The following is a 109534-nucleotide window of genomic DNA, read 5'->3' on the forward strand; positions in this document are numbered from 1 at the left end:
ATGTTGCTGCCTTCAGGAGAAGGAAGCTTTTCCAATTCCTCCTTCCAAAAGGGCACACAAACAGGAAGGCTGTGTTTCTCAGGACTGGTGTTATGCTGTGATCCTTTGGAAGCTGGACAGACTGCCTGTGTTGGAGCGGAGTGGGTATGTTTCTGATGCCTTTAGGTATGTCATTATGAGGAGACCTGCCAAAATCCAGAGTGCAGAGAATTAAAAACTTCAAGTAATGCTGGATTCCAGCTGCAAAGTGTTAGTAGGGCTCCTCAGAAAATCTGCATTTGATTCAGCTGTGGAGGCTACCAGCAACTGCAGAGTTAGTGATGAATGCATTTGCTAAGTGTGCCATTAAGAAATGAGCAATGGACAGATGGAGGAAGGAAGTGCAGAGCTGCTTTGTGCACATACCAGCCCTGTAGGCTCCATCTTGCATAGGCATAAACAAGAGCCAGAAGCTATAAGGTGATGTTGCTTAACCTTTGCCAATGAAGGCTCAGTCTAAGGAGTTGCACCACTCTCTTCTCAGCTTAGAAATCTTTGCATTCGACTTTTTGCTTCACGGGTACTATGCAGTTTCCATCCAGAGAGCCCTAGTAAAAGATTTGGTTGGGGTGTTTTGTTTGGTTGGTTTTTCCTGTGTGTTCTTTGAGACTATTACCATCCAATTAACATTCCTAAAGCCTCACTCATTATAAGCAGTTAAATTCGTGTTGCCTGCATCCTCCTCCCCTTCCAAGAGCATCAGAGATCCCTGTAGGTATTGAGATCAAGACGCTGACTGTTTCAGAGCATTTCTGAGTGGGAAGTGACAGCTAAACAGCATTTTGTTGAAGCACCTTCTGCAAGGACAGCACCAGTTCAGGCTGGAGAAGCCCCAGTGTTATTTTTCCTGAGGCACACCCGTGGGTGTTTCCACTCCTTTCCTTTGCTTAGATGGTTCTGTGCACTGAAGGATCCCTTCCCAGCAGCTCTGCCATGAGCAGTAACTGCTATGGGGCAGGCAGAGCTCTGCAAGAGCAACTCTTCAGTGCTACAATCTGAGGAGCTCACTTACTGGGCTGTTGAAACCAGGACTGGCTTTACAGACCTGCCAGGCCAGAAACCTGTTATTAGAGAGGCTGCTTTGTACACCAAATAGCTACACCCAGTAGCTATTTGGTGTGTAAAGCACTTGCACCAGCTGAAATTTTGCATGTCCCTGTCATTGATGCTCAGGTTGGACTAACAAAAGCTCAAAGACGGGCGAGTGGATGCTGTGCCATGGGGACCACACTAGGCTCTGGCTATGGAAAGCTTTGGAAGATTACTCAGACTGTACAAAGGTGAAACCTCCTCTGCAAAAGCCTTCAGCAACAGGGTGATGAGCATCAGCGCTGGTAGGGGCTGCTGCTCCCCTAGCACTGCCTGGCCAGCCTTGGCTCAATGTCACAAGGCTACCATGGTTCATCACCAACAGTTAGAGCCCCTGTGTTAATCAGGAATGTCAATCACAGTGCTCAGGACCGTGTCTGCTTCTCAGTCCATCTCTAAGTGTAAAGGAGCCAAAGACAAGGAAAATGCCACTCAGAATCTCCTCCCCAGATCTCCAGGAAAAACACAGTACAAGAACCAAAGCAAAATGGTAGAAAACAGCAGCAGGGTATTGTCCATGCTGCATTCTTCTTTCTGAGTCCATAAATGCAGCCATAGCAAACCAGCCATGCCTCATTTTGGGGTCATTCTGCGTGCTAGCAAACTGAGCCGTGGCTGGCAAAGGAATCATTTGGGCAAGTAGTGAAAACAGATTTGCAGCTATCTAGAACTGTTTCTGATGCTTAAAAGGAGACTTCAGCACATATTTAACTTTATTCCAGCAACCCTGTTGTCCTTGGGCAGCACCTCCTTCAAGAGAACTATCCAAAGTAGAAAATTAGCCCTTTGCCTCTGTATAATAGTAAAGGAAAACTTTATCCACAAAGACTGGGGGGAACGCAGTTGCTTAGAGCTTCTTGGCACGCACACAGGCATGTCTTATACCCACCTACATGAAAGGTGTAAGTGCTTCTGGCTTTTGTCACTGTTCCTCACCCTACCACTGACTGAATTATGTTGCTGCTCCATTTTCTGGTCCTTGTTTTTTTTTCTTCAGCTGCTCTGTCTCACCTTTGGTGCATAATCTCCCCGGCCCACGATCTCACTGAATTTAATAATGATTGCCCAAAATTTACTAGAGGTGTCAGAACAGTTCCTGCAGAGCCAGAAGGCATCTGCTGCAAAGCCAGAAGCTCCTCATTTTTATGTGGATATGCCTGGTCAAAACCTGCTGGCAGTGCACATTCTGCCAAACAAACCATTTATTGAGATCAGCAGTTGAATGTATTGATTTCAATGACATTTCTTCAGTGGTGGTGTGGGGAGGGGAGAGGAGAGGGAAGCCAGAGTTGTTTATTCTTGCTTTTGGCTAGTGTTTGAAATTGCCTTTTGGGGGTGGGGTGGGGAGAGAAATCAATTAAATACTATTGTATAATCTGCAAGTTTAAGTGAAATGAAAGGGAAAAGTTGAAAGGAAATCTGTTGAGGAGCTGCTAATTGAAGGAGTGTTGAGTTTGCCTTGTAAGAAACATCAACATTTTAGCTGTCTTTGTTGTGATTTGGAATGAGTCTCCTCTAACTGTTGGAATTTCCCACAGAACAGATGTTCAGCCTCTTAGTTTGTGCTTCATCAACAAATACATGAATTTCCAAGACTGGGTCCCTTCTCAGCTGGAGGGTGGCAGGAGCCAGAGGAGCCATCCTGATCCAGGGCCTGTCTCACCAGAGGTGTAGGTGTGCCCGTGCCAGCCTCCGGTAAGCGTGTGCTTGTTTGGTGTGAAGGCTGTGCTTCCCCAGGTAGCATCCTTGATTAAATAAGGCCCAAGCACACCAGCAGATGCTCCCATGCACAAAAAGAACCCGTGTGCTGATATTTGCAGGGATTTTAAGTGTCTGGTGAAGATCAAGGTAACACATCTGTGGTATGTCAGGCACTGCTAGGGCCCAATGGTTCTGTTGTTTGCGAGGGGGGGGGTGTCTGCCATTGGTGACTATCTTCCCAGAACAAAAGCTAAAGTGGGTGGATAAGGACTTGTAGCATCTGGTTCTCTACCTCCTGCCTGCTTGGCAGTTCATATCCTCCTAGAGCTGTACTGAGCTAAAAAGCAAGGATCGGGCACAGCACCCAGGAAAACTGTAGGACTGAATGGTTGTGGGACAACCAAGAATAGCTGAATGCAGAGTTGTGACGTATCACACGACCCAGACTGGCCTCCTGACCCTTCTCTTCCAGTTGTCTGTGGCAGGGGTAGGCAGATACATGTTGCTGTACATATATGAGGTACATGATCTCCAGGTACTTCCATGCCTCTCAGCTGAGCTCCCTGCTCTCTCTGCATGGGATTTCTGTTGGGGGTTCCTATCTCCCATCTCTGTGTGCAGAAGCCCTTTGGTGGCAGCTGCATAGCTCACCTGCCCCTTCCATGTAGTGGGGCTGAGAAATGCTGTTCAGGTGGTAGGATTTGGCTTTCAAACCAGCCTCTCCTTCAGTGCTGGAAGTTACTGCCTGAGGCTCTGCGGTGTTGCTGCCTATTGAGTGGCAAAATATGGGAGCCAAATTTGGCTGGCAACGACATCTTGCCCTACCTTCTGCTGGCTGGGCCGGGGTGGGTGGTGTTGTTCTGTGGCTTTGGAGTGCTCACACAGGCTGGCTGTGCCTAGTTGCTGTGGTGCTGAGCCTTTGCTGGGCTGAAATCCTGTGTGTGCCAGACGTGAGGTGTTGTGCTGGGGAAACGTCACGGCAAGCTGTATTTATACAGGCTGTTGCTCGGCAGTGCTGTTCCAAGGTGCATCAACATAATGAGATACATAAAAGGGGAAGGCAGTTAAATGTGTAATAACATCACAATAAAAGGGAAAGTGAGCATTAATGAAAAATCTGAGCACACTAAGTGCAGTACAGTTGAACACTCCCACTACCTTGGGCCTCAGTGCCCAAACTTAGTAATAATTTCTGGCAGCGTCATTACTAGAATTAAATGAGGACCTAACTGTCCAGAAAAAGTGGTTTGGGGAAAAAAAAAATGGGTCTTGGGACTTTGGAAGTGGTTCTGCTGTGTGGATGTCCCCAGGGCAGCACAGGTAGCAGTGGAGCTGGAAACATCTGCAAGGGGAGGGCAGTGACTGAGAGCACAGGTGTAGGGAGGAGGAAGCAAGAGGTGGAAGAACCATCAGTGTGGTCATTTTGGAAGTGGAGCTGTGCATCTGCTGCGAGTTGCTCAAGCAGCTGGGGAGCTGCAGGATGTGCTGTGAAGATGGGGTGAGAGTTTGTGTGTGGATATATGTGCTTGGCTCTGACTCCATGCTGTGACTTCCCCAGAGCCAGCAATGCTGCAGGCAACGCTGCTGCCTTTAGTCTCTAGGACTCCAAATACAGGAACCCAGAAATACTGACTGCTGGCTAACATTGATGAACTGCTGGGCTAAGATTTCCTTCTAGTAAATAAAATCTCTTTCCTCTTCTCTCCCTCTCCTTTGTGCCCCCACCCCAGCAGGTTTTGGAGGCTTGCTTGCCAGTCGCCGCGTGCTGACGCCATGGCGCTGAGGCTCCCAGGAACGAGGTCGCTCGCTCTCGTTAGCCTAGTCCTGGTTTTGGCTCTCCCTGCTGATGCTGGGTAAGGTGGTGAATGCTGAGGCTGTTGACCAAGGCTTCAGTCCTCTTGCTGTGCTTAAATATCCTGGGGTCAGCACCTGTGTGAAGTGATCCAGGGTAAAGCCCTCCAAAGCTCTGCTGCTTTTGACCCTCCCCTCATCCCCATTCCCATGCCTTTCACTCAGGGACTGTTCAGTCCCCCTTGGCTGAGCTGACTGATTGCATTAGCATTATTTGAGGTGCTCTCACTAAGGACAGTTGTCAGCATTTTCTGCAACAAAACCAATTTTCAGATTTGGCCTCTGCACAGTTCGCTCTGCACAAGGACTTGGCTTGGATGAATTTTAACCTAGAGGAGAGACTCCTCCCTGTTAATTTTTTAATACTCTCTGAAAGAAAAGAAAAGAAAATGGAGCTGCCTCAGTTGTTGGCTGTGTATAGTGTAGTGACCCATGAGCAGCACACCTGATCTGCTGCAGCACAGGGGGGAGCTCTGGGCATCCTTGGCTGGGCATGATGCTCATTCTCTCCCTTGGCGTGCAGACTCCAGTTGTCCCAGTACATAGTGCTGCCGCCAGCCTCATTCTCCCACCCCTTGGGAGCTGTTGGGAGAAGACAAAAGCCTCTTAGTCCATGACAGGATCTTCAGCCCTCCCTGCATGACACTGGAGCCTCAGCTAAGGCTGAGGTGATCTGGGAGAGCCCTTGAAGGAAGGGAGGCAGAGACACCCCCTCAAAACAGCCTGCCAACTGTGGGGAGGGAGGAGCTCTGCACAGAGGGAGAGAAATGCAAATAATACATGACTTGTATAAAAAATTGAGACAAGCCTTTGGAGTGCTAGGTACAGATGCTGAAATGCTGTCTGCTGACTTACAAGTCCAGCAGCAACCAAGGATTTTCATGCATGAAAAATGTCAGTACAGTTACTCCCCCTTCACCCACACACCCCTGTGGGTGCCACCATTTGCCCAGCTGCAGACTCCTACTCTGCCCTGCCCAGATCACCTCACCTGCTTGGATCTAACATGTGCAAGCCAATGCATCCCAAACACGCCTTGACATGTAGATGCCGACTCTCTATCGATGTAGGCATAGGCACAGGCAGCCCCAGGCACCAGCCTCTTGCCACTGGGGCTGGGTCCCCATCCCCATCCTAGCTGTGGAGGGCTGTCAGCAGCTCCTAAAGCCCTGCCTCTGCCTTCCCCACCGCTGCCCTTTTGCTGCCCAGCACGCACTTGCTGTCACTGCTGCTCCGTTGCTGCCTGCCATGCGGGTGTCACTCTGGCCTGTGGCAGGATGTATCCTAAATTGCATAGAGGGCACTCTAGTTTGAGGTTAGCCTGTCATGTGGCAGCCAGCCCTCCAGAGAGCATGTGCACAGGGACAAGTGACGAGGTAATGACTTTTCCTCAAGCCTATCCTAATTAAATTTGCTGCAAGTCTCTGTCTTCCCTGCCTAAAGGCTTTTAATTATTTTTAAACCATGATCCCTAAACCTCTTCACAGTTGCTTAAAGTTCTTCACTGGGACTTTAAGAGAGAGAAATGAGACCTGGTTTTGTACCACTCTAAAGGGCAGCTTTAGCTTTATGTTAAGGTTCAGTGAGCCAGCCTGGACATCAGCTGGACTGGGGAACTGGCCCAAATGGGGTGCCAGGCAGAGGTGCTACTGGCTTTCCTCTGCCTGTACCTTTCCCCCTCCCTGCCTGGACTGCTCTTTCCCAGGCACCTCCTGAGTGAATTCCACGCTGTTCACATTGAAGTCAAAGCCTCAAATGTCAGGCTAAGTAAAACATCTTTGAAATTTGTAAACTCATTCTTCCCACCACCGCTGAGCCTCCACCAGGAGCTCCTTCACACAAATCTGTCCTCTCGCTCTTTATATTAGGGGTAGTTTTTAAAGATAGCTTATGAAACATTCATGAATGGACTTTCATGAGCATGTCAGCTATTAATAAGTTATAGGTGGCTATACACCCATCAGCAGACACTGGTGGAGATTGCTTTTAACAATAACATCTGCTGAAAGCTGGGACAATTGAAACCTCAGTAATTACAGTAGGCATTTGTTCAGTTACTCAAAATTCTACTTATTGGCAGAGTGTTCAGCTGGTTCAAATATTCCAAGTCCAGATGAAAAGCACAACCCACTGTTTTGATTTGAATGGGAAGTCTCGAAGGCTGTGATGCAGTTCATAGCATCAGCATCCAGTTCTGGTGTCCCCAGCATAAGACAAACACAGAGCTGTTGGAGTGAGTCCAGAGGAGGGCCACAAAGATGATCAAAGGGATAGGATAGGCTGAGGGAACTGAGGTTGTTCAGTCTAGAGAAAGGAAGACTCCTTAGAGCTGCCTTCCAATACCTCAAAGAATCCTACAGGAAGGCTGAAGAGGGCCTTTTCATAAGGGTGTCTAGTAATGGAACAAGGGGGAATGGTTTGAAGCTGAGGGAGAGCAGATTTAGACTGGATCTTAAGGAGTTCTTCAGTAGGAGGGTGGTGAGTCTCTGGAACAGGCTGCCCAGAGAGGCTGTGGATGCCTCCTCCCTGGGGGTTTTCAAAGCCAGGTTGGATGAAGCCTTGAGCACTCAAGCCTAGTGGAGAGGTGTCCCTGCCTGTGGCTAGGAGGTTGGAGTAGATGATCTCTAAGGTCCCTTCCAGCCTGAGCCATTCTGTGCTTCTATGATTCTTGGTGTTTCAGATCTGACAGGTTGCATTAAGGTTGGGATGGGTGTTTTCCCAACCACACCTCACCCACACACCCCCCCCCCCCCCATGCCCTATGGGAGTTGCAGCTTAAGCACTTTTTGTTGGGCTCACACCTTTGTGGGGCTCTTGGAGGCTGAGCTCCCTGGCTCGAGCCCCCTTTGCAATGGTAGCAGCTATTGGTTTAGCTAAAAACCAGAGGCCAAAGTGGCCTCGTGAGAGGTGGGATCAGATCCCTGCAGAAGCAAACCTCAAGCATTTGAAATGTGTTTTGTTATTGATGCCAATGCAAATTAATGTCAAGATTGCCCCAAATGGAATATTTCAATTAGCTGCAGCACGCTGAATAGTATTGATTCAGCCTGACTCTAAAAAATACCCAGACTCTGCTCTCAGTGTTTCCTCTTGTGCTAGAAAACACATTTTGTCTCCTTTTATCTAACAGAAGCTGAGTCTTCTGTTCAGGGAACATTTTAATAGAAAATTCTAAGCCAGCTCTGCTGCTTGTCACCCTTCTGACCCTTCATATAGTTTTTACAAATGGACCAGTAGTGCCAAGGGTAACTACTCTAACCAGAGGAGATGCAGCAGGATTAAGCTTTGAAATCCTTAAATGATATTTTTCTTTCTGGTTGCTTGCTTGCTTGCTGTTGTTCTTTCCTCCCCCACCCCCCAGTTACTTCCTGATGCATGCTTCGACCAGTGGCTGCGCACATCAACCAGAGCAAGATAAAATGAGGCTCAGGAGGAGAAGGAAAGCGGCAGAAATGAAATAACTTTCAGTTGTTTGAGTTGCAGATAGCACAATTTGGGGGCTTCTCTTCACCCAGCTTTGGGGAGTGGGAGCATGCTTCAGGGGGTCATAGGTGCCGACAGGGCGGGGGGGTAATTGCACCACCAGCGTCTCTCTAGTGTGCTGTACTCATGGCCTTCATCTGGGCAGTCCTCCCCAGTCACTTGTCTCTCCAACTGATGGCACAGGGCAGATTTGCCAGTCAGGGCTGCCCCCTGAGGTGCTCCTGTGCCACAGCTGAGGATCCCTCTGCTCCAGCAGCCTTGTCTGCCCCTGTTCAGGAGGAGACTTGATAGGGTGCTTAGTGCCATGGTTTAGTTGATTAGGTGGGTTGGATTAGTTGATAGGTTGGGCACTATGATCTTGAAGGTCTGGTCTATCCTATCCTATCCTATCCTATCCTATCCTACCCTATCCTATCCTACCCTATCCTATCCTACCCTATCCTATCCCACCCTATCCTATCCTACCCTATCCTATCCCTGGCTGGATGTCCTCAGCCATCCTGCTGCCTGTCTGTGCCTCTTAATCTTTTTTTTTTGGCTTCCTTGGTGTCTCTTTTATTTCCTCTTCCATTTTCCTTGCAATCCCTGCATCTCTGTAGATTTTCTCTTTTGGTTTTCTATTACTTAATCTTCTGCCTTTCCATTTGTTTTGCTCCTAACAAGTATTTCTGCTGGGGAAAGCTGTGCTCGGAGCCACAGCATCAGTAGTCTGTGCTGTTTGAAATCTCTCCTACGGACAGCCACTTTGAGAAGGATTTGCAGGCTCCTTCTCTGTTGATGGAAAGGGAGATGCAAAATGCAAATGTTTTGTTTGAGTGCCTTGGGCTTGCACAACTGCATTGAAGGTTTTGTTTGGTTAAGATGAGCTTTGTTTGGGAAATTTACTATTTATTTTGTTCCACCTGGGGCAGAAAACACCCCGAGGAAATTGTCTGATTCGGGGGCTTGCAGGCCTCTTGTGTGGAGCAGAGATAGGAAAGTGAAAACTCATTTGATTTGATAAACAGGGAAAGTTCAACAAACCTCAGAGATGGTTCACAAAGAGTTATAATGATGGGCTCAGGCTTCAAGCCTGCTTTACTGAATTCCTACTTTTCTGCCTCTTCCCAGGAGCAGGGAACTTGGAAATGGCTTGATGTGGTAAATAACTGGCATCAGTTCTTCCCTGCTGCCTATAAGGAGAGGCTGGCACTTGAGTAACTGCTTACTGTTCATAAAAATGCCCTTTGCTAGGGGCAGATGAGAGATGCTGAGGCAGGGGAAGGCTCCCTGAAAAAACAGGGCTCCTAAGCTGCTACCCAAATAGCTGCTGACCATGAGCATGCAGAGGTGGGGAAGGGTCAGTAGGGATGCCTCAGCTTCCATGGTGAGGGCTGCAATGCCTACAAGCCAGAACACAGGAGGTTCCACCTCTCTTCTTTATGGTGAGGGTGGTGGGGCACTGGAGCAGCGGTTGTGGAGTCTCATTCTCTAGAGACTTTCAAAACCTGCCTGGATGTGTTCTTGTGTGGCCTGCCCTAGGTGATCCTGCATTGGCAGGGGGGTTGGACTGGATGATCTCTGGAGGTCCTTTCCAGCCCCTAAAATTCTGTGATTCTGCAGTGGCAGAGGCCAGAGGGGAGCTGACTCCCAATGCTCTGTAGGGAGACCTTGCAAGCCCATCATCACCTTACCAACAGGCATGCCCCATCCGGCAGTTCAGGTCCCGCTGCAGCAGAGCATGGAGGGTGAACCAGCATCCCTTCATTTCCAGTCACTCTTCAGAGCATGTGCAGAGCAGAATTCTGATAGATTTCTCTGATGATGATGTTCTTTCCTCTTTCTTCCCCTGGCATGGCAGGCTTTCTCAGAAGCATGTTTCAGACGTTGTTGATGACAGCAAAGACAACATCACCATTTTCACCCGCATCCTGGACAGGCTGCTGGATGGATATGACAACCGCCTGAGACCCGGGCTCGGAGGTCAGTTGGGTGGGCAGATGATGTTTGCCACAGCTGTGTAGCTTTAGACACGAGACAGACAACTTTGGAGTTAAGTCTGGCGCTGTCAAAAGGAGAGGCTGGTTGTGTGCCAGAGTCAGTCTGTTTCTGCTTTCCCCATTTTGAGGCTGTGCTGTCTTGGTGGTTGATGTTTGGTGAGATGAGAGGCAACGTGTTTCTGACTGCTGAGGCATTCTGTGACATTGCATTGGTGGGCCTGTAGATGGAGCAAATATGATCAAACCTCTGTGTGCTTCATTACCCTTTCAGAAATGGTGATGTTTGCAGGACCTTCCACTTGCTGCTTGTTGGTGTTGTTTTTCAGTCAGTGGGCTTTGCTACAGAGCCTCCATCTTGACATCTTCTCAGTTATTTCCTGTGTCGCTGTCAACTGGCAAGTTTTTCTCTGTGTGATGATCTGGGCACCAGGCAGTCAGCCAGGCTCTGCTGTCTTTTGAGCTGCTTTTAACACCACTGCCATTATAGCTTCTGCTGCTGAGTTTCTCTCCAAGCACCTACAGATGTTTAAAGTGCTTTAGCAAGCCAAGCTGTGGTAGTCACCTTGCCTGATAATGCTCATGGCATACATTTGGCATGATGTAAGGAGGCAGAAGCAATGAGGAAATGTGTGGGGAAGACAGAGGTGAGCTTTCTTGCTGAGATGAGGAAGACTTGGGCCTGTGTGGTTTCTTGGTGCATTGTTGCCAAGGGACATTGCCGTGGCAGGTATCCTCCCTCTCGGGTGCCAGCAGCTGTGTGCTGCATGGGCCACTGAGGTGGTGTCCTTGCACTGCTCTGAGCCACCCTGCTCGGCTGCAAAGAATTGCTGCTGAACCATGATTCCCACCCAGAAATTAAGTCCCCCATTCCCTGAAGGTCCTGCTGCCAAAGGAGGTTGGGAATGAGCTTTGCTGAGTTCTTGCATGCCAATGGGGCCTCTGGTGATACAGCACTAGCCTGGATTGCATCCTCCATTACTCAGAGCAGCCTCCTTGTCTTCCTTGTCTTCCCAGCCCCCTGTCTACAGAGACCATGGGGAAGAAGGGTTTGTGCTGTGAGCATCTCAGCTCTGATGGGCTGCCATGCTGCAGGACCCAGACAGAGAAGGAAGGGGTTGTCTACTTAAGCCATCCATCAGTTTTATTACTTTTGTTGCTTGTTTCTTTCCCCCAGGATTAACTGCGGTCCCACTAATAGCTTTGCTTCCTCAAATTGATTTAACTGAAACAAGTTCTGAAAGGGGACTGAGGGAGCATTGATGTTCACTGTATGCTTGGTTGCAGACAACCTTTTGCAAAGTATTAACAGGAGGACTCCCAGGAGCCCCTTGCTGGGGAAGTTAAAACCTTTCTTGGAACATCTCTGCTCTGTTGCTTTAGATCTTTTAATAATGTTCTTAACATAATGAATTGCCTTTACCCAAATCAGATGTTGCATGTTTAAAGACTGCTTTCACCTCCGATTTTTTTCTTTCATGGAGCGCTTCTGTGGACCTAGGTGGGAGATTTTGACATGGGCTACAGGTTTTGGGGTCTCTTGACTGGCAATGAGCTGTAATCAGTGCGTGTGTGTGCATGTATGGGGCAGCCTCATGAGCCAGGCTTTCCACACTCTTAGCTGGACCTGTTTTCCCTCAGTCTGAGCTTTTATTCCTTGGAGGTCTGTCAGAGCTGCTGTCAGTAAGAATAGTAGAGAAGACCTTTCCCAGTGCTGCCAGTGGCTAGTGAAGCAGAAATGGTCCTGCTGCAGGACTTAGGGGTTAATAATCAGCAAGGGATGGGCTCCTGCTCTCCAAGGATATGTGAGATCTGTGAGAGGAATCACTATGCTTCAGATCAGCAGCTGTATTGCAGGGTGGTTCAGTGGCTCACAAGGTACATTGGTTTTCCTGTGAGACAGCACTGGACAGTCCCTGTAGATGTAGTACTGGCTCTCCCCAGTTCCCTTGGGAATGTCTTCCACTTGTTTTTCTGAAGATGCCAGGCAAGAGCATCCATTAGCACCCTGCAAGCCTTGCTTTGGTCTCTGTGGCAAGGGCAGACAAGGCAGTATTGTGCCCATGCAGAGACTAATGGAAAGATGGACTGGTCTAAATCGTGGGTAACTGAGAAGCAGGACATGCAGGCTCCCTTCTTGGCCTTGCTTTCCATGCACTATGTAAGACAGATCCTCTTGAAAACACTGGGCAGGGATTCAGAGGGCTGAGCTGGGAGCAGGCCCACAGCACCTCCTGGGGCTGCAGGGTGCTGCCTGTCCCTGTGCCTGGTGTGCCGGGAAGTGAGCAATGTTTATTTAGGCTTCGGGAGAAGAGCTGTGTAAGCAACAGAGTGTTGATGTGGCGACTTCTCCCCTCAAGATAGCCTCTTTGTATTTATTTTCTTATCCCCTCTGTCTTTACCATCTGCTGCCACCCACTCTAATAGCTCCCATGCCAGAGCTCCTCTTCCTACCAGGATGCTGCAGACACAAGCTGAGGCAGAGCAGTGCTCAGGCTGTTGGGAGTGCAGTGGCACAGCCAGGCTCCAGGCAAGGGTGGTCCTGTGCTTTGCTGCTGCTCTTTCCCCGGGGGGTGGCTTAGGACATCATCTCCAGCATTCTTGAGGGCAAGTAGAGGTTTGTGAGCAGTCTCTATGCTACCTTAGAAAGGGAAAGGGACCCCTTTTTCTACAAGAATGCCTTGTAGCACTGGGGATATGACCACTGGTGTCACAAAGGAGTCTTCTGTGGCTGGAAGGAGGTTTCTCCCAGTCTCTGCTAGGTGGGCTGAATCTAGCTTGCTCTAATGGTTCTAGATAAGTCTTTTGTTTGGCCCCATGACCACTAAAATGCAATCTGGGCTTAGGGAAGGGGTAACTGCAGAAATAAATCATGTCATAGAATTCAGAATGGGGGAGGAGAGAAAGGCACTGTCAGCAGATAAAGTGTGTTTTCCCTGGGAAAACACAGGGCAGGTGGGTTATTAAGTCAGAAGAGGAACATAAATGGGCCCCAAGGGGATGGAGACATCTGTTGTCATGGCCAACCTTGTGGGATAAGAAAATCTCCCACTGAGAGAGCTTTTATGAACAATGTTTGGCCTCTACTACTGGTCTGGAGTTGTACAACCATGCAGATCCTCTGCACGGCCCCACAAGGGCTGCAGCGAGGACCATCTATTTATAGCTCTCAAATTCCCTTTGCTGGAGCTTGCTGCAGAGCTGGCATGTCTCAGTTTTGAACCTGGAGCTTGCCTTTCTTGCACAAGTGGGAGAGAGGAGAGGTGGCTAGGAGAAAGAGGTAGCACCGACTGAAAAAGGGAGAGAGACAGACACAAAAAGAAGAGATGCTCGAGGAGTGGGATGTGAGCAGTGAGACCATGAGTGATCCTCCAAGAATAACTGGTGCACCAAAATAGCCATATATCCTTGTGCTGCCTGCTGTGAAGAGTGATTGAAGTTCTGCAGTACTTACAAAGGTGGTGTGATGCACAGCACAGTTACCACGAGAGGGGTTGGGGTGGCTGGGTTGTTTGAAGTTCAGCCATGGTCCCTGTGCAGCTGTACCTTCTGCAGCCTCATTTCCTAACCAATAAAGTTTGGGTCTGCTTTGCTGCAACCAAAACACAACCTTCTCGTAAATGCCTGAGGAGAGGCAAGAGGGGAAGTTTCCAGACTTGCCTCAGCTCTTGGTCTTCTTTACAGCCCTGAGAATACTTTCAACATGCTTTGCTAGTGGCCAGGCAGAATGAGACCTGGGGGTACTGGTCGATTGTAAGCTGAACAGGAGCCAGCAGTGTGCCCACATGGCCAATAAGGTCAATGTCATCCTGGCCTGCATTAGGAACAGTGTGGCCAGCAGGAACAGGGAGGTCATTCTGCCCCTGTGCTCAGCACTGGTTAGGCCACACCTTGAGTCCTGTGTCCAGTTCTGGGCTCCTCAGTTTAGGAAAGATGTTGAGTTGCTGGAAGGTGTCCAGAGAAGGGCAGCAAAGCTGGGGAGAGGTTTGGAGCACAGCGCTGTGAGGAGAGGCTGAGGGAGCTGGGGTTGCTTAGCCTGGAGAAGAGGAGGCTCAGGGGAGACCTTCTTGCTCTCTACAACTACCTGAAGGTTGGTTGTAGCCAGGTGGGGATTGGTCTCTTCTCCCAGGGAACCAGCACCAGAACAAGAGGACACAGTCTCAAGCTGTGCCAGGGGAGGTTTGGGCTGGATGTTAGGAAGAAGTTCTTCACTGAGAGAGTTGTTAGCCATTGGAATGTGCTGCCCAGGTAGGTGGTGGAATCACCATCACTAGAAGTGTTTAGGAGAAGACTAGATGGGGTGCTTGGTGCCATGGTTTAGTTGGTGAGATGTTATTGGGTGACAGGTTGGACTTGATGATCTTTGAGGTCTTTTCCAACAGTGTCTGGTCGGGTCTGGTCTATTCTATTCTATTCTGCTATTGGAGAGCACCCTACTGCTCAGGGAAGAGGCACTGGAGGAGGGACTGCTTCACAGGGTCTGGAGTGTGTCTGAGGTGCTATTTGGTGTATGGAGGAGGGCATCTGGAGCAGTGGTGGGCAAAATCTCTGTATTGGCTGGTCAGGGGAAACCTTCACTCAAGAAAACTGTTGGCCTTTTCCAGGGGTTGCCAAGGAGGGAGAATAATTGCCTCAAGGAAGAGAAAGAGAGGGTAGGCTGTTCAGTTTTCTGGAAGATGTGCTGTAAAGTTTCTAGAGAAGTTAGTTTCACCAATTGCAATTAAAAAGTAATTTGCACCGTGCTAAGCAGCTAAGCTAGGATCGATTGCTGTTTTCCCTCCTGGACACTGCATCACTTACAAGGTATTGAAGCTTTCCCCACGTGTCTCCGGAGTCCCTAAATGGCTGGCTTGGCCCCACTGAGGGAGCAGTCAAGCTGGCAAGCATCCTGTCAGCCTGTGTCTGCACAATGTGCTTCTGGACAGGGGAGGGTTAGGAGGCTACCAAAGTTCTCAGATGGGGTTTACTGGGACCATCAAACACAGGCAACTGGATCAAAGTGAGGCAGTCCCCTAAGCAGAGCAAGCCACTTGGCCCTGTTGTTTTCTTCTTCCCTGGGGACATGGCATGATGCCCATTCCTTCTCATAGAAACATAGAATCATAGTTGTCCTTATGTTTGGCAGCAAGTGGATCCCATCCAGGCAGAAGGAAAGCTCCAGTTTGTACCTTTGCAACTTGGTATATCTGGAGAGTGAAAGAATAGAATAATAAACCAGCTTGGAAGAGACCTTCAAGATCATCGTGTCCAACCCATCAACCAATCCAACCCACCTAAACAACTAAACCATGGCACCAAGCACCCCATCAAGTCTCCTCCTGAGCACCTCCAACCCAGTCCCATGGCAGCCTCCCCTTCCTCCTCTCCACTGGACTGCTCTTTGTGGCCTGGTGTCAGCATCTCCCTGCCCATGCTGGGCTTGGCACAGACAGGCCCTCAGATTCAAACGGGTTTGGGTGTGCTCATGTTCTGCTGCTTGCAAAAGGATGCCTGAGATGGATACCTTTGATCTGGTCTTACTCTGCCCTGCTAATAGTTTCTGATGTGAAGCCACTGGAGGTGTTTAGGAAGAGACTGGATGGGGCACTTGGTGCCATGGTTTAGTTGATTAGATGGTGCTGGGTGATAGGTTGGACTTGATGATCTTAAAGGTCTTTTCCAACCTGGTTAATTCTCTTCTGTTCTACCCCATTCCATTCCATTCCATTCCATTCCATTCCATTCCATTCCATTCCATTCCATTCCATTCCATTCCCTTTGTTCTTTTGCACACCTGGGTGAGAGTTTTTCTTATCTCTTCTTTCTGCAGTGCACTGTTTTTTTCCCCTGCTTTTTAAATGGTGGTCTAGTTTGTCAGGATGGCTTCTGAGCAAGTGAGAAACATCTATATCCCTTTTGTGCCACCTGTATTGCACTGATTCAGGTGCTGATGGCCAAGATGTTTATGCCTTAGGTTCAGAGTGGCTCCCTTTACTTAAGTTGAGACCTTCTCATGAGTTGCTTGGTGTGTTACACCTCGGTGCATCTGTCATTTTGTCTTGACCTCCAGCAAGTCAGGGCTTGTCTGTTATTGCAAGAACATTAAGGCAGAGGGGCTGAAATAGTCAGAATAATTACATTATAGAACTTCCTCTCTTGAAAGTACAGTGTTCTTCAAGCTGAAACAGTGAGGGCTTATCTGCCTAGCAAGATCCAAGAAGAAAGCTGTTTGCTGTGAGAGGAATCTCTACAAGTAGTAGTGGAAATTGTTGCATTGCCCAGGTTGAAGTTAGAAGAGCTTTTGTTTCCTAAAATGTGGACAAAATGTTAAAAATGTCCTTTTCTTTTGTGGGTAGACTGCAAATCCCTGGGGAAGAGACCATCACAAGTTCTTTGGATGCATGTAAAGTCTTAGCATGCAGCAGCCCAGCTTTCAGGTGTTTGGTGGTGGACAGATGGGTGGCTTCTTGGTCCCTTGGCAAAAGACTCGAGGTGAGGAGAAAGTTCTTCCCAGAGAGAGTTGTTAGCCATTGAAATGTGCTGCCCAGGGAGGTGGTGGAGTCGCCATCCCTGGAGGTGTTCCAAGAGGGGATTGGATGTGGCACTTGGTGCCATGGTTTAGTAGTCATGAGGTCTTGGGTGACAGGTTGGACTTGATGATCTTTGAGGTCTTTTCCAACCTTATTGATTCTATGATTCTAAGAATCAGGTACTGCCTGTTGCTATGGGGACACCTGGGTGGTGTCAGCATAGTCCTGCTGCAGGGTGTCCTATTCTCCCTTGCAGAAGTGATCCCCAGGTGTCCAGGGAGGCCAGACCTTGAGCTCTTTGGCTGCTTTTTCACCTGTGTGTGATGAAATTGCCTGAAGCTTGTCATAAACATTATCTAGATCTACTGTTTGTGCAAGGGAAACACTGGATGATAAACCCAGTGGTCCTTTGTGGTTTGTTATGATTTCCAGGGTTTCAGAACTGTACTTAATCTGTTCTTCTGTCTTGATGTTCCACCTCCCCTCTCTTCTCTCTGATCTGACTTCATGCCTTGTATTGATTACTCTAGGGAGGAATTTGATCCTTTCTTAGGGGGAAAAAAGAAATAATCCATGTTTTATCTCAGATTTTTGTCTTTGTCTGAGATTCCTTGATGGGTTTTAACTTGAAGCTGAGACATTGCCTGGAACAGTGCTCTTTTTTGGGTTGTTTTTTTTCTATTTACCTTCCTGGGCAACGGGGACCCTGCTGTGTCTCATCCAACTTCTGAAGTTAAGACTTAGGAACACATTTTTAAAAGGTTGTCTTCCCCCTGGGTGCAGCTCTCCCAAGGCAGCTTTGCCATGGATTTGCACAGCCCTGATGCTCTCCTCTCTCATGCACAGCTCCCAGTTGTGCTGCTATTTAAGCCCACAGCGTACAGAGAGAGGGAGCTCTGTGTGAAAAGGCATGCACACATCAGAAGGCAAGTGAGGAATACAGGCTTGACAGCTATGCCTAAGGGTGAAAGTCTTCTCTTAAATAAGTTATGAACTTGCTTAGGGCAACAAGCCTGTATCAAAGCTTCAGGGATATCACAAACGCTCCGGAGGGGTCAGAAACGCATTGTGAAAAGAGATTCATAGCTTTCGGTGTGAAACGGCACCTGGGCTCTGCTCTGGGTCCTTTGGGGAAACCTTGTGAGCTCTCTGTGCCACGGGAGGGAGTGCACCACTACAGCAGCTACTGCTTCACGTTGTCCAACCCGCTGCACGGGGTAGCTGTGTGGCCAAAGGCACCAGTCACCGTCATTGAGGCTATCCTCATACTGCACACTGCAGGGCTTTCCACTGGGGCCACAAGCAAGCCCCAAGGCTGCCAGGGTTTTGAAAGGGAAAGTGTTACTCATGCTGCTTCAGATGCATTTTTAGATGGTGTCTTCATTTGCAGTGTGTGGTTCCAGTGTCGAGTCTGCCCCAAGCTTCTAACCCCTCCATATATCCACACTTGTAGGCAAGAAGCTCCTTGCCAAAGGCTGTGGAACGTTTTTAAGGAAGTGAATCCATTTGGAGGAGTTTTTTACCCCGGCAATTTGTACAGGAGCAACATCTCAGAGCTTCGGTGCTGGATCAGACACCTGCAGTGAACCAGTGCAAGTGTTAGGCGGCTGATCTCTGCCTGAGGGGAAGCTGCATGTCGGAGAAGGGATGGTGCTATTTGTTTATAATGACTTTGGAAAGGGGGAGCTGACGTTTAAGCATGTTGAACATGTGTTAGATGGTTTTAAGAACATTAGTGGATGATGTTAGAGATGGCTATAAACTGCTTGCAAGGATGTCTTTATTGATCTATAGGACGACAGCAGCTACTCCTTCATTAGAATTTACATTCATTTAGCCCTGTGTAAAGGATTTATAACTTCTCTTTGATATGGATTGTGACTTAAGTTGTTTGGGGTTTTTTTTTTTTAACTTTAATAGGTATTAGAGAGCTTAAAAACAACTTTAATTGGTGTGCTTTGGGAAGCTGATGGTGAAACAACTGGTCAAATGCGGAGGAAACAGCAGTTCTTTTATTCATTGAGCTGGAGGCTAGAATGTTTGCAGCAGTTTGTGTACCTAGACAGAGGCACTGATTATGTCTGATGAGGCAAAGCCATGGCTGGTGGTGGTGGTGAATTTCAGCCCAGTTCCACCTGGAAGAAGCAATCAAATCGCATCCATCCGTGGTGGGAGGATTAATGCTGCCGCTCAGACCTCTGAGGTTGTTAATGGGGGTTCATTTATTTCAAAGTTACTGTTTGATTAAGTAGGGATATTGGAACGTTCACGAGGCTCTGGAAGATGCATGGGGCTTTGGGGAGCGAGCTGCTGCAGAGACTGTGTGGTTAAACCTTGCAGGATCCCTTAACCAAACACTGTGAAAAGTCAGAGTGAAATTCTCAGCCTGCTGCAGTAAATGGCAGAACTCTCACTGAGTTTGGTGGGGCAGGAATTCTGTGTAAGGGCTGTTTGGGGTTTTTTTTTGGTCTGTATGTACTAACCTGGAGCTTACTTTAAGAACTCTGCCTCTGAAGGTCACACAGATAATGTTTATTTTAAAGGGGGGGGGGGAAGAGTCTGTGGAGTACTGGCAATTGTATGCAGAGAGTACAGCCCAGGGAGAGGTTTTAATCTGCAATTTGCATTGTGAGAAAAGGACACCCCATTCACTTCACCTTTTGGGAGAACAGAATTCAAATCAAAAGAAGGAGAACAAGAGGCAAGGGAAAAGCTTTATTTTTTTTCCTTATAAGTGTGGTTGCTCCCCCCAACCTCCCCAAACCTCCTGGAAAATCCTATTGATGACAAAGTTCAGACTGAATCAGTGGATGGAATGATTCATGACTGGAGCGAAATAAATTGCATCTGAAAAGCCAAGGCACAATTTCAACCTTGCAAAACTAATTTCAGATGCCTCTCCTTTTTTTTTTTTGGGGGGGGGGAAGTATCAGTTCTGATACAAGGAATCATAGAATCATAGAATCAACAAGGTTGGAAAAGGCCTCAAAGATCATCAAGTCCAACCTGTCAGCCAACACCTCATGACTACTAAACCATGGCACCAAGTGCCACGTCCAATCCCCTCTTGAACACCTCCAGGGATGGGGACTCCACCACCTCCCTGGGCAGCACATTCCAATGGCTAACAACTCTCTCAGTTAAGAACTTTCTCCTCACCTCCAGCCTAAACTTCCCCTGGTGCAGCTTGAGACTGTGTCCTCTTGTTCTGATGCTGGTTGCCTGAGAGAAGAGACCAACCCCCACCTGGCTACACCCTCCCTTCAGGTAGTTGTTGAGAGCAATAAGATCTCCCCTGAGCCTCCTCTTCTCCAGGCTAAACAATCCCAGCTCTTTCAGCCTCTCCTCACAGGGCTGTGCTCAAGACCTCTCCCCAGCTTTGTTGCCCTTCTCTGGACACATTCAAGAGTCTCAATGTCCTTCTTAAATTGAGGGGACTTTGTCAAGAAAAGTTGTGATGACCATAAAAAGATAAAAATCCCCAAAGAATCAAAACCTCAGCAATTTCACAGTATCACAGTACATTAGAGGTTGGGAGGGACCTCCAGAGATCGAGTCCAACCCCTTGCTAAAGCAGGATCAGTTAGGGTAGTCCACACAGGAATGCATCCAGATGGGGTTTGAGAGTCTCCAGAGAAGGAGACTCCACAACCTCTCTGGGCAAGAAGGTAGGTGCCAGAGATCCTGCCCAAGGCTGGTTCTGGTTGAGGCAGTTGTTTGTACACATAGAGGCCAGATCAGATCTTCGCAGTTCCACATTCCTACTTACTTGCCTGAAGACATTTCTGCTAGAGAGCTGTGAATGTCACTTCAGCCAGTTAAGGCCACTCTCCTGCAAAAAAAAAAAGAAGGTGCAAACTCTCCTTTCCACAAGTTACATCTTCTGTAAAGGGCCCCTCCAGACGTGGGAATTGAGTTACAAGCTTTTGTGCTGCAAAGATCAGAACCCTTCCCTCTGGAGAGGTACACCTGGTCTCAGCTGAGAATTTGAAAAAGCCTTTTCTTAGATAAGGGCTCTGTCTGCTTGCATGAGGAAGGGTTAAGGAACAAAAGCATGAAAGCTTTCTTATTTCCTGATCAATCTGGCCATCATTATGAGAGAAGCCTTCTCATTGCTTCTCTTTGTCATGTAATGTTAATACCATTAAGCCCACTTTGGCAAGGACAGCGACATAGAATTAATTTGCAAATCAGGGAAGTGGATGTGAGTTTTATACAAAACAGAAGGTCTTTAACTGCAGAAGGCACTCAGTGGGTATGGCCATACTGCAGATGGACCTCTCCTCCCTTGCCAGGCAGGAGTTTCTCCTCCAGCATCCCTCTCCCAGCAGTGATGTTGGGGCCCCAAGAATCATAGAATCCATAAGGTTGGAAAAGACCTTAAAGATCATCAAGTCCAACCTGTCATCCAACACTTCATGACTACTAAACCATGGCACCAAGTGCCACATCCAATCCCCTCTTGAACACCTCCAGGGATGGTGATCCCATGCTGGGCTGGTTCTCCTGCATGCTTTGCTCTGTGCACACACCTTCAGTGGGCTCCACTTGGTTGCCAGCCAGAAAAGAGGCTACATCTAACAAGAGAAGAGAAGAGGAGAGAGAAGAGAAGAGAAGAGAAGAGAAGAGAAGAGAAGAGAAGAAGAGAAGAGAAGAGAAGAGAAGAGAAGAGAAGAGAAGAGAAGAGAAGAGAAGAGAAGAGAAGAGAAAGAGAAGAGAAGAGAAGAGAAGAGAAGAGAAGAGAAGAGAAGAGAAGAGAAGAGAAGAGAAGAGAAGAGAAGAGAAGAGAAGAGAAGAGAAGAGAGAAGAGAAGAGAAGAGAAGAGAAGAGAAGAGAAGAGAAGAGAAGAGAAGAGAAGAGAAGAGAAGAGAAGAGAAGAGAAGAGAAGATGCCAGGTTGGAAGACACCTTTGAGATCATCAGGTCCAACCTATCATCCAGCCGTATCTAATCAACTAAACCATGGCACCAAGTGCCTCATCCAGTCTCTTTGTAAACACCTCCAGTGATGGTGACTCCACCACCTTCCTGGGCAGCACATTCCAATGGCAAATCACTCTCTCTATGAAGAATTTCTTCCTGACATCCAGTCTAAACCTCCCCTGGTGCAGCTTGAGACTGTCCTCTTGTTCTGGTGCTGGTTGCCTAGGAGAAGAGATGAACCCCCAGCTGGCTACAACCTCCCTTCAGGTAGTTGTAGAGAGCAATAAGAGAACAAATAAGAGGGAAACCAGGTGTGGTCAGGAGTGAGGGTAGGAGTCAGCAGGAACTTCTGAATACCTGCAGAGTAAATGGGTTGAACCAGGTGAAACTATCTTTAAGCCTCTACCTCCATCCAGTTCCTTTCTATAAACCCTTAGCACTATTATTATTATGCAGAATGCACCAAAAAGGGGAAAGGCAAATAAACAAACAAAAATAAACCACCAACAAAAAACACACACACAGAGAAATCACCAAAAAAAACCAAACCCAAACAAGCAAAACCAAACCCCAAAGAAATAACCAAACCCCAGACAACCAAACCTCAAACCCCAAACCAACTCAAACCCTATCCTGACTGATTTGTTCCCAGAAAGCTGTTTAATTTTATGTGTGTAATTGAAAGGGGCTAAATATAGCTGTATTAATATTTATGGGCCTTATGTTGGAGTCAGTACAAGAGTTGCTGTTCAGGGCAATTAAGTTTTACCTTTTCACATCTAGGATTTCAGCATTTGGAGATGTCATTAGTTGTGTGACCTGCATCCCAGAGAGGAAAAAAAGCCACCTAAAAGCATGCCATTATCTTGTCGAAAATGATAACCTCTATTTAATGCTGCTTGCTGACAGACAGTTTGTCACCAGCAAGGGTGATCTCTCAGAAACAGGACTGGTATCTTAATAGAGGGGAAACTGGAGGAATCAGTAGGCTCAGGGGCTTGCAGGAGAACTGTCCCCACTGCCAGTGCTGTGCTTTGCTTGAAGCTGAGTGACTAGACTAGCTCATGGCACCAGAATGTGGGCATTGCCACCTCTGTTGCATCAGTAGAATAGAAATAGACTAAACCAGGTTGGAAGAGACCCTCAAGATCACTGTGTCCAACCTATCATCCAACACCACCTAATTAATTAAACCATGCAACCAAGCATCCCATCAAGTCTCCTCCTGAACATCTCCAATGATGGTGACTCCACCACCTCCCCAGCCAGCCCATTCCAATGGGCAATCACTCTCTCTGTGTAGAACTTCTTCCTAACATCCAGCCTAAACCTCCCGTAGCACAGTTTTGAGACTGTGTCCTCTTGTTCTGGTGCTGGCTGCCTGGGAGAAGAGACTGACCTCCACCTGGCTACAACCTCCCTTAAGGTAGTTGTAGAGAGCAATTAGGTCACCCCTGAGCCTCCTCCTCTCCAGGCTGAGCAACCCCAGCTCCCTCAGCCTCTCCTCATAGGGCTTGTGTTCCAAACCCCTCACCAACTTTGTTGCCCTTCTCTGGACTTGTTCCAGCAAGTCAACATCTTTCCTAAAGTAGCTGCTGAGGATGAGGGGGAAATCATTTCACGGACTCCATTTGTCTTTGTACCACCTCCTCCCTCAAGCTGGGGCACAGGAGATGTGACCCTCAGCAGTAGTTTGAGTGTGGAAGTGCACGGGGCAGGGAGGGCTGCTTGCCCCCTAGTCCAGGGCTAGTGCTGTCCGTGCTTGTCTGCGGGGCTAGTCACAACCTTCATGTCATTAAAGCACAGGGAAAGCAAATCCTGTCCAGAGCCCTGAGCTGCTGTAGAGAGCCTGTGCAGGGAGAATTAGGTCGAGGCTTTAATGATGAAAACAAGTCAGTCTGCGTTAATAACAAAGGGAAAATGATGATGTGCTTGATTTCTAAAGTGCTTCCTTTCAAGGGAAGGGTATCACTAGGATAACATGACAAGGGTCCTGGCAGCGGTTGAATTGCCCTGCATCACCTCTTTTTTGCGAGCTGCGGCTCCTCACTGCTCCAGTTAACAAAGCAGCTGTTAGATGCCGTAAAATCTCTCACCGATAAGGACTGTCTGAATCCTGCCTTTCTACTAAATTTGATCAATGTGTCAGATTTTTTTCCTTTCTTCCTTTCTGGACTCTTAATAGATGCCTTTGAGGAGGGCTGCAGTGAGGAACCCTGGCCATGGCTGCTCTGCAGCCTCATCAGGGAGCGAGGAGTTAACCTGCTCTCCCCAAGGCAGATGCTTACAGGGCTGCGGATGGAGGCTGTCCCAGTGCAGGAGATTTTGGTGCTCAGGTGCTAGTCCCTTCTAGGACTCAAGCACCACACGTATTTGGAAGCTTTGTGTGGGTACATTTTGGTTCTTTCACTGATGCATTGTGTGTTTTAGTAGCTGGAAGCCTTTTAACCCTCTTCACTAAGCGTCAGGGGAATGCAGTTTCCTGATGGCTTTCATTAGCATTTGCTGTTGGAGCACAATAGCTGCTTAAACAGGGAGCGAAAAGTGGAAATCGAATGGCGCACCTGCGGGGGTAGAGACACGGTGGCCACGCTCCTAGCGGTTGGAAATTATTTCTCCACTCCAAATGGCCCTTCTGAATTCAGCCTTGGCTCAGGGGATACACACGAGGTGAGGCTGACCCCAGCAGGCCGGTATTTCCAATTGTGGACGACAACATCCTTGCCAGAAGGTGTTGGCTTGACAGCAAAGGTTTGTTCTTTGGTGTGCCCGAGGGCCAGCCAGCACATGGCTGAGTCCCCCCTCGTCTCTGTTCCTGAGCAAGGGCAAGCCAAGTTATATATTAAGGAACAAGGAAATTGCACCAGTTAAATTTAAAAAATTCATTTAGCTAAAGCAGCAGAAGGCCCCATGAATATTTATCTGATGTTATGGAAGCATGTGGACTCCCACCTACTTTATTAAATTGATTTTCAATAAAAACGCCAGTGGAAGACGTTTGATTAATGGCTGGTAGGACGGTTACAATTAATGTGAAGTTTGGAGTCAGCAAGAAATGTCCCCTGAGCCTGTGTGTCCCTGCTGGAGGCCTGCCTAAGAAAACGCTTCTAAACTTCTCTGAGGGACAATAACAATGTTTATCCATGTGGTTTCCACAGTGGCATGAGCAGAAGCTGCTCTTTCGCTGTGGCTTGCCTGGTGCATGGTTTTGCTGAGGGCTGATGTCCTGACCTTGAAGCCGGCATGCAGCTTTTGCTCGCGGTGCTCTGCCTTTTCCTCTGCTTTTCACACCCCTCCAAGCAGGCTGCACCTGAGAATTAAGCACAGCAGTAAGCTTCAGCGATCATGTCAGGTTTGAGTGAGGCTCCCTGGGCCTTTGCATTTAAACACGTCAGGGATTAGCTCCATCAACCTCTGGATCCGCTCAGTTCCTACCAATTTACCTGCTTGGACTTGTCTCCTGAAGGCAGGCAATTTGAAGCTGTAATGTTACATCTCTATTAGAGAGCTCTGGCATGGTTTCCCACTGGGACCCCCACCAGGGCTGGCACTGTCTCTTTCCGACGAACTGTCAGGATCTCGGATGGGAGATGCTGAGCGTGGAGTGAGTGGGGGTCAGGGGCGCTGCGGTACCTGGAGTCCCACTGAGCTGCCTGGAAATGCCTGCGGGGTGAGGCGGCCTGCCTGTGCCTGGAGGGCAGCAGGGCTAGGGGCTACCTGTGCAGCCTGAAATAGAAACTCTCCCTCGGGGGTCTTGCAAAAAATCTTTGGAAGCCGCTGTGGGCGGGATGTTGCATCTCACTTTCTCCGCAGGGAGTTCTGAAGCAGAGGCGTGGGCTTTTCAGGTGTGATGCTGAGGTGAGGACGGCCTGGGAGCGGAGGCGGCTGCGTGCCTCGCTGCGGCAGGGAAGGCAGCCAGGGAGGCGAGTCTGCCTCAGCATCCCTCAGCTCCATGGAGCCCAGAGAGCTGCCACAATGCGGGGAACCACCGCAGAGGGCTCGCCCAAGTGGCACCAAATAACAAGGACCTGGGGCATGAATCCTTCGCCCAGCCAGTGTGGGAGCCCCATGCACAGGCTCCTGCACTAGGGAGCGGCATCATTGCTCCAGTGTGCTCACCCCTTCCCAGAGGGCAAATGGAGCCCAGTGGGCTATGGCCAAGTGACACCGGGAGAGCAGCCGCGGGCAGAGATAGTGCAGATGCCCCGGGTGATGCTCATCAAGGCTCTTGTAGTGGTCTCTGTTTTGCAGTACTTTGGGGTTTTCACTGCATTTAAAGGTATAATGAGGCTGCGATGGCTCTCTGCCTGCAGGAGAAGAGAGGCTCCCAAGCAGTGTCTGTACCAGCAGGCAGTGAACTGGTGCAGATAGTATTAGCATGTGCTGAATCGGTTGGGCACTCTGCTACTATGCTTGCATTACCGGGGAGCTGGACCAAGATTAGGCATAGGGGAGAGTAATGGGAACAGAAAGGAATTAAAGGGGGGAAAAAAATGGTGCAAGTGGTGGCTAATATGTATGTGGCAGAAAAAAAAGGAGAGGAGAGTTTTGGCTGGGAACAGAAAAGCTGAGAAAAGGCAGATTGGCAGCCAGCATATTTCGGGAGACAGCTTTCCCCTCTATAGGCTGTGAGTCGCCTAAGAAGCCTATCAATAAAGCACACTCACAGGCACTGTCTCTAATAAATATATATATATAAGGGAAACATTTCTTCAAAACTTCTGCTGGGAGATGTCTGTTTGTGAAGGGATGGCATGGAAAATGACAGCTCCGGTGGAAGCAGGGGGTTGCCATGGGAACTCGAACGCTTTGAACGCACATCACTAAAACAAGAAAACACTCTCCAGAGCAGAGGAAATTAAAAATTACATCTGGAGGCATCTGCCCTCTGCTTGTTTCTGATGGGAGTAGCAGAGCATCTATCATGTAGTGGGCAGAACTGGAAATTCTCGGCGTGTTGCCTAATTTTTGTAAGTAATTGTGATGAAAAGCCTTCTTGCCAGCAGGACGGACAATGCTGGTGTCTGAACGGTGCTAGGGAGGTGCCATAGTGGGATTTCCTCCTTTTTCTGCCCTTTTTGCTCAAAACAACAGCCCAAGCATGCAAATGAGCCCACCTTGCCATGTGTGGATCACCCTGTAACTCCCTGGGTTTGCTGACCAGAAGCTTTCCTGGGAGGCCCAGGGAAGCCAAGCAAGAGGATCTGTGATGGACAGTGCCTGTCTGGGGAATTTATCTTGTGCTTCAGAGGCTCTGTTTATCCTTCCAAGCCTGGGACAGCAAACACAGGAAGAGTCAATTCCACGTGGCAAAGGTGGGCTTGTAGTCTATGCTGTGCAGTGCGTTTGTTGGTACCTTGGCAGCAGCACACCTGGAGGCAACCCAGGGAGGTAGGTGAGCCCAGACAGTGAGAAGATCTTGCTCTGCTGTCCATCAATGAAATGCTAAACTGACCAGAGCAAGGCAATGTGAATTAAGAAGTTTGTTTGTACAGTGTATTGGTGGTGTTGGGTGGAAGTTGAGGCACAGGAAGTTTCACACAAATATGAGGAAAAAATTTTTTCCCTGTGAGGGTGATGGAGCCCTGGAACAGGCTGCCCAGGGGGGCTGTGGAGTCTCCCTCTCTGGAGATATTCAACACTCCCCTGGATGCATTCCTGTGTGATCTGGTGTAGGTGATCCTGCTCTGGCAGGGGGATTGGACTGGATGATCTTTCAAGGTCCCTTCCCAACCCTGTGATTCTGTGAAACTAAATGGGTGGTGGCCACATAGCCTGGTGACATGTGTGACGGGGGAGAGGGCTCAGTGGAAACCCTGGCTCTGAGCAGAGCTGAGCAGTCAGAGAGGCAAAGCCCACGCTGGGGTGCATAAAGAAGGGAAAGCAATTTGTCTGCGGTGCCCTGGGTGCAGTGGGGAAGGCATGCCAGAAGCGTCACCGGAGGCACACTGTCACAGGAGCTGATTAAGTGCTGCCGCTGAAGGAAATGCCAGCTAGGAGCTAACGGATAAGAGAACCGGAGTGCAAATTACTGTGCTGCTCCCTGCTATGGTTTTCTTGTATCTTCATCTCAGTACCTGGCTCTGGTCTCGAGGGATAGGCTTGAGAACGAAATGGACTCTCCCTCTCAGCTGTACAGCAAGCCTGGGAGCTGCTTCCCTTCCTGTTTCTCTTTTTACACACCGTGGTCCCTCACGAGGTCTGGCAATCCTCAGCCTGCAGAGCAGCCTGGACCGAGATATAGCCAGAGGCATGGAAAGGCAAGGCTGAGACTAGAAGGCAGATGGGGAAACTTAGGCACAGCAGAATTGCATTGCATGCTCGGTGCCATAGCGCAGCTTAGCACCAGCGGTGGGGCTGGAGCTCAGAGCTCAGCCTGCAAACCTCGCACACTTGATTGAGACATCTTGTTTATTCTCTCTCCCTCTGCAATAACAGAAAATGAATGCACTCTCTCTCCTATGATTTTTCTTGGCTTTCCAATCTTTCCAGTTGTTTTCTCTGTAGCAATGATTATCAGGTTAGCAACAGCAGTTTTGTATTGCACCCTTGTGCTTATCGTTTTCCCGGGGATCTGCCTCGAGCTCTAATGAGTTACAGAGCTCAGTAATTGCTTTACAAATGCTAAGGATTTTACTGGCACTGATCTGAAGTTTCTGCAGTTCCTCTTCAAGCATGTGAGTGGCCTGTGGGGAGGTGATGATTTCTATTACAGAAAGCCTTGCTGAGAATGAGTTAACAAAAGGTTCAGTGCTTCTAGGAAGGGGAGTAAGCAATAATCTGCTGGAGCCAGCCTTCGGAGGTGCACTCTGTCTATGCAGGTTCTGGATAAGCCTGGTCTGTTGACTGGCTCTCCCAGCTGAGTTACACCCATGCAAAGGGATACAGTTGTCCTTTCTCTCCTGTGTCTCTGGCAGCTTCAGCCACTGGGGCACAGGACCTGCTTCAGTCTTTCCCCGAGGGTGCTGTTCACCGCGATGCCCTGATGCGGTCAACAAGAACTTTGCCAGCGACAGCCAAAGAGGGAAATTAGCTGAAGATGAGGTCAGGAAGGCAGGCTCCCAACAAAACACAGGTGTTTTGCAGATAGCATGGAGAAATTTGCCTAGTGCTGAAGTATCAATCTGGCCTTTTTTCACCTCCATCCCGTTACTCCCTCCAGCCTGCACAGCCACGCAGGACTGCGGTCAGCAGAATTCTCCTGGCACTGCTCTCACTAGGACCACAGCCACACGGACCAGCTGGCAACACGATGTTGTCTGAATGCTCTTTCCCAGTCCACTGGGACTGGCAGGGATTCCTCTCCCTGAGTGCCATCATATTGAGTATGTTAAATTATGCATGCTAATTTATATTCACACGTTTTCTCGTTGGGTTTATAACAAACATGTTTAGGTAGCATCTCTCTTCCATTACCACGGGGCCTCAATGCACTGTAGGGCCTCCAAAAGCCTGCTCATACATACATATTCCTCCTCTTGTCTTCATAGCATCTGAGGATGTCCTAAGTCCTTAAAATAGTAACTACAGTAGCTTTGTTCATTCTGCCTTTTCTGTCTGTAGCAAAAATAGCACAAGGAATCTGTAGTCTCTGTTTGTAGTCTGCATGTGTGAGAATGAGGGGTGTGTGTAAAGCCTTCATGACTGCACATCCTCTAGCAGTTGCTGCTTCTGACTCTTCTGTGTGACTCTCTCTTCCCTCCTGTTCTACATGGACTTTATCAATAACCTGCACCACATCCCAGTTCTGACCTCTGGATGGGTATTGTATGGCCTTTCATGCAGTGATAGAATGCACGTGTGTGCACAGGGCAATGGGGGAAAGCTAAATGAAGCCAAATGTGTAGTTCTGCTGAGCCTTGCAGCAGTTAGTTTTTTTGCCTGGGCTCCTAATTCACTGAATTATAGAATGCACTGGGTTGGAAGGGACCTCTAGAGGTCATCTAGTCCAACCTCTCTGCAGTGAGCAGGGACATCCCTGATTAGATCAGGTTGTTCAAAGCCCCGCCAAGCCTGACCTTGAATATGTCCAGGGTTGGGGCCACCACCTCCCTGAGCAGCCTGTTTCAGTGTTCCACCATCCTCATAGCAAAGAATTTCTTCCTAATGTCCAGTCTAAATCTACCCCTCTCTAGTTTAAAACCATTGCACCTTCTCCTAGTGCTACAAGCTCTTGGAAACAGCTCCTCCTCAGCTTTCTTGTACCCCCTTTTGGGACCGGAAGGCTGCTATTAGGTCTCCTTGAAGCCTTCTCTTCTCCAGAAGAACCCCAGCTCCCTCAGCCTGTTTTTGTAGGAGAGGTGTTTCACCCCTCTGATAATCTTTGTGGCCTGGCTCTCCATCAAGCCCATGTCATTCTTGTGTTGAGTGCCCCAGAGCTGGACACAGTACTCCAGGTGAGGTCTCTCCAGAGCAGAGTGGCAGAATCACCTCTCTTGATCTGCTGGCCATGCTTCTTTTGATGCAGCCCAGGATGCCATTGGCCATCTGGGCTGCAAGTGCACATTGCTGCTTCATGTCTGGCTTTTCATCTGCCAGGGCCCCCAGTTCCTTTCTGCAGGGCTGCTCTCTATCACATATTCCCCCAGCCCATACTTGTAATGGGGACTGAGTACAATAGAGTTGAATTGAATTAACCAGGTTGGAAAAGACCTTTGAGATCATCGAGACCAACTTATCACCCAACACCATCTGATCAACAAAACCATGGCACCAAGTGCTTCATCCAGTCTCTTTTTAAACACCTCCAGTGATGGTGACTCCACCACCTCCCTGGGCAGCACATTCCAATGGCAAATAACTCTTTCTATAAATAACTTCTTCCTAACATCCAGCCTAAACCTCCCCTGGCACAGCTTGAGACTGTGTCCTCTTGTTCTGATGCTGGTTGCCTGGGAGAAGAGACCAACCCCCACCTGGCTACAACCTCCCTTCAGGGAGTTGTAGACAGCAAGAAGGTCTTCCCTGAGCCTCCTTTGCTCCAGACCCCTCCCCAGCTTTGTTGCCCTTCTCTGGACACCTTCCAGCAAGTCAACATCTTTCCTCAGCTGAAGGGTCCAAAACTGGACACAGGACTCAAGGTGTGGCCTAACCAGTGCTGAGTACAGGGCAGAATGACTTCTCTGCTCCTGCTGGCCACGCTGTTCCTGATACAGGCCAGGATGCCATTGGCCTTCTTGGCCCCCTGGGCACACTGCTGGCTCCTGTTCAGCTGCTGTCCACCAGCACCCCCAGGTCCCTCTCCGCCTGGCTGCTCTCCAGCCACTCCGACCCCAGCCTGTAGCTCTGCCTGGGGTTGTTGTGGCCAGTGTGTAGAACCTGGCACTTGGATGTGTTCAATCTCCTGCCCTTGGACTCTGCCCATCTGCCCAGCCTGTCAGCAGACAGCCTTGTTTCCCATGTAAATGTGATGCTTTTCGGGTCCTAAGCCTGCAGAAGTCACCAGGAGTGTAACTGAGTGGGTCAGATCTCCTGCACAGACGGAGTTGTTTCAGCTTTACAAATGAGGAGGGTGACCAGTTCTGGAAGCAAGCAAATAGCCAAGCAAAACTGCATTAGACAAATAGTTCCTGACACCTAGGCAGAGCTAGATAGGGACATGATCCAAAGGTCTGGTTGGCAATCCCCTGCAGGGTTTTGCTCAGCCCTGCTTTTGCTGAGGCTTATCTCAGCAAGTAACAAATGTTACATGTGTTTCAGACATTTAGTCTGTTTCTTTCCTTACTGTGTGGTTTATTCTGCAGAGTAGGGATTTCCCAGGGCTCAGTCCTTGGCTGACCCCGTGTTGCAGTGGATGAGCATCCCCTCATCTTTAACCAAGCTGTCCCAGGAAGGCCAGACTTCATCCATGGGACCCTGGTTAACTTTTGCTCTGTGCTGAGGCAGATGCCACAAGGTGCAGTCACGCCTGGGTAGGCTGACCAACCCCTGGCATCACCCTCACCCCATAGACAAAATGGGACCAATGGGACCTCTGTTGTGTCTTGATGCTTGTGCCCAAGTGAATTTTCCTGGAGGCATGTTGGTGTTTTGGGTATTCCAGGGAATTAAACCTGACACCAATATTAGCTCTGTCTGGCCTGTAGGGGACTAGGCCAGCTGCCAGCCCTCCTGGTGATGTTCTTGGCCATGGCTGCTGCCTTTCAGCATCGACTTCTGCAGGCTGTGTGGTGTGCTACCAAAAGCCTTTGCTTCTTGCTGATTTCAGATGTTTCAATTCTCTGCATAATTCAATTCAGGGTATGGAGGCGGTTACAATTTATGCTTGGTAAGGAGGGCTGCTGGCAGGGCTGAGACACCCCAAGTATGTTCTGGTTTCTTCCTCTCCCAAGAAGAAGAGCATGTGCATACTGCCCTCCACCTTTGGGAATGATGCCCACGCTGAACTTGTCAAACCTGGGTGAATCTGTGCAATGTGAGACTTGCCTTTTGCTTCTGAACAAATCATTTTGTGTGCAAGGGTGCTGAGGCACTAAACCAGCCAAGCAGCATCTGAAAGAAAGTATCTTTACTTCAGGACTGAGAGATGAAGGGGTTGACTGTGACCTCTCTCTGTGTTGTCTAAGATTCTCAAGTCAAAACCAATAGAAGAGAGAGAAGGGTCAGCACTGAGACCTGCCTGGACCTCCACATTCCAGCTCTGCTCTCTCAAAGATGCTGGAAGAAATGCCAGTAACTCCTCAGCTTTTTGTTGTCTCTGTTCCCCAGCCTTCTGACCCATGCATAGCTCACAGGATACTTAGTGTGAATGCATTCCAGACTCAGGAGGGATGTTTGCAGTCCTGACATTAGCAATAGCTCATGCTGCTTCATGATCTTTGGGTGACAGAAGCTCAGTCAGTGTTTGTCCTTGGAGTCAGCTTTATCCCCTTGGCTGGGCTGGACAAGCCTAGGAGGCATTAATGGCACTGCAGTGATGTTCACTGAAATGTTTCCTTCTGTGCTGCTATTCCTGAACTCCCTAGCAAAAAAAAAGTCTCTCTAATGCATTTGGGAGAGTTTTGCTGACCCCACAGCAGGAGAGCAGCAGTGAAGGTGACATCAGAGGTTCCTTGTGTGTGGTTGGTGATGTAGAAGATAGGTCTCCATTCCTTGCAGCTCTTCCAAGGGAGGTTGCAGAGAGAGAGGCACCTACTCTTGGCTTGTGCCTCCCTGTCCTCTTCCAGTAGTGGCAGGACAGTCCCAAAGGCAAAGTCACAGAGAGTGTACCCTGAGCCACACCATCCAGAGATGTGCTCTTCCTTCTTCCATGCCTCTCTTCTTACTGAAAGGTGAACAATTCATCTGCTACTTTCCAAAGCAGAGCAGCACCACAAGTTAAAAGACCATCTGAAAACAAAAAGCCAAGATGGGAGCTGGTGAAGGCTCTGGTGCATTGGGATTGAAGCTGTCAGAATGAGAGGAGAGACTCAAGGGTGGAATTTCTGGTTGGGGGCTGCAGTGTGCTGCCTCTGAACGCAAGGGCTGCCCAGGTTGGTGGTGTGGCTCAGCTCTGGTGGGCACATGGGGCTTGCAGCAAAGGATGTGGAAGCCTTTTTTGTTCCAGAGGCTAAAACTGGAATGAAAATAAAATTCCCCAAGCCAGAGGCTGCTGAGAAAACAAAGATGAAACACCCAGAGAGCTTCTCTATGCAGCTGTGAAAAAACACCTTCTGCTGCATACAGCAATGCTTTGGGAGAAGACATGAGGTGGGAGTTGGCAGCACAAACCAGCTTCTTGTGTTTCCCTTCCTGGGAATGCTGGGTTAGCTGTAAATCACTGTCCTGCCCAGCATGCTCACTTTGGGCAGCATGATGTGGGACAAAAGCTACACACCATCCCTTCTCTCTTCATGGTGACACTGTCCTCGCCGCAGTCTTTCTCCAGGGGGTTTGTATAGTTGAGAGGACACTGGACAGGTCCTCGGAAAAGGATCACTGAGTAAGGGGACATCATCAAGCTGAGAAGCTCTTGAGCTGAGGCTAAATGCAGTTGCAGCCTGGGAGTGCATTAAGGGGCATTATCAGCTTGTTACTGCATTTTTTTAAGGTTATGACCACACTTGGAAATGAAATAATAGGCTGGCTGGAGTCCAGAGCAGTTCATAGGGAGACCAGGGCAAAATATCTCTCTCCAGGAGCTGTCCTGGAGCAGACTGAGGATCTGTACCCTGGGGTGCAGAAGAGCCTGAACAGCTCTGTACTTCTTGCTAGCTTCAGCCATGCCATCACACACAGAAACACCAGCGCAGACCAATTTGTCACTTCTGAGCTCCTTTAGGTCCCAGCACAGCCCGGGGGTAGAGCTGGAGCACTGCCACCCACAGCACAGCCTCAAGGAGGTCCCCATCCCCTCGCTCAGCCGGCTTATCTCCGAGATAAAGCTGCGCAGCTTCCCTGACGTCAGCGCAGCAGCCAGGAATCCCCTGCACGAAGCCGCAGTGGCTTCACCTCCGCTGGAATAGCGCAGGGCGCCCGGGAGCCTCCGGCGCTGCGCTGCAGGCTCAGCATTCCTGCTGCTGGCGGCACAGCCTCTGGGAAGCCCTTGCCTGGGAAGCTCTGCTCGGCACAGCCGCCAACCTCGAGAGCCGAAACGAGCCCGGCCAAGTCGATTATATTATGGCTGAGATTCTTAAATAAACAGCCCTTGATGAGTGCAGCGGGATGTTTAATAAGAGCCTTCTCGGCCCCCTGTGCCCCTCGCCTCCCATAATGGCTTGTGGAGGCAGCCCTACAGTCTCCAGCCAGCCAGGGGAGAGGCAGCGAGGCAGCGTCATTTGTATTCCAGCTCTGTTACTGCTCCTAGTGCTTCCAAGAGGCAAGTAAAAATAGCATTCCCTCGTTTCGTAAATAATAGCTATCTCCTCCCCGGCCCAGGTTGTCAGGAGCACTTCAAAGGGAGATTGCAGGGAAAGGGGAATGTCTGCTTTGAGTCAGGGCCAGGGAGATGGGACACGAGGACGTGGATGATGGGGACAGGGGAGGGTGAGTGAAATGGAAACCCTGAAGCACCTCATCATCGGCTGCTGCCGCTGCTTCTGCACACACCAGGGAAGCAGCCGATTGACCCTGCTGGCGTGGGGCTCGGGCTGGCTGGATCTGGCCCTCTGCCCAGAGCTAGTAGGGGTGTTTGTCACCTGCACAAGCAGCTAGATCTGGTGTAGCAAATTCGTGAAGGAGAGGGGTAGCTTTTCAAGAGCAGGCAGGTGTAGGGAGTGCCATGGTAACACTGCGGGAAGGGATGTTACCGCTTTTGTTTCACATTTGCATTGCAGATCTGCCCAGCTGTGGGGGATTTCTGCAGGCAGGAGCAAGGCAGCACTGCCTGGCAGGCAGGAGCAGGGTTTTGTACCGTGTGGGAGAATGGGCAGCTCTGGCTGACCTGCAGCACCTTGTTCCTGTTCATGCATTCGCTCCAGATGGTTTTAGAAGCAAAGCTATGCTGAAGCTTGGGAATAAGCTGAGCCTGTAAATGGGAAAAGCCCACAGACAAGGAAGAATCAACCTCAAACAAACGGCTGGGGAATGTGGCATGCCACTTAGGCCTCTAAATTCTGCTCATCTTCACATTTTGAACTGGAAAATCTCTTCCTTTTCTTGAGTCTTTTTTTTGCCTTCCTGGTCCCCAGGTAGCAGCATCTTGGGGCACAGTAAGGCTCAGTACTGCAGCTGGAGGGTGCTTGTGCAACCTGCCCAGAGCAGTACCAAGCCCTCCACTGGGCAGTGTTGCGCCACCCCGTGGCATTCCCTAGGGCAGCCAGAGCTGGGCACCTATCCTTGCTCTGCACTGGCTTCCTGCCTGAACCAAGTCTCTGCTTTGATGTTTCCCCAACTATAAAACTGGACTGGCAGTGTCTGCCTGCCACCCCAGCAGGCTTGAAGGCTAAACTCACTTGTGCATGTAAAAAAACCTTTGAGTCACAGAGAAGGGTGGTGGTAGGAAAAGAAAGATGTGATTAGATGTTCTGCAAGAGGTCTAGGGAAAGCACTTAACCCTCTACAGTCCTTAATTATTAAATTAATGGTGAGAACCAGGCAAGACAGCTAAGCTGCAGTGGGATCTTGTCTGTGGATGGAAAAAGAGATAAGGATTTCCCTGACATTTCTCTGATCAGAAGCAGGAGAGGCTCCGCTCTCAGCTTTCTCTCGATGCAAAAGCAGATGCAGTTTCTTCTTGATCAGGCTCAGGGTGGGTAGGTGTGAGGCTAGCTGATAGCTCCTGATTTCTCTGGAGGAGAGGTATCACCACCACAGGGCTGTAAGCAGTGTGGATGTTCTTGGGCTGTGGGATCACGGAGGAGGTGAATCTCTGAGGCTAGAGCTCCCTGTTCTGCTGGTGTTTTACTTATCTCTGGATTTCCCAGCTCTGCTGAAATCCCTGCTTGTGTAGCAACGATTTAATTTCAGAAATCCCTCCAGATCCCAGCCAAATCCTGCCCTTAGGAGCACATATTAGCAGGCAAAGTTCAGTCTGGCTTTCGCCATGGGAAGCGCAGGGAGCCCATTTTCCCAAGTCATGGGGGGTGTCAAGAAGCCAATGACTGAGCCAGCCCCCACCAGAGTGTCCCTGCACAGGGCACTGCCTTGCAGGCACAAAGGGGTCCCATGTCCCATTTAGTTCCGTGGGTTCCCATGGCCTGGCTGCAGGGGTACATCTGCAGCCTGGAATTGGGAGATCTTCTTCAGCACTGGGCTGTAATTAATTAGTAATATAAATAAGTTAGTAATAAATTAGTAATATCAATAACTTATTAATGTTAGTAAACAGATGACATTTATTAATGGCATTGGTTTGGGTTGGACTTGTCAGTAGAATGAAGGGATGGTAAGGGGCCTCTGGAGCTCTGTGACCACCAGGTTATAGCTTGATAAGGACATAAAGCCTCCTCTAAAGATAGCAGGATCACATCAATAGGTGTCCAAGACTAGTTCTGCCTTTTTACCTCCTTAACAATTCCTGAATCCCTTCCCTTGTGCTTGGACCCTGAGGATCACAGTGTAGAGCCCAGGTCCCTTTATGGGCCTCTGCCCTGTCGGGTGCAGGGGGCTATTCGTTCCGCACCTCACAAGGACTGGCATTGCTGGCCACGTGCAGCTGGGGATCCTGCTCTGATAACTGTGGCTGTAAGTTATTATCTTGGGCAAACTGCACACCAAAAAGAGATGAGAGGAAGGGAGAGAGAGTCTGTGTTTTCTCTAAAACATAATTAGCTTTCTCTCACTGCATGTGTTAGCAGAAAGAGCTCCGCTTCACTAAATGTTCTTCTCTGCTGTGTATCTCGTTTGGGGACTTGTTTGGAGGGAGACAAAGAGAATACCCTGAGTGTTTGAGCCTTTGAGAAGCAGCTCATTTCGTTCAGGACGGTGTCTTGTTGGCTTCTGGGTGTTTCAGAAAGTGTTCTGCATACATATTTCTCTTTAACCTTCTTTTTATCGTATCAAGACGAGATCAAGGGTTACTTATATAGCAAAATAATACCAGCCACAGGCTGCATCAGAAGCTTCCCAGCCATAATAGCTAAAGACATGTATACGTATATTTTAGCCATTAAGGAGGAAACCCTGCCAGAATGCATTATCTTATTTTTGGGTACAAAACTTTGAAGCACAGAACTAAGCTTCATAGCGCTGCAAAACAACTGTCAGGGGACAGAAGGATTTCCGTAACTGAAATGAGCAAAGGGCCCCAGCCAGGCTACTTTGCAAAGCTGGTAGAATGGCCAAAAGAGGGCTCTACCCATAAAACATGAACTCCTCTTTGGGGCCCTTAAGTGGTTATTTCATTGGGAAACCAGCCCTGAGCCGTGCGAGCAGAGCACAACGGCATCGTATCCCTAAAGCGATGAGGATTTATGGTAACATAGTGCCAAACCCAAGGCACCTCATCCAGCATTTTGTCAGTACTACCCAGTGGGCAGAGCACAGCACCACGAATATGCATGGATTTCCCAGCAAACTGGGACAGCAGCAGAGATTCCCATTAGGAAACACCCTGAAATGGTAATGGAGACGAGACCTGAGAGCTGTGGGTGCCGTTTGGCACATGTGCTGGTGGCCGCGGTCTGCAAAGCGCTTCACTTTCCCTTTACCTGAAGGCATGTGATTAAGGTTGCCTCTGGGTTTAAATGCTGGGGGCAGGAACTGGGGCTCTCTGGTTTTGCTGGGGCAGGGAGGCTGCTGTTCAGCATCCATGAAGGCAGCACAGCCTGGGGTGCAGGGGAGCGTGTGATGCAGATGAGCAGCAGCTTTGCAAGAGCAGCTGCTCACCGGGAGGAAGGCACTTAGGAGAACAGCAAACACGATGGCAGTAAAAGGCAATCAGAGTATTGATTCTTTTTACATACAGATAAGCCTGAAGCTGTAACAAACCCAGGGTTTCCTAAAACGGGTGGAACATTGCTAGGCTGTTTATCAGGCTGGGAGACACAAAGGGATTTCAGATGAAAAGGAGTTTCAAAGCATCAGGGCTTAGCTCTGTCTTGAAACCGTGTGGATCTGCAGCACATTGTGTATCCTATAGCCACACAGGTTGTGTAAGCACACATTGTCTGGCTGTGCAGTTCACACTCCCCCTCCTGTAAGTGTGGAAAGCAGCAGAGCTACGTCAGAGATGAATTTGCCCAATTAGGAGTGATAAAATCAGCCATTGTTCGGGGCACAGCAGAGAGCACAACGCCAGCTGGCTGAGGGCTTGCTAGGGAGATGCCTGGCAGGAAAAGCCACCATGTACCAAAACCCAGAGCCTTACATGTACAAGCAAATTCAGTTCTCTAATTGCCTTTTCCCTCTTTCTCTTTCTCTTTTTCTTGTTTTCCTTTTTGTTCATCCCAGACAGCGTAACTGAAGTCAAGACAGACATCTACGTGACGAGCTTCGGCCCGGTCTCGGACACAGATATGGTAGGTGCCACTGGCTGCTTGCCTTATGTGAAGGGATGGCTTCTCCTGCAGCTGCAGCAGTTGTGCCCCACCCTCATCGCTCGACAATTTGGGCAAAACTGGGACTTTCTTAAACAACAGGAACATGAGGAAGCATCCCACCTGCCTGCCTGGCCACAAACGTGCCTCATCATACAATCATAGACTTGTTAGGGTTGGAAGGGACCTCAAGGATCAGCCAGTTCCAACCCCCCCGCCATGGGCAGGGACACCTCACACTGGATCAGGTGGCTCAGAGCCACATCCAGCCTGGCTGCAAAAACCTCCAGGGATGAGGCTTCCAACAGTTCCCTGGGCAACCTGTTCCAGTGTCTCACCACCCTCATGGGGAAGAACTTCTTCCTAACATCCAATCTGAATCTACCCATTTCTATTTCTTTTCCATCCCCCCTAGTCCTATCACTACATCCTAAAAGTCTCTCAGCAGCTTTCTTGTAGCTCCCTTCAGATACTGGAAGGCCACAATTAGGTCTCCTTGAAGCCTTCTCTTCTCCATACTGAACAACCCCAGCCCCCTCAGCCTGTCCTCATAGGAGAGGTGCTCCAGCCCTCTGCTCATCCTCGTGGCCCTTCTCTGGACACATTCCAGCACCTCCAGATCCTTCCTGTATTAGGGGCTCCAGAACTGGACACTGTGCTCCAGGTGGGGTCTCACCAGAATGGAGTAGAGGGGGAGAATCACTTCCCTTGACCTGCTGGCTATGCTTCTCTTGATGCAGTGCATCATCATGCAGGCCATGGGGAGCTCAGTATGGATGGTGGCCACAGATTGTTTCTGAGGTGCATTTGGGCTTTTAGAAACCAGTGGATAATGCAGCCTTGAGGGCTGGTGCCTTTGCACTGCTCAAGCATGCTGCAGGCTTCAGAGCCTTTTTCTCTTCTGTAAGTGCAACTTAATGAAGTAGGGAGGTCTGCCTACAGGACCAAGACCTGTATGTAGCATGCTCCACCCATTTCATATCTGAACAAATGCCCTCACTGCCTTCCTTGACCTGATGGCACATGGAGGAAGAAGGGCACTCCCTGGGAAGAGAGGAGGATGCCAGAATCTGACTTTTTTTGGTAGATGTGCCAGAAGAGATGGTTCACTATCAAACTGACCTTAGTGCTTGAACCAGAAGGGAGGCAAAAGAGGAAGGGGGAAAAAAAGAGTGAACTGATTGCAATATTTTGACATGTTCAGGGAAAATGATTAATGAAAAGGCCTGAGGTCTGAATTTAGGCTTGTATTCCCACAACAGTTTGTCTTCTAATTAAAAGAGGACTGTGGAGCATAATTAATAGTGAGCTTTCTCAACAGCATTTCTTGCACTTCATATTCCACATGCACCCAGGCACACAGAGCAGAGTCGACTGTTGACGGTTGCTCAGCTTTTCAAGGTGCCACATGAGGACAGTCAGTCACTCAGCACTGAGATCCTCCTGCACATCCAGTCCCAGGGGTGACCTGCTGCTGGCATAGCCCGAGCCAGCAGTGGGCAGTCCTGACCTTGGAGGGAGCCCACTTCAGGAGAGGGAGCAGACATTGCTCTCACCATCTGTGTTAGGGAGAAGCAATGTCCTGCAACTCCTGGGGCCCCACCTCCAGAGCTGTTGGGTTTTCATTGGCCAATATGGCCATGAACATCTCTTCAGCTGTCCCACTGACAGTCCTGTGCTAGCAAATGGAGGAGTTAGGAGGAAATAAAATCCCTGCCTTTCTTTCGGGTACTAGCCCTATCACCCAACCCCACACTGCTTTGGAAAGGCCACTCCCTGCAGGGTCAGAAGTTAACTTGATGTCAGCACAGCCAAGAGTATTAATGTCATCTGAGTTCTCTCTCTATCTGGCTTGCTTTCCTGCCACAGCAGAGCCCCATAATACATTCAGCAATCTGAGCCCTTGGGGAGTATCTGATAATTACTTCCAAGGTGGAGCATATTTGATTAAGGGAGTGTGTATAATGAACTGTGAAGAAGAAATATGAGGTATTGAGGAGAGGAAGGTATTCTCTGCACTGTGATTTGACAAAATGAATTTAAAATTAGGCAGACAGTTAAGGAATAATAAATTATTTCCCCTTTGCATGCTTTAGTTCCATGCATTTTACAAATGCATAGCAAATGTGTTTCAGTGTGCTGAAACGTGAGAGAAAGAGAGAGAAATCCTTTCTCCTCAGGAAGCTTGAGGAGAGCCTGGCCTACTGCTGTGGTTCCTTTCCCCTCAGAAGTGGGGAAGTCCCTTCTTCTCCACTCACATCTTCCTGGTGATCTGGCTCCTATCCCTCCCACAGTCATTACTCATTGTGATGGAAAAGCCTCCCCTGTGCATCTTGATGCAGCAGAGACTGTAATTGTGGTGATGGAGGAGAGGCAGGTAAAGTTGATGTGGAGAGTGGAGAAGAGCAGATGGTTACAAAGCATTGAGGAGGACGTGGAGACCTTTATCATGAGATGCTTCAAGGGACTTCTAATCTTTCTTTTGGTTTGGTTTGGAAAGTAAAGCCTGATAGGACCTGACATATGCCTGAATCTTTGGCAGCAAACTCTTGCAGCTTTCCCTCAGTCCCCAGGACAAAAAAGAAAGTTCAAGGGATTTTCATGCTCTGATGGATGAACTCTGGAGACAAACTCAGGTTTTGGTCACTTTTATGAGGCAGAGAAGAGCATATCATAGAGCTAAGCATGCTCCTTGGAAGGGATGATTTGGGAATGGTGCTGTCGTGGAAAGGAGTACAGAAAAGAGGGGAAGAAGCTGAACATAGTTTCTCCTTTTGGGGGGAATGAGTCATTAGGATAAAAAAGAAAAGAGCAGGCCCTGAGAAGTTGTGTAAAAGTTTTGCTTCTTTGTTTGTTTGTTGTTTGTTTTTGTGTATATGTGGGTTTTGGTTGGTTGGGTATTTTATGGGGGGGGAGAGAATTGTTTGGGTTTGGGTTGTTTGTTTGTTTGTGGTTGGTTGGTTTGGTTTGGTTTTAATAAGAAAGGGAAGTTCTGAATAAAACAGCTCTTCCCCTGGTAAGCACTTACCCCAAACCTACCTCCTGGGTCTGCACAGAGGCTCATTGCTTTCATTTTCTCCCTTTACTGAGCTTAAAGCCACAAAGTGAAGATTGCTTCCATGAAAGGGCAGAATATCTTGTACAGGGCAGAGCCTGTGGGAACATGAGATCTTCTCTTTGCTTCCTCCAGGCAGGCTTCAGAAACTTCACATTTAAGCAGGAGGAGCTCTGTGGACAGGGAGCAGGAATGAATTTCTTTAGCAAGATGCTTTTGTTCAGCTGCCATCTGCTGCAAAACCTGGAGAAATTTCTGTGACCTGTAGGAAACTTCTAAGCGCTGCTGAGAAGAGCTGCAGGAGAGAAAATCACACACAATAAGCTCAGTTGGTCCTGCAGCCTCCAGGAACCTGCAAATAAAGAGTAAGGGTCTGTGAGAGCAGGAGAGGAACAAGTAGGACAGACAGATTTTCAGAAGCCCTCAGCTCTCTCTGAAAGCCTCATGAGCTAATGAGAGCCTTGGTTAGCAAAGAGGAGATGTGTTGCAGAGGTGAACAATGGTGTAGCTCATGCTAATGGGCTGAAGACTTTACCACAAGTGACATGGAACTTCAGAGGACATGAGGTGGCTCAGGTGACAGGGAACAGCAGTCCTTTATGCCAGGCACTGGGCAGATGGATTTAATCTTGCCCTGGGAATACCCATAGAGCTGCAGCACCTCTTGCTGCTTGGTAAAGTGGTTTCTGAGGCTGCATGCACAAAGAGAGGAGCTGCTCCTGACTGCAGGATTTTAAAGAGATGAGTTCCAATTGCCCCTACTGTAATTTGGCCAAGAAAATTGGTTTCAACACTAGCTGAAAGAAGAAAAAAAGAAAAAGAATAAAGGGGGGGAAAAAAGAACAGGAGAAAAGAAAAAGAAGGAAAAAGAAGGAAGAATAAGAAAAGAAGGTCACAGGATCTTGTACTGCAAGTTTGTGAGGTCCTTGGGTCAATGCTTTTCTAGAGCTGGCCTGGGGGAACACAGTAACATTCATGAAGCTTCTGGGTTTTCTTTTCTTATGAGCAAGGGTCTCAGTCCCAGTGTTCAGGCCAAATTCCATTCCCAGGAACTTTAGTTTTGCCCTTTTAACTTCCTGTGTAGCTGCACACAATGGTTCCCTCTCCTGAAATGTCTGGATAAAGGTGGTGGTGCAGCAGGGTTAGCCCAGGGCTGGCCAGTGTAGGCCATGGTCAGAAACACAAGGTTTGGGGTCATCTGTAATTCATTGCAGAAAATATGTTAAATGCTCTCTGTCCTCCACAGATTTCTCCACTGCCATTAATCCCTGATTTTTTTGTTGCACCATGCTTCATGTCAACCAAGGTGTGCCAAACCTTGAACCAGCTTGTTGCCAAGGAGGAGCTGAGGAAAACCAGGCTGACTTTTCTCTCCTTTCTCCACAAAGGAATACACTATTGATGTCTTTTTCCGGCAGTCCTGGAGAGATGAAAGGCTGAAGTTCGATGGGCCCATGAAAATACTTCCCCTGAACAACCTGCTGGCCAGCAAGATCTGGACTCCTGATACCTTCTTCCACAACGGGAAGAAATCTGTCGCCCATAACATGACAACGCCCAACAAGCTGCTGCGCCTGGTAGACAACGGCACCCTCCTGTACACCATGAGGTAAGCTCCTCTCCTCCTGGGCCACCCAGCTTCCAGGTCCCTCTACACATGCAGACAAGGATGAGACCTCAGGGTACAGCAGGTTACAGCAAGGTTTATGGAATAGAATGGAGTAGGATAGGATAGGATAGGATAGGATAGGATAGGATAGGATAGGATAGGATAGGATAGGATAGGATAGGATGGGATGGGATGGGATGGCATGGGATGGGATGGAATGGAATGGAATGGAATGGAATGGAATGGAATAGAATAGAATAGAATAGAATAGAATAGAATAGAATAGAATAGAATAGAATAGAATAGAATAGAATAGAATAGAATAGAATAGACCAGGTTGGAAAAGACCTTTGAGATCATTGAGTCCAAACTATAACCCAACACCATCTAATCAACTAAACCATGGCACCAAGCACCCCATCCAGTCTCTTCCTAAACACCTCCAGTGATAGTGACTCCACCACCTCCCTGGGCAGCACATCCCAATGGCCAATCTCTCTTTCTGTGAAGAATTTCTTCCTAACCCCCAGCCTAAACCTCCCCTGGTGCAGCTTGAGACTGCGTCCTCTTGTTCTGGTGCTGGTTGCCTGAGAGAAGAAACCAAGCCCCATGCAAATTCCCACAGACTTTGTTGGCACAGTTGAGTCTTACCCTGATGGTTTCCCTGCTTGCTCGTTTCCTACCTGTGTACCCTCACTGAGCCTCACCTCAGGCACATTTTTACAGGTAGCTTTATTCTTGTCATCCACATTGATCTTTGTCATTCATGTGATGAGGTAGAAGTGTTGGGATCTCTAGTTTATGGAGTTGGTGTCAGGTATTCCTGATCTCTGATGGAATATGAAGCCAGGTATCCAGTATTCAGGTTTCCAGTGTTCAGGTTTCCAGTAGGGGAGGATTAAGATGGGAGAATTTGCTCTTCTCCAGCAGCTTGAGACTAGATCTAAATTTGCTCAGCATGTTACATCAGAGTCCTTGGAAACATCTAATGAACCCAAGCTTGCTTGTGAGAACAATAGGGGAGGAAGGGGGGAGGGTTCCTACTTCGTGGAATCAAAGATCCAAATCTGTGTAATCAATGCACATCATTAGGAAGAAAAAATTACCAGCTTATTGTCCTGGGTTTGACTCAGCTGGCAGCTGAGTGACAGCAGTCCAGTTACGGAGGGGTTTTCTCCTTCCCTGCCCACCCCCTCCCCTCTGAGTAGAGAAGGGGGAAAGGAGCCAGGAAAAGCTGAGATGAGGGCAATTTACTTCTCTATTGCAGGGATATCAGATGACACAAAGGGAAAACAAAACCAAACAGGAGTCCAGGTACCAATGTACACAGCAGGTGGAACAGCAAAACCCACCACTTCTGCATGCACACCGAAACCAGAACAAGAAGGGGTGAACCCCAGCCTGGAAACTGGAGAAGAAACACACACACAAAGCCCAGAATAGGAAACTTTACAAGCTATAAAATCTATTACAGGTCCCATACAGCCCAGGCAAGCCCTTTGCTGTCATGCAGTGATCATTATCACAGAATTTCAGGGGCTGAAAGGGATCTTGAAAGATCATCCAGGCCAACCCCCCTGCCAGAGCAGGATCACCTACACCAGATTACACAAGAACACATCCAGGTAGGTCTTGAATATCTCCAGAGAAGGAGACTCCACAACCTTCCTGGGCAGCCTGCTCCAGGGCTCTGTCACCCTCACAGGGAAAATTTTTTCCTCATATTTATGTGAAACTTCCTGTGCCTCAGCTTCCACCCATTGGCCCTTGTCCTGTCGTTGGGCATCACCCAGCAGAGCCTGGCTCCATCCTCTCAGGACTCACCTTTACACTGGTTAGGCCACACCTTGAGTCCTATGTGCAGTTCTGGGCTCCTCAATTTAAGAAGGACATTGAGACACTTGAACATGTCCAGAGAAGGGCAACAAGGCTGGGGAGAGGTCTTGAGCACAGCCCTGTGAGGAGAGGCTGAGGGAGCTGGGGTTGCTTAGCCTGGAGAAGAGGAGGCTCAGGGGAGACCTTCTTGCTCTCTACAACTACCTGAAAGGAGGTTGTAGACAGGTGAGGGTTGGTCTCTTCTCCCAGGCAAGCAGCACCAGAACAAGAGGACAGTCACAAGCTGCACCAGGGGAAGTTTAGAGTGTGCTGCCCAGGGAGGTGGTGGAGTCACCATCCTTGGAGGTGTTCAAAAAAGGATTGGACGTGGCACTTGGAGCCATGGTTTAGTCATGAGGTGTTAGGTAATAGGCTCGACTTGAGGATCTCTGGGGTCTTTTCCAACTTTATTGATTCTATGATTCTATATCCTCTAGGTTCCTCAACAACAGCCCCAGTACATACATTTATCACTGAGCTGCAACAGGTGGAGAGCATGGAATGAAAAGCCTTTGGGTTAATTGCACATTAGTTCCCAAACTATTCAGCTATTTCTGGATGCTTGTAAGCTACTCACCCACATAAATAATGCTTGCCACCTGGGGCTGATGTACTAATTTGCCTTATGAGGTAAATGGGCTTAGAAATGAAACAACAAGGTACTCAAACATACACAGGAAAGCTATTGAGTTTGCTTTGGAAAGCTCTGAATCTTTGTTCTCAAAAGAATTGTTTTCTCTGCTTCCATCTTCAAGCCAATCCTAATTATTACCAGGCTTCACTGGAGACTGTGTGCCAAGATGATGCCCTTTCACCTCTGTTATTTTAGAACCAGAGAGAAATTCATCTTTCCATAGTTAAGCTGGCTTCGAGTCTAGATAGTGTCAGCAAGTTTTGCAACCTACAGTGGTAAACAGTGCTCTGCGTTTGTGCAGCAGTTCCCAAATGTGAGCTAATCCTGCCAGTGCCCTGGGGATTTAGGTCTCCACCCATCAGGAATCTCAGGCTCCTGAGGCAGATGGGGCAAATGGAGAGAGAAACCAAACCTGACTTAAGGGCTTGGTTCTGCTCCCAGCTCTCTGACCTCCATGTGGATGACTAACACTCCGCCCATTTGTGTCATTGACTATAAAGTTCTGTAGGAACTGCTGGCATAAGACACCAAAAAAAGGACTCAATTTCAGGCCTTTTATATCATTTCACTTCTTCTTTAGTCAGCAAAGAGCCATTAGCTTCAGCAAGTTTTGTGTGGCTGAGAAAGTATTGGATTTACTTTCCTGTGTAGGGCTGGGCAGATGCCAGGGTGGCAGCATCACAAGGCTCCTGGGAATGAGCTGCTTGAACAATATGGAGTCATGGCATTTTAAAAACACATCCTTCAGTCTATCTGTCACCCAAAGGAGGGGAGGATGAAGGAGAATCTAGGACCTCCATTTGCATGTACTCCTGCCCCCTTTAAATGTATCTTTGAGGCTTTGTAAGAGGTGAGAAGACCACTCAGATATCCTTTTGTCACGTGTTGTGTTGCACACTACCAGGAGCTGAAGTGCATGGAGATCTTTTCCTTAGCACAGATGTGTATGAAGCTGCCAGAAAGGCAGACGCAAGACTGCATAGCCCAGGACTGTGCATCAGCCTGAGGTTCAGAGAGCAAGTCCTACCTGGCTCTGCCACTCATAGACACTCACACCTCAACTGCCCTTTAAAACGATGAAAATAGCATCACTTCTCCTTTGTTAGGTGCTTTGGAACCTCCTCCCCGGATAGGGCTGGAAGGAGACACACATTTTATGTTCAAGTGGAACATTTATTTTTCTCCACCATGCCTAGGGGCATGCACATGAAACATCCCCTAGAAACTGGCAGGACCAGGAAGCCAATCTCAGCCTCACATATCTGACATCCAGCAAAATGCAAATCCCAGAGGCACACTCTGTCTTGCTGATGAAGGATCAAGTTTGCACCTCCACCAGATTTCCCCATGACTGGCAGGGCTGCCCAGGTGATCCCTTGAAGGCTCAGTCTAGACTGGTACATTGCCACGGTGTTTGACTGCTGAGATATATCTTACTCCTTTACCTTGTACTAGCCAATATCCTCTGAGGGATCAGTTCTGCTGATGTGCAATTAGAGGCATGTCTCTTGCTATTTATCCTGCTGTGAAAGCCCACTTCTCTTAGTCAAGGTTTACATTTATAGATGAAGTTGCTCTGGTGGAACAGCAACTCTGACACATGCATCCAGCGAAATTACACCTGTGTGACAATATTTATAGCTCCTGGAGAGAGCCTCTTTATCACTGACCTGAGCTTGAAGGAGTTGCACACCAGTCGTAGGTGAGCAGCCAGAGATTTCCTTCAGTTAGGGCACAGCCTCCTCATGGATCAATGCAACATCACAGTGCAATCATCTGATCACTGACTCAGGCCTTGGCATCTGGGTGACAAGATGGCCTTTGCAACTGCACCATAAAATTGCATTCCTTTATTCCCCTCCTTTTGTCTGCTGAGGAAGGGACAGGATTTCTGATCCCTTTGCCTCTTCCCTGCTGCTCCAGCTGCCTTAGAGGGCACAGGGCACACGGTTTTACTGTGTAGCCCTGCCTCTGCGATCTCGTTAGTGGAGCTCCTACAAGATCCAAGTAGTTCACAGAAGCCCAGCTGAGACCTCAAAGCTCTGGAGTCAGACCTGAGTGCAGCAAACTGGGAATTGTGCTTGGATTTATATAAAGTGCAGACAAAAACTCAGTTGCTGCAACAATCTCTGGGTGTACTCTGTGGCTCAGGCTGCGTGGGGCACGGAGATGATGTTCTGGTTCTTCCTGGCCTTGAAGCATATGAAAATAGAGAAAGCTTAACGCTTTGCCAAAGGGATTCAACTTTGTGAATTCGAGCCTTAAAGAGCTCTCCTGCTCTTCACAAGGCCTGTCAGAGTGACATGATGAGGTGTGGTGTCAGAGTGATTCCCAGACAATATGTGCTCAAGGTGTGCATGTTAAGGATGTTTTCTTTAACTGCCAGGCTGACAGAATTCAGCTGCCTGCCTGAAGACTGCCTGAAGAACCTGTATTGCTAGAGACCATGTGAAGTCCTTAGTGGTAGTGCATGAGCACTTGTGAAGGAGGGTCAGTGAACCCCTGGATGAGGCAGAGACAGAACAGAGGGGAAGACTGAGTACAAAGGCACCCAGGACATGTGCAGTCCTACCAGGGCTGTTGAAGCCCAGGTAACAAGTCCTGTACCTCTTGCAGCACGCTCAGGGTTTTGAGCTCTCCAGGCTGGTTTTTTAATTGAGAGCTTTGCAGTGCCCCTCCCAGCAAAGGCTTTGGGTTGTCTTTACTGCCTGGGTTTTGTAAAGCCTGGGCAACTTGTGAAAGCTGCAGGCTGGAGCTTACAGAACCCTTCCACATGCTGAAGATGCAACCATCATTCTCCTTTCTGCAGAGGCAGCGGCTGGGACCTCACAACACCAGCTCCTCCATCCCACATCAGGGCTGATCCTAGACAACAGCACAGAGGGACCTGAGCAGACCAAATCTAGACTGCTAAACACTCAAGCAGACAAATAGAGGAGATGGGATTTGCACATCCTGCTTTTACCTGCTCGACAGATTCCAGAGTGGATCCACAGGCAAACATGACCCGTTTCCCAGGCTAGGTTTTGTGCAGGCAGGCTTTTGTAAGGAAGCTGTCCCAGGAGGGAGAGTTCTCTTCAGAGCTCACCTTACCTTGCTGCATTTCTGCCATCATGGGCTGAAATCTCCAAGGGCTGGGGGAGGATGTAAAAGTGAATTCAGTGCTTTCAGATCCAGCACAAGGATCCTAGAAGCAATTTGGCTTTCAAGCTCAAACCTCAGCAATTAAACCTAACCTAGATTCTCACACAGCCTAAACTGTAAACACTATTTGGCCTGACTGTGGTTATTAATGAATCTCATAGAGGAGAAATCAGGACAAGGCTCAAGCAATATCCCTGGCATAAACAAAGTCAGTTCTGCTGTGCAGGGTGCTGTCATGTTTATGTACCACACATACACCAAGGGATTACTGCATTTGCGTCCCAGAAATGGGGCTGAGGCTCTCACTCGTGGTGCAGCACTACGCAGGTAACGACAGGGGCTCTAATGACACATCAAAGGCTTTGCTAAGCTCCTGGTAACCATGAGAACAAAGCCGAAGTGGTTTGTTGCACCGTCAGCCCTGGGAGAGGTCTGTTTAGCCTGATTCACGCTTCTTGCCATTGTGCTGAGCAGTTCAAAGGACTTCCCATGACTGTAAAGGGAAAAAACATGGTTTCTTGCCTGGATGTTCCACTTGCGGTGCCATTGTGCCAGCAAGGCGAAGAGAACACAGGAGGAGTTTGGAGTCTGGTTTCAAGACAGTTCTGCATAAGTTGTCACCAGTGCCTGGGACAGATGAGCCAGAGGAGCAGCTGGGTTGTGTGAGGGCTGGCAGCTTCACTGGTTTTCACATGCTGATTAGGCTTTGTAATGGCATTTCAGGGCTCAGGTGTCTAGATCTGAACAGCAAACTGCCTGAAGGGAGGTTGTAGCCAGGAGGGGGTTGGTCTCTTCTCCCAAGCAACCAGCACCAGAACAAGAGGACACAGTCTCAAGCTGCACCAGGGGAAGTTTAGGCTGGAGGTGTGGAGAAAGTTCTTCACTGAGAGAGTCATTTGCTATTGGGATGTGCTGCCCAGGGAGGAGGTGGGGTCACCATCCTTGGAGGTGTTCAAGAGGGGATTGGATGTGGCACTTGGTGCCATGGTTTAGTCATGAGGTCTGTGGTGACAGGTTGGACTTGGTGATCTTTGAGGTCTCTTCCAACCTTGGTGATTCTGTGATTCTGTGATTACCTTCAGCAAGTTTTGTGTGAATGAGGAAGTATTGGATTTACTTTTGTGTGTAGGGCTGGGCAGATGCCAGGGTGGCAGCATCACAAGGCTCCTGGGAATGAGCTGCTTGAAGAACATGGAGCCATGGCATTTAAAAAACATATCCTTCAGTCTGTCTGTCTCCCAAAGAAAGGGAGGATGAAGGAGAATCTAGGACCTCCATTTACATGTACTCCTGGCAGCTTCACTGGTTTTCAGATGCTGGTTAGGCTTTGTAATGGCATTTCAGGGCTCAGGTGTCTAGACCTGAACAGGGCATCAGAATAATGAAGCCAACTGCCGTGGCTAGCAGGCCATGAGCTCTCTTGAACAGGTTAAGGGACAAAGGTGAGACTTTCTGTGGCAGGCTCTCTTAACCAACTGCTGCAGAGGCAGTGGTAATTGTCTGGGAAGGGAGATACATCCCTCTTAGCCTGACATTTTGATGTTTCATTAGGCAAAGCATATGGCGCTAAGGAGTCCATCACCACAAACAGGAGGTGGCAGGGAAGGCCAGGGAGGGGGGAGCAGAAGGGGAATGTGGGCTCTCCCCTGAGCTGACTGATTCCACAGCTCACCTCAATACCTCTGCTAATTAGTGCTGTGAAAGATGAGTGTGTGCAAGAGAGGCTGCAAGAAAGGAGTGAAAGATGTGTGAGGGATGTAGGGAGGGGAGCAGGAGTGAGCAGCAGTGTATGCACTCTGGTCTGGAGGAAAACATCTCAGGGAGTCTGTCCTGGCTCCCTGGAATGCATGGGAACAAGTCAAAGAGGTTCCAGGCAAGGGAGAACACCTGGGAGGGAGAATGCCTACATTGCTTCCCCCTTCAGCAGGGAAGCTGACTCCCTTCACGTGTGATCTGTGAAGGTACTGGCTTCTGGCTGGCTGAGGCTGCTGAACCAGGCTCATCTGGAACGACAGGGCATTGTCTTTCTTATTTAATTTCAGGAGACTTAAGAGCTCCTTCGGCTGTAGGTGGAGAAGTAGCAGATTACCTTGCTTATGCAGTGGCTTGGTGATTGATTTATTGTGTTGTTGTTTCCTGGCTCAGCTAACAAAACACTTCAGATTTAAAATGTGACCATTGCATTCCCACACACCTACGGAGTCATCCAGCATCCATATAAAGTTGTCTCCTTACCTTGACAATGGCTCTTGTCAGCCATGCCTTGGGAAAGGTAGGAGGCTATGGCCAAGGACAGCTTGTGCCCAGCTGGTCTCTGATACCATCCTAGCCTTGTCTGAAGCTTCCTTTAGCTGCTAAAAATGACACTCAACCATTGGACCCACAATATGCAGACTGTCACTGTGAGGGTGATGAGAGATAGGAACAAGTTGCCCAGAGATGCCCATGGATGCCCACTCCCTGGAAGTGTAGAAGGCTAGAGGACACAGTCTCAAGCTGCACCAGGGGAGGTTTAGGCTGGATCTTAGGAACAATTTCTTCACAGAAAAAGAGACTGGCCATTGGAATGTGCTGCCCAGAGAGGTGGTAGAGTCACCATCACTGGAGGTGTTTAGGAAGAGACTGGATGGGGCACTTGGTGCCATGGTTTAGTTGTTTAGATGGTGTTGGGTGATAGGTTGGACTTGATGATCTCAAAGGTCTTTTCAAACCTGGTTTATTCTATTCTATTCTATTCTATTCTATTCTATTCTATTCTATTCTATTCTATTCTATTCTATTCTATTCTATTCTATTCCATGCTATTCCATTCCATTCCATGCTATTCCATGCTATATTATGCTATTCTGTTCTGTTCTAGGGTGGATGGGGCTTTGAGGAACCGAGCCTGGTTTAGTGTAGCGTCACTGCTCATGTCAGAGGGTGTTTGGAACTAGGTGACCTTTAAGGTCTCTTCCAACCCAAATCATTCTGTGATTCTGGGAGCTGCTTTTATAGAAGGCTTTTCCCCCACATGAGGTAGCTCTTGAGGCACAGTGCAGCAGATGTGCCCAGTGGAGAAAGGGCAGTGGTACCTGGCACTGAGAAACAGCAGAACTTACTAAGTGCTGCTGTTGCATTAGGAAGCAGGAAGGTTTCACTGTCCTACAGTGTTGGCCCCGCAGGGCTGTATTCAGAAGGTCTGCAGGCAGCTCACCACTTTCCTTCAGCAGCTCATGCAAGAATGACACAGAGACTTCATCAGGGGTGTGACCTGCTCTGCAGCACTGTGACCTCAGTGACCACTGCAGAGGGCTCACATGCCCCTCTCCTCCTGGACATTCCTGAGGGCTGGGATTTAAAACTCTGCTGTGGGTGCTGTAGTAGCTCTGGATCACAGAGTAAGGTTTTGGTCGCCCAGCCCTGCCCCATCAAAGTTAACGCAGCTTCCAACTCTGCCCTTCCACTTCTTGTTTTAATACCTCAGCCTGTCTCTCGTGGGGATGCCAGCTTTCCTAGACCCCCTAATTGATGCAGGTGAGGCTGGACATGGGCCCGAAGTGGAGAGGTTCGTTTCTTCACCTGGCAGAGCAGCGAGCCCGCAGCGCAGCCTCTGCGCTCTCGCAGCCCCACCGAGCAGCCGTGCGGGGCTGTGCTGCTGCTCCGTCGCTCGGCTGCGCTGGTGCCCGCCTGTCACAGCACCATCTGCCGCCTACATCCACCACTGCCGCAGCCTCCCAGGTCCCCTGCCGCCTCCGACCCGCCGTGGCTCCGCTTTGTTTCCCTCACAGGGCTTTCTGGACCGATTTGCGGAGTGCTTGGTTTTGTCCCCCAAATTTTGAAATGCCAAGCCTGGAAGACGTTCCTCTTCTTGAGCTTTCTTTTGTACAATCCGTTAAGATTTGTCCACCAGGAAGACATAACCTTTATTTTTATTTTCTTTCCTTTTTTTCCCTCCCCCAGTTCTTTCCTTTTAAGCAAACAAAACCTAAACCCTTTATTTCCCCCTCCCCCCCAGGGTTTGTTTTGCATTTGACTAAGCCTGAATATTTTCTTCAGTGAAGAATAACTTTCCTTGAATGTTTTTTTCCAGCTGAAGGAAAATATCTCGGGAGAAGCTTTCCACAGTGCTTCTTGACCTGAGTTTTCCACAAGTCACCTTCAGCCTTAGCTCTGTGCACTTGCCCTTTGCATCCACCTGCTAGTCCTGTCATGGTTTGTTTGTTGGTTTTGCCAAGCCATCAGAAGCATTTCCTACAAATGATTCCTTCAGTGTATTAGACATCTCCTGAGAACCCCCATGGCAGGGGGGCTGGAACTAGGTGGTCCTTGGGGTCTCTTCCCACCCTGACAATGCTGTGATTCTGTGAAGCTGTCTCCCTCTCCTAGGCTGCAGGCTTTGCAGCACGGTGGGAAGGAACATAGGCTTGGAACTACCTTTTTAGAGCCTTTTGTAATGGATCTTGTTATGCCTGGCCCCATGTTCTGCAGCACACTGCTTTTATGGTTGTTGCACCTCCCTCACAAAACTGCTTCCTGATCAGGTATCCTACTGGGATTTGGTGGATGCATAAAACATGTAAGTTGTCCTACACCCCTCAAACCCCTTAGGACATGCAGTTCCGTGTCTGCCTGCAGCATCCCCTGCAGTGCCATCATCAAGGGAAGAGCTGAGGGAGGAAGGATAAGGTGCCCTGCACGAACAGGGGAGTGGATGTTGTACCCTGGTGCAACACCTGCAGCTTCATGACTCTGACTTTGTTCAGCAAGCCCAGCAGCGCTGTGTCTTCCTGACAACAATGTGCCAGCCTTTGGCTCCTACAAGACCACTGGGAAGAACAGGCCAGGTTCCTGGGAAGCCCTTTCACCTGCTTTCCATCATGGTCCACGAGGTGTCCTCTGACCCCAGTCATTAATGAGCTCTTTGTGCACAGTTCATAAGCAAACAGAAATTCTGAGCTTTGGCAGATTTCTGACTGCACTGAGTGGATAAAGATGAACTCAGTCAATAGGCTTGAGTTTATGCAATAGGAAAGGTTGCCAGGGCTGTGTGCCTGCTGTTGTCTCCACAGCTGATGGCCTTCTGCCCAGAGATCCAGATCTTAGTGGCCACACTGAGGTCTTTGTCACCTTTGATGGATGCAGGGCAAAGACTGTGGCAGAAGGGCCAGGTGGGAGCCTCCACAGCTGGGTGTTTCTGATCACATCTTGTTTTGTCTTGTAGGCTAACCATTCATGCAGAGTGCCCCATGCACCTGGAGGACTTCCCAATGGATGTGCATGCTTGCCCACTGAAATTTGGGAGCTGTAAGTACCTTGACCAGCCTCTGCAAGGAGGTGGCTACAGAGCTAAAGGCCAGTGTTTTGTGTGGCCAGTGCTTGCTGGTATTTTAGTGCTATGAATTATTGTTCATGATTCTGTGACTAAAAATTAGTCTCCTTTCTCTTATACATTCAATTCCTACCACATCAGAAATGGACAGCAAGCAAATCTGCCATCAGCTCAGGCTCACAGGGCAGGTTAGGAACCCCAAGGATTTGCTGTAAGTCTATTAGGGAAGTGGGAAGAGCAGATTCCTGTTGCCCTTCTGCCTTCAGTGAGCAGCAGTGCCTCAGCAGGAACAGCACTGGTGGAAAATTCAGAGATGCTTTTCCTTCACCACAAGGTGATCCTGGGGTGACAGATTTGGGAAGATAGCAGTGGTGTCTGCTGCTAGGTGTCCTGTCCAGCTTTCCTACATCACTCCTGCCAAACAAGGGAGAGCCTGAAATCTCTGGTTGCTCTGCCTCCGTTCTCCAGTGGAGCATACAGACCCCTTGCTCTTCTTCAGTCTCCCAGACAGGCTGCTCTCAAGGAAAATGCTTGGGAACTGAGAATCTCAATCCTAACACCCAAAGTCCTGGTTTGTGGAAGATTTGCAGGCTGCTGCTGAGTTGAAAGCTGCTCCCAGCTTCCCAGACTTCAAGCTGCTCACCTGCCTGGTGTTCCCATACCCTGCCTAGGAACAAGTTCTCTTTTCTCTCCCATATGCAAGTGAAATTTCTTTTGGTTTTGGTTTTGTTGCTAAAATGAGTGGCACCAAATTCCCAGCCACTGGGTCACCAGACTGTGAAAATAAATTTCCTGGTCTCACTCTGCCTGGAATTTCTTCCAGATCTAATGAACTGCAGACCACTCTTGGTCTATGTTTGCATTAGATGCAAGAGTTACCCACCTCCATGTAAAGAATGAGCCCCCCACCAGTAAACTCCCTTTTTTGATTCTTAAAGAGAGAAATCTGAACCTTTCTACACACTGGCCACAACAACCCCATGCAGTGCTACAAGCTGGGGTCAGAGTGGCTGGAGAGCAGCCAGGCAGAAAGGGACCTGGGGGTACTGGTTGATAGTAGGCTGAACATGAGCCAGCAGTGTGCCCAGGGGGCCAAGAAGGCCAATGGCATCCTGGCCTAGATCAGGAATAGTGTGGCCAGCAGGAGCAGGGAAGTCATTCTGCCCTGTACACAGTGCTGGTTAGGCTACACCTTGAGTCCTGTGTCCAGTTCTGGGCCCTTCAGCCTAGGAAAGATGTGGAGATGCTGGAAGGTGTCCAGAGAAGGGCAACAAAGCTGGGGAGGGGTCTGGAGCACAGCCCTGTGAGGAGAGGCTGAGGGAGAAGAGGAGGCTTAGTCTGGAGAAGAGGAGGTTCAGTGGAGACCTTATTGTTCTCTACAACTCCCTGAAGGGAGGTTGTAGCCAGGTGGGGGTTGGTCTCTTCTCCCAGGCAACCAGCACCAGAACAAGAGGACATAGTCTCAAAGCTGTGCCAGGGGAGGTTTAGGCTGGATGTTAGGAAGTTGTTCTTCACAGAAAGAGTTATTTGCCATTGGAATGTGCTGCCCAGGAAGGTGGTGGAGTCACCATCACTGGAGTTTAAGAAGAGACTGGATGGGGCGCTTGGTACCATGGTTTAGTTGATTAGATGGTGTTGGGTGATAGGTTGGACTGGATGATCTTGAAGGTCTTTTCCAACATGGTTAATTCTATTCTATTCTAAACTGATATTTCCTTCCTGTAGACAGTTAGGAGTTGACTGAGGAGAAAGTTGAAAAGTTTGATTGACAGCAGAAGGAATCATGTTTATTATGTGCATCTATTCCTCTGCCTCGTGACAAAATGCATCCATGAAAGTGGATTACTCAAAACTGCTAAAATGAAGTTATTTCTCAGGCAGCTCCTAATTAAATGTAGAACTGATTGCCACAAGACACTGCCAAGGCCAGTAAATTAGCAAGCCTTAAGGGAGGATGTTAATTGACCTTGTGAGGAGGGAGCTAAACTCTCCTACCTCAGGCCCAAGCTCTGGGATTACTGCAAGACTTGCAGGAAGGCAGATTACTCCACATCTAACTGCTTTTAATGCTTCTTGGGGAGGCAAAGAGAATAATGTGCATATTTTTACTGGAGCACCCTTTAGGGTTCTTCTGGGTATTTTTACTGATTCGGCCTCTGAATGATGAGAGTTTTGACTCAAGCAGCTCAGAATGCTGCCCCTGATTAACACCAGTGTGGCTCCTTCTAAAGCACCCATCTGCAAAGCATCTGAGCTCACATCTACTGTGTTGGAGGAGGATTAAACTCATGTTTGCACCAGAAAGCCATTGACAGCTGGAAGCTGCTCATTTGCAAGAAGCTTAGAGTGGGTCAAATTTGTAAGTAGAGGACAATGCCAAGGCCAGGCAAGAGCTGTTCAAAGGTAGCTTAATTAGCCTCAGTGACCACCTTCCAGCGCTCACTACACCCTGAATGACTCATCAGTGACTTCCTGTCTCTTTGCTGCGGTGGCAGCCACCCAAAGAGGGAAGGCAGAGAGCTTGCAGCAGAAGTAAGGTCATCAGCATTTCATCTGCCCACCTGCATCATTCCTTGGACCAAGTGCTGTGAAGGTGATGGCTCTAACGATCCCCATGTTCCCTAAAAGATGGATGTACTCAGCAGAGAACAACTGTTTCTAAAACACTTGCACAGCAGCTGAGGCTAGGCTGGAAAAGATGTTGCTGGTTACCAGCTCTGCTAAATGTGAGAGTTGTCCCTGCTTGGGCTGGACTGGACTGTATTGCAAGCAGGGTGCTCTGCAGAGCCAGAACAGCGTCATGGCATGAAATGCTTTCCAAGCATCCATGCCATGTCTCTGTGCCACCAGCCACTCTTTTGTCTCAGATGACCAGATAGGCAGACAACTGCCTCTTCAGGGATAGTGGGGATGAGACTGTGGGCAAGTTCCCTTTGCAGACTGAGAGTGGCAGTGAGTGAAAAATGACTGCTAGAGCAGAAGATGCTGCCCATAAAGGTGGAAGAGCATTTGCAGAGCTGTACAAAGCTAAGCCTGAAGGAGGATGGAGGTCTCCAGAAGCATGTTGAGAGCTGGAAGGAGGGGCTGGAAAAGCAGTGTTGCACATCAGATAGTGGTGCCAGCCTGCATCAGCAGTGCTTAAGCAGCACTGGCATACTGTGAAACATTGGCTGATCATCAAAACCACCCCCTGCCCTTTGCACAGCAACTATCTAGTATTTAACAGATTTGCCAAGACCTTCTGGTTTTAAAAGCTCACACAAAACTGTCTCTCTCAGGACACCATCTTGCACAATGCAGGAGCTGAGACATCTCTGTAGCAGACCTGACCCATTTGCTTGACCTGACCCAAGCCAAAAAATATCTCAATGTCTTAAAAGGAGATGCTGCTGGTAAAAAATAATTCCAATCTTGATTTAGTGAACTTTGTTCTGGCTTAAAACAAATGGTGCAGAGTGAGTATGGACAGGAAGCTTGGGCTTTATGGGGAGAAGTAGCCCCCAGTTAGTTAAACCTCCCCTAGTCTCTGGAGAGACTCAACTCTGGGTATCATAGGACTGGCAAAACCAAGAGCATGCAGGCACTGACAGCAAAGGCTGTGGCTGTGAGAACAAGCAGGGGTTTGATCACAAAGGCTTGTGAGGGTGATGGTGACTGTTAGAGACAGGCATTTGTGTATGGTGGGTTGGGCAGATGGGATAGAGAGGGGAACTTGCAAGCTCCTGGAAGGATGCCCTGGCCCTGAGCCTGGCACTACCCCACGCAGCAGTCCAGTGGCACTTGCCTGCTGTTTCTCTTGTGCTGTGCCTGCAGGCTTTCTCAGCACTGCCCTGCCTTGCTGTGAAGGATTGACATGGAGGCTGGCAAACACGGTCTTGCAGGACAAAGAGCATCTTGGTGGGAGGACACACCACCTCCAACGCTGAGGAGCTTGGGGAGAGCTGCTTCTGAGTTTAAGACTTTTTAACTTTTATTCCTTAACCCAAAATTCAACCCCATTTGTGTTTAGTGTTTCTCACCAGCTGCTGTCAGCATGGCTCTTCCAATCCTTGGCATGGTAAGGCTGTGGCAGTCCTGCTGCTGCAGCAGCCTGCTGGTCTGGATGCCTTACTATCTTGTGTCTGCCTGGAGCCAGCACTTGCAGAGTCAGCACATCAAGGGGACAGCGAGTTTCTCAACAACAGTGCTCTGCTTCCTCCTGCAGCTTCCTTCCAAACCCCCTAGTTTTCTTTTGCTCATTTGATTTAACAGTTGCTGAACTGCCCTGGTCTCTGGCCATGCTTGGCTGTGCTCAGCCATGTGGCTCTGAGGAATGCACAGCAGGGATTCATTTGGCTACAGGCTAATTTTGGTGTATTTTAGGTCAGGCACAAATCTCATTCTTGTTTCTCCTCCACAGATGCCTACACAAAGACAGAGGTGATCTACACCTGGACGTTGGGGAAGGATAAATCAGTGGAAGTAGCAAAGGGAGGATCTCGCCTGAACCAGTATGACCTTCTGGGCCACGTTGTTGGGACAGAGATGGTTCGATCCAGCACAGGTATTTGTGAGACCACGATGCTGAGCATGGGCTGAGCACAGTGTCAGAGAAGATGGACCCATGGGCCTCTCAAGCTGCACCAGGGGAAGTTTAAGCTGGATGTTAGGAAGAAGTTCTTCCCAGGAGGAGAGATTGCCCATTGGAATGTGCCGCCCAGGGAGGTGATGGAGTCACCATCAATGGAGGTGTTTAGGAAGAGACTGGATGGGGTGCTTGGTGCCATGGTTTAGTTGATTAGATGGTGTTGGGTGATAGGTTGGACTCGATGATCTCAAAGGTCTAATTCTGTTCTATTCTATAATTTGGCATCATTATAGAGGCATTACCTGTGGGCAGTGAGCACCACAGTACTTGCCAAGCCAGGTGCTGTTGGAGAACATGGCTGGGCACATCAGCAGTCACAAAGGGGCAGTAAAGGGTTTAGCTTTTAGTGGTCTCCACTGAAAGAGCCTTACTGCCCATGCCCTCTAGAAAATGGATTTCAAGCATCTCCAGTTGATCTGTTGTGTGGAAAATATTCCCCACCTCGCCCAGCTGGTTCTTGGTCTTTTGGGCTCATTTGTCTTGGATCCCTTTCCAGTCCCTCAGGAGAGCATTGTGGGCAGGGGAGGCAAGAGCAATGTAATGTTCAGTGTGGCTTTTGCTGCATCTGCTTGCACAAATATTATCACAGCTAATAGAAGATTATCCCAAACAAATGTTTCCTCTGATTAATGACCAATATTAATCATCTTTCTCTCCCATCTGCTGCTCCTCCCTTCCCCAATGAATCCAGGTACCAGTAGCTTCTGTTATATCTTGTGTGTCTCTCATCTTTCTTTGCTGCTTTCTTTATTTCTGTATGCACCAGTAGTTCTCTCATTTGAGAATATTTCCTCTCTGCTGCACTTGATTTTAATAGTGTCTGTCTGTAACAACTCATATCAGCTCCCTTGGGGAAATGTGGGGAATCCAGGGAACTAAATGTCATAATATCTGGCCCATCTCTTTACTTAAGTTGTAGTAAAATGTACAGACAAATAACCTGAAGTGGCAAGAAAGCTGCTGAAGGCTCCTGTGTGTAATGGTTTAGCAGAGCCACACTCACAACAAAAAGGCACAATAACCCAACCATATATCCAGAGCTTTGAGTGCAGGACACTGGGGGAAGATAGGGACAGCTGCTTCGTTGGTTTGCAGCTCAGACCTTTAACGACAGAACTTGCCCTGATTTTTGAGATGGTTACAGTGAGGAAAGATGGAGTGTTTTGAGGAAAGATGGAATGTCAGAGAAAACAAAATCTTTGTCCTGAAATCCTGCTGAAGTACTGTAGGATCTCTCTAGGTTTAAAAGACCTTACCCACAATGCAGCTCCTTGGGCTGGAGCAGAAGATGGATGGGAGCTGGGCTGGGAGAGACCCCCAGAGACATCTTGTGTCTGGGGTGAAATAGGGAAGGGCTGCTGCCTGGTTGGTTGTTGGTATTGATTTGCCTTTGTCCTACAAGTGTTTTGTAGTGAATTGAAGAGGTCTCCAGAGAAGTGTTTTGACAGGACAGTTGCTGTGTGTAAGTCACCCAGGCTACACAGAGGTACGGGGCCCAGCAATCGTTCCTGCATGTGCAGGACATGCAAAGCCAGCGCCAGCTGAGCTGCAGCGTGCAGCCCTCCTTCACACAGCTGTCAGGGTGGCCTGCATACTGTGAGATACCAGGGCATGCCAGCCACTGACAGTATGACACACACTGCAATTTCAGCTGGGAATTTGGTAGTTTGTTCAGGACAGATCTTTAATGGCTTAGAGAGAGATTGGTGGCCAGCTGGCCCGCATCCTGGAGAGCAGTGTCAGCTCAGCGTCTCTGTCTCTCTCTCTGCAGGGGAGTATGTTGTCATGACCACACACTTCCACCTGAAGAGGAAGATTGGGTACTTTGTGATACAGACCTACCTGCCCTGCATTATGACGGTCATCCTGTCCCAGGTCTCATTCTGGCTAAACAGGGAATCTGTCCCTGCCCGAACGGTTTTTGGTGAGTTTGGAAGCACAGGGGGGAGGGAAGAGGGGAGGGAGGGGGGGAAGGAGGGGGAGGAAAGGGAAGAGGGGGGCCAACCTTTCAGCTCAGGGGAGAAAGATTATGGAAAACAGACTAAGCACCAGAGCTGGTCTTCTCCCACTCTTTGACTGGCATCACTGAAGCTGTTGACCATTTCCCAGAATAGATCTGAGAGTCTTTCCAGCGCACCTGATTCCACTGAATCACCACAAAACTACTCCTATCCATGTTGCTGCTACAAGCCAAGCCATAAATACTAACAGTAATCAAGGTATTGATCATCTAATTATGTGCATTTGACTGTGTCTGCTTATCTGTATTGGCTTTTGAGTTGAGAAGAGGATGAGTACAGGTGGAGGCATTTAAAGCTCTACCTTTGAAATTGCTAATGTGGCCCTGGTCAGAGCTCCACATAAGAAGTTCCTGGGCTGAGACATTATAACTGCATGGTAAATGTGTGGTTATTATTTTCTTCAGCAGGTTTCAGATCACAGAATCTCAGAATCACAGAATGTTAAGGGTTGAATGGGAACTCTAGATACCACCTAGTCCAAGCCCCCTGCCAAAGCAGGAGCACCTAGGGCAGGCTGCACAGGAGTGCAACCAGGCAAGTTTGGAAAGTCTCCAGAGGTGGAGACCTCCCAACCTCTCTGGGCAGCCTGTTCCAGTGTTGTCACCCTCACCATAAAGAAGTTTCTCCTCCTGCTAGGGTGGAACCTCCTGTGTTGTAGCTTGTACTCTCTCTCTGAGGCAGTGTCACACTGACAGCGCACATACCTCAGTACCTTTTACAGACATTTAATAACAGAACTGCTTTGTGCTTTCCTGCCAAGGCCTTTAGTTCAAGCTCTACCCACACATGCACACAGACCAGGTGTGAGGCTTGGGGATTGTATTTTCTGGAAATAATAGTGGCCAGCAGATAGTGCTAAGCAGAGGCTGTATTGAACAAAAAGGTCACCAAGCAGACAGGGGACATATGGTACTGTCTGTTCATGATTTTGAGTAAGACAGAAAGTGGGTGGTGTGATGTCAAGGATCATGAAGCAATTTTTCTGTAGCAAGACTTATGATAGAAATACTACTACAAACCCCACAAGGCTGATGTCTTCCTTTCCCAGCCCTCTCTACAGGCCTGGACCCTGCTCTCAGGCTGTGGACTGGAATGGGATGCAGGGAGGGTCATAGGTGGTTCTCTAAAATTAACTAGAAGGGAATCATGGGGATTGTGTTCATTACAGATTGTGAAATATCAGACATAAACAGCTTTAATATTTACAGTTGACCACAGCTTCTCCCTGTTGGTAGCAGGTTGCCTTCCTTGCCCCGGTGAAGCAAATCCTACAGTGATCCCCAGGGTGGAGTGCAGCTGCGGGGAGCTGGGCAGTCAGTATGACCAAACTGGTTTGCATGATCCAGGCTGCAAGACCTGCATTAAGCAGTGGTAACAGCAAATAGGAGGGAGTACAGCCCCTTGGCACCCACCTTTTGGTGTTTTCATCCAAGAGAATGGAAAAAGAGGAGGTCAGACAGGCAACACATGGAAAATATGACCAGCTCAGGCATATTACTGGCATATACTGGTTGATAGTAGGATGAACATGAGCCAGCAGTGTGCCCAGGGGGCCAAGAAGGCCAATGGCATCCTGGCCTGCATCAGGAATAGTGTGGCCAGCAGGAGCAGGGAAGTCATTCTGCCCTGTACACTGCACTGATTAAGCTACACCTTGAGTCCTGTGTCCAGTTCTGGGCCCTTCAGTTTAGGAAAGATGTTGAGATGCTGGAAGGTGTCCAGAGAAGGGCAACAAAGCTGGGGAGGGGTTTGGAGCACAGCCCTGTGAGGAGAGGCTGAGGGAGCTGACGTTGCTTAGCCTGGAGAAGAGGAGGCTCAGGGGAGACCTTAATGGTGTCTACAACTACCTGAAGGGAGGTTGTAGCCAGGTGGGGTTGGTCTCTTCTCCCAGGTAGCCAGCACCAGAACAAGAAGACACAGTCTCAAGCTGTGCCAGGGGAGGTTTAGGCTGGGTATTAGGGAGAAATTCTTCCACAAGAGAATGATTGCCCATTGGAATGTGCTGCCCAGGGAGGTGGTGGAGTCACCATCAGTGGAGGTGTTTAGGAAGAGACTGGATGGGGTGCTTGGTGCCATGGTTTAGTTGATTAGATGGTGTTGGATGATAGGTTGGACTGAATGACCTCTGAGGTCTTTTCCAACCTGGTTAATCCTGTCCTGTCCTGTCCTGTCCTGTCCTGTCCTGTCCTATTCTATTCTATTCTATTCTATTCTATTCTATTCTATTCTATTCTATTCTATTCTATTCTATTCTATTCTATTCTATTCTATTCTATTCCATTCTATTCCATTCTATTCTATTCTATTCTATTCTATTCTATTCTATTCTATTCTATTCTATTCTATTCTATTCTATTCTATATAGTCACTGATGAACTTTCTTCACCCATCTATCTGTGAATCATTTGCAACTAAATCCCACAGACTCCACACCTGGGCCCCACGACTGCCCGCGCCCCAGGTGGGCTGTGATATCTGCATCAGTTCTGAAGTGTCTCTGCGCTCCCAGCACCAGGGTAACCTTCTGTGTCACCCTGAGATTTGCAATCAGATAAGTTTCCTCAAGTAGCAGCTCAGGCTGTGCAGGCAAGAGCTGACTGGAAAATTAAACCTACCTGTGTGAAAAATGTCTGTGCTCCCAAATTGCCTGGCTTCCCTATTAAGAAAATAATGAGAACTCCAATTGCTTCATTCCTTTGGTTTTGTTCTTTTTTTTTCCCCTCAGAAAGCAAAAAGAAACAAGTATTGCCAACAATATTCTTGAAACTCTTCAACCACCAGGAGTATGGCTTAAGGGAAGTGAAAATCAGTCAATATTTTTGTAATGATTTTAATGCATTTTTAAGTGAGAAGCACATTATTGGGGGAAATGGAGAACAATGGTGGAAAAAAAACCAAGCAAGCTTTCCAAGGCATTTTGCAACAGATCATTTGGTTAAGATAAATGGTTGTGACACCCACTCTGGCAGCTTGGGCTATTGATGGGTGCCTGGCCATGCTGGCAGGATCCGTGCAGGTCTCAAGACACTGCTTCCAGAATGCTGAGAGAACTACAAGTGGCCAATTTCTGATCCTCCAGGCAGTTCCAAAGCCTCTAGATGTCCTTTAAACTGTTATTTTAGTATTGTTATTTCATTGCTAAAGCAGCCAGAGGCTTCTCCATGGCATATCCTACATGAGGGAGCTGGGACTGTCCTCATGCAGCTTACCCTACTAGTAGAATAGAATAGAATAGAATAGAATAGAGTAGAATAGAATAGAATAGAATAGAATAGAATAGAATAGAATAGAATAGAATAGAATAGACCAGGTTGGAAAAGACCTTTGAGATCATCAAGTCTAACCTATCATCCAACATCTAATCAGCTAAACCATGGCACCAAGCACCCCATCCAATCTCTTCCTAAACACCTCCACTGATGGTGACTCCACCACCTCCCTGGGCAGCACATTCCAATGGCCAATCTCTCTTTCTGTGAGGAACTTCTTCCTAACATCCAGCCTAAACTTCTCCTGGTGCAGCTTGAGACTGTGTCCTCTTGTTCTGGTGCTGGTTGCCTGGGAGAAGAGACCAACCCCCACCCAGCTACTGCCTCCCTTCAGGTAGCTGTGAAAAATAGTCATTCTGCAGCCTTCTTGTAGCCCTTCTTCAGGTACCAGAAGCCCACTATTAGGTCTCCCTGGAGCCCCAGCTTCCTCAGCCTGTCCTCATAGCAGAGGTGTTCCAGCCCCCTGATCATTTTTGTGGCCCCCTCTGGACCCACTTCATCAGGTCCTGTGTTGAGGGCTCCAGAGCCAGACGCAGAACTCCAGGTGAGTTCTCACCAGAGCAGAGTGGCAGAATCACCTCTCTCAATGTTGGAGGAGAAACTGGATGGCTACAAGTGTATGGTCTCACACTATCCTTGTCTCCTGCTGTGTTTCCACAGGTGTCACCACTGTCCTCACCATGACCACACTAAGCATCAGCGCAAGAAACTCCTTACCTAAAGTGGCGTACGCGACGGCCATGGACTGGTTCATAGCCGTCTGTTACGCCTTTGTGTTTTCTGCGCTGATCGAATTCGCCACTGTCAACTACTTCACCAAGCGCAGCTGGGCTTGGGATGGCAAGAAGGTGCTGGAGGCCCAAGAGATGAAGGTCAGCCCCGTGGCCAAGGCCAGGGAGGAGCAGGTGGTGAAGAAACGTTGCATGAGAGAGCTGCGCCGGGGCCGAGAGTGGGTAGCGTGCAGCCCCGCGGCACTCCAGGAGGCTGGATGCTACTCACTGGGGTCCCCAGCTCAGTTCTCGACTGCAGCGGTTCTTGAGAGTCAAGGGAGGGTGGGCTTGGAGGGCTGGCTGCTGTGCTTAGCTGGAGAAAAAACCCCAGGCATGGCTGCTCATTTTCCCTTCTCTCCTCTGCACGGCTGTTTGCTGTTCGCTTGCATGTTTCAGTCTTGCTCTGACAGTGGTCTCCTCTCTCCTTTCTTCTTCCTCCAACCCATGGTTGCCCTGCTCCATGTTGCTAGCATGCCAACAAACCCAAATATGCCATGGGGTGCCAGCCTTGCCACTGGAAATGGTCTGACCCTGCTGTGTCCCCTGTGGCTGGTATTGCCAGCTATATGCCAGCTCTGGCATGGGCAAGCATGGCACAGCAGTGGGGGACTCTAACGCTCATGCCCACAGCTGCTGGCAGCTGCAGCTTTGTAAGCTCGGGCAAAGCAGGTTGGTAGGAAGCAAGCAATCAGAAGGCAACTGGCAGTAAATTAGTGCCTGGAATCACCCACATTTCCCCCTTCTTGCTCAGGATCAGCCTCTGGCAGCTTTCTTCCTGACAGCCACCGATACCCCGGCTTGTGCCCCTCCCTCCTAGCTGATTCCATCTCAGCTGTGCAGAGAAATCGCTTACATAGCATGCTGCTCCTTGTTGATATTTACTGAATCAATTTGAAAATCAGCTTTGTCCTTGTTCTTGGTTCTGGAGCCTTTGTATTTTTCTCCTTTGCATTTTAATGTGTTGTTTAAAATTGTTGTGGGGCTGTATGCAAACACCTGGCAGAACTGCAGTAACTTTGGGGAAGACAACGGCCAGCCACCTCTCTGGTGTGGAGGTCAAAGCAGAAGAACAGAGGGCTTAAGGAGAACCACAGCCATCATGGGTGTTGAGTGCCTGCCCCTCTCCTGTGTTTCTTGGTCTCTCTCTCTCTCTGTTTTTGCAGCTGTGGTCTGAGCAGCAGACTCATGGCAGAAAGGCTTCAGAGGAGGGCAGTTGATGGTCTTCCGCTTCGATCATCAACAATAATGCTAATCTGGCCTCTAGAGATGTGAGAAGCCTTTTCTGGGCTATTGGCATGAGCAAAGGGTCAGAACAAGCCCTCAAAGCAACCATGTCCCCTTCAGGGATGGGCAAATCAGCACAGTCAGGATTAACACAGCCTTGGGCAATTATGTGAACTGGGCACAGCCAAAAAAGCAGCCAAGGCTCAAAAGCTTCAGTTTGTCATAGAAGCAGCATGCTCCTGAATTTATTCATTGACCCAGCACTGCAAGACTAACAGTGCTGAATCAATAGGGTAAGAGCATGCAGAATGTTTGTGCTTGTGTTAATCAAGCAAGAAGACAAAGCAGGACAAGAAATATTTCAGAGAGAGTGCCCTTTGTGAGTTTGCTGCAATTGGTTGGAGAATGAGGAAGGACTCCAAATTTATGGATGCTTTCTCAGGCTAACCCTGATCTTTTATCCTGGAAGGTTAACCCACTCTCAGTCTCTGCAGCTCAGAGAGCTCCTTGAAAAGTGGTGGGCTTTCAGGGAGCTTGGGAATAGGATGTGTCACCATTATTTCCTTTTCATCCTTATTCCATTGAATATTTCCAAGCGGCAAATTCGCTACACAATGAAGGTGTCTCATTGGCTCAGTTTCAGCCTTTAATTAGCTCTTCCTGAAACAATTGACAAGCCAGGTGGTTGAAACCACAAAAGAAAGAGGAGGCAGAATAACTATTGGCATTTTGAAGTGTTTGTGTGAGGAGTAAAACTAACAGCGACAAGCTCAGGCTGAGCCCTGGCCTCTGGAGAGCCTTCCCCCTAGCCAAAAATACTGCTCTTTATTGATGTGATGGCAAGGATCCTTACTCCAGGTTTGATTGTTTCCTTGCATGAACATGAGGAAAAAATAAAAATCAATAAGCATCAGCCCTTCCCTCACCTCAAGTGCAGGCCACACCACCATTTCCCATCCCATCTGAAAGAAATAACTACCTTGCAAAAGCTGCCAGGCACTCCCAGCGTGTTCATTCTCTCAGGGCTGGTTCCATTTCTTTCTTTCTCCCCTTCAGCCAGCTGATCAGTTCAGATAGGAACAGAGCATTTATTCAGGTAGAATCTAACATGGTGGGCTGAGCCTGGGGAGCCTCTGCAGTTGGACTTGACCATCTCAAAGGTTTCTTCCAGCCTCAGTAGTTCTGTCATTCTATGGTGTAAATGATCATGATGATCTGACTACAGCCACAGCTGAGTGCTGATTCTAGCCAGGAGCTACTCTGCACATTCTCTGCAGTTCTCCTCTAGTGAAAGGCAGGCAGATATCACCATAAGATGTCACTAAAAACTCCATTTAGCTCACACTTGGGTAAGTTTGACACTTGGATAAGCGTCATGGACTCAAAGATCCTCCCAAACCTTTCCCAACTTACTGCTGCCAACAGTAATCACAAATTATGGATGAAGGATTTCCTTTCTTTTTGTATGGCAGAGTGCCTGGGTCCAGTGTGGAAAACTTGGTAATAAGGATTATTTTTAAGGAAAACACCCTCAGGAGGAAGATGGGAGGCCAAAGAGATTGAAAGATGAGTGGTTTCTGTAGCCAGCAAAGCTCACCATCTCCAGCATCCTCAAAATAGCTTGCTAAAAGGATCAACTTCCAGACAGAAGGGCTGTCTGAACAGAGGGACATCAATCTACCCATCCATCCCATCTCATCCATTCACCCTAGCCATAAGGATGACCATGTCTGGAGCCAACAAGGTCATTTCCTCAGCGGCTTTTATGGTGAGTACCCAGAGAAATATCCATCATTGGTGACTTCACCACCGGGAAACTCTACAAGGATGACATTTACCAGGGAGTTCCCTGCAAAAAAAAACAAGTGTTGCCTGCTTCTTGGGATGGAGGATGCTTTGAGTCTTTGGAAGATGGTTACTTAAATCCACTTCTGCCTGCAGTGACAGCTCTTAGCCTAAAATCAGTGCAGGGTGAGCTTTGTGCCGTAGTTCAGTCTCCCTGGGTCCAAACTGGGACATAAGTGCAGGCATTGCTTTGCAACATCAATGTTTTAAATAGGACAAATTTTCAAAGCAAATATGGGGTTCCCTCCTGTCTTTCCTTCTTTTTCAGTGGGCTGTGGGGCTCCTCACAGATAAAGGGTCAGGAGAAAGGCTGGGGGCCACTTTGCAGCTGACAGCAATAAGCACATTTTGCTTAGTTTGGTTATCAGAATCTTGCCTGAAGCACCTCTTTATAAAGCACATCTCACAGGGTGAACCATTTCTTCTGACATCTCAGGAGCAGAGCACATCCAGAGTGCATCCTTGGTGTAGATAGCGTGTGCTCTGGGGTGCTTCCCAAAGGCTACCCAGGCTCCCAGCTCTGACCAGGGCAGAAGACTTCATAGGCAGCTGGGAAAAGGCCCTGGCTATAGGCTCCCAAGCTTCTGCACTACCTGAACAGCCTGTTCTGAGGTCCAGATAAGCCCAAGTTGATGTCTGGGGGCTCTGGATCACACTAATAGTAGCAGTAGGTTGCTCTCAGCATCCACAGCATTCATATTTGCATGACTTTGCTCCGTTTCAGCCTGTTCTTTACAGAGGCTTTTGACCAGGCAACACAGATCCCCTTTCCAAGCTCTGGGGCAGAAAAGGTAGCCAGGTTGAAAATGTCATGTCACTTGTAGTCATCTTCTTCCTGTAACAAATAACGTGGCTGATTAATACTAAAGTAATCACAGTGCACTTCAAATTACATTCTGTGGCTTTCATTTGATTACTGATTATTAATTATTTTATTACCTCCTGTAGCTGTGTTAATAATAAGTAATCACACTTAAGAGTGTTTGAATGTTTTAGAAGGTGAAGCATCTTGAGTCCTTTATTTGCTTCTTGTCAGCTCTTCAGCATGCAAAGCTCACCTGCTTGCAGGGGGTACAAGTTAGCACAGCTCGGATGATTGCAGAAATCAGTTAATCGTTACAAGATCACAGCACCCTCTCCCAAAGAGGACAATGAATGTGGTCTGATCAGTGGTTTAGTCTGATCTGGATTCTGAAGGCATTTAGCCCTCTTTCTAACAGCAAGTTAATTTCTGTAATTGCTGCCACTATTAGAAGGCTGTAGGCCTGGCTGTGATGTTATTGGAGAGGGGTTTGAAGAGTGCACAGAAGGCTGCTTATAGTGTCCCTCTGAAAATCACTGTGGGAGATTCATTTCCTCAGGTAACTAGAGATATCCATGGTGATTGTGGACACATTTCAAATGGAAGCACAGCATGAAAGCTAAAGCCCTTGAAGTATCTGTGCAGAGCAGACTGGGCAAATGTGGCCTGTTCAGCTCCCAGTGCCACCCAGCGATGATGCCTGCAGCCAGCTCCCAGGCTAGGGTGAGGACACCATAGAATCATAGACTCACAGAATCACAGAATCAATCATAGAATCATGGAATGGTCCTTGTTGGAAGAGACCTCCAAAGGTCATCTAGTCTAACACCCTCTGTGGTAAGCAGGGGCACCCTCAACTAGATCAGGCTGCCCAGAGCCCAGGTCCTGCTGGCTGCACACTCTGCCCTTTTCCTGACAAGGTCTTTGTATGTAGATTCCTTATGTACAAGCAAGCTCATGCCAAGCAAGCTCATGCCAGGCACTCCTGGGAAATACCTGGATGAACCTTACCTTGTGTTTCAGTTGCTTTTGAATAGAAAATGAGATCCAAAGTCACACCTTGTTCTGAGCTGAGATCTGAGATTCCCACCATGGGTTGCTGCTGCATCTAGTGCTGGGTCTTGGTGTAATCACAGCAGACATCACATGGAGTATGAGTGCTGGGACATGTGGGGGGGCTGATGTCTGCATATGAGTAGATTTCATTCTGCAGGCTCCTCTTGGTAGACCTGGATTGCTTTATACTATATGGTCTACAGTTCAGCTGGTCTCAGGTCTCTGACAGCAACAGGAAGATCACCAGAGTCAGGGTAGCACCTCTCACGACTTCCCAGCACTGTCTTCCTGTCCACTCATCTTCATTAACACCAGAACTGTCTGTCTTCAGCATCTTCCATCATCCTTTAGTACATCATGTCTGACATATAAGTGCTCCTATACCACTGGCTTTGCAAACTCTTCTCCCTTCAGCATGGGTAGCCTGGCTGTCCCTGAAGCTTTGTGTGAGGATCTGCAGCAACCCCTTAGGTATGGAGGCAAGATGAAAGGTTTCCCTCTGCCCTATACTGTCATGCTGAGCAACCTGGAAATGCAGGGCTAGTGCAGATGCCTTCCATCTGTGTGTTACCTGGGTAGGTTCTGAGGTTCCCTAAAGGGTCCCAGAGGCATTTTGGACATCATGATGTTAAATCATGAGGTGTTTGGGGCACTGAGGCAATGTATGATATGGCCATGGTGTGGAAATACTGTGCTGCTGTCACCCACATTCTTCAAGTTGATGAGGTTTCTGCTGAACAAAAAGAACTTACTGTCATGCTCTGTGATGTCTTCTGCTCTCACCTGACTCAGGAAGAAAGCAAAAACCAGCACAAAAACAAGTCCTTCCCCCAGGATGACCACGTAGGGTGTCATTCTTATCTAAAGACTGCATTCCTGCAGCATCTCTTCGTGGCTAATCCCTGTGTGCAATGGAAAGCACTGCCCAGTTGAGAGAGAAAACAAGGAGTCCGTGTAGTTCTAGCCTGCATTCACTTTGACTCACCTGGTAACATAGATCTGGCAGCACTGGCAGCACAGTCAAGGAGTCACCCATCTGGGGCAGCTACTGCTTAAGTGCATCTGCACACACCTTCTTATAGCATTGCTCAGAGCTAAGGGGCTGCAAGGAGTCTACAACCCCAACTCCATGGCTTCAGTGATTGGACTCGCAGCAGGACCTAGGTATGACCTCTTTGTGCCTATGTGCTGCGCACCAGGCTTACACCTGGTCCACCCCAGCCCAGCACGTCCTTATGCTCCAGCAGCCATCAAGTGACAGCTGTTATGGGTTCTGGCCATCTTCTCACCACACCTTCCTTCCCTCCCACAATGCCTTCTCACTCCCTTGCTCCTCACACCCTTTTCCGTCTCCTCATCCGGGCAAGCAGGTAAAAACTCAGAGGACAACAGGCCCTGGGTGCACTCCTACACTCACTTCATCTCTATTATGTTATTGTTGTGTTTTTTCCCTCCCTTCCACCTTCCCTAGAAAAAAGAGCCGGTGGCACTAGCGAAGAAAACCAACAACACCTACAACATCGTTGGCACCACCTACGCCCTCAACATCGCCAAGGACCCCGGCCTGCCCACCATCGCCAAGAGCGCCGCCGCCGCCGCCGCCGCCAACGCGCCCCCGAAGATGCCCCGCATGGAGGAGAAGCTCCCAGAGAGCAAGAAGACCTACAACAGCGTCAGCAAGGTAGACAAGATGTCCCGCATCGTCTTCCCGGTCCTCTTTGCCATTTTCAACCTCGTCTACTGGGCCACGTACGTAAACCGGGAGTCAGCTATCAAGGGAATGATCCCCAAACAATAAACCCGGGCACACAAACCTTCCATCAGAGAGCACCCTCCAGGCAGCGGTTCTCCAGGGCTTTCTTCTTTCCTCTTTCCTTTAGTTTGTACAGTTAGTTTGGTACTATTAGTATTATTACTATTATTACCATTATTACCATTATTATTACTATTGCTATTATTATTACCATTATTATTACTATTATTGCCATCATTATTACTATTATTACCATCATTAACATTATTATTACTATTACTATTATTATTACCATTATTATTACTATTACCATAATTATTACTATTATTACCATTATTACATTATTATTACTATTGCTATTATTATTATTACCATTATTATTACTATTACTATTATTATCACCATTATTACCATCATTATTACCATTATTACTACTATTACTGTTATTAGTGCTACTATTATTACCATTATTATTATTACCATTATTGTTACTATTGCCATTATTACTATTATTACTACCATCATTACCATTATTATATTACTATTATTATATTACTGTTATTAGTACTACTATCATTACCATTATTATTATTGCTATTATTATTGCCATTATCATTACCATTATTACCATTATTATTACTATTGCTATTATTACTATTATTACTACCATCATTACCGTTATTATTACTATTGCCATTGTTATTACTATTATTACTACCATCATTACCATTATTATTACTATTGCTATTATTACTATTATTACTACCATCATTACCATTATTATTACTCTTGCCATTGTTATTACTATTATTACTACCATCCTTACCATTATTATTACTCTTGCCATTATTATTACTATTCTTATTACTACTACTATTATGATTATTACTATTATTACTATTATTATTACTATTATTATTATTATCTCGTCCTTTTATAATGTAAAACCAAGCTGTGATTTTTTTCTTTCCACCCTGTGTACTTTCGTTTCCTTTTACCTTTGTTTCTGATAACGAATGGGAAGAGAAAAACAAAACCTAACAAAAGCAAAAGAGAAAAAAAAAAGGATCATAACAAATTGTGCCTCTAACATCGTGAGTCCGATGTCCCCTCTCTCCCCCCCGCCCCATCTGTCCCTCTCACCCCGCGCTTCCATCTCTCCTCCTCCACCTCCTTCCTGCCACTCCCGTGGTCTGCATGTCGCTGCCATTCTGCGTTCTGGTCTGCTGGGGGCTGCTGCTCCAGGCTGCCTGCCTGCTCCTCTCCTGCCATGGGCTGCCCTAGCGTGGGGGATGCTCCTGGTGGCCTGCTCCTAAGGATGTGGAGGCCTCTAGAACCAGCCAGCTGGACTGCTCTTCAGTGCCTGGTACTTTATGCTAGGTGGTGCTCCCTGGGATGTGGATGCAGGTGGGCTGCTCCAGGGAGGGAGCAGTGCAACATGGGCCAGCTTGTAGCCCAGTGCCTGTGCTTGGTGCCATGGGTTAGTTGTTTAGGTGGGTTGGATTGGTTGATGGGTTGGACATGATGATCTTGAAGGTCTCTTCCAACCTGGTTGTTTATTATTATTATTATTATTATTATTATTATTATTATTATTATTATTATTATTATTATTATTATTATTATTATTATTATTATGGGTAAACCCACTGCTGCTGTGATCCATGGAGCCATTAGAATCATAGAATCAATAAGGTTGGAAAAGACCTCAAAGATCATCAAGTCCAACCTTTCACCCAGGGTGAAAGGGGTGCAGGGGTGGAACAGGGTGGCAACAACTTGTAGGTATCTACAGGGCTTCTCCCTCTCTTACCTTCACCAAACCCAGCTACTGATTTCTTCCCAGACAAGAACAGGTGAGAATGGCCTTGTCTGTCTGCCATCCTGCACTCTTGGGGCAATTCATCTTAGAGGATGGGATGGTTCCTTCCAGAGAAGTAATTTTTCTTGAGGACAGTCAGGATGTCAAGACAGGAGGTTTTAATGCCTTGGAGGAGATAGTAGCTGTGAAGCTGCATGCATTCAGCATCAGGACCGGAAGCCATAGAGTTCAGGTTCAGCTGTGTGGTTTATCACTTTCTCTTGGCCCCATCCCCTTATTCTTCTTGGTAACTCCTCTGTGTCCCAGCCCCTTCTTCCAGCTCCACATTCATCTTCCTTTGGCTACTCAGCAGTACCTCACTGCTCATAGGTGGATTTAGGCAGGGAAGACTCAGCCTTTCAGATAAGCCACACTAACAGGGAGAAAAGCACAGCCCCAGAGCAACCCAGCTGATGGTGCATCTCTGCTCCAGAGCACCGGAGCAGCAGCAGTGTCAGTTCAGGCCAGCTCAGGTGCGGGCGATCTCCTGTGCAACACGCCAAGGGCCATTCTACCACCTATGGGGGTAAGAGGACAGTCAGTCCTCAAGTCCCTGCCTGCCTCTGGTGGGCTCAGCACCATGGAAGAACAGCATTAAGGTGCTCTTTGAAACATCAGAGTGATACTGCTGTCCTGAAGCATCATGTGAACCAGATGCCATCCCACAAAGCCATTGAGATAGGGCCCAACTCTTAACACTTGCACACTCTTCCAGGGAAAGCTTTCTGATGCCTTGGAGAGAAGATTTTTAATCCCTTCCCAGCCACCACTGTCAAGGATCCAAACCAGTGGCTGTGCCCTTCCCAGCAGCATCACAAGATGGTCACAACCAAGCCATTTGTTCCCCTTCCCTAGTGCCTGGATAAACGGACACAATGTCTTGCTGCAAGGAAGGACATCCTGTGCCTGGTGAATTCTCATCCCCAGCCTGTGGGCAGCACTGATCCTGCCAGCAGTCCTACTCCTGGGGTGGAATGTACTTTATTGGGCCTCCCTCTGACCCTCCTGCCTAGCTTGAGCTGCTCCCAGCATGTTTCGGGTGCATGCAGCCAGACCAAAAACCCAGCACCCCCAAGGTGATGTCTTCAGCATTGCTTTGAGCCACCGTGCTGAGCTCAGTCTTCCCCTGCCCATGCAGGAGCAGGACTGAGTTAAAGGCACAGGATTTGCCCCACCTGGAATATCCATGGCAACAGCAGGACAGGGTAGAGAAGGCCAGGGCACTTTGTCCTGCAGCATAGGTTGTATTGGTGCATGTCCTGCCTGTCCCCTATCAATCTTGCTGGCTCAACAGCAGTGTAGACACTTCCCCTGCCTACAGGTGCAGGGAGAAGAGAAGCTTGAAGACATTCAGCCCAGCCCCCAATGTGTTCAGCCCACAAGTGCATCCACAGGAGCAGGCAGCATCAGCCTAAAGGTGACCTCCCTGCCAATCTCATGCTAAGGAAACCAGCTCTCCCCAGCCCCCCCTAGCAGCATCCACACCCTCAAACCACACATGACATTTCTACAGTGCCTTTCATCCCCAACTGCTCCGTGCTGGGTGGTGAGGAGGGGAAAGCCTGGGAGCTCTCCTGCTTTGCACCCTGGCATTGGATTGAAGGAGCAGAGTGCACCACCCCCAGACCTGCTGCTGGAAGGGGGACATCCTGGCTTGCTTTTGCACCTGGGGCACCCAGTTCCTCCTGGTACTGGCATCCTGCAGCTACTCTGCTCTGACAGCCCAGCCACCCCAGCACTGCCCTGCTGCAGCCCCACACCCCTCACCCCTGAGGCTCCCTGTGCTCTCTCCACACCAGCACCATGCCCTCCAGCAGCAAGTGCCATTGCTGCCACCCTTCTGCTGCCTGAGCTTTCCAGTAGGAAGTGCTGTGCTAACCAGCTGTGAGACTGTGTTGGAAACTACTTGGATGTCATTTCCTTAACTAAGCTGGATGAAGTGTATCTCATAAAACATTCATGTCACTATAATACTCAGGCCTAAGTGAATGGAATAGAAACCCTATAAAAAGCAAAACAAACACAATAAAATGGTAACCAAGAGAAGATTGTGTTTACTAACTGAATTACATCAAAGGGAAGCTTAAATATGGGACCTAGTGACTTAGCTGACTTGTGGCCCTGCTGCAGAGGTGGTCTCCTTTCATAGCCTGGGCATCCCCCCAAATCCCCTCTGTGCTGAGGGCCATATCCTACAGCAGATCACCTTGCTCCGTGTTCCTGTGCCTGTTGGTGCCTGCTGCTCTCCATAAATTTTCAGGTCTTTCTATAGGCTTCTCAGCAGCCTGAGCACCTGCAGGCACTGCCTTTTCTGCCCACCCAGGGCTGCCCAGGCTCAGTGCAGCAAGGTGATGTTCAGGGTGCCAGGGCTGGACCTGTCTGCAGTGCTGGGCACAGCATCAGGGCAGCATCTGAGCCTCCTCTCTTCCCGTGGGTGATCCGAGCTGTCTTGCTGAACTGTCAGAGCGAACCTCCTGCTTGTGTCTTCCCCTACTCCTTCCCTCCCTGCAACACTGAGACTCGTCCCTCCCCAGGACACAGCCCAGTGATCTAGCTTGCCAGTGACATCCATCTGCTGGCTCATCTTTGCTCTCCCTGACTCCAAAAACTTTGCCTGATAAAAGGCTGCCTTCCTGGATCTGTGTTAGCAAGCCTTGAAAGCCAAGTCTATTCCCACCAAAGCCTGGCACTGCCTCTGAGCCCTTTTGCCAGCTGGAAGCAGAAATACCAGCATCCTTTGGTTAAAGACAACAAACCAAACAGGATTTGTAGGGAGGCTTCCAAGCAGGGAAGTATTTCAGGAAGATAGTTATAAATAAGTGGTTTAATATCTCTTGCCAGCAGACATCACAGAGAAGATAATGTCCTTTTTGTTTTTAATTCAAAAATCTGCCAGCAGCTCAAATTTTGGGACATTTCCTTCCCAGCTAACACCAAGCTGCTGAGGGGAGGGTGGAGAGCTGCTTCTAAGGGCACACCAGGCCAGAACTAACCTAGCATCAGTAAGTGGAGGTCTCTGCTTGCTGTGCTAGTATCTAAGGGCTCCATTTTCACAATTGGTCCTGTGCAGGAGCAGGTCTGAGCATGGCCATTGATAGATGAATGCACTGCTGTGCATGGAGTGGGCACTTAATTTCTCAATGCTCCCTCCTTTCTTCTTCCAGCGAGGCCCAAGGCCTCCCTGACTGGATCAGACTCTCTCAGGCAAGAATGAGAAGCCTTAGAGGGTGATGGAAATGATCTGTTCAGGCTAAACTCCTGTGCTGTAGCCTGCACACCTGGGACACAGAGTGCAGTCCAAGCCTGCAGTTAGAACAGAAGAATGGGATGGAATGGAATGGAATGGAATGGAATGGAATGGAATGGAATGGAATGGAATGGAATGGAATGGAATGGAATAGACCAGGCTGGAAAAGACCTTCGCGATCATCAAGTCCAACCTGTAAATGTCAGAGGGACTTTCTGGTGCATGCGTCTCTTCCTTCCTCTGAAACGGTGTGTGGGCAAAAGCAGGGCAGCTTCCAGGAGCTCTGTGGCCCTAGGGAGGCAGGGGGACAGTTCACCTGAGGTCCTCCAAGCAGGCAGGGAAGCAGTTCGTGGTGACTGCTAGTGCATTGTGTGACATTTCTGCAGGGCAGCATGAGAGGGACAGGGGAGAAGTGGTCCCTCAGTGGCACCCATTATTCTAAAGGACTGATGGAGATACCCCATACAACATCTGGAAAGCTTCTTGAATGTCATCAAGCAGGGCTGTGTCACCAGAGGCAGAGCTTCCTGGGGCTGCTCTGAGCACCAAGCTCAACATGAGCAAAGATGGCTTCAGCATTCCCTGGGTTTACAGACAAGTGCTGTGGCCAGCAGGGCTCACCCCCAGCAGCTCAGTGGTAGTGACAGGGTCCTAGTTCATTTGTGGTAGGACATCTCCTGTGTAAGCAGACCCCAAGATTGCTGTTCCCAGCCACAAGCCATGCATGCAAAGCAGGTCACAAGTAGCCCATTCCTGCAAGCCTGTCCTCTGGGCACAAGGTACATTCTTTTCTCATCCACTGCCTGCACTCCTTCTGTCCATATCCTGGATTTCTTTCATCCATCCCTTGGGGAGGATTAAAGGCTGCATCACATACAGGGAAGGAGTTTCTCTTGCTCCAGATCTTACATGAGAAGACCCTCTGTTGAGATCACTTTACTCTGTTCTGCTGAGAACCCCTCTGCTACCTTCAGAAACCTGGAGGGAGCTGTTGCCTCTGCTGCAGGGTGCAGTAGAAGTGGCCTCTTTGCGGTGCCCTTTGCAGCGGCTGAAAGAACAAAGCAGCTAAACACGTGCTGCTGCTAAAGGTCAGAGGTGAGTGGCTATTGAGGACAACTTCTATGCTCTCCCAGCCTGCCAGGGCATGCTGTGAGACACAGAGGAACAGGCAGCTCCCAATGCACTCACCTGGAGAAGGGTTTGGCAGGGACATGCTACTGCCCCTCTTCTACGTCCTTGATCCTGGAGATGGTGGAGAACCAGCACGGGGCTATGGGGCTGGGCTGTCACAGCATGCAACATCCAGGTCTTCTTCCAGGTTTTCTTCCCCAAATTGTGGGCCACACTTTAAGCCACCCAGTACCATATCTGTGTGGATTTTGCAGGCTGGAGAGAAACAGCATCTCCTTGATTCCTCAGTGGCTGTTGGGGGGTGGAGAGGGCTCAGCCAGGATGAGGGGCACAGCCATGAAAACATAAATGCTCTATTAATATCAAAGGATGGAGACCAAACACCAAACAATTCATCAGCCCTCTCTCCATATCAGGCTAAACTGCATCTGAAGGCATTTCTGGCAAGAGGCCACAGCACAGATGAGATTGATGGCTTCCAGGTATAAATATTTACTGTTTGACCTTGTTATTGTTCAGTCAGCCAAAAGTTTATATATATATATAATATATATATATGCTTGTGTGCCTGTGTATATTTATGCTCACAAAGGCTTTTTATCTAAAAGTCAAACCTCTTTGAGAGGGAAAAAGGCCACTTGCAATTATTTTGCCTCCCTCCTCTCATTCTCCTTGCTAAATCTTCTGGAAGGGGGTGCATGCCTCTCTGCTGTCCTCAGATGGCTTTTGGGAGGCACAGGGAACAAAGAGAGCAAGGGAGAAGAGACTGTCTCCATGCTCAGGTGTTGGTGCAGGCTTGCTGCATGTACCAAGGTCACTGCTGGCAGCACTGCTCAGCACTTTTCAGGAAAACTTAGTCCCAGATGTCACAACTTTGCCAACACAACCCCTGTACTACCTGGAAACTAGGATGTTCCCAGGAAGGCAGCATGGCTTTTCAACAGCTGAATGCCATAGGTGAGCAGTCCTCACTCCATAGCTCAACCAGGGAATGCAGAGCTGAATCAGAGAATCACCAAGGTTGGAAGAGACCCCAAAGATCATCAAGTCCAATCTGTCACCACAGACCTCATGACTACTAAACCATGGCACCAAGTCCCACATCCAATCCCCTCTTGAACACCTCCAGGGATGGTGACTCCACCACCTCCATGGGAGGTGTTGCAAAAGGGTGGGAAGTCCCTGAGCCTGCTTCAAGAGGCAGCACAAAACCTGATGAGGTCCATTCTAGCACTTCTTGGCCAGGGGAACACCACAGGTTGGGGCTGCACTTCAGCTTTTCCTGCAAAGCAAAAGAAGTGCCAGCAGCTGGCCACTGCTTGCTGCTCCTCCAGGTGGGATGTGCTGACACATAGCTATGTGCTCATTTTTGGAGGGCTCAGCACAATCATAGGCCTTTGCTGCCACTGTGCTTGATCTCACCTTAGCACAAGCAGGACCAAAGACAGATGCTGGGCCACACATGAGTGGTGGGACCATGGTAAGCGGGTGGTGTGTAGCCCCTAGCATGGTAGCCAACACCAGCTCCCTTAATGTCGCCCCTTTTTCTCCCCATGTGTTAGGAGAAGTGTTTAGGCAGTGATCCTGTAGCTGCACTCATAGCTCCTGCATTCCCTCCTCTGCTGCTGGAGAGAGGCTCTCATGGTCAGCAGCAATCATTGCCTGTGTCCCATGGGAATGTGGGATGGCACCACCCATAAGCAAACAAAGCTGGTTCTCTCTCTGAGTCCATGCCTGCCTCCCAGCATGGCAATCTGTGCTGCTTTAAACAGCAGAGAGCCTTAGGCTTGGATTCATCCTAAAGTTTGACCTGCCACCCTTCAGCACAAGTTGGGTTGTGTTGGTTTATGCCTGTGAAGCTCAAGGACAAAATACGATGTTCTAGCTGCTCTTTCCTATTCCCCACTGTCCTGATCCCCACCAGTGCAGATCTCTTCTGTACACAGCTTTAATGATCCCATCTGCCTAGAGGGGGAAGCCTGGTTCCAGGTTTGCTCTGTGAGCCAGGATGCTCCCACAGTCTTTGAAGGCTTTTGGCTCTGTCTCTGCTGCCGCTAGCAGGTCCTGTCGACTTGCTAAGTCCATTGGCTCATGTTAGTCTGCTAGCAGCACTCTGTTTCCTCCATGAAGTCTGTTGATTCCTCCTGTCTCTCTTGCAGGGCATCCAGCAAACATAATGGTAGTCATACATGGAACAGTTTAGGTTTTGCAACCCAAAAGCAGGGGCAAAGCTGGGAAACCCGAGTCATTGCCACACATCCTTTGCCAGGCTGTATTTAGAACTGAAGGGCTCCTGCTGCTTGTCATGAGGGAGTTTCTCAGCCCATCACTTCTAAGGTGACCACAAGTATCCCTTCATCACCTAGATTTTCACCATCACCTGACTTGGGGACAGCATCAGGTGAATGTTCTGCCTGAAGATGAGGGCACATGCTGCCCCTCTAACCACAGCCCTGGTGCCCAGGGTAGGGCGAGTTGCATTACCATCACACTAGGGCAGCCCATGGTGGGAAGGAGCACGCCACACTCACCTGCCAGAGACCACCCTCATCATCTTCACTGCCTCAGGATCAGTCTGTGCCCTGCTCTCGCTCCTGCTTTCTTTCCCATCTTGTGATACTCTCTTTACTCCACCACCAGAAAGAATCTAGCTGGCAGCAGTTTAATGCATGACAATCCTCTTAGTACAGCTGTAAATAATTAACAACTGGGGGGGGGGAGGGGGGAAGAATAAAAGAAAAAAAAAGGCATTTTTAAACTTTTTGGTTGCCTTTGTTTTCCATTGACTAGCTGGGAGCCACTTTCTTAAGGGATATCTCAAGGAAACTGTGACCTTTCTTCTCTCTATTTCTCTCTCTGTGTCTTTCTCTTTCTCTCTCTGTGAGATTTGTGTTTCAGATGCTTTTTGGTGCAATGTCCAAGGGCCTGTTTGTAGTTTTGGGATTGTATTTTTCAACCTTTGCTGGAAGAAAGAAAAGGGGGAAAAAAAAAAAAGAGCAAAACCAATGCAGTTAATAAATTGCCCATTCTTAATTGGCAGGATTTGGAGCCCTGCCTATTTTTTTTCCCTCTCAGCTTTTAGCTTTTTCACTAAGCTAAAGCAACAGGGTGTGGGGGGAAAAAAAGTAAAGATAATAAATGTCTGGGGGGGGGGAAAAATGACAGTGAAATTCTGAAGGGAGATTAGAAAACATCAGAAACAAGAACTCCATGAAGAAGATCAGCAAGCTGAGTGGAGAAGGAGGACTCTTGACCACCTACCAACGTTCTGATCTAACACACAAAGCAGGACTAAGCCTCTTCACTGAATTAAATCACTCCAGTTTTTTCCACTCTGCCTGCTCTCTCCAACTCCAAGCAAAACAAATAAAAAGTCATCTTTTAAAACAAATTCTCTGCCTTTTGTTTTGCCCTGGGCTTGCTTCTTCTCGAAGCCAAATGATGTGGATATACACCGGGAAAGGGTGCCCAGGGAGCCAGGCCTCTGTTTACGGGCACAGCTGGGGGGGGATTGCCCCAGTGATGGGCAAAGAAGCTGCCCAGGAAAATAAAGGGGGAAATAAAAGGGCTTGAAAATATTCTGTGGTTCTCCTTGTGTTGTGTTTGACATGCTTCCCCTCTCAGTGGCAGGGGAGTTAGAGGGCACAAAGTACGTTCAAGGCAGGGATTTGGGGAAACAACATCACAGATGGGCTGGTGATGGGATGGTGGTTGGCAAGAAGAACACCCACCCTGAGGTGTGCTCTTTCCCCACAGTGTGGTTAGACTTTGCTTTTCCAGTAGAGCTCTTTGGCATTTCATAGACTCACAGAATCAACCAGGTTGGAAAAGACCTCAGAGATCTTCAAGTCCAACCTATTACCTAATGCCTAACACCTCGTGACAACTAAACCATTTCTCTGCATACAACACAAAGCAAGCTTTCTGCTGCTCTAGGGGCAACCAGGAGAGGCTAAGATGCAGGCTCATCCAACCCACCATGTACCCTTCTCCAGCTGAATCATGCCTTAAAGAGACAACTGTGAGGAAAAGGACATGGAGGCCTACAGCCTAGGGGCTTTGGTCGTGTCATAAATGGAATGTGGACCCAAGAGAGGTTGTCAGCAGTTCAACCCACTCTGCTGTGCCCTTCAGGTGTTACAACACAGTCACTTTGGTCCACCCAAATGGCTTCCAAGCATGCCATGGGATTTGCCATAGTCCAGAGACCTTTCCTATCACTTTGGTACACCCAAATGGCTTCCAAGCATGCTATGGGATCTGCCATGGTCCAGAGACCTTTCCTGTCACTTTGGTCCACCCAAATCATTTCCAAGCACGCCATGGGATTTGCCATGGTTCAGAGACCTTTCCTGCAGGGACTTTTGATTATGGCTTCCCTGGCTTTGGAGACCTAATAGCACACAGCTGGCCATGCCACACCACTGAGTCATGCCCAGGTGAATGTATGGTCTTCTGGCAAGGAAGTTCAGTTCAGGGTGTAGGAGCTTCATTTGGACACTTCATTGCATCTCCTTGGATGCACAAGGAGTTTGATTTAGGAACTAATAGGAAGAAGGATTCTGTCTCCCTGGAAGACCTGAAATTAAATAAACCTCTCAAATAGAAGAGATGAAGAAAAATATCCACAAGTGATGCCAAAGCTCTTCCTATTGTGCAAACTTTGAAACATCCTACATTGCCCTGTGAATTTTTTTTCCCCTCTATATTTTTGGCTACTTTTTAGTTAAAAATATTCATGATTTACCCAAATCCCTCATATTCAATGAGGAATTTTTTGTTTCCCCCTCTGGGAAATGGCAGGAGAAGCAAATAACTCCAGTGACATCATCAGTTCCTTTCCCTGCCTGAACAAAACGCCTTCCTCCCTTCCCCTCATTCCCTGAGCACCATCTGGATGCTGCACCAGGGACTCACTTGTGGGACAATATCTCCAAACATCTTGCAACCTTGAACAAAAAAAAAAAACAACCAACAAGCCACAAAAGTTGCACATTTGAACTTGCTGCATTCAGCTGAAATCCTCCCTCTTGCTCAGAGATTCGGCTGACAGAGGAGGCTTGGGAGTGCCGGGGCTCACAGCTGCTGTGGCAGATGGATGGTTACCACGGCTCTTAGCAGCGCAGGCTGCATACTTATGTCTTCCTGAGGAAGAAGCATAGCTTGTGACCTCAGCAAGAGCAGCCAAGGAAGGAGCCCACCACTGTTTCAAAGCTGGAACCCGAAGTTTTCACCCTTTTCCCCACCACCCCCTTGGCCAAGTCCTTCCTCGGCTTGAAACCGCACAGGGCTGGTCCCAGCCTGAAAAGATCTTCCTGACTCAGAAGACAAAAATAAACAGCGATGTAAAAAGCTTCCCTGCATTATCACTTCTCTGTTTGAAACTGGAACAAGGGCTCTGAAGAGGAACAGAGTGTAATTGCAGTGTCCACAGAAAAGAAATACTAATGAAAAGAGGCAGAGCCAGGAGAGCTGGCAGAGAAGAGGCAACGCTGAGCAAGTATTTATTACCCTGGCACTTAGTGCTGGGGCTGACAGGTGTCTTAGGAGAGCAAGAGCAAGGGTTTCTTATTAGGTATTTACACTACAGCAGGGCTCAGCAGTGAGGACTCTGCTGATGTATGGCTCCTGAGATGGCAGATGGTGGGGAGCAGATAAATGTGTCCCCTATGCCAGGCTAGCGTGGCCAGTAGGGATGGCTCAGCCACACAGCCTTGTGAAGGAAAGGGTCCCCTGGGGCACAGTGCTCATCTTCTGCTCCAGAGGGTGGCTGTTTTCTGCAGACCACATCCTCATGAGGTAGGGTGCAAGCCCCAAAGCCATCCCTGAGCTAGCCTCCATGGATTTGGGTGGTATGATCAGAAACCTTAACATCTGTGGGAGGAACTCTCCTCTCTGGCTCTTTTACCCTGTAAGCCAAGCAGGTCCAATGCGGCACAAGTCGTGTATACAGGGCTCTTCCCAGCACCGTCACCATGCTGGCTGCCTGGTAAGCAAGCAGTGCATTGCTCTGCAAAATGCAATTCATCCTGGCCAATGTCATCCATCAGCAGCTTGTCAGCAGGAGCGTGGTTTGGGACTTTGCGGTCGCCCCACTCCACAGAGGACAGCCTCGCCTGGCAGAGGCTTGCTGGGATTCATTCTCTTACACATTCACGTGCTTGAAGGCTGCAGGGACCTCGTGAGAGATCCCAGGCTTCACCACCACCATGCTCACTGTAAAAGTGGCTGTGACTTCTTCCTGTCCCCTTCCCCCTCAGCCCCTTCCCTTTTCACACTCTTATTCTCATGGCAGATGAGCGATGTGCTGACAGCAGCCAAAGCAGCAAGGGGCTGCTTCCCAGTATGGAAAGACTCATCTCCTTCTGCCTATCCTTAGTGCCCTCCAAGGGGCCTCTTCTCCTCCACCCCTAAGCAGGTAGCAAGCAAGAGGCTGTGGAGAGCACCAGGTGATGCCTGGAGACATGGGTGTGGGTGTCAACCCACAGCTCCTTTGACCCACAGCAGCTGGGTGCCTCCCAGAGCCTTATAGTAAAAGGAAGCAGGACAAGCAGCCTGCTCCAGTCCTGCTCTGACCCCAGGGTAAGGGAGACATTTCTAGTAGAGGAACTGTGGGGCTCCTTGGGTCTCAGAACAAGAGGACACAATCTGAAGCTGCACCAGGGGAAATTTAGGCTCGAGGTGAGGAGAAAGTTCTTCACTGAGAGAGTCATTACCCATTGGAATGTGCTGCCCAGGGAGGTGGTGGAGTCACCATCCCTGGAGGTGTTCACGAGGGGATTGGACATGGCACTTGGTGCCATGGTTTAGTAGTCATGAGGTGTTGGGTGACAGGTTGGACTTGATGATCTTTGAGGTCTCTTCCAACCTTGGTGATTCTGTGATTCAATCTTGGACAGCCCTGCAGTGTTGCCAACACAGCAGATGTCTGCCTTGCATGCTGCTGTGGTAGCTGCTCCTGAGAACAAGTACCACAGGTGGGATTTAGGTCTCCCCCTCCACCCCACTCCGGGGCTATGATGGGTGTTTTGCAGTGTGGAAGACACAGTTGTAGGGCACTCAGGTGAGACAGGGGAGTCAGCTGACCCTGGGCTGAGCAGGGCTGCACCATTCCCATCCTTGCAGCCACCGCGCTGGTTAGCAGAGAGAGAACTAAGTCTCTGGAAGACAGAACTGGGTGATTTTCTTCAGAAGGGGAGAGGTGTTGGAGCTAGCTGAGCATTAGGCACTTTGTAAAAGCACTTTTGTGGTCCCTGAGAAATAGCAATCTAGGAACTGACAGCAGTGGGTTCAGCAGAGGTGGTGCTGCAGCCGTGGCAGTCTAAGGGCATAAGTGAGGCAAGGCTGGCAGGAAAAAGCAATATTTTTTCATTACATAGATAGCACAGCTGGGGAAAAGAAGCCAAGCTTTCAGGCCTACAAATTCTCCTTCAGCTGTGGTGTCATCAACTTCAGCCTTAGGTTCTGGGCAGTAGTGGTCTGGGCTAGCCTCATTAATGAGGCAATCAGCACAAGTTTCTGCGCAGAGCTGCAAGTTGCTTATGAGGGAAAAGGTTCTTCTTGAGCTTTGGTGGATAGTTGGGGGGGGGGGGAACAGGAGATAAAATAGCACTGCTGAGTGTGTTCAGAGGAAGAATGAAAAGTACACAGTGGTCTGGATTAAAAAACACCCAACTAAACCCCAAAGAGATAAACACACATCCAATACAGGCAGAAACCTCCTCAGAAGTGAAGGCACAATTTTGCCAGCACATGCAGGCTTCCACTTGCTCAAGAAGCCTGGGAGCAGTGAGACTCTGGCTTCACCCCCAGCTCAGCTATACATCAGCCTATATTTGTGCTGGAAACAACCATAACTCATTAGCCCATCTCCAGGCATTCCAGGGAAGCTGTTAAGGCTCCTCTTACAATTTCTCTTTGTTGTTGTGTATCTCTAAATGTCTGTAATCCCCAGTCTGACTGTAAAGCTAGCCTTTGCCTTCCCTGCCTTATTACTACTAGCTTAAATTATGAGGGGTAGCAAGGCAGGGGTGATAAGGAGGATTTATTATGCTTGAATGACCATCTACAGCAACTCATTGCTGAGTGACTCCTCTCTCTTCTCTGGAGAAGAGCTGCTGCCAGAATACACTCATTTTCAAGTGTGAGCCCTCAATCAAAGAGAATCAGAGGACCTCATTCACATCCTCACTAGGAGGACAGGGCAGGGCAGGGTTCTAAAGAAAAGAATTGATAACAACTGGCTTGTGAGGGCCCTGTCTAAAGGACATGAGGTTCATCTGCTGGTGGTCCTGGGTAGGTGGTGTTGCTCTGATGCCCTGGGTAAGGAGCACAGATGTGCAGCATTCCTTACTTTGGTGTAAGGATGTTCTAGGTGCTGGGGGAAGGAGATGTTGGTGCATCATGCAGTGGCTGTGGAGAGCTCAAGGTGGTGAGAAGCTGCATTTCACACAAGGCAGCAACTCCTCTCCCTCTTTGGGTTTCCATGTGGATAGAATAATGCACCCCAGCTTCCTGGGAGTGCGCTAAGATTCAGCATCTCCACTGGGAACACCAGTGGCTGTGTGCTGGGATGTGCAGGCAACACTCCTAGGGTGGAAATCAAGTCCAACTTGTGACAGGGCAGAGCTGGGCCACTTCTGTAGCCCTGCAGGGGTACTGGGAGGAGGTCAGCATTTTCAATAGGTGCTTTTCATCATTCCTAGATGAGAGGCAGGGTGACGTTTACCTTCCTTTGCTAAGTTTAGAGTGCAAAGGCTATGCTGCCTGTTTGGGCTTTTTGCAGTCCTGCTGTCTGGGGATCTCATTTGTGTAATTTTGCAGGGTCCTGGCTAATGATGACATCACATAAAAACAACTCATTCTGCTGGACAGAGAGTGGGCTTTGTTGCCATGGTAACCTTTGATTGGGAGACTTGGAGGAAGGAGACAGGTAAGTGCTCGAAATTGCTGTATTTCAGCATGGTTTCAAATGCCTCAGAAGTCTGAGGCCCATTTTCCACAAATGAAATCTCAAGTCCTGTTGAAGTACTTTGTAAACAAAATTCATTTATTGCCTGGAGAAAATAGACTGGAGTTGAACTGAAGAAAATACTTCTGGGGGGAAAAAATAAAACCCAACCACAACCTGAGGTTTCACAGAGCACTCTACAAAACAGCAGGAGGAAAACACAACTGGGATGTGCTAGTGGGCATTTGTCCCCCAAAACTCAGCCTTGGAGAGTAGAGATCCTTTCCCTGTAAGGGGAGACAGTCCAGTGGCCCTTGAGGCTGCCCCAGTGAGGAGACCTATGTGCTGGGGCAGGTGTGGAGAGGGGGAGAAGCAAGCCTGATGGAAGAAATCCTTGTTTAGTTTCAAAGCTGTGTCCAACCAGTGTGCTGTGTTTTACTCAGCCTGAATCAATGAGCCTCTCTTGTCCCCAAATTTGGGTCAGTGTGAACTGCATTAGTCAAAATAGTCTGGAAGCCAAGATACTCACTCAGAGCTAGATAGCTGCATGCTTATTTAAAGGTCTGATTATGAATGCTTGTGGCTTCTCTGAAAATCAAGCCAGGATGATCTTAGCCCCTCTGGATATGACTTAGTCTGAACTGGGCTTGCAGGGAGACATTTCCAGCTGGAAAGCCCCGAGCTTCTGAAGACAGATTCCCACTTTGGAGATGCTGTGTAAAATTAGCAACAGCTATATAGTGCTGACTTCCTTTCCATGTGGGTCTCAGCTTGAACTCCAAGGGATGCTAGAAAAGACCAAAGTCAGCCTTTGGCATCTGGATCCAGCCAAAACTTTGGTCTGGACTATTAGATTCTGTAGCCTCCTAAACATTCTCCAAGGGTTTACCCGAGGATCTGTGAGTGGAGTTGTTTGGCCAGACAGTAAGTACTGTGAAAGGAGAGCCTGGGGCATTCCTGTTACCAGAATCTGGGTTACAGCGTTTATCCAAACCCTCTTCAGCATAATTTACAGCTCTCTGAAATGCTGTCTCTCTCTCTCTCTCTGCCTCGAATCGGGTGACCACTTGAAGGAATTTTCATCCAAAGCTGAAAGAATCCCTTGGCACTTTAACTCTTGCAGAGAAAACTTTCTTCAAGGAGGCTGGCTCAGCTCAGCTGGAACTGGTGGTATGGTGAGGGAGAGAGATGGTGAGATTATAGCCAGGGGGGCCTGTGGAAACTAACTGACCAGGTAGCAGCTTCTTCAGCCCCACTGCTGCTGCAGGAAGCAAAGGCACTGTGCTGAGGCTATTTGGGACGTGGCTGGAGTGAAGGAGTCTCTAGAACTAGAGAGGCCTGCAGCTGGTGCAGGGACTTCTAGAACTGTCTTGTACCTGCTCAGGGTCCTGCTCCAGTCCAATGGTCTGGAGAAGAGGAGGCTCATGGGTGACCTCATTGCCCTCTACAACTACCTGAAAGGTGGTTGTGGCCAGGAGGGGGTTGGTCTCTTCTCCCAGGCAACCAGCACCAGAAAAAGAGGACACAGTCTCAAGCTGTGCCAGGGGAAGTTTAGGCTGGAGGTGAGGAGAAAGTTCTTCACTGAGAGAGTCATTCGTCATTGGAATGTGCTGCCCAGGGAGGTGGTGGAGTCACCATCCCTGGAGGTGCTCAAGAGGGGATTGGATGTGCCACTTGGTGTCATGGCTTAGTAGTCATGAGGTTTGTGGTGACAGGTTGGACTTGATGATCCTCGAGGTCTCTTCCAACCTTGGTGATTCTGTGATACTGTGATGAATCTTCAAAGCAGCTCCTGTGCATTGCACCACCCCTGGCAGGGAGAGAGCAGGCTCCTGCAGCGGGATGGAGCATGGTGGCAAAGAGGCAGCCACCCAGGGGGGACCAGCAAATTGGGTCTGTGCTTCTTGGGCTTGCAGGGAGCCTATCCCTGGGGTATATGGGAAGTGCCTGAAATAGAAGCATCTTGGAAATAGCAAAAAAGAAACGTCTCTGAAGGACTCCAACCCTTCTCCCCGTGATTGGCACAACCCTGTAGAGCGTCTGTTGCTTTTTTTGGTGGTGGAAGCTATTCAGGGAATTCGACCTGAATTTTTACATCACTTTGGATGCCTAGAAATTGCATTTCTTTAAAGCAAATAAGTCATTTGCTGGGGGAGGAGGGGGAAAAAAAATAATATAATACCATAAAGAATTGCCCAGTTATGTGCTTGAGCAAAGTCAGGTATCACTCATGTTTACCCAACATTAGTGCAAGTGTTTGCTGGGCTCACAGCCTGCAGGTACAGAAGAGCTGCTCTGCTGGGAAAGCCCAAACCCTTATCTAAACAGTGTCCAATTTGTGACAGCAGTCAGGCAGCAGATGCTTCCTCTGATAGAAAGAACAGCTTCCACTTAGGCATGGGAGCAATTATTTTCCCCCCTTCTGTGTGATGTCTCTTTGTGTGCTTGCATTAGAAGAGAAGATGAAATCCTTGATCCCTGTGCCTCCCCTGCCCATCTCTCACAATTACACACTTGAACTTTCTGCATTATAGTGCATCTTAAAGTTTCTCAGTCGTGGCTCTGGAGGCTGAGGAAGCCAAGGGGCCAGCACAGCCGGTGATCTGGCTTAGGATAAGCTGTCCTGACTCTGGTAGATGAAGGTGCAATGTGTTTCCTTCTGCCTGTGCCTCTGAGTAGAGGAGATGCTGGGCAAAAGCTGAGCGCTGGGGAGCTTCAGCACTGTGTGCGTGTGGACAGTGCACAAGGAGGTAGGGTGACCGTGATTCCAGTCCGGTGCTGTTCACCTGGGTGTCTGCTGCATGGTGCCTGAATCAGGGTGTTGTTGGAGTGCTTTTGGTGATGCTTTCTCCAAGAGGCTCTTCCAAGTCCCTGTGCCCAGGTGCCAGGCTCCCCCTGTGCAGTGGGCTGTGCAGTGCTCTTGCAGCAGCACACCAGAGAATAGTCTCTAGGACAGCATTTCAAAAAGCATGTTCACATCAGCCTGGGAAACCCCAGAACATGCTAGGACTTCTCAGGTGGCCTACAGGCTCTCAGTCCCTTTGTTCCATCACTTTCCCACTGCCTTACATGGCTGCAGGTCTCTTGCCCAGGTTGTGGTGTTCACACTGGTTGTGCAAAGTGGCTTCCCAGCCAAAACTTCAGTAGCATAGGCTAACCACAGCATTCTTCTCTGGGAAGTGGTCACCTCTTCCCTTGATCTTACAGGCTGCAGAGCCAAAAGCCTGTTGCACTTGAGGGTTCCCCACCTCCTGGAAGGAGCTGGTTTGCAGAGTGCTGCCTTTTCCAGAAGCCAGCTGAATGTGTGTCGTCATGCTGCAGCTCTTTTGCAGCATTGGAGGCAAATGAGGCTTACAGAAATGGGGGACAGATGAGAGCTGTGTGGTGCTGCTGGTGGCCCTCTGCCCTGATCCCAGCTTCCCTGCTCTTGTGGCTCTGGCTGCTTAGCTGTGCTGTCACCGTTCTGACGAGGTGCCTCCCCCACCACTGGCATCCCCTCGCTATTCCCACCCTCCCTTTGCCCTTGCTGTGCTCAGCAGGAGCACTTCAAGTGCAGGCTGAAGGGCTTCTGTGGTTTGCTCTGGGCTGCTGACTGCCTGTCATGCCCAACAATAGCAGGGACGTAGACAAATGTTTCTTGAGAGCGTGGAGTTCACTTTTCTAGTGATTAGGACAGCTCCTCAGGAGCAAAGCATGGATTTAGAGCTTAATCCCTGGCTCCTGCTGTGTTGCAAGCACTCTCTAAAACCTTTGTGGACACCAAGACCATTTTGGAGTTTCAAAGTTAAACAACTCCTCTCTCCCCCTCCTTGCAAACACCAGGAGGACTGGAGAATCAAAGCCTCAGCTCTTCATGTATTCTCATTCTTAGATGTCTCCCTGCCTTGTGTGGCAGGACTCCAAATCTTCCCAGCTTATTTCCTGTGCTAGGGCCAGAGCTGGTCAGAGAAGCTCAAAACAGAATGTCAGGTAATGATGGGATGGGGGGGAATGGGAAAAAACCAGAAATGGGTAGATTCAGATTGGATGTTAGGAAGAAGTTGTTCCCCATGAGGGTGGTGAGGGAATGGAACAGGTTGCCCAGGGAGGTGGTGGAAGCCTCATCCCTGGAGGTTCTCCAGTTCTGGAGCCCCTAATACAGGAAGGATCTGGAGGTGCTGGAACGTGTCCAGAGAAGGGCCATGAGGATGAGCAGAGGGCTGGAGCTGCTCTTCTATGAGGACAGGTTGAGGGGTTTGGGGCTGTTCAGTATGAAGAAGAGAAGGCTCCAAGGAGACCTAATTGTGGCCTTCCAGTATCTGAAGGGAGCTACAAGAAAGCTGCTGAGAGACTTTTAGGATGTAGTGATAGGACTAAGGGGGGATGGAAAAGAAATAGAAATGGGTAGATTGAGATTGGATGTTAGGAAGAAGTTGCTCCCCATGAGGGTGGTGAGAGACTGGTGCAGGTTGCTCAGGGAGGTGTTGGAAGCTTCATCCCTGGAGGTTTTTGCAGCCAGGCTGGATGTGGCTCTGAGCAACCTGATCCAGTGTGAGGTGTCCCTGCCCATGGCAGGGGGCTTGGAACTGGCTGATCCTTGAGGTCCCTTCCAACCCTGACAATTCTGTGATTCTATGAACACAACCACAGCCCCCCTGATACATGGAGATGCTGCAAACCAAAGGAAGAGTGAATTTAAGCATAAATATTAATTTGGAGGGTTTGAAGCTTTCCATTTATTTGCCATCTGTGATTGTCCTGACTTAAAAACCATCCCATCATCCGGTCAAAGACAGCAAAGGACTAGCTGGGGCTTTGCTAGCTGACCCTGTGGCACAGACATCACCTTGCAAACAGACAAAGCCAGTGATGAATCTGTCCTTGACAGGCTGGAAATGGCTCATCAGAAGCACTGAGCAAAGAGTTAATTCACCAGGGTGCATTCAGCTGATGCAGTCAGACCCCAGTGGAGAATTAATGTCCCCTTTCGAAGCAGGGGTGCAGCACAGCAAAGCCCTTGTTATGAATTACTCTCCTGGCCATCCCTAAAATACTGGAAATATCTTCCAAATGCAGTAATATGATGCTGGGGAAGAGAGAGGAGAAACACAAAAGATAACCAAGAAGGTAATCTGAAAGGGGGAAAACCCCATAAATCAGTGGACAAAAGGCTTTGCTTTGCCAACAGCCCAACTGTCCAGCCAGCCACAGCAGTGGGCTCCTGTCCCATTCTTTGCACCCCAGACCCATGCCTTTGTGGTTATTATCTCACTTGGACCAGATGGGTGGTGACAAACCAAACCCCAGCTAGCTGTGGTTTGCCTTGTGTGCATGGTGAAAGTGAAAGAGTCATCTGCCCCTTGGTGTCTGTTTTTCCATTGTCCTCACTCTGCTTTATTCCCTCCACAATGTGGCATGGAACAAAGACCTGAATTGTGGCAGGAGATGAATGAAATCTTTGCAAAACTAATAGACCAATTAGGCACTGAAGCATGGAGCAGGGGGGGAAGCAGGAGGGGTCATCACTTCCAAGGCTTGAGGGCGCTGAGTCTTGGGAAGGTTTGGGCTGGCTGTGGAGCTGGTCCTCCCGAGGGGGAAGGAGGAATGAAATGCAGAGGAAAGGCAGGAGTGGTGGCAGCTGCTGCTATTGATTCTCCTGTGGCTGGCTACCTAAATAAGGTAACCTGACAGCAGTCAAAGCATTTTTTTCCCTCTCTGCTTTTCCATCCTGAGCTGTCCTGGGAAGCAGTTCCCTACCTAGGGCAAGTGGGGATCAAGAGTCCGGGAAAGTAAGCAGACAGCAGGACATTAACAACTCATGAGAGATGATTTGCTGAAAGACAGAGGGTCCTCCCTGAAAAGGAGGAACCATCTGTGTACCTGCCCCATTCCTCAGCCTCTCCTCCAGGCAGTCACTGGCACGTGGGGCAAGACGCACAGCGAGGACTTGGCTGCACCTACTGTGGCCTCATCTAAAATGTGCTGTTTCACAGAATCATAGAATGATTTGGACTGGAAGGGACCTTTAAAGGTCATCCAGTCCAACCCCCTGCAGTGAGCTGGAACATCTTTAATTAGATCAGGTTGCTCAGAGCCTTGATTTCTGAATGTTTCCAGGGATGGGCCATCTACAACCTCTCTGGGCAACCTGGATCAGTCTTTCAGTGCTGTCACTGGAAATGTTCTTCCATGCATCGCATCTAGATCTCCCCTCTTTTAGTTGAAAATCATCATTCTTTGGCCTGTCACAACAGGCCCTGTGAAGAAAGCTGTCCCCATCTCTCTTCTAGCTCACTTGAAGTTTTGAAAGGTTGCAATAAGGTCTCCTTGGAGCCTTCTCTTCTCACATTTTCCCCACAGGAGAGGGGTTCTTGCCCTCTGATCATTTTTGTGTCCCTCCCCTGTGACCTAAGGACAGGTTGATGTCCTTCTTGTGATGGGGACTCCAGAGATGGACCCAGGAGTCCACATGAGGTCTCACCAGAGTGGAGTAGAGGGGGACAATCACTTCCTTGGCCTTGCTGGCCACACCTCTTTTGATGCAGCTCAGGGTGAGATTGGTTGTCACCCCCAAGTGCTTCTCTGCAGGTAGCAAGTGCTAGATGTACTTGGAAAGAAAGTCTCTAGCAAGGAGCATGGTCAGTGATAGCAGCCTGGCGTTCCTCAGTGCTAGGGTTAAGGATTATTTCTTTCATTACACAGCTGAGGAGCTGAGCACTGAGAAATCCCCTGCAGGCTCCAACCAAGGCAGCCTCAGAGATGCAAGCAGCCAGAGGTTATGGTTATTTTCCAATGGATGATGCTTCTTCACACGATGGGAGGAAGGCTGAGCGGTCTCCAGGGCACTGACAGGATGAGTGATAGCACTGTGGATGGGGGAGCAGGATCAAATTTCTGCTGGAATAAAGGCACTGAGGACGAAATGCTAGAAAAGAGAATGACCCCAGCACAGCACTGCCATTAAAGCAATGTTCATGAGATGTGGTGAGAGATTGAGCAGATGAAGATGTCCCTTCTCTGCTACTGCTCCCAGAATACTCCCTTAATCCTTTAGTGCAGGCTTGAAGGAGAGCCTCTACTCTCCCCAAACCAGACAGTGTGACAATGGAAAAGCAGATCACAACTCTCTTGCTGGCAGAGTGGTGTGGAACAATGGTGATATAAAAAAGTGGTTATCTCTTTTTAAAGGAAAGGTCTGGTCTTCCTTGGCAGGTGTTATTTATTCTCCCTAGCCAGGGGAGCAAGAAACTGCAGCAGGAATCTCTGGTTGGCTTCCCAAGGTACTACTGTGACATTTTAGTGATCTAATTCCCCTCAAAGGTGGCATTTTCACTTGGTCCCCTGACCTATCACTGTACATTCTCTGTGAAGCAAACTATCTGCTAACAGCCCTGACATCTCAGGCTCACAGGAAAAAAGAGAATAAGGCTGTGATACCAAGGCTGTGATACTAATGCAATGAAGGGACTCTTCACCCTGTGAATCCCTGTGAGATTGTACCTGGCCATCTTCCCCACATGCTCTAGGGCCACAAGTTCCTCAGAAGCACACCAAGGTGATGCCATCCACCTTTGCAGCTCCCATTAACAGAATAGAATAGACCAGGTTGGAAAATACCTTTGAGATCACCCAACCTATCACCCAACACTATCTAATCAACTAAACCACGGCACCAAGCACCCCATCCAGTCTCTTCATGGAATCACCAAGGTTGGAAGAGACCTTAATGATCATCAAGTCCAAGCTGTCATCACAGACCTCATGACTAAACCATGGCACCAAGTGCAACATCCAATCCCCTCTTGAACACCTCCAGGGATGGTGACTCCACCACCTCCCTGGGCAGCACATTCCAATGGCTAACAACTCTCTCTGGGAAGAACTTTCTCCTCACCTCCAGCCTAAACTTCCCCTGGTGCAGCTTGAGGCTGTGTCCTCTTGTTCTGGTGCTGATTGCCTGGGAGAAGAGACCAACCCCCATCTGTCTACAACCTCCTTTTGAGTAGTTGTAGAGAGCAAGAAGGTCTCCCCTGAGCCTCCTCTTCTCCAGGCTAAACAACCCCAGCTCCCTCAGCCTCTCCTCACAGGGCTGTGCTTGAGGCCTCTTCCCAGCCTCATTGCCCTTCTCTGGACACATTCAAGAGCCTCAATGTCCAGTGATGGTGACTCCACCACCTCCCTGAGCAGCCCACTCCAATGAAAAAAAAGCTTATGAACAGTCCATTCAAAAGTCCAAACACTGAAGGGAGTTCTAAGCTGCTGTGCCTCAGCATGAATTCATGGTGGTGAAAGTACTCACCACTCTCTTGGTCAAGAGCGGCAAATAAGTGTCATCATTGGGGCACCTGAGCAAGAAAATGAGCTCAGGGAAGGAAGTTTACTTCATAGCTGATATTATTAGAAGAAAGCTGCTCTCCAGACAAACACTGAGCACCATTACTGTTTAGTTTCCAATTTGGTTTTTTACCTTGTGAAGTAGCCTCAAGCCTCTGTATTTGGAGGCAGATCTGGAAAAGATGTGTTTCAGACTCTTGTACAAGTAGGGGCAGTACCTCCTACAACTACCTGAAAGGTGGTTGTGGCCAGGTGGGGGTTTGTCTCTTCTCCCAGGCGAGCAGAACCAGAACAAGAGGACACAGTCTCAAGCTGCACCAGGGGAGGTTTAGGTTGGATGTTAGGAAGAAATTCTTCATAGAGGGAGTGATTTGCCACTGGAATGTGCTGCCCAGGGAGGTGGTGGAATCACCATCACTGAGGTGTTCAGGAGGAGATTTGATAGGGTGCTTGGTTGCATGGTTTAGTTGATTAGGTGGTGTTGGATGATAGGTTGGACACGATGATCTTGAAGGTCTCTTCCAACCTGGTCTGGTCTATTCTGTATTCTATTCTATATTCTATTCTATATTCTATTGTATTCTATATTCTATTCTATATTCTATTCTATTCTATATTCTATTCTGTTCTATTCTATATTCTATTCTCTCAGAGGAGGCTGTGGCTCAGGGTGCACCTGTGTGATGTTTCCTGGCCCATTTACACTCCCCTCCTGCACAGCTCAAAGTGATGTTTGTGCTGGTGAGACCTTTTCCTCACTCTGTAGTGTGGCTCTGGCTTCTTTGGCGGAGGCACACCAGGCTGAAGTGTTGCTTCTGACAAGCGTGGCTTGGAGGAGGTAACCTGCTGAGGAGGTAGCTTGCAGGATGTCCTACCCCACAGCCAGGCTCTGGTTTCCATTCTCTGAGGATAAACTAGTTCATGCTGGTGTAAAAAAGAGTGTGCAGTGAAGAACACAACTACAGCAAAATAGTTTATGTAAAGCACTGATGTGGGAGAAATTTCATAAGAGGCTTCATGCCTCAAAAAGGCCTTTTGTCAAAAATAGAAGCATTTTCTCAAAGAAAAAAGAACCACATCAAAATCAAGTTTCTAACACAGTCTTACTGTCATGCTAGTGCTGTTCCTAGCTGCCATGGAGACCCTCTTTTCTCCCGGGGGAGAGATGCTGTCATGGTCCTTTTCTGAGCAGGACAGAAAGCAGAAGCAGCAGTCCTCTCAGGGGTAACTGGGCTGTGAACATTGGCTGCCACCCACCCAGACAACTGGTCCTACAGCAAAGCTTTGAGAGGGCAGCTTGGTTAGGGAGCATGAACCAGGGCAGCACAAGCCCTGTGAGGAGAGGCTGAGGGAGCTGAGATTGTTTAGCCTGGAGAAGAGGAGGCTCAGGAGAGACCTTGCTCTCTACAACTACCTGAAGGGACGCTGTAGCCAGGTGGGGGTTGGTCTCTTCTCCCAGGCAATCAGCACCAGAACAAGAGGACACAGTCTCAAGCTGTGCCAGGAGAGGTTTAGGCTGGAGATGAGGAGAAAGTTCTTCCCAGAGAGAGTTGTTAGCCATTGGAATGTGCTGCCCAGGGAGGTGGTGGAGTCCCCATCCCTGGAGGTGTTCAAGAGGGGATTGGATGTGGCACTTGGTGCCATGGCTTAGTAGTCATGAGGTGTTGGGTGACAGGTTGGACTTGATGACCTTTGAGGTCTTTTTCCAACCTTATTGATTCTGTGACTCCCTGATTCTGCTATGATTCTGCCCAGGAACAGGTGAGATGCTGACATGCCTGGGAGGGAGCAGAGATGGGAAGGCTGGATGGGGATTGGTGTGTGGAGAAACTTCTTCTGCCTCGAGACTGGGTCAGACAAAAGCATCTCAGCCATGCTGTTAAACCTGCAGGGAAACACTGGTGTCCAGCACCAGTATTTTGTTTTCTCCCTCTGGGAAAGGAACAGAGAAACAGCAAACCCCAAAGCAGGCAGGACTTGAGGGTTCCCCACCTCTGCTCTGAAGGGGCAGGGAGGCTGCAGGGATGGGGAGAATCCAGGCAGAGAAACCAGGCCATGGAAATAAATGCAAATGACTTTGATCACAGAGTTTCAAGCCCATTTGCTCTGCAAGAAGCATGGCTGTCAGAAGGGATAGGCAGTGAGAGGGGTGGGATGTCGCAGCTTGCAAGATGAAATGAAGAATGTGGCAGATGCTTTTTTTCACCCTAGCTTCACAGAGCCCTTAGCAAGAAGCCCTCAGCATGGCTTTAATGGACCAAAGAGGGAGGATTTCAAGCCTCAGCCCCATAACACTGCATTTCTGTTGGTGCAAGTGGCAGCACAAGGGTCACACAACAGCGTTGGTGTCACACCTGTACAGTGGTGGATCCAGCAAGTGCCAGACACTGGACAGGACTGGTGATGAGGAAGCAGCAGGGCTCCAGCAAATGGCCTCTCCCTGTGGCACAACCAGCACCAGAACAAGAGGACACAGTCTTAGGCTGTGCCAGGGGAGGTTTAGACTCGAGGTGAGGAGGAAGTTCTTCACCAAGCGACTCGTTTGTCATTGGAATGTGCTGCCCAGGGAGGTGGTGGAGTCACCGTCCCTGGAGGTGTTCAAGAGGGGACTGGACATGGCACTTGGTGCCATGGTCTAGTCATGGGGTCTGTGTTGATAGGTTGGACTTGATGATCCTCGAGGTCCTTTCCAACCTTAGTTATACTGTGATACTGTGGCACAGGGAGGTTCAGTGCATCAGACCTGCAGGGAGCCACCTGCCAGAGCAGCAGAGCCCTTCCAGCAGCAGCAGCCAGCAGCATGGGCAGGGGCACTGCTACCTGCAAGCAGGCTTCTGCACCCTGCCAACCACTCCTGGCGAGTGCTCACGTGGGGGAAAGCTCCAGTTGTGTCAGTCAGCATTGCTAGGCGTTTTTAAACAGAAATCCCTTTGGGGCAGGGGCTCTGTTTTGATCCAGAGCTGCATGTGAAGGGAGGCATGCTTCTGCTCTAGTTTCTGAGTGCCACTGTTGTCATCGGCTAATTATCATTAATAATTAATCACTGCCACTCACAGAAAGGCTTTTCCCTGTCGGTCAAGGCTTGCACAGAGCACTAACAGATTTTTTGCCCTGCAAACACAGCTCCAATTTTGCTCAAGGGCCTCTCTGGCTCTGTCTTCTAGGCTGAGGCTCGTTGGCTTTTTCTTCCTTCTAATAAGTTTGTGATGCAGTGAGGCACCTGGAACAAATCTGGTGATACTCATGCAGTGGTAACACAACTGTTTGCAAAGAGGTAGCTGGGAAAAAAACCACTAATAACTGCAGTCATTGCTTTTGCTATGTTATAAAAGTGAGGGGGGAAGGGAAGATGGCATTCAGAATGTTTCTGCTAAGGCCAGGGAAGGAGAGATCCCAAGAGGCCTGCTGGCCTCAGGGTCCTGCAGCCATTGGGCACAGGAGAGACCCTGTGTAAGGAAAATAAAAAAAGGGAAGATGACATTCAGAATGTTTCTGCTAAGGCCAGGGAAGGAGAGATCCCAAGAGGCCTGCTGGCCTCAGGGTCCTGCAGCCATTGGGCACAGCCATTGGGCACAGTAGAGATCCATCTCTCCCGGCAGGAGCTGCAGACATTGGGCACAGCCACGATCCATCTCTCCTGGCAGGAGCTACTTTCAGCATTGGCCTCTCCACAGCTCTTAGGTTTGGTTGTGGGGTTTGGGGCTTTTTTTTTCCCACCTCACAACTCAACTGCCAGATCCTAAAACGGGTCAGGCATATGGAATGATGGCATGAGCAAATACGCCTGGCTCAAGTTCAGGTTTATAAGGAACTCGGTTGCCTTTTTATCTCCCTCTCTCTCTCTCTCTTTCTTTTTTTCCCCCCCTTTCCCCCTCTTCCCTCCAGCTCAACCCAAATCCCCAACATAAATTATGGAAAGCAGGCGCTTCCTGGCACAGCCTGCAGCTGCTCAGCACAAAATTGACTTTCTTTCCGTCAGCGCTGCCGCTCGGCGCGAACCTGGCAGCTGAGCCGCCGGACCCGGCTGGCTCCCTGCTTTGCCATTCCACACGAGTTCAGCCAACTTGGAGCACTTCACACTCAGCAAATTAACAAAAACAACCAGAAAAGGGGGAAAAAAAAAAAAAAACCACCATAAAAAAAGGGTTTAAAAAAAAACCAAACCCCAACCCCTGTTGGTTTATTGGGGAAATTTCCGGCTGGCTTTAATTGGGGCAGCTGTTAAGGCAGCAGCTTTCACAAGAACTAAAAGTCGCTTTCAGATGAGTAGAGCTCTTAAAACGGCTGCTGCTTTGATAGCTGCTCATTGCCTTTCTTGTCTGATTACTGAGCTTTAGTATCTTCCCTGCAAGCTTAAAAAGGGAAAAAAAAAAAACCCAAGCCCAACAAAAAAAACCAACCCACACCAAAATCCACTTTGCCTGCCTCGTATTTCGCTCCTCCTGACCAAATATTATCTCCTCCCCTCCTCCTGCTTCAAGCAGGCTCTGTCAGCTGGAAAATGACCCTAAACTTGAGCTTTGCAAAAATTAACATGTAGAGCATTTCAGATTAAGAGACTCTCTCTCTCTCTCTCTTCCCCTCCCCAGGGTTCACAAGCCCTGTCAAAAAAGTCCCAGCCAATGTTTGCCTTCTTGCTTTAACGTGGGAGATCCTGCCAAGAAAATTAACGGGGCCTATCTTCACGAAGGGAACAAACTCATCTAATCCTGATGGTGAGTACTGAGAGACATGCAGCTTGCTAGCTTTCTGTAATGGCTTTTTTAATTCAGTTGTTTGGGGTTTTTTTGTCCCCCCTTTCCAATCCCATCCACCTTTTGGGTTTTTTTGCTAGCCAAGCGAGGAAGTTGAATAAAGCACACAAAGGCTCCTAAATAGCTCAGACAGTCCTAGAGTCTATGAGCTGGAAATTTTATATCCCTAGGGAGCTTGGAACTGTAAGGGCTTGACAAAAGCCCTGGATAGAACAATATTATGAGCCTTAGTCTGATCTGCTGGGAATTCTCACCAAACTTGCCTTGATCCCAGCATGGCAATGGGTGGACCTGGTGCTCTTAGAAGTCCCTGGTATGTCTTGGCTTTCTAGTTCTTGCAGGAAGGATGAGAGTAGAGTTGCAAGGTCCCTGGCAATGGCTTCAAAGTAGAGAAGAGATTTAGGTTGGATGTTTGAATAGAATAGAATAGAATAGAATAGAATAGAATAGAATAGAATAGAATAGAATAGAATAGAATAGACCAGACCAGGTTGGAAGAGACCTTCAAGATCATCGTGTCCAATCTATCAACCAGTCCAACCCACCTAATTTGCTGAGTGTGAAGTGCTCCAAGTTGGCTGAACTTGTGTGGAATGGCAAAGCAGGGAGCCAGATCAGGCTGGCCAGGCTGGACGAGGCTCTGGCCAGCCTGATCTAGTGTGGGGTGTCCCTGCCCATGGCAGGGGGATTGGAACTAGATGATCCTTGTGGTCCCTTCCAACCCTGAATGATACTGTGATACTATGATACCTAATCAGTTAAGCCATGGCACCAAGCACCCCATCAAGTCTCCTCCTGAACATCTCCAATGATGGTGACTCCACCACCTCTTCAGGCAGCCCATTCCAATGGACAATCACATTATCATGAAGGTGCTGGAACACTGGAACAAGTTGCCCAGGGAGGTGGTTGAGGCCCCATCCCTGGAGATATTCAAGGTGAGGCTTGACAGGGCTCTGGGCAACCTGGTCTAGTGGAGGATGTCCTTGCTTACTGCAGAGGGGGTTGGACTAGATGACCTTTGGAGGTTCCTTCCAGCCCAGCCCATTCTATGATACAGCCCAGCAGTCTGGGATGGTGGCAGCCACTCTTGCCTGATCACAGCACAGTGTCCCCATCTCAGCCAGGGGGGGACACTGCTTGCCAGGCTTCCCACAGGAGCAAGACCAGGCTGTCTGCTCCCCCTGCCCTGCTCTGCCCTCAGCCATGTGCCTGCTTAGAGGTCTTGCTTTTGCTCACCATTTCCCCTCCCAAAGCTGAGCTGCTTAGACAAAACTGACCAAGTGTTCCTTTGTGCCAGCTCTGGCTGTGAGAGTGCACAGCGCTGGGGCCGCAGCAAGAGCAGCTCTCGGGGGGAATACACATTGCAGATATGGAAATTGCTCTGGAGCAGAGTGAGGAATGGATTAAATTTTGTCCAGATTGAATCAAGCCATCTCTTTTCTCTCTTTCTTTTTTTCTTTTGCAATGGCTTTCCAGTGACACAGGGTGGGGGGGAGAAACAATGAAACAAATTCATCTTGTCATCTCACTGTGGTGTTCAAACCAAAACAGTGTTCAGTTTTGGTTTGGTTTTTTTTTTAACCTACCCTTTCTATTTAGAGAAAGTTGAATTTTAAATGAACAATGGTGTGCTGAGGAGGGGGGGGAAAAAAACAACCCACCACCTTGAATCATTTCATTTAGAAAATGGATCGAGGAAACATTTTGGCATTCTTAGGCAAACCATTTTCCCTTCAAAACAGGTTGAAAGGAGTGCTCTGATTGCAGCTGTTTTTCTTCTTGGGTCGTGGTTTTGCTTCTCTTCTTACTTCAACCCAATTGCCAAATTCTGCCTGAGTTTGCCAGCTGCTGAGGTGCCTTGGGACTCGTGCACCAGATCTGCAATTCGTTTAAAATTAGAACCCTTTTACTTCAGATCATGCATGCACCAGGAGCTAATGGGAGGCCCCTGGCTTCTGAGTCCTGATACGCAGTTTTCTGGAGCCTGTGCTGGGAATGGCTACCTGACAGCAGTGCATCCCATAATTCCCCTATAGGCAATGCTCCCCAGAGTGCAGTTTCGCTCCTGCTCATAAATAGGCTGCTAGAAAAATACGTGATGCCAGTGCTGTCCCCCTGGGCTCTGTGACAATGCCTCTGCTTCTGCATGGCCCCTTCTCATGGGAAAAGAGCCCAGCAGCCCCTCTGAGGTCCCCAGCCCTCCCTGGGCAGGAGGGAAGGACCTTCTGCAGGACTCTGGGACCTATGGAACACACAGCGCCTTGCACCTAGCTGCCGACCACAGTCCTACCCCTGGGTGGCAGAGGGCAGGAATTTAAATAGAGAGCAGTGAAGTTTCTATTTAGAGCCCGAGGATGCTCCTTGATCAGATTACAACAGTTTTAAGTAGGTCAGGCAGGAGACCCAAGATATCCAAGTCCCCTTCAAAGGCATCCGTCCGTCACTTATTATTCCAGGCATCTCCCTTTCACTCTGCCTTCCTTTCACAGCCCTGGCCCTTTTTTGCTGCTCTGGCTCTCACCATGCTTGCCAACACTTGCTCCTTTCATTGCCTCTCCCAGCCCTCACCCCTGCCTGGCTCGGATACAGAAGTGACCTCAGTTGTGTCATGAAGCTGTGGGGTACTCAAGGCCACTGTTTTGGGGTGCAGCTCAGAAGCTGGAGGCCAGGAAGGAGCCTGCCTGTATGGAGCACTCCTCTCCTCACCATCTCCCTCTAGGTTTGAACACAAAAGAGTTTAGGTGAAAGCAAGCAACAGCAGCAGCAATGAAAACATTCAGAATGCAAAAGAATTCCTCAAGCCTCCCTGTTAAACACTTTTACCCTGGGAAAATAATTGCCTGTCCTGATCAGTTTGAGACAGCCTGGCTGCCCTCAGCAGCATCCAGGCGTCCTTTCCAGCCAGTTCTACCTCTAATCAATGCCAATAATAGAGGCTCTGAATATGCACTGGACTCTTCCTGCACGTTTCCAAACTGCCTGGGCAAAGGAATGCTCAGTGAGGAGGAGAACAGCTTACAGAGTCCTTGCACAGCCCTGAGATGCAACCCTGTCGTCTTCATTACCCTGAAAGACTTGACTCCCCTCTCTCTCCGCAGGAGCAAGTCTGACAGGGGTGAGGGGATCAGTATGGAGCAGCCCCCGAGGCTGATCCTCCAGCAAAGCACTTCAGTGTGCATTAAGTCGGTTTTTTTCCCCCCAGCTGACTGGGGTTATCAAGTGCTCATGATTACAGGCTTTGTAGGGGCTCGGCAGGGATCTCGCACTTGGGAGGAGCAGGACTTTGTCACCGGGGGGAAGGAGCCTGCAGGCAGGCTGGGCAGGTCACCAGTGCCTCTCGCATCCCCGCGGTGCCATTCTCCAAGGGGGTCCAGTGCCGGCTGCGCTGGGGCCAGGGGTGCTGCAGACCCTTCTGTCGGCCCCTCTGGCACATTCCAGGGGCCCAAATCCCCGGCGAGTGGCACCCACTTTTGTCTTTATTGAGGTATTTCCTTCCCTTGCTCTCAAGCCGCTGCAGTTTTCAGCTCTCAGTGGGATTTTTGTTGTTTTTTTGAACTCCAGGCCTCCTTCCAGCAAGGGAACGCTGAGTGCTTGGTTTTGAATATTCTGACAGGTGCTATTTTGTTATTTGCTTGTGATGATTCAGGACATTTGCATCTCTTTTTGTCCTTAATTAAAAAGCACTTCACCCTTGCTGCAGGGCTACGGCAGATTTCTCTTGATCTATTCATTTGGGGGGACTTCTAATCAACATACCCGCTCCGTGCATTTCTGCCGGGGGGGGGAATGAAGTTTGGTGCAGTGTGGAGAACTGTGTGGGTGTAATTATGGCTTGCTCTTCTTTGGGGTTTTTTTTTTGTGTGTGTGTTAGGTGAATTTGACTGCTGTTGAAAGGCATTTTCTAACAGCCTCTTGGAAGGCAGGAGTCCTCTGACCACCGAATGCCCAAAGGTAAAGTTTGCTGCAAAGCCTGAAGCTGGCAGAGCCTGCCTGAGGAGTCAGTGCTTTGCCTCCCTGCTGCAGGCTCTAGCCAAGGTCCTGTGACAGGCTGCCCACAATCTGAGGGACCCCCATAAGATCCCACCCTGCTGGCACAGACACAATCTGGTTCAACTTGTCCTATCTACAGCTCTGCACCACAGCCCCTTCTGCAAACACCCTGGGTCATAGAATCATAGAATCGTTAGGGTTGGAAGGGACCTCAAGGATCATCTAGTTCCAGCCCCCCTGCCATGGGCAGGGACACTTCACACTAGATCAGGTTACTCAGAGCCACATCCAGCCATGTCCCTCTGCAGTGTGTGGGACAAAGGTGTACATTCTCTGCTTGCTGTGCTGGAGAGCCTTTGGAGAACACTATGGATGACCCTCGGTGTCTTCAATGCACTTTCTGCAAGGCAAAAGGGCCTCACCTTTCATAGCAGGACCTTATTTCATGGCAACATGCATTGCCTTGGGCAGTCAGGGAGGGTAAAAGTACCTGTGAGCTGAGCAGGAGATTCAGCAGCAGCTCGCTGGGCAGTGATAAGTACAAAGCTTGGAAGCAGCTTCCACTGCAGGAATCCCCCAGACTGCAGGGGAGGATACAAGGAGAGGACAGACCCCCTCCAGACATGGCCCTTGTGAGAGGGGGGTGTCTGCAGGGATGCTGCAAGGTCAGTGGGATGCAGGAGGGTGATGCAGCCCCAGGCAGGGTGGTGGGACCAAGGGGCTGCTCTGCCCTGGCTCTTTGCTCTGAGAGCCTGGGATGATGAGTAGCAAAAGCTCTGCCTGGGCATAAGCAGAGGCCAACTGCCCAAGATGACTCCTTCCATTCCCCCAGAACGGGATGTTTCTTAGCAGCTCTTTCCACCTGGCTGGGTCCCACTCACAGGTGGGGCAGTGGCAAACACCACAGACCTGCTGGGGGTTCTTGCCCAGTGAAAGGCATCCAATCCCTCACATGCTGCTGTCTTGGCTGGTCCCCAGCCCTATGGATAAACGGGTATTGGGCTTTGTCTTGGTGACCTGAGCCCATCAGGGAGCAGTGACCCCATAGATGAGGTCTCAGGGGAAGTGCTGGGTGCTGAGATCCCATAACTACTTTCTGATATTCCAGCCTGAACTCTTCTGTCTTCTGCCACAAAATACCAGACTGAAGGAAAAACACACAACTCCATCAGGGCTCCAGCTGCTGTTCTCAGTGTTTATCTGTTCCTCATTTCCAGGCTGGGGCGCACAGGCTCGTGGGAACCTTTGAAGATCATTTCTCCAGCTTTCTGAAGAGACTTCAGCCTCCTCTTGAGTCTTTTGATTTTGCCTCCTTTCAGCGCATCGGCCCCGATTTCTCTGAGACTTAGCAGCGACAAACAAGATTAAGATTGGAGCTTAGAGAGCGTTAGGAGAAGATCTCTCACTCCTGACATGCTGGCAATTACCAGATCCCAGTGCCAGCATCTCTCCTTGGAGAGGCACTGCATGTGCAGGGGTTTCTGCTCCAGTGGCTTTGGGAGGCTGGAGGGCAGTGAGCGCAAAAGCTGCATCTCACAGTGTCACCTCCTTTGCACTTCAGCTGCCACTGATTGCTTTGGGCAACTGGAGGGGATGGGATGGAAAGGAAGAAAACTGAAGGTGAGTGGCACAGGGGATGCTGGACACTGTGGCACTGGCTGTGTTGGCCAGGCAGGATCTGGGTTTCCACCCAATGAGGCGTGAGGAATATTCAGCTGGGAGGCAAAATCCTGCAGATGGAATGTACCTGTGTGGGGCACACTGCCCAGCAGCTACAGCAGCACAGCCCAAGCTTGTATAGAGCAGAGACAATAGGATAGGATGGGATAGGATAGGACAGAATTAACCAGGTTCCAAGGGACCTCAGAGATCATCAAGTCCAACCTATCACCCATCACCATCTAATCAACTCAACCATGGCACCAAGCACCACATCCAGTCTCTTCCTAAACACCTCCAGGGATGGTGATTCCACCACCTCCCTGGGCAGCACATTCCAATGGCAAATCTCTCTTTCTATGAAGAACTTCTCCCTAACATCCAGCCTAAACCTCCCCTGGTGCAGCTTGAGACTGTGTCCTCTTGTTCTGGTGTTGGTTGCCTGGGAGAAGAGACCAACCCCCACCTGGCTACAGCCTCCCTCCAGGGAGTTGTAGAGAGCAATAAGGTCTCCCCTGAGCCTCTTCTTCTCCAGGCTAAGTAACCCCAGCTCCCTCAGCCTCTCCTCACAGGGCTGTGCTCCAAACCCCTCCCCAGCTTTGTTGCCCTTCTCTGGACACCTTCCAGCAACTCAACATTTTTCCTAAACTGAGGGGCCCAGAACTGGACACAGGACTCAAGGTGTGGCCTAACCAGTGCTGAGTACAGGGCAGAATGACTTCCCTGCTCCTGCTGGTCAGATTTGTTCTAGGTCAGCATTTTGCAGGATATCCTGAAGCTGAGGAAGAGAGCATTTCTCCATAGGCTCTTGCTGAGGAGTTAAGGGCACATGCCCTGGGTTAAGGGTACATGGAAGGAGAGGCTGTCCTGTTGCTTCCTCACACCTAGGAGTAGGTAATAACAGCATGGAGGAGGCTCTCTTCCCCTGAATGAATGATGCTTTGGGCCAGAGGTGGAAGAGGAGCTGCCAAGCTGCTCCAGCTAAGTGCTGCCCCTGTCCTGAGCACATCTGTGCTGGGAAGCCCACGTGCTGCATGGGAAAAGTGCATTGAGATGTGACAAGCCCATTCTCAGCTGGTCCCTTCCCCAGTGAGCTCTTGCTAATGCAGCCCTGCTGGAGTGGCACCAGGGACCACACTGCCACAGTCCCAGACACCAGCTCTCTAAAACACACCAAAAACCAGCCCCTCCAAAAGTGTCCCTTTGATTCAGGCACTTCAGCAAGAAGGTAATTTCCTTCTTACTGGGGATGACACCAGAGCTTCACAGAGGAGGGAAACAGAGGTGCTGAGAATCAGCCGTAGCTCCCAAGAAGGAAAGAGGTACGAGAGCACAGGCTCACTGCAGGCATCTGTCCCTGGGGCTTCAGAGTGAGTTCTACAACTGACAGCAAAGCAACACAGCTCGTGTGACCCCAGATCACCTTGTGTGTGCCACAGAAGGGACTGTGTTGTGCCTTGGCCCTGGGAGGAAAACTTCCTTCACTGGCTTCTGCACTTGCCAACCAGGCTGACAAAATGTCAAGCTGCCAGGCGAACCACAGAGTCGGGGCAAGAGAAGCAGAGTGCAGGACCCTGGCCAGCTGCTAGACGCAGTTGTAATTGCAACAGCTAAACTCGGCCACAGATGAGCAGTTAACATTATTTGCGGGTGTATAAACATTTCCAAGCCAGTGTGGAAAGAAGTCATTGAAATCCCCACATCTCTGGCCAGAAATACCTAAGGGTATTAACAACGGAAGGCAACCGTGCCTCCGCCTCACTCTCTTACATTCTGCCAGGGAGGCTGTGGACGATGATGTGCCCTCAGCTCTGCCTTCAGAGCTGCAGTACAGAAAAGGTCAGACAGAGTCACTGCTGGCCAGGTCCAGGCCCAGGTTTTTCCCAGCTACTGAGCAACCCTGAGAGGAATCACTGCACGAAATAGAGCTTGCATCCCAACGGCAGCTTTTATTGCTTCCAAGACCTTCCTGCCTCTTTTTTCTCTACCCTGAGCTACTGTGGCATGTGTTGACAAGGAGCTAGTGTGTCTCCATCCAGAGTCAGCCACATTTCTGCAGTGAAGAGAAGCAGCTGCTCCTGTTCCTGCAGCTGCACGTACCCAAAGTTTGCGTCAGCAGTTGCCCAGTATTTAAAATATAGAGTGTAGTGCCTGGGAGTTATTCTGAGGGGGAGAGGGGGGGTGACACACCAAACTGCTAGCTCACGGTCCTGTACTGGGTGCACACATCAGATGTGGGGATAGCATAGCTGCAGATTCCATCTGACAAAGTATTGAACCACCTGGTGCTCAATTTGCTGAAATTTTTCCATCTCTTGTCAAATGCTGCTGATTCTCTTCCCTTCCTATGCACACTTCTTCTTTTCAGGTGTTGACCCCTGGGAGGAATGTAACACATTCAGCCCTGAGCTGGGCAGGGCAGCAGAAGAGCAGAACCATAAAAGCACAGGAAATGGCACCTTTCCCATCCCCAACATGACAGCAAGAAAGAATGGAATGGAATGGAATGGAATGGAATGGAATGGAATGGAATGGAATGGAATGGAATGGAATGGAATAGAATAGAATAGAATAGAATAGAATAGAATAGAATAGAATAGAATAGAATAGAATAGACCAGGTTGGAAGAGACCTTTGAGATCATTGCATCCAACCTATCACCCAACACCATCTAATAAACTAAACCATGGTACCAAGCACCCCATCAAGTCTCCTCCTAAACACCTCCAGTGATGGTGACTCCACCACCTCCCTGGGCAGCACATTCCAATGGCCAGTCACTCTTTCTGTGAAGAACTTCTTCCTAACATCCAGCCTAAACCTCCCCTGGCACAGCTTGAGACTATGTCCTCTTGTTCTGGTGTTGGTTGCCTGGGAGAAGAGACCAACCCCCACCTGGCTGCAACCTCCCTTCAGGGAGTTGTAGAGAGCAAGAAGGTCTCCCCTGAGCCTCCTCTTCTCCAGGCTAAACAACCCCAGCTCCCTCAGCCTCTCCTCACAGGGCTGTGCTCCAAACCCCTCCCCAGCTTTGTTGCCCTTCTCTGGACACCTTCCAGCAACTCAACATCTTTCCTAAACTGAGGAGCCCAGAACTGGACACAGGACTCAAGGTGTGGCCTAACCAGTGCTGAGTACAGGGGGAGAATGACTTCCCTGTTCCTGCTGGCCACACTGTTCCTGATGCAGGCCAGGATGCCATTGGCCTTCTTGGCCACCTGGGCACACTGCTGCCTTATATTCAGCCTACTATCAACCAGTACCCCCAGGTCCCTTTCTGCCTGGCTGCTTTCAGCCACTCTGACCCCAGCTTGTAGCACTGCATGGGGTTGTTGTGGCCAATGTGTTGGATGTGTTCAATCTCATGCCCTTGGACTCTGCCCATCTGCCCAGCCTGGCAAGGTCTGGACACCCAGGATCAGACCACCGATCCATTTGGGGAATTTCTTCCCTTTAAGCAACTGATTTTGGAGAGGGACTGTCCACAGTGGAAGGGATGTGGAAACTCCTTCAGGCCTGGCCTGATGCAGCAGCAGAGGATGGAAGTTAAGTTCACACTCCCATCAGCACTCTTGTCAGCCTGTGGGACAGCTAGCACCAGCTCTCCTGGGCTGTCCTCCCACACCCTTCACTCTCCTTGGGGAATGTTCACGTCACATTTGTTCAGGCTCCAAACACTTTTTTTTTCCCCTGTGTCAGCACTGCAAGTTCACTCCAGCACCTCAACACCAAACTGTGTCCTCTCTGCTTCATACATCATCCCTGTCCGTAATGGTGGGAAGCCAGGACCCAGCTGGAGTGGTTATTGATGTTGTGTGAGCCCAGATGCAGCATCTGCTGTTGTGCCTGCTCTGCCTGGTGAGCCTGGAAAAGACAAAAGCCCAGCTATGTTGAACAAATGACCTGGCAGAGGAAACAAATGTTTCTACCATGCAGGACATCCCTCAACCCAGAGAAAAAGGCTGAGGCTTGTACAGGGTTTTTCACCCTCCAAGTTTTCCAGAGGGATCTTGCCAGCAGCTTCTCTTTAGATGTCCTCCACTGCTCTCATCCCAGGCATGTCAGCACATTCAGCCTCATGCATACTGCTGTGGGAGACTCGCAGTCTGCCCAAGCCTGCAGCTGTGGGTGCAAGGAGGAGATCCATGTGAAACCTCAGCATGGGAACC

At 49.0% G+C, this 109534-nt stretch overlaps 1 protein-coding gene across 2 annotated transcripts; it reads left to right on the forward strand.

The window, feature by feature from the left end:
• Nucleotides 1-2721: 2721 nt before the first annotated feature.
• Nucleotides 2722-71810, forward strand: LOC137450661 (gamma-aminobutyric acid receptor subunit alpha-3-like). Of its 2 annotated transcripts, none has more exons than XM_068157474.1 (10): nucleotides 2722-2823; nucleotides 4560-4682; nucleotides 10004-10125; nucleotides 38380-38447; nucleotides 42909-43129; nucleotides 53986-54068; nucleotides 58493-58636; nucleotides 60492-60644; nucleotides 64671-64882; nucleotides 71179-71810. In XM_068157474.1, the coding sequence occupies exons 2-10, from the start codon at nucleotides 4603-4605 to the stop codon at nucleotides 71503-71505; spliced, it is 1410 nt and encodes a 469-aa protein (XP_068013575.1). In that variant the 5' UTR covers nucleotides 2722-2823; nucleotides 4560-4602; the 3' UTR covers nucleotides 71506-71810. The 2 variants fall into 2 exon arrangements, with proteins under 2 accessions (XP_068013575.1, XP_068013574.1); XM_068157473.1 differs by having other exon boundaries at nucleotides 2760-2823; nucleotides 4563-4682.
• Nucleotides 71811-109534: the final 37724 nt, after the last annotated feature.

This window comes from Melanerpes formicivorus, unplaced genomic scaffold (assembly GCF_026170545.1).
Source record: "Melanerpes formicivorus ecotype bairdi unplaced genomic scaffold, bMelFor1.0.p_v2 SCAF_37, whole genome shotgun sequence".
NCBI lineage: Eukaryota > Metazoa > Chordata > Aves > Piciformes > Picidae > Melanerpes > Melanerpes formicivorus.

What these genes read in the sequence shown, in the direction of transcription:
- LOC137450661 (XM_068157474.1), top strand. Translation starts at nt 4,603, where the DNA reads ATGGCGCTGAGGCTCCCAGGAACGAGGTCGCTCGCTCTCGTTAGCCTA. An exon ending in CGGTCTCGGACACAGATATG is followed by an intron (nt 38,448 to 42,908) that starts GTAGGTGCCACT and finishes TTCTCCACAAAG; the next exon opens with GAATACACTATTGATGTCTT. An exon ending in TGGAGGCCCAAGAGATGAAG is followed by an intron (nt 64,883 to 71,178) that starts GTCAGCCCCGTG and finishes CACCTTCCCTAG; the next exon opens with AAAAAAGAGCCGGTGGCACT.